The sequence below is a fragment of the Ammospiza nelsoni genome, chromosome 6, assembly GCF_027579445.1.
Source record: "Ammospiza nelsoni isolate bAmmNel1 chromosome 6, bAmmNel1.pri, whole genome shotgun sequence".
Lineage (NCBI taxonomy): Eukaryota > Metazoa > Chordata > Aves > Passeriformes > Passerellidae > Ammospiza > Ammospiza nelsoni.
Window position 1 is genome coordinate 16,851,134 of NC_080638.1, and position 121,896 is coordinate 16,973,029.

General features: G+C 42.5%; 1 protein-coding gene and 1 long non-coding RNA gene across 2 annotated transcripts; both read left to right on the plus strand.

Annotated features, from left to right (window-relative positions):
* Positions 1–15,554: 15,554 nt before the first annotated feature.
* Positions 15,555–22,628, plus strand: LOC132075215 (uncharacterized). The gene is made up of 5 exons (XR_009418735.1): positions 15,555–15,649; positions 16,293–16,331; positions 18,066–18,130; positions 18,393–18,502; positions 22,381–22,628. It is a non-coding gene; the product is annotated as an uncharacterized LOC132075215 (long non-coding RNA).
* A 5,584-nt stretch (positions 22,629–28,212) lies between these two features.
* On the plus strand, positions 28,213–102,571 carry PTPRJ (protein tyrosine phosphatase receptor type J). The gene is made up of 24 exons (XM_059474861.1): positions 28,213–28,339; positions 74,553–74,571; positions 75,604–75,750; positions 76,506–76,784; positions 77,373–77,639; positions 80,270–80,539; positions 81,132–81,398; positions 82,520–82,795; positions 84,036–84,311; positions 85,514–85,789; positions 87,490–87,786; positions 88,040–88,174; positions 90,701–90,911; positions 91,064–91,179; positions 91,739–91,826; positions 93,121–93,162; positions 94,060–94,147; positions 95,253–95,343; positions 96,146–96,216; positions 96,370–96,504; positions 96,939–97,058; positions 97,407–97,567; positions 98,003–98,138; positions 99,192–102,571. The coding sequence occupies exons 1-24, from the start codon at positions 28,277–28,279 to the stop codon at positions 99,348–99,350; spliced, it is 3,990 nt and encodes a 1,329-aa protein (XP_059330844.1). The 5' UTR covers positions 28,213–28,276; the 3' UTR covers positions 99,351–102,571.
* Positions 102,572–121,896: the final 19,325 nt, after the last annotated feature.

Sequence of the window (121,896 nt, forward strand, 5' to 3'; positions counted from 1 at the left end):
ACAGCCTGCACAAAGCAGGCATCCAGTTTGGGCTCAGAAACAGATATCCAGTTTGGGCTGAGAATTTGCTGCTTCCCCTGCTGGTCTGTTCCAATGGTTAGTCACTCTCACTCTTAAAAATGTGTTACTTATTTCCCATCTGGCATCCAGATATGGGAATGTATGTTAGAAAAGCTCTGCTGACTTTAATCTGCTACTCCTGATGAGAGGAGAAACAGGCTTGAGGTCTGTTTGCTCCCGATCCCGACTTGGAGAGCCCATCGTGCTGCAGGTCTGAGTGCTTGGTGCCAGCTATTCCAGCCAGCAAGCTGGGAAAGTTCCTTACTGGCTTATTACTTTCTTCTGCTTGTTCCACTAAGTGAGCATTTGTTCACTGAGTCAGCCCTTACATGACTGTTCTACCCATTGCTTTTCCCCCCTTTCTTCCCCAGTGGGGAATTGCTGCAAAGTGCAGTGGTGCACAGTGCCTGCCATTTCCAGGAGCAGGGCAGGAGTTCATTCTGCCCCTGCACGAGTTATTCTGACTCTTTGAAACACACATGTGCATGTGCACACAAAACCACGAGCAAGCCCACTCAGAGTCTGTCTCAGAAATTCCTGCTGAAAGCTGTCAGTTATCCCACACCAATGTGAGCTTCCTTTTGGTCTTCTAAAGGTCAAACCTACCGTATTGCAGAGGATCTGAAAGTCAGTGCCTGAAAAATCAGGCAGTTGCTAGAGAGTGATAAAATTTCCGGTTTTGGATCAATAACGCTCTATGACAGTGTCTTGGTAACAATTTCAACACTTCTGCCACAGCATGATTTTGTAACGCCGCAGCTAATCTTGTAATGATATCGCCACCTGGTGCTTGCTGCATCGTATACCAAGCTGCAGGAAAAGCAGCGTTACTATGACAATTTCGGTGACACATGCTGTGGGCTCCATGAAAAATATTTGGCTCAAAACGCTTCTTGTGAGGTGGACAGGGTGGGCACAGCTGATACCAAAATGCTGGAGCCTGGGTGAGTGGTGATTTTGGAAGGTGGTGGCTGCCACCATAGCGCCGTTTGTGAAGCCAGTGTAACCCTGCAGTTCACTGCAGGGTGTGTCTGCTGGGGACACTGAGGTGGTGGCTGTGTCCCCTGTTAGCACCGTGAAATACAACAGGTGCTGCAGGTCAGTGCTCTGGTAACACCTTTTCACCTCTTCATCTCAGTGTCCAAGAAAATTCCTCTTTTTTTTGACCACTCTTCAAATGCAGAGGAGTTCTTTTTCATTTCTATGGTTTTGTTGTTGAAGGGACATTGAATCACTTTACCAAGAGCCAGTTTAAGTGAGAAGTCTCACCTAAAGTGAGAAGTCTCACAAGGTTCCAGAGCTAGGATTTACCCTTTGCTGTATTGCACACATAATAAGAGCTGCAGCAGATAGACCAGGCAGGTGACACCTAGAGATGTGATTTTATTCTATAATTTTAGTTCATGGTTTAGGATCACCTCCTTGCAGGTTCAATCCAGAGAAGATTCCATTTCTGTGCCCAAATATACTGTGAATCCTTCATCCACACCAACTTGACTGAAAGGGTCTGTGCTGCTGTGACAAGCAATTCTGTTCCCTCTGAGTCAAGTGAGTCCTGGAATGGCCTCTTCCTCACATGCTCTCTGCACATTGTCTTGGAGGGAGTACTTTTGGACAGCACTGGGACACCATCCCATGCTGTGCTGAGCTACAGAGTTTCACAATTGCCTCACTGTGCAGAAGGGAACCGGGAACTTGGCCACAACCATTTCCTAAGCTCCTTATATTGTGCTGTGGTTTGCAAGAGCTTTTGTGTCCTAGGCCAAACAGAGGTGCCAGCTCACCCTTCCACCCTAAAATGCAGACTTCAGGCAGGAGAAATATTCCCCTGTGTGCTGTTGCATGAGGCCATGAGATGTCATGAGAAGGGTGAGCAGGGCAGTGGGGTGGGCTGGCTGTGAGCAGCAGGGAAAGGTGCAGCAGCCAGGAAGCCTGGAAGACAAAAAGTCCTGGAGTGCTGTGACTTTTTCTAGTGGGTTTTCCTCTGCCAGGGAAGAATGGGTCAAATGAAGATACAGAAGGAAAAGGGTTGAACAGAGCAGTGGGGGCTAGAGGAGAGAGATTAAGTTGGGGCATTTGACAAGCTCAGGAGTCACCTCAGACAGGATCTGCTCCTGAAAACAGTGCTTGGCTCTTCACATCCTCTATTCCCCTTTCTGTCACAGAGAATGGGGAAGAGGAGTAGCACAATCTGCCCCTACCAAGACCTTTCCAGACTCTCTGCTGCCTGGATATCATACCAGCCATGGTCTGTCCATGGATGCAGGCAGACCTTACTTCCAGATGCTGACTGCCATGTTCCTAACAATTTATCTTCTCTTCCCATTCTCCAGCATATTCCATGTAGAGGATCTGCACTCCTGGGTGTGCAAGTACACTCTTACCTCTGTAGGTGACCCCACTAAATATTAAGATAAGGTGAGGAGTCACCCTTGGACTCACCGCTGATAATTTCTTTGTGCTTTATCCTGGGGAGATGTCACTGCTCAGCACTTCTGCATTTCCTCCAGCATTCATTCTGCAGCACTCCATAGGCAACTCTGTCCCACCTGACAGGGCCTGTATTTATTCTCTTGGACATCTCTAGCCAGTTAGGGCACTAAGAATCAATGACCCTGAATTTTTGATGTATTAAGTACTTGCAGAATTGATTGACTTTGGAGCTGCTATGGTTCAGGAGTTTTACCACCAGTCTTCCAATGAACAAACCAACACATCCAGCCAAACTAGAGCTTACATTCATCAGCCAAGTGAAGGGAATTAGGCATATTGACACCAGATGAGAATGTGGCCCTGAAATATCCGTAAGACAAAGAATAGAAAGCACAGAAAGTTTTCATAGATATTCCATTTAATGTTTTGTAAACTTTCCTGCTATGTTGCTAGGGGGATTTTAATACATCAACATGTTTAAAATAGATCTCAGAGAGATGCTTGTGATGGGAGCTAATTCTCCCTCCACCCTGAACTTCCTTATTGTTCTCGGCACTATTTCATCTCCCTCTTGCCTGTAAAAGACCCTCTTGCTGACCCACTTCCTGCCCCTGCAGCAGCACTAGGAACTGCACAAGGAATCCTTGTCTTAATGCACTTGGATGCTGACATTGCATTTCCAGCTAGCCAGGCTTCATCTGGAGAGTGGAGTCCCTGCGTTTCCTGATGTGAGTCAGTTGTGAGGAAAGTGTTTAACCTTTTTGTCAAAGGTTAAACATATAAAAGGGGAATGTGAAGCTCTTGTATTCCTGTTGTTGCCACATTAAAGAGAGCAGCTTTCACGGCTGAGCAAAATCTTACTTTTCAGGGGGGATATTTCTTTCCGTATCCGATTCAAAGCTGTAGTTTATTGCACTTGTTAAGGAAAGTGTATGTTTAAAAAGGACTATATGACAAGGTCATTCATTGACTGTTTCCATTGTTTTTTCATTTTGCTAGTCCTCTCTGCCTTTCTCAAAGGATTTGAAGAGACTTGGACAGGCATTTGGATGAAGTGAGCCAATTAGAATTTTTCAAGATGGTCCATTTTTGTTAAATATAAAGATCTTCAAAGCAAAATAAAGAGCAAGCAATCTTTATCTTGAAAGCAAAAGAATTTGTCACTTCTTTTCCTTAATGACACTATATTATTTTAATCCATCTTTCTCCACTGCTTGCCTGAGCATACTGGTTTACTTGTAATTTACCAAGACTGATGACTTACCTGTGTTACCTACAATAACATACCTCTTTCCCCTGACTAAATACTTAATGGCATGCTCTTGTCATGATCCAGAATACTCTGTCAAAGAGCTCATTGCAGTTTTGCTCTGTGTGTTCATTGCTTCTGTCCTTTGTGAAGCATAGCACATACCTATATGCACATAGCATAGCACAAACCTATTTTTGTTGAGAGGTAATTCCCCAGGTGACCTGCTGGTTCTGCACCAGTTGCCCCACTGATAATTTGTTTGGTGTCTTTATGGCTGGGTCTGAAATACCCCACTGTAATGAACAGATTATGATTATCCTGTGAGTCTGAGAGAAAGCCAGGAACAGACTGAAAGTTTGCTCTTGATTTCTGCTGCTCAAGGCCTCTATTCTAGCAGATAATTAGAATGCTCTTCTCTGCTCTGAGTTCTTCTGCAGCTCTCTAGGATTGTGTCAAAAGCTCCATACTACAACTTTTCTGGCCTGGAAAGATATCGCCTTGAAAGGGAAAAGAGTATAAACAAAAGATGAAGGATAAAGAAAAATTAGACACGTCATTCTCAAGGGAGTGTTCTCAACATTCTGTTAACTTTGCTTTGGTAAGTTCAAAACTACTTCCAAAAATGTCACAAACTATTACTAGAGCAGCTTGAACCTCTGCTGATGAATTGAAGGAAATTTGTTCTAAAGAAAATACATCACACAAAGTTAACTTACAATACAGGATCAGCCAAAACCAACACCACGGAACAGGAATTCCTTCATTTTAACAATACCATAATCTCACTGCAGGCTGAGCAGTAACATTAGAAACTGCACATGTAACACCCTCCCTTACAGCTAAAAATTGGCAGTAGTGACTTAAAAAGAAAAAAAAAAAAAAACTAAAACCAACCTCAGTCTTCAGCCTGGATGCATTTGTTTCATTAAGAGGATTTATGAGTTAACCACTTACAAAATCCAATCAATGTAGTGTTAGAGTCCCGATGTTTTATTCCAGGCGTATATGTAATGTGTTATTCAAAATACTCTGCAGAACAGTTCAAAGCTGGCACTGTGAGTGCTGCATGAACTGTGGAGGAGGGCTGATTTTCCACTTCTCTGTTATGTGCCTCATCTCTGTAGTTCTGTCTCCTCCTGCAAGGCCACCTCGATCTGACTGTGCTTTTCCTAATTACATCGCTTGCATTGAAAAGACAAAAGTAACCACTGTGAATCATGCTGTCAAAAACCCAGGCACTACCTTCCATGGTTCTACATTTACATTACAATTAAGTGCCTTTTGGTTCCAAAAACTAATTCCTTGCAAAGCTGGGGCAAAGGAGCTCTGTGTGAGGACTGCCTGGGCTCCAAAATTGGTGGTAATACAACGTTAAGGCAGACGTAGCACAGAGCAGCTGCGTGGACACTGCCACAGCTCCTGGCCTGCAGTTTGTAGCTGTGACCTCCTCGGTTCCTGTATGGAAGGACTGTGAGAAACAGACCTGGTTGCAGGTCAGTAGGACAAACACAAACCTGTTGTCTCCTTGGGCACATGACAGCTCCTGCTGTTTGCCTGCCACAGAGGGAATTGCTGCAGCAACACTTGCAATTCCTGCATGTGGCTTCTCTGGACCTCCCACACCTCCCAAGCTCTGAGCCTCCAGTGGAAGTATAGAATGCTCTGGGCAGGAAAAGACCTTCAAGAGCATCTTGTTCCACCCTCCCTGCCACAGGCAGGGACACTCACACTAGACCAGGTTTCTCAGAGCTCCATCCAACCTAGCCTTGAACACTGTCAGGGATATACCAGTTCTATACCAGTAATCCAGGAATATCCCTGGGCTGGGATTTGTTCTATATGACTGAATGTGTGAGTTAGGAATGCAGTATAGCACTATATATTAATGGTTCAAGATGTTATAGAGATCTTGTATCACAGCAAAGATGCTGTGATATTAGCAGGTCTTTTGGGCAAGAAGGAGCAGGAACAGGCTGCTTATTTGAGAAGGGATATTTTCTCCCTTTCTTCCTCTGTACTCAGATCTCTGCCCAATCAGATTCTCAGATATTTGACAAAAACCCCACCAAAACCTACAAACAAGACAACTAAAAAGGTTTCCAATGGTTTTTCTGATTTGTAGAAACCTAGTTCAGGAATTTCAAAGATAGAGAGTTGCTAGAATGACAGAAAGTCGTGGGGCTTATATTAGAGAAGGGGATAAAAGGATGACAAAACCTATACTATTACTTCCTTTGGGACAAGAGGCTTCACAGGGAGAGAAGCCTGTGTGAAACAAAGGGATTATTTCTGCTGCTGGCACTCTGAACACTATGGGCAGTAGCCTCCATCTTTATTCAGCCTAAACAATAATTTAGCTTTTTCCTTTGCAGCACTGAGACATCCTCCTATATTTAGCCACAGACTACCAAAACCCTATGTGTATTTGTCAGTGGTGCAGAACTTTTTTCCTTACAGACATAGGACAGTTTCCAATCCATTTCAGCTAGAAAGATGAATTGGAATTGGATTTGAGATGGGAGAACCCGGGCTCATTTCCCAGTTCTGCCATGTACATCTTGCAGTCTTGGGCAAATCTTAGCTCTGTCTGTTCTGAGCTATTTGGGGCAGGCACTTTCTCATTTGCTAGGCATACATGAAGTGCTTAGCACAAAGGGGACTCCAACCACTCATGAGTAACCAGTAACAGATGGTTATAAGTTGTCAGTGTGACTAGGTATTCCCACTCCAATAGCTTTTGCCTTGCAATTTTCATATTTTAAGAAATCTTGCCAACAGGCCAAAACTGGAAGTATGTAAAAGAAAAATTAAATGAAGGAGTCCATTTTCAAAACGTCTCTTTTCCAGATCTAAAATACTGAAAAGGCTTTTCACTGTAGGAGCTGAGACACATTGGACAAACTGGCAAAGTCCTGCTAAAGCCACATGTCAGTGCTGTGCTTACTTAAATCCATGGTAAGCTAATCTTTTTTGACTTCCAGAAATGGCACAAAGAACTCTTTTGGGATAGATATTTCCTTAATCTCTCACTTGCATTCACCCAAATGAGCTTTTCACAATTCTGAGTTTCCCTGTTTGGCAGCACTTCTGCATTGTCACAGGCAGAGATGACATAATGAACTACACTTACGCATATTCTGGAGCTCTTCTGAGTAAAAATAGTGGCCCTCAGCTTTAATCTTTGGAACTGTGCGTCTCAGTGCAGCTATTCTGATGGCAAGGGTGAGCAGATCTGGCTAAGGCAGGAAACAGATGTATCCTCTTATTCTTAACATAAATTTTGGGGGTTCATTTTTTGGTTAGCTGCAGTCCTAATCTCACTTTCGATCGAGTGCAGAGGAAAAGAGTAATTAGTGAAGTATTAGTGTTATTATTATTTCCTGACATTAACTCTCCTGCTACTTGTCCATCCTTTTCTCAGGCCCAGCAAAATGGTGTGTGGCTTTAACAGCTGAAGAGCATTTTTTTATTGCTGGTCCCTCTCTGAGCTCTGAAATTCAGTGCCTTCCCTCTACTGAGCTATGTGGGTGGTAAGTGCCTTAGAAGAGTATAGCTTAAGGAGGAAATGGAATATGTTTTACTAGTGGAGTTTTTGTCATTGGAGAACTGTTTTCCAAATGCACTGTTTTGGTGCTTTTTAAAATCTGCAAAGCAAATACAAATGTAGTTTATAACAACTATTTAATTGTGCCGCAATGTATAATAACTAGTATCTATTAACATGACTGTTGTGATTTTAAAATGAATGAGTCATTTTATAGCATGACTCCAAATAAAGCCATCATAGAAGTGGCCAAGGCACAAAATGAGAGGAGTCAATTTACCAGACATCCCAGCCAGGAATTGTCCCTTGGTCCTCTGAAGGTGGGAACTACAATTAAGAACAGGAGGTTTGTCCTGCCCGTTCCTTTCCATGAGAATGAGTACCCCAGCATTTCTGACAGCCTCTACTTACCCTACTGCAAAGAGCATAATTGTTTGCTGTGCAGCAGGCAGCACAAGCACATCCTTCCCTCCTAACATCTGGTCTGGATAGATAGATACTCCAGGGACCATGAGGAGATGCAGAGTGAGGTTTTTTTTCCCTCTCCCTCTTTCACTCTTTTTTTCCCCCAGCTATTACATGATAGCCAATTTTTGGCAGCTGTAGTTTTCCCTGGTGAAAAGTTTTTGTTCCCTAAACAGTAATGATAGAACTTCAGACCACATTGCAAACATTTATGTAATTTTTTTACACAAACCTGCTACATGTGTACCTTTTTGGTTACTGTGGTATTGTTCTCAGTATATCATAACTCTGCAGTGTAAGGTAGTTATGAAAAGACATCCCTCCTGAAATTTCATTTTCTTAAGAACCAGGAATTTATTTCGAAGGCAACATTTTCTAAGAAAGACAAGTTTTATTTAAAGCATCTCTGTATGCAAGAGATAATAATTCAAGAGGCAATTTAGTCTATTTTCATAAAACTCTTTAGATCTTTCATCATCACATTTAATTGGCTTTTGTTGTGCTGAGCTGCTTTTGATACATTTTGATACTTTATTTAAAACCCACAGTTACAGGTTGCAATCGTTATGGTCACTGAGGCAAATTCAGTTCTGAGGTAAGTCAGTGAAATAACACAATATCAGGGTTGGCAAGGTTGGAAAAGACCTCTAAGATCATAAACCCAGCCATTAACTCATCTGTGGTTCACCACTAAACCATGTCCCCAAGTGCCACATCCAAACCTTTTTTTGAACATATTCAGGGAGGGTGACTCAACCACTTCCCTTGGCAGCCTGTTCCATTGCTTGATAACCTTTTTGGCAAATAAATTTTTCCTAATATCCAATCTAAATCTCCCCTGGAAAAAAATGAGTCTATTTCCTCTTGTCCTGCCTCGTTAGATGGGAGAAGAAACTATTTTGATTTATGTTTTTTAAACACACCAATTTGCATAGAAGCTTCCTTTAAGATCTTCAGTATTAAATCAGCCTTGTTTGTCCTATTCAATATTTCCATTGAAAACAAAGAAGATGAGCAAGATGAATGGGGATGCTGCCTAGAACAACCTGCTGGCCATTTGTAGAAAACAAAGCAACTTGTGTCATATGGGTCACAACCCCCTGCAGGCTGGGGGCAGAGTGGTTGGAAAAAGCTTCCTGGTGGGAGAGTTCTCAACAGAAACTGTTCAATTAATCTAAGCAGTTTCATTTTGATTACTAAACCAAATCCATCTGCATTGATCCAGGGGACTCATTCAAAGGACCTGCCCATTTTTGCAGCCATAGTTTTGTAGAGCAACTCTGATCTTTTGGATGTGACACCTCTAAAAGAGTCAAAATTTTGGGGTTCACAATGTGCTGGGTTTTTTTTCTATGATCTTGTAACAATCACAGCATGCTCGTTATTTTGGGGATGTGATAACATGATGCAGATTGGAAAGGCCTCATGTTACATCATCTTTGGTGACTGAAAGTAAAAATTCTTGAAATGGGTGGAGAGAGAATTGTTAAGAATTGTTACCATTCCCTGCCACCCTGAAATGATAACTGCTTGGAAAACATCCAGAATGATATTGAAGTGCCTAAAAAAGTAAATATTTATTCTGCACACAAATCTTTTCGATCTGTCAGTAGCTGAATTTGATTATTCTTCTGTTGGTTTCTATTATTTGACTGGGTATTTGCAGACAGATGGCCTCTTATAGTGTTAATAAAAACAACTTATGTAGAATGATTGGGCTGTATAGTAATTGGGGAAATACTGAGGATTAGGAAAGAGAATAGCCTGCCAAAACCTAATGTCTGTTTATACATGTTTAATTCCTTCTTATAGCAAATGAAGCTTTTCTTCTTCAGACATGTTCCCTTACTCTGGTCAAGTAAGGCTAGAGTTTGAGGTACTGAGGAACTGAGATTTGTAGGTCCAACTCATCTTCCTGTCACATTTCACTGGTCAGACAAACAACATTTATATATATATTTGAGCTTGATTTTAATAGCCAAAATCCTTGTACATTTGAACCTGTGTCAGCAAATCTCTAAAATGCTACAAACTCCAAATGATGCAAGAAAAGCTGAGATGAGGCTGAACTGTGAATGGAGTTAACCAAAAGGCAAATGATTTTCTGTTCCCTGTCGACAGGGGACCCCAGTCTCCCTTTTGCTTTGTACTGTAGCAGCCATTCTGTTTGTTGAAAATCTTTGAAATCACAAGTGTCACCCACCCTCATGTAGTAAAAACAGAAATAAAGAAAGTTTATCAAAGAATTAAAAGAGATAAAACTTCAATAGAAAATATTCAGCACAAATATTTGGTGCACTTTACCAAGATGCAATGTTTTAAATTCATTGCGGTTACATGATGTGAAAAGAAAACCTCTGCTTTTGCAATAATGCCATTAGTTCCTCTCCCTCTTCCTTCTCTTCCCTTGAAAGAAAAATATGACCAGCTTTCTCTGCTTTAGGTTTTTAGGTAACTCTGCAATGAAATGGCCAAATTCAGCCTATAAGCATGAGACATTTTTAAACATATTCATAGATGAGTGAGGAGGGAACCTAGAGAAGCCTCCTCAAACCTACTTGGCAAAGGCTTCTATTAGCTAGAACTGGGGGGAACTGGAGGTCAGATCCTTCCCTCCTGATCACAGAGATCTGCAATGTGCCTGTCAACACCTGAGCTTTGGATTTTCCACACATCCTTGAAAACCAGTGCAGAGAAAGAGGCCCTTTTAGAATAGCCAGGCACTTCCATCAGATGGGTTGCACTGTGCCACCAAGTTGCCTTTTTTCTTCATGGACAATTAAAGTGACTCATTCAGACAGACTCGTCCCCATTACAGGTCCCTCTGCTTTGTCACCTGCATCCCACCCCAGCTGCCTGCTGGTGCATGGTGCCTCTGAATACCGCAGCATGTTCATGCTTGTGCTGGAGCAGACTGGGCTTTTCCCTCTTGGCTGTTGATGCTCAAGACAGAATGCATCCTGTGATGAAAGGAAATCATGCACAATGCAGTTCAAAGTAGCAAAACTGTTTGCTGAGCTGGCAGGAAATTTAATTTAGCACATGGGACCTTATCCTGCAAAGATTAAATATTCTTATTCAGATGAGAATGAAAACCTTGTGATTGCCTTATCAACTAAAACATGTGTAGGGCTTCCAGTAACCAAGCCATAAAAGCACTGATATAGTTGTGCACTTTACAAAGGTTCTCCTAGTCCTTCCCCTTGTTCCTCTGAAAATGGTTTTGCTAAGACAGGATGACTGCCTGTACTACCGGCATAACCTCACCCAGTTTGCAGTTTACCATATTATCAGTACCAATTCAGCTCAACAGAGCCAAATGGGTGAGCTGTAGACAAGGGAATATGAGATCAGAGCAGGCTGGTATGGTCCTTCTTTCTTGCTCTTTAGTTTCTTTTCTAAAAAATTCCCCAGGCTTACATCAAATGATTCTGGTATTTAAAAGTCTGATTTAAATTTTGAAGAAAGAAACATCTGTATTTTTCTTCTTGTTGAATTTTGTTCTTTCACATAGCAAAGTGTCAATGGCAGGGTCTAACCATGTAGATGCACTACAAACCCCTGTATTTTCACACTCTGAGCTGCAGATTGGATGCTGCAGAAAACCTGCTGGCAAGACTCTGGGAAACCATTACTACATCTTTAGCATGGTGTTATTCTCTTTTCCTTTTCTTCCCAAGGGTGCTGCTGCTGGCCTAAATTGTAATTTAGAGGAGGATATCGGGCTAACAGGACGTCTGATGTCACCTCTCAGCCCAACTTCCCTCAGAACACAGCACCTGCCATGGCAGCAGAGCTGTCACCTGGTTGAGACCCAATGTGGCCAGTCCTACCAAACTTGTCAAATCCAAGTAGCCCAGCCCTGAAGTGGCACACACAGTCCCCTGGGATGGCAAGGCTGGGGGACTTTGTGCTCAAACGCAGGGACTCAGCTGGGGGACAGTTCACTCGAGCGAGGCCAACACCAGCAAGGCTCATGAGACTCAAGAGCAGCAGAGTTGAGCAGAAAGAGAGCTCCCACTCACAGAGGTCCTCTTGGGCTCCTGTGACAAGTGCTGTGGGTGTCTGTGCTCAAAATCCTCTTCCTGCCACTACTAAAGTATGGTTGTGTAGTAAGAACCTGCAGAATGCTGCTTCAGTAAGATAATACAGAATTTTCTTAGCAACCTATTAAAAGGGAATATTAGCAATATTTATAGGAGTATTAAGAATAGCCATGTAATTTCTAGTTTTCACAAGAGATCAAACCATTTTTAGGGTGCCTTAGGAAGTCAGTCTGGCATCATTTTCCTGTTGGGAAGTTAGAGTAGCTTTTGTAGGCAATGTACAGAAAGCTGAGTGCTCTGCATTAAAGTTTAGATGATCAATAGATTCCTTTGTTTAGGGAACCTGATGTTAAAAGAAGAAATTTCTTGCCTATGTACTGCCTTGGCCTATGAGTCCTTGTTGTTGCTAATAAAAGTCCTTTCAGAGCACTGAGTGATCAGATTCCTAAACATCTTTCTATAAAAGCATTAGATAGAACAAAAATAGAGAAAAGAAAGAAACTCCTAAAGTCTGCCTTTCCACAGGTAATGTATCTTTGAATATGAATTTCAAAGTGGGTAGAGAACATGCTTCTGCTTGGCATGGAAATAAATAGTGGAAATAATAAAAAACTCAGGAAATATTCTTAGCTTATCAGTTCTATGGGTGTATTAGCAACATAGATGAGAATAATTTTCATGATGAAAAGTTAACTGTGCATGTTTCTGAACTGTTATTGCAAAATAAGAGGAAGGGGGAAGTTTAATAACTACTGTTTTGGGTTGGGCTCCTTTCTGTGCTTTTACATATCTTTTAACAGCTGTGGGCAGGGGACCATGGAGCGGACATGTTTCTGTTCTCAAATGGAAAAAAATAACCTTCAGAAATTTTCATTGGACAATATTCAAAAACCAAGAGCATTTAAATTTTTCCTCAGGCAAGAAGCCATTTTACAAAAAGACAAATTGCAGGAACCACCCAAGCAGACCAAAATTTTCAATAATTTTCTTTGTTTGAGGTTTGTTTTGACATAGTGTTCATTTCTACACTCAATCTTCTGAGTGTGAATTCACCCAATTTCACAATTTGAGTGTGACCTCTTTAACACCCAACCTATTAAACAGCACTGCATGAACAACTTCTGGATAATAAGAAAAATAACTTAGCAAAATAATATTTTAAAGGAAGGTTGATACCTTGTAAATGTGGATGTATTAAAGTTGTGTTAATAAATGTTCAGGTTTGGCCTCCTATAGAAGAATATATTGCTTTTTCATAAGTTCTGGATGTATGCAAGTCCCACTGGAGATGAGAACAGATGTTACTTTGAAAGCCAAATTACTTTTCTAGAAACTTCTATATGGATTCTGAGGTACAGATTTTCTTTCTAGAATGGACAAAGCAATGCTAGCTAAGCTCCTAATACATTTAAGACTTTTAAAAGTCTTTTCTCATGGACTCAGAATTTAAATATGCAAATTCAAATTCTGCTTTGCTCATGAGTCCACACTTTTGCTGCCTCTCCATGACAGCTGATGTGCACTGGTGGGAAATGTTGAGCCAAACTCTAGTGTAGGCAATGCCAGAGAGGCTATTCCCGTGATTTTGGGAAGCACTTCAAGACAGCAGTGCAGTAAAGCATTTCTTTTGTGTGTTATACTCAAGCCCAGATGCAGCCACATTGTCTTCAATGAATTGGTTAAATGATGCAAGTTAAAGGAAGAGCTGAGAGAATTCTGCCCGATCAGAGGCTGACAGGGCAAACAGTCAGACTCTGGCCAACTAGAGCTTTTTTCCTACGCATTGGAAACCTCTGCTGCAGCTTTGATTCATTCTTTACCACTCTGTGTCACATCACCACTTCACTTCCCAGAGCCTCCCCAGAAAGCATCAGATTTCTTTAGTGACTGAATTAGCTGTTTGTTTGCCCATGGCACCATGCTGATGTTTCCAAGGTCCTCTGAGGAAGCCCTCCTTTGCATTATTTGGTGCCATATAAAGGTCTTAATTTTTATCAAGGTTACTTATGAGCACTGCATTTTTGCTAATTCTTGCTAATTTCATCTGGCTGGGGCTGACACCAACTCTCTGCCTTGCCTGACCTCTTGTGAAGAGGAAGCAAGATGACGTTTTGTTGTTTTTTTCACAACTGATCTCCAGAGGAGAAATTCCCAATTCAATCTGCAGTGCTCTGCAACACAATTCCCTCCTGACATCCTCTTTCAGCCTCTCTTTACTGTAAATTGCAAGGACTCCATTGAGCTGGAAGCCTCCCCTGGCATTGTACCTGCAGCAGACAGCAGTGATTTCACAGAGCTCCCTCCTGACCTGACTGTGGCTCTGGAGACTTTGAATGGTTGAATGGGAATGGCTGGGGAGACTTTAAATGGGCTGGAGACCTGTGGAGGATAGGTGCAGTTGGAAAAACTGCCCAAAGCAAGGAAGTCAGATGTGCAAGGGAGACAACAGCAGCATCAGTGTCAGCACTACTGAGTCATCTCCCTGTTGGAACCAAGCACAACAGTGACACTGCCCAGCCAATGCCTTCCCTGCAAAGAAGTGATTTATTTTTCACCCTCTGTAAAATGAAAGTCTTCCATTCTTTAAGCTCATGAAACCACTCTCTGTTTACTGAGTTCAGTTGCATTTAAGCAACTTGTGTGTGTGTTACATCGCAGATGAGTTCCTTGGCATTTATGCAATGGGAAAAAATTCAGATGAGTAAACTCGTGTTTTATGACTCAGCAGACATCATCTCAGTTTCTGGCTCTCACATGATCTATTTCTACAACCTTGGCCAAGCTCCTTAATCACTTACTGTGCCATCCCTAAACACCTTCCCTTATCTGTGTCTCCTACCCATCACCTCTGTATTGCAAATGTTATCCTACATATTTGTGTAGCACTCACCAGCAAAGAAACTTTGCTCCTGATAATCCCAAGGCATCACTGGGATTAACAGTAATATCTGAGTAATCAACCATGCCATTTCCTCATCTTTTAACATGTCCTCTGGATGCCTTCCAAAAATTGCCATACTAGAAACTAGAGCACTAATAAGAATGTATCTCCTGTCATGTATTTTGGCTAAAGGCTCCAGAAATAGGGAACTTTCAATGCTGAAAGACTCAGCACAGATGCTGTGCCAGCAGGGAACAAGGATGCAAAAGGAGAATTGGAGTCATGAGCTGCCTTGCAGCTACTGCAAAGAGTGAAGCTCTATTTATTCACTATAACATTCTCTGTCTCATCTTCTTCCTGACAGAATGTTATGCATAGGTGACAGAACCCAGAAAATACTCTTTGTTGCCTCCCCATATGCTTAGAGTTATCAGGAGATACTTTTCACAGGAGTCTGCCTCCTGTAAGACATTCCCAGGCACAGATCAAGGAAAGGGAAAGTGAAATTCTCCCTAAAGAGCTGCCTTTGGAGATGTTGCAACACATGAGATACCATGAAGTACCTCTACAACTATATCACCTGTAGGCAGAGTGCCACATAACCCAAAAGTAGTTCTGAAATTCAGCAAAAGCTGACAGCAGCCATAGTAGTAGGTTTAAAAAAGAAATAAATGCCAAAGACAGGACTAAATGAGAGAACCCCTCCTTCTCAATCAGTTTCAGGTGAGAACTCCTCCTTCTCAATCATTTTCAGGTGGGCCCAGTTTTGCCACTCAGAAGCAGCTGGTTAGGACTGGTCTCTTTTGGAGTGCCCAAGGGCTATATAAGCATTTGTGGGACAGTAGCTCCCTGTTTGATCTGCTCTCCCAAGCAGCATCTCTGTAGCAAGAGCCAGTGGATTCCTCAGCACTGCAATGTCTCCTGCAGTGAGAGGGAGCTCCCACGATGTACCATGGCAAGCTGCTAAGGTGAGTGGTGGGATAACTCTGCTCAGGAGATAGCCCAGGGTAAAGAGGCAAGGAGATAGCACAGGCTTTCCAGAGTCCTGCTCCAGTTGGAGAGGGTTTCTGTGCTCTGTTATGAAGTGCTGGTTGTTTACATTTTGCTTTTCCTGTCAGAAGAAATAGGTCTGGCAAACAGCCAGCAAGCTATTTTTGGAAAACTATTTTCCTGGTAATTAAAAGCACCTGGGCAGACTTTCCTTGTCCAAACAGCAGTGTCTGGCCAGGCCAAGCTTTTAGGGTCAGCATTTCAGACATGGAACAGCTTTAACAGTGGCAGGAACTCAAGAATTAATCCCCACTGAGCATTTCAATGGGAATCAATTCTGGCAAGCTTTGGTACATGTCCCTGCACTTCATGGCATCTCATGCCTTTAGATGGCTTTCACTTTGGCAAAGATTTTTTTTTTGGTTTTTCAGTACCCATGCCATAGCTGTCATATCTTCCTCATCAAAGTTCTGTCTTCCTCCTTGATTTTTTTCTCCTAATTTTCCTATATCTGTCAGGTTAGTTTTGGCATGTTTTGGCCCTTTGCACTGCACCGCATGTAATCCTGATCCATTTTCTTGTAGTCACTAAGTTTCCCAATTTTCTGTTTTTTTCCTTCAGTTGCATTTCCTTTGATTGTAGCTCCATTCCAGAGTGTTTGTAAGTCCTTCTTTTCTGTTTCCAGCATTTCAATGGGGATCAATTTTGGCAAGCTTTGGTCTATGTCCCTGCACTCCATGGCATCCTATGCCTTATGCCTTTTGATGGCTTTCACTTTGGTGGAGAATTTTGGGGGGTTTTTTTTGTTTTGTTTTGTTGCTTTTTTTTTTTTTTTTGTGTTTTTTGTTTTTCAGGATCCATGCCATATCTCTCATATCTTCCCCATCAAAGCTGTGTCTTCCTCCTTGATTTTTTTCTCCTGCTTTTCAGTATCTGTGAGGTTAGTTTTGGCATGTTTTGGCCCATTGCACTGCACCTCACTTCCTCCCAGACCCTTTTCTTGTTGACACAAAGTGTGGCAATTTTCTGGGTTTTTTGGGTTTTTTTCAGTTGCATTTCATTTGATCCTATCTCCTTTCCAGAATGTTTGTAAGTCTTGCTTTTCTGTTCTGCAAGATTCCCTTTCCCTTCCCTGGAATTGATTCAAGGTATTCCTTCTTCACCTCATGCATCCTGAATGTTGATTTTCAACCCAAGTTACAGATGACAAAGGACTGAGTGAAAGTCTGTGGCCGCTAAAGTGTCAAAAGCTCCTCAAACCCCAGACTTTCCTTTTGGCTCTGCCAGGTGTTCAAAGATCATGAGAAGAGTTTATCATGTGTTTTTTGCCTCACCCCTCCCACCTTCTGGGTTATGGTCCTTTAGGGAGCTTTTGGATCATTATTCAGGATCTGACCATATTTCATTTAAAATAAAAGCTTGGAGTCTTTCCCACTTGTGACGCAAATGCAAGAGCTTCCGCAAAGAAAAAAACCACTGCCATGAAGTTGGCAGTCACACCATTAAAGGTGGTGCTGCTGTAGTCAAAGTGAAATTAAATCAAAGAAATTGAGATTCTTTATAGCTGTCTGACAGCAAGATCAGACTTTGCACTGCATTTTGGCTGCTGCTACTTCTTTACTAGTCAATGGGTGTCTCTTAGAGGATGCATTGTGGCTATCTACTGATGTCTGGGGAGGGCAGGGGGGCTGGCAGCACCTCCTGAGAGCAAGATTTATCTGTTGGCTAACAGTGGTGTTCCAGCTTCTCATGGCAGAGCCCAGGTGAGGCAGTAAAGCTCACGTGGCCAAAGCAAGCACTGTAGCTGGTGGGATACCAAGAGGGAATGTGGCCCACATATCCACATGGATAAATGAGTTATAGAAGGAACAGGACATGGATGGCAGGCTGCTGTGTCCAGAGAAGGAGGGCTGAGGAACAAGGGGAGGCAAATTAAGGAATCTCATTGAAAGGAATAGCACCACCACTGCTAAATAAGTTCCTCACATTTTCTGTTTCTCTGCTAAAGCTCGTTTTTCTTTTGCCTGTGCCTGTCTTAACTTCTTCCTCAGCCCATGCTTTTATACAGCACCAAGCTCCAGTGACACATGAAATAGGTCAGTTCATACACAAAAGGAAAGGAGTTACTCCATCAAATCTTTAATCCTCTAAAGAAAAATGTAAATAATTTCTCTTATCTATAAGGCTTGTTTAGAAAATCAAAAGTTCTAATGAGAATGCAGACAGCAATCAATATTACTCTTTCTGTATCTTAAGACCTGGGCAAATTAAAATCTGGGGACCTCTTAAACAGGAGAACAGCAAATAAAATTTTGATAGTTAATCAGAATCTCTTGGCTACTCAGGTCAATATATTCATTGTTTTAACTTTAATTTTGAATCATCTACCTTCAGACAAAGACTTGCTGCATTGTGGATATACGTACCCCTTGTAGAATCAGAACTGGCATATAGACTAGGTAAGATTGATGCCGCAACAAATCATTTAAATTGGTTGTAGTTATCTCACCAAACCATATATTAATAGTAAAAGCAAGATCAAGTTCTGGTGAAGAAAAAATATGCTTTCTACAAGAGAAACTTAATCAGTTTTATTCCCCAGATTAATTAAGTATGCTGGATATAGGAAATGAATTAATTTTGAAAATGCTCCATTATAATTCCCTCTGATAACCACTAAGAAGCAAAAGCACATCTTGCATTATCTCCTGCTTTCCTCAGCTACAGGAATTAGAAATCACTCAAAAGGACACAGTGCTTTGAAGCTACAAGACACCCACCTGCCTGGGACCCAGGCAAGGCTGTTCACATCTCTGTACTAGATGGGCCTGGTGAGTATTCCCATGACAATGATTCTTTCCCTCTATCTGTCATTGAGTGCCACTCTCAGAGTGCATTAGCACAAAGAAGTCAGTAACTGAGAGTGAAGAGCTTAGTCCTGGCAGAAAGCCCCAGCAGTGTCTGCTCTGTAAAGATGACAGCAGAGTCTGACAGAAAGCCCATGCAATGTGCTTATGGCCTCTCCTGCAGTGCTTGCAGCCACACACTGAGTCCTACCTCTGCTTAGTGCAGTAGCAGCAGTGCTCCTTCAACAAGAAAAAACCCTAGTTTCAATGTTTCATTGCCCTTGACCTCCTGATTTCCTCTTCTGGACAGTTTGATTCCTGATCAACTGCTTTAAGTTTTTATTTCATTGCTTTGGTATCACATGGAGGTATGAGCTCCACAGAGAAATAAGGCAGTAATTTTCTGCCATGCCCTTGATAACTGCTTCCCCCCCACCCTGTTCTCCTCCTGTTTCCATTCTCCCTGGGCACTCTTATTTCTCACCAAAAAGGAGCAGTTTTGCAGTGACAGTTAATTTGAGCAAGTGTACTGCTGTAGAAGCACATGTAGTATTTACCTGAAAGGAGTTACATGCTTAATCTCTCAAGTAGCAACAGAGGTGACAGGTACAGCTCCTTAGCCAGGCACTTATGGGGACTAAAGGACTGCAAAGCCACATCACCTCTGGCAGAGGAGATAGTCCATGGAGCCACTGCCCCTCTGCAAGGCGTGCTTTGGAGTTACTCTGCTCTGCAGCAATGAGTGAAGTATGCAAAGTGACAAAAAATTCCTTGTTTTCATAGCCTCTAAAGCTGTTTTAACATCTTACATCTGTATAGATCCCCTCTGGAAAGTTCAGGATCTTTCAGAAAAGGGAAGTTTCCCCTTTTAAGAGGACAGATTATTCATCCAACCTTTAAGCTGTCAGCTGTAAAATTAATTTGGATTGTTACTGGTGACTGCCCATTGAAGCAGATATAATCTAATCCATCAGCTTTTAAAAGGATCTGTACCTTCCATGGAGATTGTTAGTTGTGGATGTGACTTGCTTGCCCTTTGGACTCTTGTTTTCCTGGAGAGCACAAGTGCTGTTCAGAACAACCTGTTAAACTGAGGAATGACAGGTGGAAGCTCTGCACACACAAACCAATAATCCTAAAAGCAGTGTGCTGGTGCATCATTCTCGTGCAAGAAGAACACAGGGAAATGGAATTATTTAATTCATTATTTGATGTATAGTTTATCATTTCACTTACTAGAGTTTAGTGAACATTTGTTTAAAAGATTTTCCCAGTAGCATCAGAAGGCTGTATAGCACTGATTGGGTTGAAGTGCTAGATGGAAATGAGTTAGTTTTAAAAATAGATATTTTTAAAAATGCTACCAAAACCCAGAATCTGGGATTTTTGAAAAGGATGTATCAAGCTAGGCACTTGGCTCTCAATGAGAGTTGAAAGGCCAGCACAAGAATTTGGCCAGCTAAGCCCCAGCATGTCTTAAAGGATGTTCAGGGCTGTGGTGCCACAGTAAATAGCAGACTGTTGCCAAAACACCATTTCCAGTCAACAGGACAAGTAAACCAATAAAGATCAGAGCACATCACCAGGCATTAGAATTGCAAGGGCAGGGATGCAAATTCAGAGCCAAGGAGTTCAACTGTGCTAGCTGGGATGTGAACTGATAATTTTTGATGTCAGCTTTTGTTTTCTTCCCAGGAAGATGTCTTCCTAACCTTCTTGCCATCTTGCTGTTTAAGCTAAGGGTTGCTGCCAAGCTGCTTGAAACCATCCCAATTCAACTACAGTGGTTTGAGCACAGTAAAGTAGGACCTGATATCCACCAAGAGAAGCCTTAAGAGATCTTTCTGATGTACAGTGATGGATGCAAACACTTCAGGGATTCGGTTTCACCTCTTCCTTTTTGCCTCTTTCCTTCCTGTCATTTTTTGCACACCTTCGTAGAAAAGAGATGTTTACATTAAAGCAGGCATTTGTGCAGAAAATACTGGTTATATGTAAAACAGGCCAGTTGCATTCCAGCCAGTAGTTTTATTGCTCAGAAAACTGCTTCTCCCACTTTTATGATATTGCCAAATGTACATTGCCATGAAAGTAGTTCATGCTTCAGTACCATCTGTTGAACAAGCACAAGATGATGTGCCTCTATTTTAGGAGCAATCTCTGCAATGGACCAAAAGTTAAGTGACCCTGAAGATGCTAATTGCTCTCCTGGGATGTCCAGAAGCAGCCAGTTCCTCATATAGTTGACATGCATCACACTTGGAAGACTTCTGCATCATTTCTCCACATTATTACTTACAGGGAGAAGGGCAGGGTTAGGGGTAGGGCTTTGCTAATAAGCAAAACATTATAAATGCTCAGCATTCAAACTGTGCTCCATCCTCCCACCACAATTTGTAATGTCAGAAGAAAGAGAAAAGGAGGCTGACCCATTTTGTCAAAGAATTTTGGTAGATTTAATTTTTAACCTTTTAACTTTTTCCTTCTTTAATGGCTAGCTGTCACATTGGGATTTCAGCAGTCATCTATGATCTGGAATGGCAATCCTCTGATAAGGAACTCTAGGTGCTGTTTAAGCATTGGTTTTATTGCAAGTGGTGTCACAACCATGGTATTTCTGACAAATTTCTTAAGGTTTCAGTGCTTAAAGATGACAGGGTGTGTTGTAGGAGATCGTGGCAGATGGGGCCTCTGGACAACATAATATATCCAGCCACTCCCTTTTCTAATGCCCTTGACAGAGGTTGCCTGTTGTGCACACACCTGCTGGCTTCCAGGAGGCAGGTGATTTCACTCTTTATCAAGGGCAGACTCAGCTGTTGTAATGCTTTGTAGCACCAAGTTTAGCTTGGTGCTATTTCATTTGGATTATATGGTGTCATTTATGGGACTTAAATAGTAATTGAAAGTGATTCTGCTGGAACTTTATATGCTGAGAAAAATTTATGCCTTCCTTTTGTGAGCTTGGAGACAAGGACAAAAAAAAACCCTGGCAGATGGAGAAGGGGAAACATTTCTGCCAGCCTCTGGTATTTGCCAGAATCCTGACAGTCACTGCTTCCTGGCTCTCCATGCTACCTCAGGGCTGTAGCTCCTGTGTGGGGCAGCTGAGCTGTGGCTGTGGCCTCTGGTGATATGGCAGGGACTGTCTGTACTGAACAGGGCTTTCCTCTTGCCTGTTCTGCAAGTCTGAGTAAAACTCTGGTGTATATTTATCGTGCTAGAGCCCTTGGCAACCCATGACATTACTCCTGGCTGAAACCAAGTGATTGCATGGGACCTTGCACTGGTGAGGTTCCTACTGGAACAGACTCCATTCATTCCTGCATAGAAGATGACCTGTTTAAAGGGCTGGTGTCTGTTTGAACTCAAATCACTTACAAAAGAATTCTGTTGTGCTAGAAGTAGCTCAAGTGGTGTAGAATTGTTCATCTGTTGAGTTGGAAGGGATCCCAAACACAGATCCCAAAAAATCCAGCTCCTGGCCCTGTGCGGGAGAACTACCAAAATCACACCATGTGCATTGTCCAAACTCTGTCAGGCTTGCTGCTGTGACCACCTCCATGGGGAGCCTGTTCCAGTGTCCAACCACCTCTGGGTAAAGAACCTATCCTGGCTCAACATCAGGCCATTCCCCTGGGTCCTGTCATAGTCACCACTGAGATCAGTGCCTGCCCCTCCTTTTCCCCTCTGGAGGAAGTTGTAACTGCAGTGAGGTCTCCCCTCAGCCTCCTCTTCCTCAGCTTGAATGGACCAAGTGACCTCAGCTGCTCCTCATAGAGCTTCACCTCCAGGCCCTTTGCCACCTTCTTAGCTTTTCTTTAGATGCTTTCTAATACCCCTCTATCTTTCTTCTATTGTAGCACCCAAAACTGCACACAAGGCTCGAGGTGATGCCACACCAGGGCAGAGCAGGACAATCACCTCCCCTGACAGGCTGCTGATGCTGAGCCTGAGGCATCCCAGGACACGGCTGGCCCTCGTGGCTGCAAGGGCAGCTGACTCAATGCTTTGGAGTGTGCTAGTCTGTGTGATTTTAATGCATATTTTCCCTTCAATTACTATGTGAAATATATCCTCCCACTCACCTGCCTTCCCACACAAAGGAAGTTGGCCACTGAGTGAATTTAAGAGATTGAAGGCATTATGCACTTCCAAAAAGTCACTTTCAGCTATGGCACTTTAAAGTCCTCTTGAAAGTTTTGTAAAAAAAAAAAAAGGAACAAAAATAATTTTTTTCCATTTCTCTTTGCTGCCCCCCAACAAAAAATCTCCCCCTCAGTCAAATTAAAGCTACCCCAGAAGTTAGGTTAGCTTCTCTCTTCTTGTAAGAAGTGACAGGCTTTCTTTGAATATCCTGTTTTACCCTCCATCTGAAAGATGTCTCTGCTAGCAGCTCAATGTACCTTTAATTTCTTGTGATGAAAAACTAAAAAGTTAATGTTCAGGAGTTAAAACACTTCCCAACAGTCCCCAGCCAGTACTCCCTGCAGCTACAGACTGTGGAGGGCTTGTACCAGCAGAAACCAGTTTAGAGCCACATCCAACATTGGAAATGTTCCTGCATGATGGTAGGACCGTCTGAGTCTGAACATGAAGTACTGTCTCAAGTGCTTCAATCCCGACCCTGACAGAGGCAGAAATGAGGTTTAAAAATTGATACCAGGTGAGGCATTTGGCCACTTACTGTTTTTTCACCAAAACTGCTGCTGAGGTTTGTGGAGCGTTCCTCTGTTGCACTTGTAGTTCTGCTTGAGAGTTGTTCCCAAAAGACTCATCTCTGGGTTTGGGGGTACATGGAAGCCTGGAGGTCTGGGGTGGTGCGAGTAAGAGCCAGAGCAATGTGTGCCAGAAAGAGCACTGTAGCTCAGGGCACTGAGCAATGATGGACAGGACAGAAGTAAATTTGGAGTTCTGTGTGGGTCACAGATGTCCCAAAATGTCTGAATCTGAGGACTTGCAAGGGAAAGCAAAGCCAGAGCAGATCTCAGACCCTAGTCTGAAATCCCACCAGAGAGCCTTCCTCCTCTGTGAATGACAATAGTAACACACCCTGTTACATGTTACTGTCTTGCTGAGGCAGCAGGCCACATGCTAATACATTTGTTTCTTATATTGCTATATCCTCATGCTTTGCACTGTTTTGGCTGTAAACAGAAGTCAAGGAGTGCTGTACTTGCCCAGTCAGTGATGAATCCACCCAACCCAGTATCCTGTCCCCAGCAGTGGTGTTAGGAGATTCTGTTCAGGAAAAGCAAATAAACCTGACTGCTCTCTGAGGACCATTCCCAGCATCCAAGCATTACAGACTCATCTCTGCCTTCTCCCTGGTTATGGACATATTGTCCATGAAGTTTTGGAGCTGCTCATACTGTTTGCCTATAAAACATGCTGTGACTACGTATTTCAAGAGCTCATTGCCTGCCATGTACAAAAGCACTTTATTACAACTGTTAAATTTGATTTAGTAAACATGTTTTTCGTTAGTCTTATTTCCAGGGAGCTTTCTCCTCTCCTAACTGAAAACTGCCAGCTTTTTAAGGGTCCCTTGATAAGACAGCTGTACCATCGCTCACATTTCTTTACCTGCCCTTCTTGGTACCTTTCCTCAGTCCATTCTGTCCCTCTTGCAATGGTGAGAGCGGTGAAAAGCCTCAGCCAGAATGCGGGTGCACCTGGGTTTTACACATTGGCAAAACCATGCTCTCTGCATTGTTCTCAACTCCCTTCCTGACCATGCTCAACAATTGGATACTTCTTGTGGCTGACACTGCATATTGAGCTGATGAATGAAACTGGGAATAACTAATGAGAATACACTATTGTGATCAAGGCTGGCTGTGATATGCAGTTAAATATGGCCATTCTGATTTTTTTTTTTCTTTTTTAAACCATATTCTATTAGCAGTCTCAGTGAAGGACAAGTATTACCAGCCAGGATAACTGCTCCAAATTGGACAGCTTTGGATCTCTACATTTTTGCAGTCTTCCAATTCTGCCCAGGGAATTAGTAGTATTCCTTATGGTGTAAACTGGAGCACCCATTAGTAATATGCACATTCTTCCTGACTTGTGTGCAGGGGCCCAACGTGACTTAAACTAAGGTCTCTCTTGAAAACTTGATCATAAGGATGAGGAATAACTTCTTTCTGACACTTCCATTTGAAGAGGTTTTATGACTCAGATGCACAAATTAACTTCCAGTGAATTAAAAAGTAGAAGCTTTAGTCCAGAAGCAACACCTACCCAGTTTCATAAGCCTGTCACATATATAGCTTTAATAAGAGCCTGTCAAATAAACAAAACTCACCTATAGAAACAATTAGGCAGTAGCAGTAGTAATTCAGGAAATTTCCAGCAGGTTAGTAACAAGCTGTGAAGAGCCTGTGGCCTGAAATGCAACCTTGATCCTCTTATTCCTAGGAAATTGTTTGTGTTGTGATGGTTATTGCTGCTGAACAATTAGCACCTGGAAGAGCTTTAAAAAATTTGGCTTTTAATTTCTCTTTTCCATTTTCAGCATGTGAGGGCTCCAGCTCTGGCAGGAATCACAGCCCTTAGAGATCCCTCTCTTCCCTGAGGTGTGCATGGGTAGCAGTGGAGCAGAGCGTGCTGTAAGGGGCAGGAGCATTGATCAAAGGAAGCAATCAGGTACATGTGTGATTCTTTCTCCATGGAGCTCTCAAAATCTAATCAGAAAAGCTTTTTTAGAACCCTCCTCTCAGAATTCTAAGCAGTCTAAATGACACAAGTATTCCTTTAGAATCTGTTCATAAGAAAAAAGTTTATTGCTACTAGTGGTTTTTTTGTTTTGTTTTTTTTTTTTTTTTTTTTCTCCCAATGAATTAAACCGAAAATGTGTTTCTGTTTTATGCTACAAAATAATTACACTTTTTAGTGCCTGGTGTTTCTTGACCCTTTTTTTTCCTTTTCTCGTGGCCACCTTCAGTACATCTGAGTCTTTTCAAATGTTTATGAATCTTCGTAGTTCACTCCTCTGTCTTATAGTCCCTGATATTTGGATGGTGGGTACTTCCCAACACTCCAGAAATGTCTCTGGAAAGGAGCCAGTTCTTTCCTTGAGGTCTGGTAAGAGTCAGTCAGAGAGACACCCTGACACTGTAACAAACCCAGGCTCTCTGCGTGCCAATTGAAGCCACTGTGCAGAAATACTACAGATGACATTAGTTATGGTTGTAATTAAAGATATGCCACAAAGGTAAGTATTTACTACAATCCTAGAAATATTCTGCTTAGAGTCTCTACAAGCAAATTTAGTGCAGTTCTCTACTATTTTGGATGCTCCAGAAATGAGACTGTGTCCCAGAACTTCATAGGCCTCCTGGTTCAGGTACTGGACATACAAGTAGTCATACAATGAACACTCAGCCACAAGTGTTAATGAGAAAGTAATTAATTACAGATTCCATGTAGCTTGTATTTGAAAAGCTGTCATACCAGATCCAGACAGACGTGGTGTGGTAAAAGGAGCTCAGCTTCCTGTAATAGTGATGTAGCTGCCCAGTTGGCTCTCTGAAGCAAAGAATTAATGTAGCCTAAGAAATATTATGACTTTTGCTTCTAAATTGGGTTCTGTTGCCTCCTCAATGAAGAAGAATGAGTGAACTTAATAGTCCAAGGATGTCTAGAGTCTGGAGATGGCAACATCAGCTTGGAGATACTTAAAATTTTAACAGGTGAGAATCCCACTTCTTGCTTTCTCAGAGCATTTTAATTTTTTTTTTCCATTTACTTTTCTCTTTCAGAGCAGGCTGCCCTTACTGCTGAGATCAGTGAAGAGATTCCCACTGAATTTCAGTGGCAACTGGATTAGTTACCAGGCTTTTGTCCTGGAAAGGTATGTAATTAAAAAAAGCCACACTGCCCACTGGGCTGGAGCCAGGGATGACCAAGTGTGCTCGCTCAAGTGCAGCTGTGGCACTTTAGGTACAGCCCAGACAATGAAACCCAGTCTGGCCATAAGCTGCACTTTGGCAACTTAGACCCACTGGGGGTTTGCCCAGGCACGGGGAGCAGCAGCAGGGAATTTATTTTATGAGTCAAAGCTGTAATTTCTAAATGGCAGGGTTTGATCTGGCAGCAGTGATGTCAGCATAACAACTCCCCACCAGCGAGTGAGACTTCTGTCAGGTGTGTGGTTTACCAGGAAGAGTCTTCAGCTGGAGAACAATTCTCAGGTGCTTTGCACTGAATGGAAAGTGTAAATAGTTTTATTAATGTTTTTTTGTATAGTGTTTATCACTTCATTTCAGTATTCCCTAACATAAAAATAAACCCCAAACAACCCTTTTCTGAAGTAATTCTCTATTTCCTAAAAATCTTACTGACATGAAGTAATGCCTATACAATGTCTACCTCCAGCTGTAGGTCTCAGCCTCCCAAACGAGGTTTGTGTGTGCCCTTACAGAATGATAGAACGATTTGGTTTTGAAGGGATGCTTAAAGGTGACCTAGTCCAGCTGCCCTGTGATGAGCAGGAACATCTCCAACTCTGTAAGGTTGCTCAGAGCCCTGCCCAATATGCCCTTTAACACCTCCAGGGATGGTTCATCTACATGCCCTCTGCAACCTCTTCCAGTGATTCACCACCCTCACTGTAAAGTTTTTCTTCCTTATATCTAGTCTGAATTGATTGTCTTTTAGTTTAGAACAACTCCTCTTATCCTATAAAAAGGGGCCATGCTAAAAAGTCTGTCCCCATCTTTCTTAAAAGCCCCCTTTCAGTGCTGAGAGGCTCTAATACTGTTTCTCAGGAGCCTTCTCTTTTCCAGAGAACAACCCCAATGTCCTTATTCTTGTGAATTTTCCCATGAACTCCCATGGAAATAGTTGCTTCCGTAATGCTATGCATATGTTTTGAGGGCTCAGAAAAGACAGGGAAATGATAAACACATGAGCTCAAAACTTCTGAGAAAATGAGGGCTGCCAGCGTTTCCGTAATTACAGATACGCTCTGTAAACTGTCCCTGCCTCCCCTTTCCCTTATCCAAGATGAATGAAATGCGGAACACTTCACTGAGCCTGGGAAGCAAGTTAAGGTTATAGAAGTGATTGCGTTTGATGATGTCATGTCCCTTTTGATGACATAGATAAAACACGTCCAAACCCGTGCCTGGAGCAGGAGGAGACTTTTTTGGGGATAAAAAATGGTGCACCAAGCAGAGCCCCTCACTGCGGCATACCCCCGGGGGGGCTGCGTGTGGCGGCGGCCGGCGGCGGGGCGGGCAGCGGAGCCCCCGGGGCCGGGTTAGCCTCGCCTTACCCCTGACCCTTCCGCCGATTGCCCGCCCCCGAGCACCGTGCCAGGGCCGGCCGGGCGCGCCCCGCGGCGCCGCTCCCTCCGCCGTGCCGACGGAGACCGGGAAACTTTGGGAGAAAGCCACTTCCTCACCCGGCCCGGCCCGGCGGGGGGAGATGTCAGATGCCGGCAGGGAGAGAGGGAGGGGGGAGGCGGGGAAGCCGCAGCCCCTCCGCCCGCTGCCAGACGGCCATTGAGGCCGCGGGCGGGAGGCGGCGGCGAGGGGAGCGGCGCGGTTCCCGGCGGGCGCTGCCCGCTCGCCCCCTCACTCCGCCCCGCGCAGGGCTTCCCCGCGGCCCCGTCCCCCCGCCTCTCGCAGGGCGGGGCGCGGGGGAGGGCCGGGACGCCGGGCGGTGCGGGGCTCAGCCCGGCCATGTCTCCGGGGGCGGCGGCGTCGGGCTGAGCGGCCGTGCGCGCAGCGGGGAGCGCTCTCCGCCACCATGAGCCGGCTGCCCCTGCCCTGCCTCCTGCTGCTGCTGCCGCCGCTGCTGCTGCCGGCCGAGGTGAGAGCGAGCTGCGGGAGGCGGGGGGCTGCCGCACCTGCCCCCGGCAAGGCTCGGCAGGGCAGGTGTGCGGCCGGGCTCGGGCTTTGTCCCGCAGCGGCTCCGCCGGTGCCGCCCGCGGAGGGGAGGGCAGGGGCGGCGGGGGCCGCGGTGTGGCCCGGCCGCGGCGTTGCTCACCTGGGGCGGGATCCCCGCGGCCTCCCCCTGCCCCCCGCCCGGCTGTGCTGGGTTTAACCCGGCGGGGCAGCCGCCTGGCTCCTTTCGGGGCATGAGGCTGCCCCGGTTGTTTTCCTGGGTAAAAGCTGCCCTGAGTACAACAGGCGCGGCTCCCGTCTCCACGGTGTTGTAGCCTGCCCTCCTCGTGTCGCTGCTGGTTGATTATCTTAATAGGGTGTATGTGGTAAGGGGGTCTTTGCGCATTGCCCGTGCCGCTGGCGCACATCACCCGCTGGGTTACGGCTTTCGGGATCGGCGCGGAGTTTCCCCGGGCAAACGCTGCCGTGGTGCGGAGCGAGCAGCCCTAGCGGTGCCGGGCAGCACATCAGCGGGAGGCCTTGGCCAGCACGCTTGGCTTTGAGGCCCCGCTCTGCTCCCACGTGTGTGCTGTTTGTCCTTCCAAGAACACCTTTCATTGATGTAAATCAGAATGGCGTGCCAGGTGACCCACTCAGCATGCTGGCAGACTCTCAGCCTTGCTTCCCTCAGCTAATGTGTTCTCAGTGTTCCCGAAGGAGTGCTTCATGGCCACTGTGAACTCTGGTGTTCTGGGGCTTGCTGAACTTTTGCTTCCAGATGTAGCCCCTTGTCCTCTCTGCCTCAGTGGTTTCTGCTACAGAAGTGTGAATGTGTGTTGATAGGAACCAAGGTGCTCAGTAATCTGTGGTGACAGATCTGCCTGAGAGCTGCAGAGCAGAATTGTACTGCTGCTTTACCTTTTTGACTACTTTTTCCTTACCTTGCATTGATGCCACCTTGTGATTGCACCATTGGCTGCAATTGACTATTGTAAACCTTTGCTTCCTCGTCTCGTCTGTTTCAGTTTGGGGTTCCTTGCAGTGTTTTGTCATTTGATCTCTATTTGTTGTTGTACCAAGCCTAGGTTTAAAAACCTCTTCTGAATAAGAGCTGAAACTGAATTGGGAATTAAAGTATACCAGCATTTTGGAAGACCTCAGAGGAGGCCTGGATTGTCCTTGGATACAGCCTTGCAGGATCTGCCTGCCATGACCTCTTTTGTTTGCAGTGTTTCTTCTCAAGCTGGGTATGAAATCTTGTGACTTAGTGATCTCTAATGTTCTCTAAAGTCAGGCTCTTAATTGGTGTCTAGTATGATTAGTAATAATACTAAAAAACGTGGACCTGCTCCTCAATTCCATGTAGTTAAATTTCTGCATTCAACACCTGGGGACCCAGCTGTGGGCCCTCAGCTAGGTCTGTTAGCCCTGATGTTATCAGAGGTCCCATCAACATGCTACAGGACATAGGTCGGATCTGCAGATTTTGGCGTGGCTCATAATTTTAGGTGGGAACCCTGCAGCTCATAGTGTCACTACTGAAAGCTTATCAGACAACATTCTCAATTTTGACTTAATTGTACTGTGAATGTGAAAGCTGAGGCGGAGAAGTCAGTTTACTGAGACTCTCAGGCTTCTTAACTTGTGCTGATCAGCACCTGGTGGAGTTCTGAACATCAGGAGCATGTGCTTGAACTGCAGACAGGTGGGAAGAAAGCTTCTTAAGGATTTTTTTCCTTAGAGGACTAGGATGTAAACCAGGTGCGTGCTGATGGTGTGATTCTGCAAATCACCATCTCATTGAAATGACTAAATTTCACTGTAGCCACTTAGGGTGGGATAACTCATATTTGAAAAGTCATTATGTTTCTATAGGCTGTAAGGATGCAGAATAAAGCCTTGCTTGGAGGCAATGCTTCAAGTACAATAATGTTGTTGCCCATTCCAGTGCTGTTCACATGGTCTTGCCCTCTAAAAATGAGGGTGTTCTCTATCAGGGCAGAGTTTTGCTCCTTGTGTAGGGCTCTTTGCATAGGCTCAGGCAGGTGTTAGAGTTGGCTGGTGTTGCTTGAGGTGTGGTGTGTGCTCAGGTGCGGGGACATGGCCTGGCGCTGCCTGGGGAGGTGTGTAGCTGCTGCAGGAAGGGGACAGCAGCTGGCAGGCATGTGGCATGAGCTGGGCTTTGTGTGTTGCCAGTAAGAGCTATTGCCCCTTCTCTGCAGTCTCCTGAGTGAGAAGGCTGGGGTGGAAGTGTCTCTTGGCTGGCTCTGGCCCTTGTGTTGCCTCTCAGATGACTGTGGGGTCGGAGAGGGGACAGCACCACACACTGGCACCATTGTGGGCCCAGCCACACGCAGGGACCGGGAAGCAGCCGAAGCTGTGGAATGGCTGTGTCATGGCAGCTCCTCAGTGGTGTGATGGGCACATGATCCTTCTGTGGTGCCTTTTACTCAAGGGTAAGCATCTTGCTTATTTTTCAGGAATTACAACATAGTGGGCAAGGTTGGAGTTGTTAAAAAACAAATCTTGCTCTCTGTTTCTTGTTGAGAGTGATCACATCAGTGATATGATAAATAAAGCAACAGACAGTGGTTTTGGGCTTGTTTTGGTGTTGAGAATTAAAGTGCCTTTTATGTGGACCTAATACCTTGTTGTTACATCTTATTCCATACACAGAACTATTGATACTGTGTGAGTTGATTATATAGGATTATGACTTAATTACTGGTCTGAATTTTCAAGTGAGGAGTTTAAACGAAGAACCATCTTATCTCAAATGTGGGCTTGCCATGTGTATATGTTGCATGCAAGATAATTTCTGCAATATATTGGTCATTATTAATCATCCTTGTTGAGTCTTCTCCTGCGTAGTACACTAAATTTAATTTTTAGTTTGTGAAATTATTCTGGGTAATCTTCAGCAGATGCAAGAAGTTAATAGTAATTTCCATTTAACTTTGTGACTGGTCTGCATACAGCTCATTTAGAGGCTTACAAAAGGATAAAGCTAGAGAAATGTGAGGCTCCCTTGCTGCTTCTGTGCATGCACTTCTGGGGTAAAGCCTTTAATGGACACTGTTAAAAACACAGGTGTGAGCATTGCTGATCTGGAGACCTGAGCAGGCCTGAGCTTAGGCAGCACAGACCAGAAGGGGAAGCTGGAACTGTGAACAGAGTTTGCTTGTGGCTGAGGAGCATAGAAATAAACTTTTCATCTGTCAGGCCAGGTTGTTTTTGTGTGATGATTGCTTTCATTTTTGTTTACAACAACAACACAGGTTAATTCCTGAGCTTCTTTATGTTCCTTACAAAGCCCCACAACACAAGCACCTTCTGCAGGGCTCAGTGGAGGCTTTGTCTTCAGCATGGCATGGATGTGCCTCCTTAGAGGCATGGGCTGGCTGCACATTGCAGCACTCTCACATGGTTTCCAATACTTTGAGTCTCCAGCCAGCAACACACAACAAAATATCTTCTTCTGCATATTTGAGATCAGAATTGAGGCTCACAGTGGAAATGTTGTCTGTGCAAACAGCCACGCTATTATTAGTACTTCCTCAATTATGGGAGCTACATGCAAGCCTTTGTTGAGAATTTTCATGGCATGTAATTTTTATGGTTGGAGTTTCTAAATATGAGCGAAATTGCTGCTGCTTTAAAATCTTTGGTTGTTCATTGTGCAGGGCATAATCTATATAATTTTAATTTATGCATTTCCTTCGTAGAGTTACACTGTATCATAGAGGGAGGATTTTGAAAGTGCTGGAGAGTGGTTTGGTGCTTGGATGTTTGTAAGTGCAAAGCCTGCCTTTGACATTTACTTTCCTGCTTGAAAGAGTCTCAGTATGAGCAAAGGTGAGAGACACTACTAAACCAGTTGGTGGCTGCACATCTGGTTGTTAGCCTGATGCTTTCGACTCCAAAATTTGAATGCAAATTGTACCTTGAACATTGTGAAAGGTTGCTGGAAGTGTAGGAGGAGCTAGCTGAGTTTTCTCCAGCAGAGAGGGCCTACTGCTATGTAGGGATGGGTGAGTGAAAGAACTTTGCCTTAAATGGAGCTATCAGTAGGAAATTAATTTTCAGCAGGAGATGACTGTGTAGGGGAAGACTTCAACTGGGAGGGGGGGAAGAAAATGAAGTGTAGGTAAGCATGTTGTCATGGTTTGGGCACATGTGCTAATATGAAGTGTTAGAAGGCAAAGAGTGTGGGGGAAAGAGTGATCAGGCATCACAGGAAGAGAAGAACAAAACAGATGCACTGCTCTGGAAGGCTGCACCAAGGCTCTTCTCCAAGTGCTTTCCAGCTGTTCCCAAATGTATCTGCACATAAACAGGCCTCCTGGGGCTATTAATCCAAAATTCCAGGAGAAAATCCAAGATTAAGTGGGAAAAGTATTTTTGTAATCCAACAAAGAATGGACATGTAAATGTGGTCCAACCAGAGTTAAATCAATAAATTCATGGCCTCACTTAGTTATCTTCTATGGCCTTCATGGGCTTTCAGTGGAAAAGGCAGGGAACTATGTCCATATCTTTCCATAAATGTTGTTGGTATTTGGCATGTCGCTGAAAGTACTTATTTTCCTATCATCATCAGGAAATGGGAAGAACCCCTTGATATTTGAAACCATGCAGTACGCCCATCACTCTTTTCCTTCTGTGCTCTTTGTGAAGATACCAAAGGCCATGTAGGAAAGCTTCTTTCTCCACATGTAGCAATGTAATAGGAGAAAAGGTAGCTGTGCTTTTAACCGTGTCTCAGAATTGAAGAAATTGCACCTATAAAGAAAAGGGAATGTCAGCTCTAAAGGAGGAAGGAGGATGTTGGTTTTTGTTGTGGTGCCAGGCCTGACCTTGGCTTTACATGGTGCTTCAAACCCAGCTGGTATGAGTGGGGAAGAGGACTGAGGCTGTGTTTGACACAAGTACTGCTCTGGGGAGCAGAAGGGACTCCTGTCAGGATCACTTTTAGGCTCTCCTGGCCACTGCCTAGAAGTCTTTTTCTCTCCAGTGCTGCCCATCTGCTTGTTTCCTGTTCTTCTTGTACCTCCCATTCGTTTGGTGCATTTCTGATTTTTCCCATTCTTCTGTACAGTTTCAGCCAAACTGAACAAGGAAAAGAAACACCTAGTGTGTCACTGGGAAGTTTCTATTGCATGCAAAGGTTTTGTTATGTTCTGCATGTGGGCTTCTGCTTTAGGGTTGAGAATGTGGGTGTCTTCTTTAAATGTTGGGTTGGGTGTTTTGTTTATTGGAAGAGCCTAATGGTTTTTTGGTTGATTGGTTTGGCTTTGTGGTGTGCAGGAGAATAAGGTCCACATACTGTAGTACTGGTTTTTGTGTTCTGTGCACCAAATGAGCCAGGGCTTGAAAATAAGAAGTAATTTGTGTGAGCTTAAGGAATAATTTGTGTGAACTTCAGCCCCATTTTCCTCCTTGAAGGTAAGACATTTTTGCTTCTGAGACCATAAAATCACCAAGTAAAGACTTGAACATCAGGTGCAGAGCTTTATTGCAAATTGCAGCCTGTCTCTTGTGGCCTGATAAGCAGATGCAGTCTCTTAGCACTTCTGAGCCCCAGAGTGCTGGAACCCTCTCTCCCATCATAGTCCAGGTGAGTGGGAGCTATCCCTTGTTAGGCTGTTATTTGTATCTACAACACAGCTGGCTCTGTGATCAGCTGCATTCTCAGAGTAATTCCTTACTTCCTTTTGCTCTTTTGGTAAGGGTTTTTTTTTGGTGGCTGCCAGCTTGCAAGCAGTTGGGCTAACCTAGCCTGCATAGGAGTGCTCCCCAAAGAGGGTTATTTGTGCAGACCAGCTTTGTGGAAAAGGTAGCCTGTCCTTGGTCATTGAGGGATGTAGATTGGCATGGCTTTAAATGCATATTTAAAAGCTTCTGCTAGTTCAGCAGGATTATTTTTTTTAATGGAGTGTGTCAAAATGAATCATTCATGGATGTCTTGGCAGGTGGGTGGTAAGACAGGGAGCTCTGCATGCCTGTAAGAGGACTCCTGGTCCAGTGCATGATGTTACACATCTGATGGTTGCTGATGGTTTGTCTCTGCAATGGTAGATGGCTCTGGAGAGTGTTTTTGCACAGGAATGCTGGTGGCTTTTGTTTCTGCATTCCCCATGGTGGTGGAGCTTAGGCAGAGCTTTCTGTCATTATTTCCTCTTGTGCACTTGGTTTCTAGTAAATTAGAGCACTTTGAATAAGCATCCTTGTTTATTTTCTTATATACACACATGAGCAGGTCACTGCTGGCAAGTCTGTTTCTACATACCTGATTTTGAGTCCTCACTTCCAAATTCTATTTTCTACCAGCTCTGTTTCTCAAAGGAGAGAGCCATGCAGAGGGTGCCATCCAAAAGACTGTGAGTTAGTGAGTGCCACATTGACTCATGAGACAGGATGGTGCTGCAAAGGCAACAGGGCAACGGAGTTTAGCTTTGGGACAGGCCAGCCTATATAAGCAGCAAAGCTTGTGACCAGCCATGGTATTACAGGCTGGGAAAGCTTCCTGCTGCCTCCCTGTAGCAGTTGTTGTGCCTGCAGGACCAACAGTCCCTGTAGATAAGTGGAAGTTGTTCTTTCTGCTGCCTTTCCTTCCCAGCGTTTCCTCATGCCCAAAGTAGCTCAGACAACTGATTCCCAGACTTTCCCCTTGAAACCTTCCACTTATTTTTCCTGAAGGTCTCATGATACAGAAGGGGAAAATGGCGAGACTTCATTTTAGTTGCCTTCATCTGTCTGCATCAGCTTAAGGACAGGTGATTTGTTAGTTTCATCTGAATTCATAGTAAGAGAGGTCCCATCTTTGCCTTTATTTGTCAAAACCTGCTCTGCTGCTTGACTTTGTGCAAGGTGGCCTCTGTGCTTTGAAGTGGAAAGAGCAGAGTGGATGCTGGTGTGGAAATGGATGAGGCTTCCACCACCAGGGACATCTGGATTGGAAAGGCAGCCAGTTTTGTGTGCTAGCAGGGATTTGGAGCCAGTGAGCTCTCTGAGGCCAAGATGTGGTTTTGGCTGACAAAGAGAAGGGCTTCCACTGTTTCCCTCTGGTATTCAGGTGAAAGAAATGCACGTTAGCAGAAAGTAAGAGTGTGAACCATCAAAAGAGATGGACTCAGCCTTGCTGGTGGTTTTAATACAATGTGGGATGTGCCACGGTTTCACTGTACTTCTTAAACAGTAAATGTGACTTTTTATGAAACACAATGTGAGGAAAAGAATGGGTGCCTGTGGCTGGCATCAGATTTACATATGAAAAATTGTATTGTGTTAATAAGGGAGTTTAGGGTTTTCTTCCTTTTGTGATCATGATCTTTGATTCTGCAGGAATTTTACATACTTATAAGTACTTATAAATCAAGGGGGAAATAAAATGAACGACAATAAATTGGTAGGATCCTTTTGGATCATCAAATTCTGTTTTCTTTATTTGCTTTTCTCTAGTGAAGGCAGAGATGGGAATTCTGATGTCTTCTTGACACTGGACGTTTTATAATTGCCCATCTATAGTCAAGTTTGGAATTGAGTCCATGACTTTCCTGCTACATGAATTATATTTTTTAAATTCTAGTATTCTTTCCGTCTGCTTTCAGGGTCAGCTGCTTCTTCTAATACTTGGCCTGAAGTTCAGTACCAATGAAAATATCCTTTTTGTGGTCAGTTCTGATGTGATTTTTTTGTTAAGTAGGCTGTGCCTGGTTAACTGAGGTCTTTGATGGTTTCACCTTCTATGGATTTATACTTTTCTATTCTATAGAGGGGAAATATGGGAATTGTAACCACAGTTTCCTTCCCACAGTCGTTGTAAGCATGTATTTTCAACAACAAAAAAAAAGAAGTTCTTTCTTAGGGGAAGTTCATTATCTTTGCATAACTTTCAGGGTAATTCACCTCTAATTCTGTGCAGCTGGGCACCAGGGAGAAATGAGCAGCCCAACTTTGAGGTCAGGATCTGGCCTTTTTATCTGGCACACTGAGCATGTCACAGACACAGGCCTGGTGTTCTAAACTCAGAGTTTCTGATAGATTTTGTACCAGACTGCTGAGGAAAGGAGACTGACATACTCTTACATCAGGTAAATGAGTGCCATTAATATTTGCAGGATAAAAGTTGTTTTTTGGTATTTTAAAAAAATTCAATATCTCTGCTGTTCAAAATCCTATTTCTGAAATGAAAGGAAAAAATAAAAAAATTCTGGGAGAGTTTCTTTTGCATTTATTTTCAAGTGAGTGATAGACTAGCCAGTTATTCTAATTAACTTTGTACTAGTTTTTAGACTTCTTACAACCAAATAAAAGAACCTCTTGCCTTATTAGTACTATTAAATTGCTCATTTAGGTGATAAATTAAATGCATTGCCACATCCATTTAAAAATAATTGGAACTACCCCTAAGCTTAGCACATGCTAAGCACTGGTAGATATTGGTATTATGAATGTGTTAAATGAAATCTAATTTTAAGACAATAATTATGGGAAAGGACAAGGCTGTAAGATCTAGAAGTGTATCTGTTGGGCCTTTGTTCTGTAATCTCCATAACAATGCAGGTAATTGTATGTATATGACAAATCTTAACAATACACTCCTTTCTCCCTATTAAAAGAGACAACTTGCCTTTCTCTGTAACTTAAGGACTTGCATTTGGACAGGTTAAAATTTCAGTGAGATCCAGAGGGAAAAAAATCCTAGCCAGGTAGTTTTTTTTTGTTTTTGTTTTTTTTTTTTTTTTTTGCTTCTGTGTTGAATCCATTTGGAGACAGGCCTTTTTTCCAGTTTAACAGTTACAGATGAAATGCTGTTACAAAGTGTTTAGATGTTTCTTCAGAAGATGTGACTTCAATGGCCAACTGCTCCAGCACCATGTTAGTGCATTTTTATCTTATTGTCTTTCTCTTCGATGATTTTTCACAATTGCTGAAGGGTAGTTTATCTAAAATATAAATGTCTTAACGTATTTATATGTGGATTTAAGGCTACATGGTGAAAGTGTAATTGCTTCTGAGCTTTTATTGTGTGTGCTCAATTCCTCTGTGACATTCTTGTTTCTGATGTGTGCTGTACACTCGTAGTAAAATAGCCACATTAAAGAAGCTAACAATCAGCTCTCTATATTCATGAATTTGAAGGCCTAAAATTCTTGGAAAAAAAAAGAGGTGCATCCTTAATTAACTTTATAACGTGCTTTAAAAAAACACCAAACACCCATACTAAAAAAGTCTTCCAACAAGCTATTATATGCTTTTGATGATTAAAAGATATAATTAGTTTATTGTGCTCTGAATTAAGCTAATGTTCTCTTTTATTCTGGTCTGCAATATTTTGGGGAGTCCCGCTGCTGAGAGTGCATGTGCTGAGCTTTAGCCAGCAGCAAATATTTGCAGGTGGGTGCAATATCTGGAGCAGCCTTAGGCGATACTCATTTCCCAGTCCTACAGGACAGATCTACGGTATGTGGTTTAACTAGTATTTATTTAACTATTGTCTTCTGACTCAGTCTTCATAATTTCACATGTATCTGTTCAACTATTTCCTGGTTCAGTGTGTGAAGCACAGCACTGCAGGAGGAGTGAGCAGAAGGTCAGAGCTGCTATTTGGTTATTGCAGAGCATGCTTTTCCCTCTTCACTCATAATGGAGCCTAGTTGTTTTTATGGTGGAATTAGTTAAGACTTCATCTAAGTGGTTCAAATAGTTCTCTTCTAAATTTCTGAAAGTTTGAGCAGCCTACAAAAAAAAATTTGTCCTTTTCACTCACTTGCACTGTTTTTGACTTGCAGGGAGGGACTGCTGTACTGTAATGAGTTTTTAACTCATTAAGTTAATGAGTGGGTGATTCACACAGGGCAGCCCCTGCTCCAGCCTAGCAGAGCCACTGCCTGCTTGCAGTGCCTCTGCTGGACAGGTCATTTCTGATGACCTTCACTGTGCCCCACAGGTTATGCTGCATGCAGAATTCTGTGCAGTGCACTTATGGTTTGTAAGCAGTGTGTGCAGTGATTCCTCCTATCCCTGAGTTTAGGGCTATTCACAACCCCTGGCACAGCTGCTAAGAAGAATAGTAAGTTGTAATGCCAGCTCTGCAAAAAACCCTGTTGCTGTAGATTGAGTCTCCTGCAGTCTTGTTTCTGCAAATTGACTACCTTGGTTGCTTCTTCTCTCTTGTAAATTATTTTTTTTAATTGGAAAAAGGCAAGGTGAAAGAGCAAACAGGTATCTCATATATGGGCATTTATTCAGTCATTGCTGTGTGTGGTATTTGTCACTGTTGTCTCCAGATTTCATCAAAATTAATTCCCTGGATGTTAATCTGAGTTTTGCAGTGAGAACTGGTCAGCTGAACATTCTGTCCTCCCCTGTAGAAATTGTGGAAAAGATAGGAGATAAGATAGTGCCAAACTTCAGTTTCCGTTCTGAACAAAGACCTCTTACTTGTGCTTTCCTGATCTCGGACATTTGCTGTTTCATGCTCCAGCATGGAACATAGCACTGATGAAATCCTGCTGCAGTTTTGAAGATAAAGCTAATGACTGAGAAGTTCTAGGACTTGCAGTAGGTTGTTGTGTCGAGATTTGTTCGAGCACTTGGGAGCTGCTCACCTGCCACCCCTCAAATCTTTTTTGCACTTTCCTCCCCTTTCTTGCAGTGGTTGTATTTTGTGACCTGGAGGTTGTTAATGCCATGGGACACTGCAGTTGTACATGGCTGCTGCTAAGGAATCTTGTGGGGTTGGGAACTCTGGCAATGACTTCAAAAAAGGAATCTTCCTCAGTCAGCAGGTGCATACAGGAAATCAGCATAGTGACCCACCTCACCTGTCTCCACCAGGATTCACTTCTGTTCACAAACTGCATCAAAAATGAGAGCTGCAAGGGGAAAAAAGCTTCTCTTATACAACTTCCTGTATTTTGTGAATACAGGGTTCCTTTTTGGTCATGAATGGGTTATAAATCAGACAAAAGTGGGGTTGTGGGGTCTTGTCTCCTTCTTCTCTAAGTGAATTGGCTAATTCTTGGTGGGTTTGTAGATAGAAAAGGCATTCCTTACATCAGGCACAGATGGGGAAAGGGTTCTTGTGTGTCTAGACACAGGGCAGCCTGTGGTAAACCACTTGAGTGCTTGGGAAAAGGGAGTAGGAGTGTGAGTGAGGCTGCACAAAACCTTGGCAGGCATGTAGTGGGACAGTGAATATCACCCTGGATACGTGTCATGGAGCAAGTCCCAGTTCTGAAGCCTCTTCTCATAGCAGGTGGGGCAGTGAGAGGCATTGGGATGCTAGGGAGCTTCTGAAGGGATGGCACATGAATGTGCAGACCCTGCTAAAGGTAACAGCCATTCTATTGAAAAGGTGCAAAAATCAGTATGCTGGTGAAATATCTGTGTTGTGAATGGCTTCCCTCAGGCTGTTCTAGCCCCAGGCAGTGTGTGTTGTACATAACTGAAACAAACCCTTTTGTTGCTTTTGCACAGCAAGTACTGCTTTTTTTTTTCTGACCAACAAACCCCACAGTTTGTTTCTGGATGTCCTGTAGGGCTGTGATTGGTCTTGTGAGCAGTCTGTGGTTTGTATGTGTTGGGTGGTGTTTGGAGGACTTTGAGATGTTCCTGTCCCTGTTTTAATGCAGCAAAGAGAGCTAAACAAGAACTGGAGTGGGTGCAGCTGAGGAGGACAAGTGTACGAGAGGCCCCTTGAGCCTGGGGTGTAGGTACTCCTCCGTCATGTCCATCTCTGTGGAAGGAGAAGCAACGTTTCTGAAGAAAAGGAAGTAGGCTGTTGGGGGAGGATGATGAGTAAACAGAGTGTACATGAGCAGCAAGACTGCTGCAGCCTACGTAAGCCAGCAGCGTGCCTCAGCTGTTGAAGCTGTGCCCAAGTATGTGCTGTTTCGTTACACAGAGCTGGACCGTATTCCCTCTGACATGGAACCAACCAGTCCACCTCCTTCTTCTTAATTAGATCCTCTTGGGATGAGACATCCCTTCCTGAAATGAGAGGGAGGCCAAATTCACACACACCCGCCACCCCCAGACCTCTGCACAATGGACAGCTGTGATAACAGGGCACTATCCCCTCTAATTTGGATTCTGGTTAAAGTGATGGAAGGCATTTCTGGACAGCTAATGTTGAACCTGCAGGCTCTCTCTACATGAGATCACCAGCTGTGTGCTGCTTGCAAAGAGGTGATGATGATCAGTGTCTGCTGATGGGTCAGCCCATGATGATCTGAGAGCTTAAGAGGAGTGAGCCTGTCTGGTTCATCTGCTTCACTACAGAGTAGCAAAATCTCCAGTTTGTGGTGACCATTATTGAGGGGAAGATGTGACTGGTGTTACTGTTTTCATGTGTGTGTATGTATATATATATATATACACACTTCAGGGTATTGCTCAAAGCTCCCTAGTTGGGAGTGGGGCTACCTTGCTTCTTTTGAAAATGTCTCACTTCAGTCTCTGTTCTGAAGTGCCCAGATGTGTGTTATTTTAAGCATGTATGTGTTTAAACACAGTCTGAATTTAGGGATCATTTCTGTGACTGCGTGATCCATCTCTGAAAGCCCAGGGAGTGTTGGAGTTAAAGCTGCCTGTTGGACTTTAATCTGCCCCTCTGCAAAGGCAGAGCCACACTCTTCTGCTGCCATGCTTGGCTGTCTTTGCTCAGTGCCTGCCCCCTCACGAGAAGGTGCTGCTGGCGGAGCTTCAGCTTGCCTGGATATATTTTGGAATGCAGGTAGAGGGTGTCCCAGTGCAGCTCCCCATACAGAGCCTTACTAAGAGGTGTGTTTGCCCCCTTGATTTTTTGATTAGCTTTCAAGCTGAGATGAGAGCATTTTTTCCCCACAATGCTTCAGTTCTGCAAAGGCTCCAATAGGCAGAAGCCAATTAAGATTTTTTATCTTGATATCCTAAGTATTTCTGAAATATGTAAGCTTTTCCTAGCTACAGCAAGGGCAATCTTAGTGAAGGGAGCACTAAAGGGGTCAGGGAAAGTCCATTTCTTGCCAGACCATAAAATAAAATGGTCTGTAGGGTATTTAGCATTGGCACAGCAATCTATTTTCCCCCTTTCTCAGTGTTTTGAAGCATTTTGGTTGCAACATTTCATAATTAACTACATATATATAGGCAGATGCTGACCTGCAAAGCACTTGGGCTAAGTTATGAAGAGGGATCTTCTGATAGGAGACCCTGGGTAATGTCACATTACACCCTGTGAATTACCATTCAGATTTCTCATTTAACTAGTTGCCCTTGATTTTCAGAGCACCAGTGCCTGTCTCCCTGTCATACAGACCAGCTGTTCCTCCTGCTCCTGTCCTGCTGCAGGTGTTCACCCCCAGCTAAGCTCTGTGTTGTGTGAGAGCACCCCCAGTTAGAGACACTGGTGGTGATGCTCTGGTGAAATCTCCAAGCACACCTGAGATGGGCAGCCTTGACAGGGCTGTGGCACAGCCCAGTGCCACAGCCTTTCCTAAACTCTCCCTTCTCTGGGCCAGGTGATCCTGGTGTAACTTAAAGTGGGTGAAAGCTCCACCCATTCTCAGTTTTCTTAGTGCAAGTATGGATGGTCTTTCTCACAGCATTCCTCATACTTGTTTCTAAATCAAGTGTATCCCATTTTCTTAAGTCTTCTCTGTATATACATAATTGCAATTTGTCATTTTGATTGAAAATCCATCCCTAATGGCCCTGTCTTTCACATGTTTCCCTATAACATATTATTTTAGAAACATAGCTATTTTCATATTTTAGCATTTTTATCAATATGAAACTTCAGAGCATGATTTCTCTATTAAAAAGTCTACTGCTAAAATTCAGCCCTGTTCTTTTACAACTTTTTATCTCCCCCTTTCCTTTTCTGCCCACACCTCAAGTAAAATTTTAGGTATGTAGGTGTAATAGGTTTTACTAATGAGGGGGAAACAGTTACAAGTAGTGATGATGGAGAGGAATAAGTGCCTCTATTAGTGTGGTGACAAAGTGTTTTTTTCAGGGCTCAGACTGTGGTTGCACCTGGTCTATGGTGCAGCTTCTACCTCAATTTTCTTTCATGCTTATATTCAATTTTTGCATAGACACATCACAGAATAGTTTGGTTTTGTTTGTATTTATTTAGCTTGCTGAGGAGGAGGAGGGTGGTGTTTTAATTGAAAGCAAAAATTCCTGTGAACCATATGCCTCACTTTTCAGTCAGCTCTAATTTAATTTCTTTTTCCTCCCTGTTTCCCCTTTGTGTGCATAAATGAGAACTTAACGTGGGAGATCCCCATCAATGTTATTGTGTCACAGTCCTGTTTTATGATCTTGTAGTTCCTTCTGAGTTGATCAGATTTTGTAATAACAACGATTGTTATTACAGACACGTTTTTTATGTGGAAAGAGCTTATGGAAGTTTAAATATTGCTACTGTAGGTCCTTTGGTCAGTATTTCAGAGTGATGATGAAAGTCAATGTGTTGAGCCCCTGGGAAAACTTCTGTTCTTAAATGTGGAGAAAAAGGCATGAGGGTCTGATGTAATAGTGAAGGCAAAGAGCTTGGACTTTCTGAATTTCAGTGCTGCTAATTCATTGCAAGGGGACCCTACTCTTGTTTTTGCTTTCTACAAAAAAGTCATTTTTTATATGAGTCAGTTTTTTGAGTAACTATAAGATAATAGGATACTCCAAGTAGTGTAGACACACAATATATATGTCTATCTCTCTCTCTCTTTCTCTCTCTCTCTCTCTCTATATATATATATGTGACTGTGTATTTCCACAGTATATATTTGTAAGTGTGGAACAGAAGAGAAAAAATGAGACTTTAGTGAGAAATAATTTATTTTGCTATCTAGTTTTGTTTGTTTATTGTCAAGTATTGTTTGAAACAGGCTGAAGGAAAAGGAACTGTGTGTTGAGATAAGCAGTAGGAGAATAAAAAAAAAAAAAGACTTGTACTTGGCTTAAATGATGTCCAGACTTACTGTGATATTTTCCAGGCACTAGTATTTTCCTTTTTTCCTAAGATTATAAACAGTTGATTTTTGTTGAGTCTACAAAATAAAGAAGAACAAGAGTATTAATATATTTAACTGTTCCTGAAATGTGCATTGGAGTGCTTTGTGTTTCAGAGAGGAACCTTGCTACATCAGGTTTCAACTTCTACAAATGATTAAGGAACTGTTAGCTTGACAAATAATCGTGTGATGAATGGCAGGGGGGAAAATGGTGAATCAAATAGTGAAGTGCTTGAATGGGTTCACCTTAGGCACTTAAAAGGAATTTCATCAGTAGAACATGCCAGCATTGTTTCAGTGGCCCTTCTGTTTCTGTTTGATTGATTCTGGGCAGGATGTCTTTTACACGGCATTTTGTGCAACCATGTCTCTGTAATTGGAGGAAAAATCAAGGGTTTCTTCCAGCCCCAGCATCCCTGGTGTTGGTGTGTGTGCCTGGTAAGACGGGTCAGGCAGCTGGTGGGGGCATTGTAGTGGTGTGTGTTTGATGTGGGTGCCTGATCTTGGCAGGCCCTTGCTGGGCTGACGTGTACCCAGTCCAGATCCTCTTCTGGTGTGAAGCTGTAGCAAATATGTCTGAGCAGGGGATGGAAAGATGGGATGAGTTCCCTGGGGTTCAGCAGGAGCACTGAAGGTTTGCCTTGCCAGAGCAGAATGTGCATGCTTGCTTTCCACCCATCCCATCTCGAGGGGAATTTGGATTTCTTTAATGGCTTGTGCTTACTTGGCTCTTTATGCCTGCAGCTCATTGTCTTGGTTTAACCAGGTGCCTTTGGACTCCTGTTCTCTACAGCTTTTGGCTACATATCTTTGTCTGTTTTGTAACCTGGATGACAGCACTGTGAACTTCCCACTGCAAGAAGTCATTTCTGGAGAAAAGAGGGAAATAAAAATCATGTGATGGATTTTGTACTTACTGTTGAGAATGTTTTCTCCTATGAAGATAGAATCAGTGGAAATTTAAGTCGTAGTCTGCTATGACATGGTAGAAAATTACTTATGTGTACTGATAGAGGACTAAGAGGTTGGTTGCAATGTCTGAATGTCTCCAGATACATAAATAATGCCATATTATCATATCATGGTCTAGGCATATGTTGCCTTCAAACAGGGAAAATACATAATACTGTTTGTTTAAAAATCTCTCTTCTCAAAAGGCATGTGCCAAAAAGCAGTGTGCTGGGGAATAAGTTCAGTTATAACCAGAAGGCTTTTTTTTTATTAGCAGAATTGTTTGTGAATGAGCAATGGAGATAGTGACCTACAGGGTTTATAAAATGTGAGAATCTGCCTGTCTAGCCAGCACTATAAATAAATAAAAAAGGCTTTTGAAAGATTTTTGTCAGTTCAATATACATTATTTTGTTTCAGTAAGCCTCCTTTGCTTCACAGGCCCCGTTCTGTATATGGTGCTATTTATAATCTGGGGTGGAGGAAGAGTCTCTGGGAGTGGGTGATTCACAGACAAAATAGGGCCATAAACAATGTTAACACTGTGGCATAATCTGATAAAATCAGAAACTTGGACAAAGAGTGCAATGCTGTTCCTCACTAGGGCTGTTGTGTGGCAGCTTTTTCTCCCTTTCCGCTGACCTTCTCGGGCTTGCCAGAAAAGCCCTCTAGTTTTGTTTTCTTGAGAGCCCAGCGCTGAGCTGCTGAAGGTTAACCTGGGAGCAGTGCCCTGTCTCAGCCTCCCGCAGGGAGGCTTCATGCCTGGCCCATGTGAGGAGTGTGTGTCACTGCTGGTTTTCTGGGACGTGGCAGGGGAGTGTCCAAGGACTTTGGTGCTCAGTGGTTGTCTCCTCTGCACCCTGGCCTGGCTGCAGAGAGCTTGTGCTCATGGCCAAAGGTGGATCAATGATTGTATCACGGGCTGGGAGTTGAGGAGATGAGTTATGGATATGTGCTCTTTCACACTGCTCCTTTTGTGGGCTCTGGCAGAGAAAATAGAGCGCTTAAGAAAATCTGGAGCTTGCCTAGGACTGTGCTGGGGGACAGCGGGCAGAGCAGACAAGAGCTGTGGGACCACACTGAGGTGGTGTTTTGAGTGTGTGCCTTTATTGTACACGTAGAAACAGCATAACTATCTCCAGGAATAAGATCTGTGCTTCCTTGTGCCAAATGGAACAGTGACAAAGTCCAGGATTTGTTACTGGAAGGAGGGCAAAGTAGGAAGATTGTGAAGAGCAAGGACATGATAATTGGTGCTTCTCTAAGGCTCTTCTCTAAGTTGGAGGTGTTATTTGAGCTGAACTCTGAGACACAATATGCATTACATGCTTGTACATTTCTTTGAGGCTGTTACAGTCTGTTGGAGGGAAGTGATTTGTCAAACTTACCCAAGTACTGCATTGCAGAGCCCATCCTAAAACTCAGGGCCCATAATTGGGCTTGTGTATCACCAAAAACTATGGTGTGTCCAACAAATCACAATTTAGGGAGTCACACAGGAGAGAAGTATGTGAAGACATGAAGAAAAAGAGTGTAGCACAGGAATTAAAGATGAAATTTTTCTGTGGTGGTGGATGGGGATCCCAAGGTACTTCCTGCTCAGAAGCCTGTAGGAATAAAATCAGAAATAAATTTCTGAGCATTCAAGCCACAACAGAGATGGAAAGCACACAGAGTTAATTTTAAAAAGAGGGAACGCTAGCCCAATGAAATAAAAATACACAGGCAAAAGTGTGCACTCATCGTAGGCAGGAAAATTCTATCTTTTGCTTTCTCCTATTATGGGAGGGGTCATTGTTTCTTTTTCTAGTAAAAGAATCCTTTTTTAAAATGTCTGTGGGAAAGGAGAATAGTCTGAATTGAGTCTTTGAGATGTTGTATTACAGAGAGTCACAGAAAATGTACTATGCAAATGACTATCTGCCTTATTAGATGCCTCAATAGAGTTCATTGTCTCAATATTGCTATTATTGGAGATGGATGGACACTACGTGATTTTACCATCAAGCTGAAAAACTTCAGTGTTACAGTCTCATTACGAGGGCAATAATAGTGCACTGACTTAAAGGAGAGAATTGAATTAAGGGGAGTGAAAGGTCCATTGCTCTGTCCATTTTAGTTTGTCTTTTGTAGACTGTGCATCGTTTTAGGGGTCACAACAGGGGGGTTTGTGCTTCATGGTCTTGGCTTTGTTCATCTTTCATTGCTAATTTTTAAAAAGCCCTTTTATGGGGAGGAATCCTCCAGCACCTGCTGTGGGTTTGCTGGGTTGCAGTTGTGGGAAGGCTGGTGTTGCTGGATGATGGTGGTGCTTTCTCAGTTTCTCAGGTGGGGGCTGACCTGTACCACCCTGGTGTCCTTATGGAGGAGGAGGTGCATCATCTGCTCCTTTGTTCCCTGATGTCAGGAGCTCATTGCAGCATTGCTCTTGTCCTTAGCTGGCTTCTTACCTGTGTGACTGCTCACTGAGCCTCCCCTGAGCTGTCTCTAGAGCCTCACACACTAGCTAAGGCAAAATAGAAAATCCCAAAAACTGCTGAAGCCAAAATCTGGCCAAGTCTGTCTGTTGTCAGTCACCCTTAAGCCTACTTTTGAGGCCTTGCCTTAACAAGAATGTTTTCTTAGGTCAGGTGCTTGAAATGACAACTAACTGGTATTTTGTGATGTGTATTTTTTTCTGGGCATCTCTTGGTGTGCTGGATCTGGCTATGTTACAGTATGGGAATTTCTAGACCAAACTTTGGCTCCAGAAGTGTGTTTGGTGTCTCTGTTGCCCTATGGCAATAGTAGGGATCCATCATTGAGTGTGGAGCCATACTCCTGTTATCATGGTATGATGTATCTCTTGAGCGATTTTGGTGGTTCTAAACTGATCATTTGCTTCATTTTTTTTCTTGGTGTGGAGGGAGAAACAACTGAGTTTGTCTCTCTTTTGTTATCTGGTTAACGTGTGGAAGTTAATGAGTAGCTAACAGCAGCATGGGGGAATTGTGTTGTAACACAGTAACCTCACTCAGTGTTTGCTTTCCTTCCTTGACTTTTCAGTTTTGGAGGGGAAGAGGAAGGCCTATTACTCATTAAACAAAAACAGTTCTTTGCAACCTGGAGCATTTTCCCCCAAATACCCAACTGCCTCCTGCTAATCCTTGAAAGTATCACCTGTCATGCAGTACTCTGTAATAGGCCTTATAATAACCAGGGATTGCAATGCATACACACTGTGTGAGCCACATTTCCTGACAAATCTTTATGCAATAAAACCTAAATTGCAGAGTAAGGCATGCTCCACTTTTACTGTGTCATTCACCTTGGGGTATGTGCTGTAGATTTCTGCATTTCAGTGTTGCTTATTAGTGTTTGGTAAACTTTACTTCCTTTTGGATATATGAATATATACTCTGTTCTTCTCCATTTCACTTTCCACTTCAGTTTTCCACACGTGTCTTGAGGGGTTAGTTTAATACAAGAGTGTATATAGGAAGAAGAAATGAAGATATTTGTGGCCGTTGTAACCCTTTATGTTTTTGTGAAAGGATTGGATTCATCTCAGAAAAATTGCATCTTCTCGGGTTAAAAATGGCCGCTTAGTGTGGTCTGCTGGGCATTCTTTTGGGGAAGGTTTAAGCAGTAAATTACCCCAAATTCCTCTAGCACCTACTCCAGCAGATTTAGTCAAGTTGGTTGTAAAGCAGCAGCTCTTCTGCTTTTGTTTTTTGATGACACTTTTCTACTGCTGTGACTCTGAATATGATGATTAATGAAAGTTTTTTGAAAAACAAAACCAATCCCAAAATGTGCACCCTTTCCTCCTGGAGCTTTTGGCAACGCTTTCACCAAGTCAGTGTTTTGTTTGCTCTGTGTTTTTGGTCATGTTGCATGTGGCAGACACAAAACAGGGAAGGAAAAGGTACTGTAGGAAAGAGTAAGATATGTCGGAAAACCCAGGAGCCTTTGTGGATTTCAGGAACTGTTCTTATCCCTAATAAATATCTTCAACTGATTAAAACCAGGGGAAAAAATCTAATTAACAGTGCAGCTTTTTAGTTAAAATTCTGGTAATGCTGAGCTCAGTGAATCGAGCTAACTTGTGTTTTGCCATTCTCCACAGAGATAATTTAAGGGAATGTTGGAAGACAGGCTGCAGTAGCACAATTTGTTTGGCATGTACAGCCACAGAAATTCTGCTTTTCTCCTGCTCCTCATCAGAAAAGCTCAGTGCACAGGTAGTGCATTGTTTTGCACTGAGCTATCTGTCTAGTCTTTCAAAGAATATGTGGGATTTTGTGTTGCTTGAATATATTCTGTGATTAGACATAATAGGTTTTATTATATGCAAAAAGCACACCTTAATAGTGGTTCTTGCAATTGTTTTGAGCATCCTGGCTTTTATGAAGTTTCTCTTCTTCTTGTGTGACTTCTTTATATTTTTTCAACTCGCTGTATTGAAATTATAAGAAAAATATTCTGATTATCTCAGTAAGGCAAGCATATTGCACATTTATGACTGGCTGTGTAGAGTTCAATTAGCATTTCATAAGATGGCACTGAAAGCTGTGAAGAGCTCCTGGGGTGTTATTTCTCCCACCCTCTTTTTCTGACTCCCTTGTACATCTCAGAAGGGCTTTAGCTGCTTACTCTGTTCTTCCTCTAGGAGTTTGTATCTTATTTTCAGCATCACCCCCTGCCTGAGGGGAAAATTCCTCCCCTTCTAAAGGAAGATGGAAGGTCTGGCTATCTGTTGAAGTGAACCCTTGTGCCTTTTGGTTGTTGATGATGGGAAGTGGAGCTGCACCCTGTGACCACTTAACTCTTCTGACATCTCACTTGCCTGTTCCCTTTCTATGCCAAAGGAAATGTTTTTTGTTTGGGTTTTTTTTTGTGTATGTGTGTGCTACTGGCTTTGTATTTCTGCATATGACTTAAATTTTCTCCTTTTGCAAGGTTGGAGCTTTTTTATTTTTAACTTTGGTCTACTGGATTTTAGTAACTTTGAGTCTCCTTGTCAAAGAAGCAGAAGTTTGGAAATAACTTCTGAAACAGGGAGGGGTAGATTACCTCACTTTGTCCTTCTTACAGTTTGTACCCTCCACATGCAGCACAAAAGGTGATTATCTGGCATGGAACCTTTTCTGGACCAAGAAGTATTTACATCAGGTGAATGCTGTAGATTTGTCTTTCAAAGCACATGTTGTAGCAAATGGAATTAATGTTTTGCACTGGGGAAAGGGATAAATCCAATTCCAACTGCCTTAAAGACTCTCCTGTATTGCTGTGGCTGGGTTGGAAGGGCAGTGGGCAGGAGCTGGTTTTGCCAGATGAGAGCAGAGTTCTCAATAGAGTGGTGCCCTGGTTTCTGTTTCTGAGTGTTACTGAAGTGCAAATATATGTAATTTGCACAAACAGGCAAAATAAAGGGTGCTGAATTTCCTCCTACTTTCAAGTTCTGCTATTTCAAGCTGCTGTATTTGTGTTCTCCACTAATACTATTGCACAGAGGAAGGAGAACATTTTATTTAAAAACAAGTATTTAATGGCAGTTAATTTGTGCAGTGTTTATAGTAATTACTTGAAGAACACATGGTACCTTTTCTGTTGTGAATAAATACTGTCCTAACCTCTGCTAAGGAGTAGTGCAGGTTGTCTAATGAATTGCATCAGGGTTCCCAACTGGTTCATTCATTTCATTGTTGGTGCTGGCTGAAAGATGATTTGTTCCTGCTGTGTCAGAATAATCCCTCTGCAAGTGCCTTGTGCATCTCAGTCGTGGCAGTGATAAAGCAGCGTGCCTGGAATAGAGAGTGCCTTTGAAAACAGCCTTTCTAAAAGGATGTTCTCATGTCCAGCCATGTACAGTGCTAAGGCAGAGGGACATGAATTTGTGTGCTTTTTCTAAAGGAGTCACTTGCCCATCTCGTGTCTTTCAACTGGTTCACATAGGCAAAAGACAGGAAAGTGAGGCAAGCAGGCAGGGAATGAGTGGATTGTAGAAAAGATGCTTTTGAGATTCCCGGTTAGAAAAGAACATGCCATCATTTTGTAGGCTGCCAGTAGAGCTTTCACCAGGAAGAATGATAAGCAAATGATTGTTTACTTGTTTTACATAATTGAAATATGCCATCTCTGTGAAATGACTGTCATTGGCGGAAGGTGAATTTTTTCCTGCCTCAAATGCCATTGAGATGGGTGAGTGTTAGATCTTTTCCTTTATGTTTGAAAGAGGGTGAGGCCTTACGAAACAGCTGAGCCAATCTCATGGCCATCTTCTTCCCTGTGTCCCTCAGTGACGTGAGCTGCTCCCTTTCACTGTGCTGGCCCGTGTCTGACCTCGTGTTGGGCTGGGTGAGATAGCTAAACTAGCAGAAAGCTATTCCCATTATTCTGGAAGAGAAGTTCTCTGCCAAATGAGCTGCTTAAACAAATTCACTGTGCAGTCAGGTGGGTGACTGTGCCTTGGTGAGGGCAGTGTGTGGAGAACAGGAATGGCCACAGCTGGGTAGGGTCAACCAGAGTCGGCAGCAGCAGTTAGAGTAACTCTATTTTAGTTTCTTAGACAGTCTCATCATCCATCTCTGTAAGCCTCAAATCAAATGCCAATTTCAGAGCTAAATACTCTGAAAACCATTTTAATAGAGTAAATCAAAGTCCAGCATGGTGGCAATAGCAATGTGCTGATGGTCGATGGGGTTGTTTCAGCATTCAGTTTCTGCTACAGCTGCAAAGACAAGAAGCTCCTCCAAGCATAAAAATCAGTTTTCCTTTTTAAAATAATTTCTGCGTTAGTTTTTTTTCAAGAAAACTGGAAATAATGTGCTGAAAACGTTGCACACCTGTGTAGCAAAAGCACATTATTTCCTATCAGCCAAAACAAACCAAACTTTACCAGCTTTTTCTAGGGACCTGTCTGCTACAAACCATGGGATATGAGAAAAAAGTATTAGTGTATGTCTGTGCCTTGCTGAACCTAAGGTTAGTGACAATGAGTGGATTGTTGTAAGTAATTTCCTAATTACATAGGAATAACCCTCTTTTAACAAAAACATGCAGTGTATTATAGACACTGTAATATTGCCTTATTCTTATAATTCTGCCACTTTTAAGACCAGTTTATCCATGCTAATTTGAGTAGTTACTGCTTGTTAACTCTATGTGAAGGCAAAGCACCTACTTTGCTGAAGATCTCCTATAACTTTTCTGACACTTCCAGAGGGTGCAGTTGGGCTTTGTTTTTTAATTTCAGCCTAGAAAATCCTGATGTTAAGGTACCCTAAAATAGTTTGAATATTTTTCTATCAACACATTACCTTTTGGAGTAGCAATGGGTGAGTATGCTAACACTAATTAAGCTGGGCAATCATTAACATTGGGTTGTGATAGATTATCCAATATCTGGCATTTCTAAATCAAGCTGGTTTTACCTTGAACTGATAATGTAGCTAAACCCCAAGGCATACATAGATATTGGGAAGAAACTTGCAGTTGGAGTCAGGCCTTGGTCCCCAAGGCATGTACAGATCTGTGACTTGCAGTGAAGTATTTTGGTGATTTGCTACAAAGAGCTGCAGCTTTGTGCAGTGTAAGGTCTGGGTTTTTGGTTTTTTGGGTTTTTATCTTCAGTTGACTTGTGTCCTGTCTGCTTAGCAAAAGTTGGGAGGACTGGGATCCTTCAGTATCTTCCTATGCACTTTCCTTTCTTGTTGCTGTTAGAAATTGCAGACTGGTTACTTAGAGTTCATGCAGAGGTCAGAACATGGGAATCTACTGGCAAATATTTTTTCTTCCTCCTCCAGTTTACATTAGGGAAATAATTTTTGTTTCTTAGTTGTTTATTTTAGCCAAAGGCTCTTATCTGTTTCCCCAAACGCATTTTGTTTCATTTGAGGCTTAATATTCATATTGTCTAAGATGGTTATTACACTTTTTAACAAGAAAGGCGATTTTTAGACTTTTTGTGTAGTCATGCTGGTAAGGAATTACTACTGGTTAGAAGATTGAGTCTAAAGCCTGTTAGTTTTTACCAGGAAAAGCTCCAAAGCAGGCTGAAGTCCTTTCTACATCTCTGGCAGTTTCAAGCTACTGTTGTCAGATGTTATGTCTGTATGTGTGTACTCCACCTTTATTTTGTGTTTATCTGTACCTACGAAACAAGGTCTCACTGAAAATAGCGATGTGAAAATAGACAGAAATACTGCAAACTTTATTCAATCTGATTTTTGTGCCTTTGACTTTTTCTTTTTGCTTCCATTTGGAACATGACACTTAATAACTCTTTGAACAAAAGTGATAGGGAAAACCCACCATGGATTTTGGATCTTGCTTTTGTGGAACATGTTTAAAGAGAGGTGTTAGGTGAGGTGAACCTGGGGCTCTTTGTGTTGCAGTTTCCTCTCTCAGGTTGCTGCAAGTGGCTCCTGAGCTGGGACTCGTGTTTGGGCTGCATTGGTTGGAGGAGTCAGGCAGATGGACTCTCCTAAGGATTCAGAAGATCCTTTGACAAAATTTGCCCTGGTAATTTATTACCTGCTTTGCCTGGCAGGGACTGGACTGGCAGCGTGGCTCAGTGATGTTTGAAATTTCCACCGTGGAACTTGTCACTTGTCAGCTTGCCTGCATCCTGCACCTGAAGAAGAGCAGCAAAGGAGCAGAGAGCAGAGATTTGCAAGGTGTCCATGGGCAGGAATTGGGACCTGGCTGTTTGATGACAGTGATTGTAGGAGTGTCCTGTGCAACCAGGAATGGGAGGAAAGCTTCCCCCTTGTCTGTAGTCTCCTACAGAGTGAGGGGTTTGCTTCATTCACACAGAGCAGGGCTCAGAATGCAAACTTGGTTCTTTCAGAGGGGATCAAAATAATAATCGCGGGTTGGAGTGGGAAGAACAAAGCTGAACAAAAGTTATTTTCTCCCATTGTCACTTGGCACCTCTTCCTGCTCTAAGTGCTCAGCCAAAGCATTAGGACTGAGCTGCTGCAGAGAAGGGCTGTGTACAGTTCTTCATAATCAGGCCTTTTTTATGGAGTTGTATGGATTACATATGGTGTCTGTTGTATGGATTACATATAGGTATGTAGGTTACCTGTTTTCAGCTTTTTGAGGTGTTGCTGACCGTATTTCATTGGAGTTTCCCCATGCAAAAAGTAATCAGAGAATAAAATAGTGTGTGCCCCATGTTTTCAGGTTTCTGAAATAAGAGAATTTTTAAAAAGCAGCAAAACCCTCCCTTCTAAGTATATGAAGATTAAATGTTCTGATATAGGCGAGTTTACACAGAAATTTAATGATGAAGATCAGTTAGTCATACAAATGTTTGGATGTTTACCCACAACCAGGGAAGCGAACAGCAAACACAGTTCCCAGCTCTGCTGCAGATCTTTCCTTATCTAACTCTTCCTCTTGTTTGCTGTTGCCTTATGGTGCTTCGGGAAGAAAGAGAGGGCTCAGCATTCCTCGGTGTATTTTGGGAATTCTTGTGCTGAAACTACTGGTGCTCTGTTCCATGTCATCTCTGTCACCCACCCTCCTTTTTTTTTTTTCTTTTTTCCCCTCTCTCCTCTGACATTGCTGGTCTGAAATTCATAATTATTTTGAAAGTGCTGAGCTCCCATCCCCACTCTGCAGCAGAGACAATGAAAAAAGCAGGAATGTGTCTAATGACCCATGAAATCAATAATCCTTGTAAGCAGTTGGTTGGGAAAACGAGTCACATGTCTTTATTTTGAATGTCTGGGGTGTTTCAGAAAGCAGGCAATAGGAGAAGGTCTGTCAAGACAGTTCTTGCTGACACCCGTGTGTGCATCAGAACCTGAGCAGCTGATCTGAGAAAATCTTTAGAATCTGCTCTCAGATCTGTTCCTCAGTGTCTGTGGGGTCACAGGAAATCCCCACAATGTGAAGTAATTAGCCTTCAGCTTTTTCATTAGTGTGAAGTTTTCTTCTTCACTGTGGAAGTCTTCCTAAAGGCTGTATGTTCAGGAAGGTGCTGCAAGCTCAGTAATAGTTTGACAACTGGTCTATTGCCTGGCTTTCTGGCTCATCTTGGAGCTTGTCAGGGGAAAAAAAAGGAAAATCTTAAAAGTGCTGCTCCTGATGTTCATTTCCATAACTTGTCAAGGTATGAAGGAATATTGATTTGTGGTTTCTGATTAGAGTGAACAAACAAGTTTTAAGCTGTTAAGTTGTAAGGTCAGAGCAATTAATATATATAGATGTATTTTTCAGAGGCTTTTTCCATATTTGCAAAGATAACAAGTTTTGCCTGTTTCTGTACCAGCAGCGATAGAAATCTTGCTTAAATAAACTGAAATAAAATACAATGAGGCCTTTAAAAACAAAGCATGGAAGGAAGGGGCAGCAATTTATTGGCTCATTGTGTTGATGACATGCTAAATACACAACTTGAGAGGGCTCAGCTCAGGGTCTAGTTCAAAAATCTTTTCATTTGTGTGTTGCGGTGAAAGGAGAAAGAATTCTTATGTCTGGAAACCGTCTTAGTACTAAGAACTATACTTTATCTGGTTAAACACTGTTGAAACTGAAAGTTTTTAAAATAGTACTGGGTGTTTTTTAACATCATGTTAACTGAAGCTACTTTGCATAAGGCTGTTCCTGGCTTCAGTAAGTGACCGTGGCCAGCAGGCCAGTTAAATATATTTCTGCTTAACACATTTGCTGCTGTGCTTATTTCCAGTAACCTCTCCTTCCTGCACTAGAACTGTAATATTTCTTCATGTAATTTCTAACAAGTTATGCTTTTGTAGGCAAGGAGATGAGAAGTGTTCCTAAAAGCAGCCCAGTGGAACTGTTAAGTGATTTCAAATTGCAGATCTGAAGTAATTAATTAAAAGCAAAGCAAAACAGAAAACCACAACCCAGTGAGAGTGAATAGAGTAACAATGGCAACTTGTCTGTGAGCTCTGCATATTTGATGTACAAGTTGCTGAGATACAATAATGTAGAAATTTTTGCACCATTTTTAGCAGCCTTAAAAACCTTTATACTCAGGGCTGTACAATAAATCCTGCATCTTTTTTATTATAGGGAAATGTTTTCCTTTCACTATGAGACATGGCTGTGTTGTGTTTCAAATAATACGTGTACTCTGAATCTTCATATGTTAAATGCAATCTGCAAAGCATTTTTAGATTTCAAAATTGAAAGTCATTTGATTTAGTCTGTTGCAAAAAGCCACTAAATTAGCAGAGCAAATAAAAAGGAAATAGCGTTGACAAGTTCCTTTTCCTTACCAAGATAATTTAAAATACTGGCTTGTAAAAAGGTCTGTGAGAAATGGGTATAAAATGCAGCAAGAGAACTTGGGGAACAAAAATCTTCATCTCTCCTCTTGGTTGTTACATGCAGCTGGTCAGGGAGTGAATGGAAAACACTTCTACAATAAGTTCTAAATTATAAGGGAAGGTAATTGTATTGAAGAATATACGGCTTTTGGGAAAGGAAAACCAGAAGCAATACTTGAGTATGACTAAACCCAGGGTCCCAGAATTTCAGGCACTTCATTCTTGGTGCAGTCTTCTATATGCAACTGCTTCCATTTGAACTTTTGCACTTTTTTTGCATGATCAAATCATGTCTAACATTTTCATAGTTCTGTGGGCCAAATACTGGCTGCCTGCTCTGCCTCATTCCTTACTGTGTGCTACAGAAACTTCACAAATTCCCTTTCATCAGTTTGCTGAAAAACTGCCTGCCTGTGTTCAGCACTGCAGTTACTGCCTCTGTTCCTTTGGTCCTCAGGCATTGTAAGGGGAATGAAATGTTTCTAGTGTGTAATACTTTCAGCTGTTTTTTTATTTTGTTATCATGCTCCTTGCTCAGAGGGATAATGTATTGCCAGGTCCCAGTGGATCAGGATTGCTTTAAGGCAGGCTGTTACTTTAAGCCAGACTTCTTATTGCAACTCTCCAAAGATCTAACCCTTAGAATTACAGTCTGTGTGATACTATGTTAAGTACTGAAAATAGGGATCATAGATGCCCTTTGCAGAAGGATTCCAGAAAATGCCAGTTTTACATGGTTTCCACTATCTCTTGCTCCTGAGAAACTCAAACTTGCTTTAAGAGCTACTTTTGTCCTTGTAGCAGAAATGCTGCAGAGAACTTTAAGGGAATTGTCAGTCATTTCTGCAGGAATACGCACAGTGAAGGGCTTTGGTACCTCATCCAGTGCTATCACAGAGGTGTTTTTTAAGGGGTGATGTTTGCAGCAGTGCAAGGCTGAAATAAGAGCACACTTCCTTATCTTGTAGCACTTGTTGAGACTTGCAGTCTGGCCCATGGGTCATCTTGTGAACATGAGTTAGGATTTACATCTCCAAATGAATGGTGACTTTTTTTAAAAAAAATCCCTTTTTATCTGCTGAATCCAGGCTTGACTTGGACTCCACTGTGTGGGAATCAAAGCCCCTGGCTGGCCCCCATCCACCCTCCTCATCGCTCTCCTCAGTTCAGAGCCGCTTCTGGCCAACTTCAAAGAATTCACTTCAAAGCTTTTTGGCAGACACCGAACAGCCAGGCTGAGGTTGGAGTTTCCAGCTTCAGCAGAGTGAGTGAAGCCTTGACTTCTCGGGGAGCCCTCTTCTCTTTTCCTGTTATTCACTCGAGCCAAACGTGAGCTGCTTTCATGGGGGGCATGGAGGCTGCCTTCACCCCTCACTGAAGTGTGCATTAAGAGAGGAAAGTGCCTGGGAAAGGTAGCTACCTCCAGCTCTGGCAGAAAAAGGAACTTCCAATTCAGCTATGGAGAGAGATTCCATGTTAGTTCTCTACCTCCCCTGAATGCAGGATTGGCTTTATAACTGAAGTGCAAGGTTTAATCCTGCCTGTAAGGGATCCACTTTTTCTGTTTTAGCGGTCCTATTGCAACTCTTCTGGTTCTTGTTAGTCCCTCAAAGATTTGGTTCCTCTTCTCAGCTTCCTGAGGTCTTACTTCTCGGCAACTTCCTATAACCATAATGAAAATGTGCTCCACAGAACCAGGGTGCACTGCCTGGAAATCTGCATTCTTTTGTATTTGGCAATGTGGGACCTTCTGGGTGTGAAATGTCCAATTGCATGAGGGAACACTGCAGCTCCTGCTGGTGCAATTGCTCTGGAAACCTCAAGCAAGGTGGAGGCTGGGGCAGCCATGTCCCTCTTGTGCTGGGGTGAGCCCCTCTGTATCTTCCTGCCTTAACATCCTGAAATTCTGTGTATTGGCTTTTGGGGGGCCACCTCTCCCCTCCAAACCCCACAGCATGTGTTCTCTTAGCCACTGTTCTCGATTAAAAGCTGTCATGGTTTCAGGAGAAGCCAAATACCAATGTGGCTGGGAGAGCTGCCCAAGGAAAATAAAACGGGGGTGGGTGGAGAGCACCTGGTACAACATTTTTGTGTGAGGTACTTGGTGTTCTTCAAAAGCAGATACAGAAATATGTCGAGTGCAACCCTTATCACCTTCTCCACATCCCATTTTGAATATTAATAGTTTTCTTTAAGACAGTGGCCCTGAGATGGTGTGTGGTTTATACTATGCACTTGCCAGGCTATTTATATATTTAAAGCCTTGCTCTTGCTGGTGGGGGTTAGAACTGTGGGAAAATGCTAAAAGTTAATTTTTCCTTCCCCTATTATGTTAAAGCAACTCTCTGGCATAAGGAGAAGCAAGAGATCCTGCAAAAAAAAGAGGTTTGCTGCTTGTCAGAACTTTAGTCCAGAATCAATAACAGAAAAGATATGTCAAATACTGATTTTTCTTTTTATTAAACCATACAAATCTCTTTTTTCATACATAAATAACAAATATATAGATATAAAATATTTTTAAGCACACGCTTCTTTCTGCACCAACTGTTTTGAGAGTGGAAATTAGGAAATAAAACTCTTGATACTGCCAGGCACTGGGTGTTCTTCCAGTTAGAGCCATGAATGCCTGGAGCTCTCCACCCCAGCCTGGCATGTGCCACTGGCTGGGAGTTGTGTGCTGGAAGACATTATCGGACAGGAACTTTTGATTCATTTGTGTGCACGTAAAAAAAAAAAAAGGCAAATTTGGCTGCCATCATATCACAGAGATCTTTCATTGTCTTGATCTTGTTTTTAGAAGTCTTGAGGCTGAGTGGTGATTGAAAAAGCTGTGCTGCAGGGTGGAGGCTTTCCTCTGCCTGACCTCCTGTGCCAAGTGGCTGCTGCTGCTCCCACTCAGGACTGGGAGGAGGGTCCTGCCAGCTTGGCCAGGTGTCAGAGCAGCAGGTGGGAAAAGCAGTTCGCAGAAGCTGCTCTATGAGGGAAATGCAAAACTCCGTTTGACCTCAGCAGCTAGCCTCTCTTTTATATTTTTTACCTTTTATTTATTTATCATCATCAGGTGGGGTGGAGCTAAATTTGCTAATGGATCATGAAGATGCAAGCTGGGGAAATGGGGCAGCACTTCCAGCTGATAGCAAATCGTGTCCAAAGCCATAGAGCTGGAAGCATCCAGTCCCTTGGGAAATCAATAAGGGGCAGCCCTGCTGGGACTTAATTGGATATAATGCCTCATGAAAGCTGTGTGGGTACTGAAAGAGCAGTTTTGTGTATGAGTGGCCACTTTCTAGGTAAGAAACTGCGCCTGCAGTACAGTATTTTTTCTTCAGTAAAGGTGCCATAGTAAAAGGAGCTATTTGGGCCTAATTCAGAAGGCTGGAATGCTGCAATTACAGCATATATGAGAACACAGATTCCCAAAATACTCCAGGCAGGAGAATCTTGCCTTGCTGTGCATACATGATGTGAGTCAGAGCATTGCATTGTGGCTTCACTGCTGCCACTTCATACTGTTGTCCTGCTTATAATTAAATGACTTTCGGGTCTAACTTCCTTCTATTTTTTCCTATCAACAAAGCTGGGATTAAGTGTTTCAGATCCCTCCTTCCCCAGACTTTTAATTTTGGTAGGTGTATTTTAGGTGTCTCCATACAGGCGTGTTGAGTAGATTTAGTCTCGCCCTGAGCAGCAGAAAGTAATGAATATCATTCTTCCCATTGTGCTCTAACTGCATTTGAATAAGAGGTATGTACAGAGTGGCCTCTGAGAGAGGAATTTGATGCTGTTCCCCAAATTACTGCTATTTAGAGAGATTATGCAGAAAGCTAAACAGAAAGGAAAAAGAATAATTTATGTCTTTAGTACTCTGCTGCTGCCCCACCCTGGTGTGCAAACAAATGCCTTTCCCCTTCGCTTCTTTTGAATGTTTATTTATTGTTTTTACAGGATTTTCTGATCCCAGAGCTGTTGGCTTCTAGGTGCTAATAAAATGTGATTTGTCCCAGACTCACCCTCACTGAAGTGAACACAGTTCTGGCTGTGGCCAGATTTTCTTTTTTAGCACAACACGAAAAGAAAACAAAAAATCTACATCTTCATTTTTGCATTTGGTGGCATAGGCATGGGGAAATAACTTTCTCTCCCCCAAAAAAATTTTCAAAGGGAAAAATTGTGGTAATTCCACTAGATAATGGGGATGGGGGTGGAGGCTGGGAAGGGGAAGTCTTACAGAACACAAACCCACAATTTAGGTAGTTTAGGGTAATTTGACTGTTTGGTGTGACCTCATGTTAGAGTGGTTTACCTTGGGCTTCTTTTTTGCCCATGTGGTTTGTGTTTAAACCCAAGAGCCCCAGGGGAAGGAGTTGATGGAAAGACAGCGGGAGAAAAGGGGCAGCCCATGTTTTTCCCAGTGGCACATCCCTTTGTGTGTTTTGTGGAAGCTTTTTTTCTTCATTAGGGCCTGACCTCGGGCCTGTCCCAGCAGGAATGTATTCCAAGCTTGGCAGCAATTGAGGGCAGCTATGGGCTGGGGCTCCTGGAGCTGCTGCCCGCTCCCATTTGCCCTTCCCAGGCAGCGAGATCACAGCGTGGATCTGCAGTGTGCCAGCTCAGTGCTGTGACCATGGGGCTCTGGGGAACCTTGGTCACCATGTTGTGCCTGCTTGGGGCCCTTTGCTGCCTGGGCTTTTGTTGCCCGTGCTTGGCATCTGAAGGTTTTTGTCAGAATGGAAACAGTTCCTCTCCATCTCCCGCCTCGGTTTCAGTCTGAGTCGCAGGGGACTGTCCTCGAGTGAACCCTTCTGTAAATTCAGCCCATATTCATGAATAGTTTAGTCTTCCCTGAAACTCTGTTTCTTAATGAATAAATGATTGAGCAAGGGGAAAAAAAAAATCTTTCCATCCAGAAGCAGCAATATTAAAATTTGCTAGGCCTGTTTCTTTATTGTTACATAGTCTTTGGGCTGTTGTGAGCAGTGTGGATCCAGCTGAACTGATAAGCAAACCTGACTCCTGCAGTCAGGGGAAAAAAGCTTTTATTTTACTTGGGTTTCTTTTAGGGTTTTTAAATAAACCTCTAAATTTAAAAAGAGAGCTTTGCAGCAAAAGCTCTGGTACTGCAGTAGAAGGAACTGGCTCATGTGGTAACATAGGCAAGGTATCTACATGGCAACATAAACTCTCTTTAATAAGAGAGGAAACTATTACTCATTTTAAACTCTTATTCCAAGCTGTTCTGTGTCTTGGGTGTCTGATTAGTGTTTGAAATAAAGGAGGAAGCTCTGGTGCTTTACTGGAAAGGGTTTTTTTTCTGCAGATCATCTCTGTTGGAAGATGGTTTTGGGTCTATTTTGGGTTGTGTAGCTATGCAGATACTGTTTCTGGGGTGACTGAGCCACCATTTACACCCAGCTTTTCTGATAGCTGCTATAAATACACTCTGTGCTCTGTTGATGGAATTGCAATAAAATTTAAACTAATGAAATTAATTAAAAATTTCAGGGGTTGCATATTATAGGGGATAAGAATTGACAGATACGTTAAGTGTTCCTGTGATACTGAAAGGGTATGTGAAAGAACAGTGTAAGAGCTTAAAATGTTACTGTGATAGTATTTGGGAATGGGAGATCTTCATATAGTGTATGTAGAAATAGGATAAGAGGGTCATTAGAAAAACTGGAAGTATCTTTCATGATGCAATTCTAGTTAAATCAGGGTAAAGAGTAGAAAGAATAATATTCTATCCCCTTCTTTGATTTTTTTCACTCCCCAGTCTCCAGTGTGGGCTGTTCAAATGTCAGGGATAAAAGATGTAATTCAGATGACACTCTTTTGGTTAACCTGCAATATGAATGCTCTGAGTTAAAAATACCATAACTGCAATTTGTTTTCTTTCATTTAAATGTGAAGGTTAAATTCCGATAAGTCATATCAAGTAACATCAGTTTTTGGGAAATTGGCTAGGAAATATCCAGTGATAGCTGTTGGATCAAAAAATTCACAGATGTTACTAGAGAATTTCCTGTTTAATTATTGTCTCTTATTGTAGTACTTGCTCCTTTCAGTGCAGGATTACCCCTGGACTGACCTCTGTCAGTAAAAAGGTAATTCTTTTGGTTTCTTCAGTGCTTGGGTTGTCTCTGCCGATGCTGCATTTCTGGCACCAGAGTAGCAGTGTTTGAATGAGTGAAAGTAGGTAACTTCATGTTCTTGGAGTCAATAATGAAACATCCGTGTTTGAAGTACAATTCAGTGCAAATTTTTTTTTTTTCCTTTGGCAGCTACAAACTCTACCTTTTTGCTTCTTGTAGAAGACTTTAATCTTGAAATGTTTCTAGAAACATATCCCTGATTTTAGACCTATCCCTGATAAGTCTTTCTAGTTGGTTGAGGAATTTTTGGTTTTGTTCACAGTGTTGTTTTGTTTTGTTTTTTAACCCATGACCTTGAGGCATGAGTGATTCTGTGTCTTCCCTCTTCCATGCAACAATGTCCTGTGTGATCAGAGCTCATCTTTTTGGCTGCCTGCATCTGAACCCCCTGGGTGACACTGCAGGAGCTCACACTTGTTGGTCACGCCTCTGTTTTCAAACAAGAAGGAAACCCCTTAGTTATCTAAACAGTTTTCTGTTTGTTTGGCTTACTTGTAAGGAATGTGCTTTGGTAAGTGTCTTTGGGAGGCAGAACAGGGACTGGGCTCTAAAACTTGGTCTGCATTTAAAATGGCCTCTGAACACAGACTTCACAATGTGCAGTTGCTGTTAGAGGCAGCACAGATGTAAAAATCACTGTATGGCAGGGGAAAGGGGCTGTAACAGTGGATTTTAAAAGGTTCTGGGTCATGCAGACTGGATATATCACTAGGAAAGAAAAGGAGAAAATGTCTTAATAGAGATGTTCAGCCCTTAGGGGTTGTCTGGACATCTGCCTTCTTGCCTTTTGGCATCTGGAGGCTCGTGTGTCCCAATACATGACAGAAAAAAGTCTGTGGGTATATTTTCATTTTCATCACTTGAGTCAGGTCGTGGATGAGGCATTTTTCTAAACTGGGGCTTTGTGTGTGCTAGTGTATTGAAGCTAATGTGTTCCTGAGCCCTTTGAAAAGTGTTTCAGCTTTGCAGGGGCAGGCTGGGTGCAGTGAACAGTGGTCTTCAGTCTGACTTGGCTTGGCGTGCCCTCGCTCTCATTTGTATGTGTCATCTTAGCTGAGTCCTCCCTCTTGATGAAACTCTTCCTGGTGGTGTCTGCAGGATTCCTCCTCACTGCTGCTCAAACACAGGGTGGAGGTGCTGCCAGGCAGGCCAGGGATTGAACCCTGTGGGGGTGTGGATCAAACTCCCCTGTCAGCTCTCACCAATAAAGCCAATTGTTCCAAAGTGCTCTTCCTTGTTAGTTTGTTTTGTGCAGTTGAAGTGTCAGGAGGAATAAAAAAGCAAGCAGTATCTCTTAGACATGGGAGAGGATGCGCTACTTTGTTCTGGTATGTAATAGTTCTTATAAATGTTTTACATTCTATATTCAAACCTGTTCTTCAGGTAGGCAGGTTTCTGGCAGCATTATATAACTCTGGGACATTTTGAATATCTCTGTTAGAGACAGGAGAGGTGCAGAGGAATCCACCTTGTGAATCACTCCCGGTTTAACCCTTGTTGGAAGGTGGGGAGGAAAGAGCCTGAGGCCATTAGAAGAGCAGTTCAGGGAAGGTGATGTGGAAGCAAAACCACATCAATTAAAAGATACCAAGATAACAAGGTTTTAGCAGCTGGAATGCAATTAACTTCCTCTTCATTCTTATCTTTCTCCCCTACCTGCACATGGGTAACAAAGGTCATTTGTGTTATCTGATACAAGGCTTTGGCGCTCACTACCCTGAGGTCACGTGTAATTTTTTTATTGTGCTAAGATGACAGATATACCAAAATCCCACCAATGTGGTGCAGAGCAATTAAGGTTTGTTTTATATTGCTGCTTTACAATTCTTGCTGTTGGCAAGCAGCAGTTTATAGATAGTTACAAATGTTATCCCCCTAATCTGAGGGAACTCTGGCTGTTAGATGAGCAAAGACAGTAAATGACAGCCTTCTGTGGCATGCACATAAAACAGGATGCAAGGCATGGAAGACTTAGTTTCATCTTTGTCTTAGAGCTGGTTTAATGTGGCTTTGGTATTTGAGTGTGAAGAGGAAGCTTTACCCCATGTGTTCGTCATGAAAATGCATCTCAGTGAACTGAAGGGTTTCCCGTGTAACCTTCCCCAAAGCTCTTGCTCCAAACACAAACACGTTTATGTGGCTTTTCTCTTCAGAGCTTGGAATTGTCAGCCTTAAACACACAGATGAAAAACTTGAGAAGCATATTTTTAGCAGATAATTCAAAGTTCTATTTGTGAACTAGGTGTGTTTTAATGTTTAATGCAATACTTGAGCATTTGCACAGCCTTACTGGTTTGTGAATTTTTCATTTTTTTTTATTTGGGTGGGGTTTTTTTGTTTGTTTGTTTGGTTTTTTTTTTTTTTTTTTTTGAGGAGGAGCCATTGGTTTGATATTTGTTTTTTTTTTTTTTTTTCTTTTTGTTTTTCAAATTTTTTTAATTTTCTGCCTTTTTTTTTTTGGTTTTTTTTTGTTTTTTTTCAAATAAATAACAGCAGCGAATGTGTTCTAGTTCACTGGCTTTGGATATGTCCTTGTTTCCTCCCTGAATATGATAGAGCTGTTATGCTTTAGCTATTGCAAAGTATAAAAAAATTAAACACCAAACACCAGGCCAGAAAGAAATGTGTCTGTCTGGAATTCGTAAGTTCTTATCCTTCAGGGCTTCCCAGGCATTTTGCAGTGGTGCAAGGAAACTGTTTCTGTAGTTTAGCTCAAGGCTAGAAACCGCTTAGAAGAGAAGTGATATTTTTTCTCTTTCCATGTCTGTGGTCTGTTGAGGGCAGAGGAGCTAAAGAGAGCACATCTACTGTTTCCAAGACACTGAACATATAATCTGGGTGAAAACAAATCAAATCTACTCTTGAGACTTTCAGTTTGAGTCAAAGAATAATGACTTGGAGGAAGTGTTAATGTATTGTTAAAGAGCAGCAAAACTGAAGAGGAAGGATGAGGTGTTGTGATTGATTATAATACCTGCTGCTCCTCTTTCACTCTGCCATTTCGTATAGACCCATTAAGAGAGATTAAAATACATTGAGGATACCTCAGGGACATCCCTCCATTTGAATTTCTAAGTGTCCCTATAACATGCTTGAAAAAATAATTAGACTAAAGGGGTTAATAGCATAGGTAGGAAAAAGAGAGGTACTGAGGAAGCCTCCTCTACCCACAGTGTCTTCTGCAGAGTCAGTGCCTGACCAGTATTAGTACTTTTTAACATCTACCTCTTTATTCTTGGCTGTAATTGAGGCAATAGTTGCTACTACAGACTTTGCCAAAGGGAGAATCTGCCAAAATGCTTGGAGGATGGTACTGCACTTGTTGCTGCCCCTTTCTGCTTTTCTGTTAGGGCAACACTGTCAGATATTATTGTGTGACACAATTATTCTTAATAGTGCACTCATACTTTTATAAAACTTCAAAGTGCATTTAATGTATTTTCTCAAGGCAGTCTGTGAAACAGGAGGTTGCATGTATAAAATATACATGGGTATGTCATCAGAAACAGAGCTTGAATAGAGATTTTTTTCTAAAAAAAATCCAGTGTGTTTAAAATTTGCAAGAACCCTCCTCAAGTGGAGGGGGAATTCCTGATTGAAAGAGTTTGCTTCATCATTAAACTCACTGGTAGTGGGTCTTCATTTAGTGGTAAAACAAGTTGGGGTAAATTTAATGAATTTTGTCTTTTGTCTTGTTTGTTTTGCACTTAATTGCAATTTTTAAAAGTTTTTTTTCAGCAATCTTTTACAAAAACTTTGGATTTATCTGCCAAGACCATGCAATAGAAACATACATGCTTTTCTATCTGGGTGGTAGTACAGGTAGAACAAAATCTGTAATTGTATGGAGATAGCAGAAGCTGTGGGAAGCCACATCAGTGGTACTGTTGCTCTAAGCAAAGGATGAGCAACATGTTGGGAAAATTGACTCTTAGCTTTGAAAGCTGTCTAGGTTTGGTTTGGTTTCTTTTCCCAAGTGGTACACAAGGCTAAGCAAACACTGCACAGCAATATAATGTGCAATGTATTTTAAATAAGCATATTTCCAGACTGGTAATAAATAACATAAACATCTTACTCTTACACTGAATGTTTGAAATGAGCTACTGGCCGTTCGATCTGTATCAGGGCTATGCCAAATACACAGATCAGCAGGAACTCCTTTGTGTGCCTTGGAAAGAGAGAGAAGCCATGGGTATTATTTTTCTGGAATAAAAAGTTTGCAGCTGTTCAGGCTGCAGTGTCGATCTGATCTCTGGTTCTGACCCTGCACCATCCAGCCTTTTTCTACCACAGCCAGTGCTCCCAGATGGCCATGAAGTTGACCTTTGAGGGACGTGTCTATTGACTGGTAAATGAGAGAGAGCCCATGCTGTTGTCGGTGAATAACTTCTCATGCAGCCTCAATGTATTCACAGAGACGAGTCTGGCAATGGGGTAATGGCAGAGCCAATTCTCATTCCTGCTTCTATTCAGCTTCTGTTCAAAGAGGAGGAAAAGAGAGACTCTACCAGAGCCCCAGATGAACTTGGTGGAGCTGTACAATGAGATCTTTTGTTCCCTCCCAGGAGTACTACTACATGTTTTGAACGCTTGCAGTCCATTTGTCTTTTGCTACAGTTTAAATTCATTAAAGGATTAAATGGGCTGAAGATAGCAGGCAAACCACAAGAGTATCTCTGCAGCCCCATAGTGCTGTGTGTGAAAACAACATATGGGAAAACATTGTTTAATCAAATTGTTTGTGTTAGTGATAATCTGATCCCTGTAGATGAGCCAGATCTGTGGCTTATTTTGGAGCTGGAAAAGGTTTCATGTCACATTTTTTGCTGTAAGGCAATTTGCATTTGTTTTGAGGAAGTCAAGCTACTTTGCTTTTAGGTCCCACCAAAAATGTAGATTCACTGTAAACCAGTGCAGGTGAGGATGTGATATGTTGTAAATAAACACTGTGAAGAGAGTCTAAGGTCCAGCTAATTTATTGCATGAAATTACTTTCCTCGTGACAGGTTTATGATGTTTGAAGATGCACTGAGCCTGGCCAAGCCAGCTCGGCCTGGTGTCATTATCTCCCACAATCAGCACAAGGCAGTGCTGACATCTGCATCCACATTTTACACTCTTAACGTGGTCATCCTTAGCCTTGTGCTTTCCAGAATGACAACTTTTATGGGAATTCAGCGTGTTTCCCTGCTGCTTGTCACTTGGGGTGACGTTAGGTGGTTTTACTGGGGCCTCTAGTGGTCTCACACTGCATGACTGCTCCAAAGCTGCTGTTCGGGAATGGGGAGCGAGGATTGCTTTCCTCCCTCCCCATGGATAGATTTACCCAGCTGCAGGGCAAGGGCAGTGCCATACAGAAAATTTATTCGGCTTCTAGTGGAGCATTTCACACGGAGTTAGAACGGAAAGTACTGAAGGAGCATAAATGGGTGGTAATAAACAGCAGCAGAGCGTGAAGGAGGAGATGAAGGTTAGCCTGAGGAGTCTGTGTTGGGCAGTGGTCACAGGCTGGTTTCTCCCAGCTGCACAACTCAGATTTTTAGATTAGCAAGTTTTCAGGACCCTGATAAGGACAGAAGGATAGACTGTATTAAGAAAAGTATAGAATTTAGGCAGGAAAGGGCAAAACATTCATGTAACAGCATCAATACTGCCCCCCAAAAAAGGATTTTCTGTGTAAACAAGACAGTTTTGAGCTCTGTGTGAGCTTGAAGGCTTTCACAGGCCATGGTTCTCCTGCCACCAGACAGGGTGTCATGGATGAAAAATTTGGTCCTTTTTGTCAGTACAAATAATCTTTCTTGATGTTGTCTTTGAGCTGTAGTGTAAGTTTTAAAATCCCTTTGCAACTAGTTTTACTTGGAAAACCTCTCAAACCAAATCCAGCTCAATGTTATTCTCCTTGTAAAGTATTTTTTAACACTTCCCTGAGGAAAGACTGTGCAGAGTCTAAAGTGTCTGGCACGGCATAGTGAAATATCATTGTGATAAGAGAAACTTGGGAGTCCTGACTGCACTCAGCTCAGCAGGTCTGAACTAGTGCTCTGTCAGGAAATGCTGCTCCTTTTTGTGACTGTGCTGCAAAGGCCAGGCAGCTCTGGCTCTGGTGAGCGTTTTCCATGGTGCCTGGGTGGCCAGCCCTGCTGACTTGGCGACACTGAGCGTTGTTGTGTCATTGCCACACGGGTATTTTTTTTTTCTTTCTCCATTTTTTCATTGTATCCTGCTTCTTCCAGGGTGTGCCTGAGTAGTGAGTCAGAGTGAAAAAATAGTGCTCTTGAGCGGTATGCAGGAATGTGGCTTGTTCACATAAAATACAGGTTGATGGTTCCTCAGTTTAAAAAATGAAATTACTGGCAGTGTTAACTGGAAGTTCCTCTTTAGAAGAGGATGTTTTTTTTTTTTGTTGGTTTTTTTTTTGTTTGTTTGTTTTTTTTGTTTTTGTTTTTTTTTCAATTCAAGCACTGCTCTCGCACTTCCATCTCCAGTTCCACCCATGTCAGTTAAGTGTTGTGGTTTAACCCCAGCTAGCAACCAAGTACCCCATCCAAAGCAGCCCACACCAGCCACTGTGGAGGAAGTTAACTCTGGTGAATCCAGCGTGGTAGGACATGGAACTTGAGTAGGATAACAGTTTGGGGTTTACTTGTTGTTTAGTAGTTGTTTCAAGTATTACTCTTTGCCATTATCAAGTAAGCAGCCTATTCTCTTTATAACCTCTGAATTACATGTACAACTTACTGGGTTATGTGAATTATTTAAGTTTGTTGAAACTTTTCAGCCTTTCTTCTGGCTGAAGTTTTGTGGTTTCCTCAGTTGGAGGAATGATTCTACTAAACTATGAGGTGGTCTGCAGCACTCAATGCCTGCAATTAATCAGGACCTGGAGGTCTGGGTGAAACAGAACTGCTACTGGGCTGCATGGAAACATTTTAAACTAAACATTTTAAAAACAAGTCGCTGGAATTAAATCTAATGGTGTTCTCTGAGGTCAGTGGTGAAAGAGCTGTCAATTGCAATGCAGTCATGTTTGGGATTTGGTGCCTGTATGTTTCTCTTTTTTTTGGATATGTTGCCCAGAAAACTCCTTGCTCCTAGGCTAGCCATCTGAAAAGCATATACAAGTTAAACTTGCAGAAAAATCAAGGAAAAATGAGGAAAAAAGAGGTTGCTCTAGTATGTGTCATCCCAAATATCTTTTTGGTGTCTCATCTTGGTTTTCTTACAAGGCTTTGTCTTCCACAGCACTTTCAGTTCATTGGAGGTGCTGCACAAAGTAGAATGTCCTCATATGTTTTAATAAAAACCAGTGGAAAAAAATTATATTTGGCCTCTCTTTGCAGAAAATCTTGCTTCGGGGAAGTCAGAATTTAGAAATGTCAGGGGCAAAATATAAATACATGCAAAGTGGAAATAGTCTTTCCTCTTTCACATAACTGCATAACAGCTGAAAATAGCCTGTGCACAGTTGTGTGTGGCTGTTCCAGGGCTCTGCACAGCTCCCAGATACAGCAGGGTGGCCTAGGAGGGCCCAGCCCCACCCAGTTCATAACAAACACCAGCTCACATTTCTTTCTTCCGAGTTCTGCATCTCCATCTGGTCCTGTGCAGGCTCATTGCCAGAGCTGCCCAAATAGGGTTAAAAGAAGACTCTAAACATCTTGTAAAAACTTAGTGGTGTTTCTGAAAGTAGAATTTTTTTACTGTAGCATAAATCCACTTACAGCAAACATTCTGTGAATTGATGTATGAGCTATGAGTACCTGCATAAAATACCAGAGGGAAAACAGGTGGAACTGACCCTTGCCACAGCGTATTTCCCATTTTTCATTGGAAGTGAGTGTATCATATTATTGAGATAATCTGGAGATAATTTGAATGAAAAAAATAACAAAAACACAGAACTGTTGTGGAATGCAGTTAAAGTCAGTTTAGCAGAGTAAATATTCACTAGAAAGGGGGAAAAAATGATAACCAACCCCAAACTCTAGCACTGAATTCAGAAAGTAATCACTCCTCAATGAAACTATGTCACATAATTAAATGTTATCTTCTCACTTAGTCTCCTGTTGATTATTTCCTCCTTCAAGTAGTAAGGACCTGATATAGGAGGGCTATGTATCCACATGTGCCACTGGAATTGGTAACTGAGCCGTTATGTTTGCACTCCTTCAGCACACAGGCTTTATTCACATTGCCTTTTTTCTCATAGGACAGTGAGCACAGGGGGAAACACCTGCTTTTCTTGGCTTGGCATATCCTTTGTGTAAATTAAAGGCTGTCTGGAAGTGTGCAAGAAATGTTTGCATGTGGCATTTGGTGCATGGTTCAGGGATGATTGTGCTGGTGCTGCATTGATATTGTACTGGATGATCTTGATGTGTCTTCCAGCCTTGATGATGCTGTGTTTTGTAATAGTGCCATGATTTGCACTTGAAGTTTTCTTCTTAAATGCAGGGAAATGCTTTGCAGTTGAAGATTTATGTAATTTTATTTAAAAATTGGAAAGTAGGACTAATATGTTACCCAGGTATATTTTGACTTATTTTCCAGTATGATATTTTTTCCACCCCAGAACCCACGCGTTATCCAGATAAGGCATGTTACTTGAACTAGGTTCATACAGGTTTAAGCACATAGTTCTGTGCCCCAGTTCAGGTGAACTCATTCTTCTTTCCCAGTGCTACAAGCTTAAAAACTTCATTGATTTGGAAATAATATGGAAATGAATGAGATGGAACAGCCCTGAGATGGGTTTCAAGAAACATTTCATCTTTCCAAAGCCCACCTTGTCTTACTGCAGGACAACAGTCTCCAGCAGAAAGGTGTCACTCCTTGCTAATTTAGACTTTGCACTTCCTGGCAAATGGAAAGATGTCCCCAGGTGGAATAGCAGGCCATGCCTTAAAAATCCTAGCAAATCGGCAAGTATTGGAAGGCTGTGTCAGTCTGTGGATGCAATACTTGGGCAATCCATTTCCATTACTGCAGGGCTTCCTGAGTTTGATTTTCACTTACTTTGTGTGACCTTGACTAAAAGCTTTCTGTGGGAATACTTCCTGAATTAAGTCCATGCTAAGTAGGAGAGGGGTCTGTAAGTGGCCAGTTTAGTGCATCTTTGCTGGTTAATGTTTGTTGGCGGAGTGGTGGCGGCTGACAGCATCAGCAAAGCCATGATGATGGTGCTGTGTGATGATGCTTGTCCCAAGTCCCAAAGTTATTCATGTGGGATAACTAACCATAGCTGGACATAGAGAGGGAAAAATGGTGTGAGATCAGGGGTACTGCCTAGCGGGGCAGTCATCTTAATTATGCTGCTGCTTTGGTGAAAGGCTGTTGAGCAGCAGTTTGGAGACCACTGTGATAGCTTGGTCATATTTTTATGGAACTCCAGACCTGGGAGGATGGGTGGATGGAGACTATAAGATCCAAAGGTACACACTTGGAAGATCAGCTTTGAGAGGGATGAGATTAACTCTCTGGCTTTTTGCATCTTGAGTCACAAGGCACACAGTGCTGAGCACACCAGAAACAGTAAGCAGCAACCTCAAGTGATGTTCTTGGAAAGGGTTTGTGGTTAAGGGGTTTTTTGGCTAAGCTATTTTGGTTTGCTCACTTTGACTCTTTAGCCATCCTTTGACCTAATATTTACATGAACCAAACCACGCTGTTTGTTTTGAAAACTGGAGCAGGTAGGTTGGCTGCTGTCCACAAGGGTTTTCCCCAGAGCAGGAGCCCCAAATTCATTAGAGGCACAGTGTGGCAGCAGAGCCAAGCTGAGCTGAAGGTCTGCACTGCTGTATTCCCTGTGGCTCTCCCAGTGCATGTGTAAAGCTGGTGTGTTTTAAATCCTGTTCCTGGAAATATCTTACTTTGAGTTATCAAATATCAGTGGGATTTGGTCTTTTCAGTCACTCACTATTTTTTAAGAAGTTTTCCTGTACCATGTCTTAATTCTTCCTGGATAAGATTACTTGTGAGACTAATACTGATTCCTCACTTAGGCAACCCAGTGTACGCCTGAGGAGGATGGAGCTGAATTCGGGTTGTATCACACACCACCAGCTCCTGGTCAGTTGTAAACTGCTCCCACAGAGAGCACAGAACAGACCTTGTGCACATTCAGATGAATTCCTCAGCTCCTCTGGAACCTACAGACTTTGATCAGGCCCTAAGCATGGCTGTGTGGCACATGAAAAAATTCCTTTGCCATAGCTGATGACAGTGATGGGTTTGTGTATACATTTCTCTCCTGTTTTTCAGTTGAAATGGTCAGCATTTGGCATTTTGCTGTCTTTTCTTGGTTAAGGATGTTCCATCCCTACCCAAAGCACCACAAAAGTTAAAAAAAATTACCCAACTGTATATATGAATAACAGAGATTTGTGTCATTGGAAAAGAAAAACAGGGATGGCAGAGCTCATGATGTATTTAATGCAAACACAAGGAGAATCAGGTGTTCAGTGCAAATATACTCTGCAATCATAAACAAATGCTTTGTGTAAATTCTAAGTAATAACATCAGGTTGGAGAGCAGTTTGGTTCATGGCTGATGTTGAAAAATACAACATGGAATGACTGAGTCAGACAGGCTGATGCTTGGGCATGGGATCATTTGTTTTGTGTGGTTTTGGATTTCAGAAGGAAGGCCTGCCTGCTGCCAGTGGGATATGATTTTTTTAAATTTGATTTTGCACATAGGGTTCTGGAAAGTCAGAAGGGTATTTTGAGGGAGTATTGCCAGGGTGTGATAAGCAAGTAGAATGTTGGGGTGCAGTTTTTAAATCATGTGACAGGAATTTTAGTGTAACTTTCCTTTTTGAGGTTGTTTGAGCATCCTTAATAAAAGGAAGCCCACAGTCCACATGTGACAGTACAACAAAATTTAAAGCAGTTTGGTCATTATCTGCCATTAGATCAGATGCCCATAAAACAGAAATCATGTTCCTTTCTTCCAAGGGAAGAAATGGAATGGTAAAAAGGAAAGGTTCAGGGTATTTGCTAGTGGCATACCTGTTTTGCAGTCATACAATAATACCTGTTGTTCCTGTTGCTCAGGAAGGATGTTGTGCCCTAAACTCATAATTTGTGAAGAAGGAGATGAGAAAGTTCATTTTCAGGCAGTTCTACAGAAGGGAAAGTAATGAAGGATGATGGGTTGTGAATGATGTCAGGCTCTTGATTCTTTGTCTGTAGGGCTGCAGAAATCACTGTAGCTTAGTCCTGTGGCATTTCTTGTTGATTTTGTTCTGCTTGTGAGTTCCCTTTCTTAATAAACATAACATCCTTTTGGCTTTGCTTGTAGATTGCCCTGCATTTCAGGGGATCTCACCTCTTACTATTCAGCAGCTGTTTCCACACAGCTTAGCTCTTCTGCTCTGGACACTGCACAGTAGTGTCTTCCTGCCTTCAGAGTGGCTGTTTCCTTCTTGAGCTCTTCTTCCTCAGACACTTCACGAAGGAATGCAGGAGTACTCTTGACCTGGGTGCAGGCAAATATTTCCTCACTTCCTGAATAGCCTTGCAGTTTGAGCTCTTAAAAGCTCAGGTTGAGGAGGAGCTTCACACTTGAAGGTAGGACATCTGCATCCCATGTCATGTCTCTTTGTGTGCCATGTTGTCCAGGCATTAGGTCTTTGATGCTTACAAGTGCTTTTTTTGCCTAGGAAAGTCACCCAAACTCTTCTTGCTGTGGCACTAAGACCATCACAGGAATAAGATTTTAATGGTATTTTCCGACTGCTTTTTGAGGGTGTGTCTGCTTGGACCCGTGACTGGTGCAATGAGCTGGAGCTCCTTGTGGCCCCAGCAACATGGCAGCTGGGGCAGTGAGTGATTTGGGATTCCAGGATTGCATTAGGGTCTTATGAGATAGCTGCTTATTTGAGTTAACTCATGGAATTGCACAAATGGCCAAGAAATTGGGTGGGGGTAGAGAAAACAAAAGTTCTAAGTGCCTTAGGTAGGACTGCTTCTTGCAGACCTCAGTCTGGGACTTTTACTTCACTCCTTTAAGCAGCATTTTGTGGTGCCACTTGGAGGGATGTTCATATGACAATTTATGGGCCAATTCTCACTCCAGCAGGAAGGAAAGTGGCTATTTGGAAGTAAAGTACAAAGTTTGAAGGCTAAAAAATCATTCTCAAAGCAAAATTCTGTTTGTCAGTGTTGCCAGCAGAGGAGTTTCAGGCTGCAGTTAAATGGCAACTGCTGATATGTTAGGGATGTGTGCACACGTGTAAACTGGATTTCAGAGCATGTATCAAGTGTTTTGAACTTTAACTACCCTATGTTTGCTTCAGAAAATGGAAAACACTCTTTTGTGAGAAGTAATAAAAAGGTTTATACAGCAAAAGAATGAAAGGAATATTCTTATTAGTAAGAAAGACCTAATTGGCATCTGCCTTTTTTTTTTTTTTTTTGTGGGACAGTGTTAAGAGTACTAACTAAAGTGTGTTTTAACTAAGATCTTATAGGTTTGGTTTATAAATTTGTATGTGCAAAATAACCAACTTAGGTTATTCAAACCTTTTTTTTTGTGACAAAATAAACTACTTCTTTTTGGAATATGGAAACTAACATTTTACCAGCATGCTTAAATTTTTTTTTCTACTAGTTTGATGCATTTTTTGGTGTTATTTTTATGTCAGTAGAAGTTTATGTATGTCTTTTGCAAATTGAAAAATCTGGAGTTTTTAAAACAGATTTCTTCCTCCCTCATGTTAATTAAACCACTCCTTATTTTATTTGAGCTTCTAGTGGTTTTAATTACTATTATTTTTTTTGTTTTCCAGGTCAGATGTACAGTTGCTTGTAAGTATCATTCAGTTGCTTGCTCTTTTTATTTTTTTAATATAACTCCCCTTGTCTTAGTTAGCTTTAAGAAAGATCAAGCAGTATCAGCAAAGTATTTTTTAAAAAAAGCTTCCTAGAAAGAATTTAGAAATAGCAGTTAAAAATATATACTCAGTTATTTTAGTAACTGTAATACCTACAATGCATTTAAGGATATGTAAAAATATGAATCTGTATCTAAATCCCTTTGCTCTTCACTTTGTGGAGAGTTCCGGTAAAATCAAGTGAAGGTATAATGTGCTTAGAAAGATGGGAAAATACACTTAAAGGCAATAAAAACCAAACAAACTCCAAAAACAAGACACACAAAGTGACGCCTTTAAAGAATATCTGAAGTGAAATTCAGTTTAGAGATGCTGTTCTGGCCAAGATAATATGTTTTTATGTGGCAGAAATTTCTGAAAGTATGTGCAAATAAATTCTACCTTAATACTGAACATCAGATTTAAATGAGTTAGCCTTTAATTTTTAGGGTCTAAGTCAAAGCTTTCTATGCTTTGGCCTATAAAATTGATGTAATGTTTCTGCCTCTAGATATAGAGCCATGTCTCTTCCCTACTGGTTGGAACACATTGTGGGAGTATGAGAGGGGAAGAGGGGAATATTCTTAGGGGGAGAGAAGAAAATTGCTCTGCCAGGTTAAACAAAATTTCTGATAATACATGAAGGAAACACACACATGGAGTGTGGCTGCAAGTTGTTTTAACTGCTTTCAAACAAAACTGTACTGAAAAGAGAGGTCATAGTAGCTTTCATCCAAACCATGTGTAGAGTCAGTGGATGGCTGAGATAATGTGACAGTCACTTGAGTCTAGTTCAAATAATCTCACTGAAGTTAAGAAGTAAAACCGTGAAATGTGCAGTGAGGTTTCTGTAGAACTGGGAAAACAGAAGTGACTGTGGGTCTGTGCATGATATCGGTAAGTGACTGTATTTCTGCAAATGGGAAGTTCAGAATTATTGTAAAGACTGAGTTTTGTGTTCTTTCAGGCACTGAGGATTGCAGCTCAAATAATGCAACTGCAGAACCAGCAACCAGTAGTAATGATGATTTATCCGTAAACTCTGCCAGTGGGAACAGAACCTCTGCAGGTGGAAGAGTGGTTGGGGCTGCATCGCTAGCTGATGAGACAAGAGGTGATCTAAGCACTGTAACGCATTTGTGGTTTGGAATGTGACTGGGATGTGAATTTTTGGGGTGTTTTGCACTTCTATATCATGATTACACTAGTTCAGCATTGCAGGGGCATGAATCCAACTGCTTTACTGCAGTAGAGAATGAGGCCAAGAAATGCGTCTGCACACCTGACTGGGAGTGCAGTTTCATGCTGTGATTGCAGCATAGCCTTGGAATAGTTTTATCTGTGTTAGACTGAGACTCCCTTCCCTCCCTTCCCTATGGCTTTTTAGGTTACAGGTTATTAGTTCAACTGACTCTGACATGGAGATTTGAAATGCATAAGTGATGGGGTGCAGCTGAAGTCCTCTGCCTGGTAGAGAACATTTTATGTCACATATGTGCAGGACAGATGTGGGAATCTTGCAGCTAGAAAGGCTCCTCTCTTTGGAATATCCAGTTAAGGAAAGAAGTGTCAGCGTGTTGTGTGTCCCAGTCTTTGTCAGCACACTGCATAAAGCTCACAGCTGAGGCAGCACAGAAATCACTGCTGCTCCTAGACAGCTTTACTGCTAGAGGTGAAGTGAAGCTTGAGGAGTTGCAGTAGACAGCAGAGCTTGCAAGTGTGCCTTGCAGTAGAGAAAGGTGGCTTGATTGTTTTCTCAGGCAGATTTCTGTTTTACAGACACTGGATATGGCAGGGAGGAGAGCACTATATGTGTTTGTTTGTCAGCAAATATTCTTGTAAGTTTAAATTTTTTTTCTCTTTTTGTAGGATCCAGCCTGATTTATAACCTCACAGCAGAATCCATTGATGTGAATTCTGTCACCTTAAAATGGGTGGTGAATAAAAGTGATGATGGCCAATACACATACAGGATAGAGGGTTTAAATTGTAGCGATAATACACCTCTGGAGAATGTGACATCCGGTGAACCCAGAGCAAAAATTACTGGGTTAATCCCTGGGACACTGTACAACTTCACAGTATTTGCTGTACTAGCAGCTAAAAGTGATACAGAAGGAGAGGGAAGTCCCATAGACCTGTATACAAGTAAGTCACAGGTTTTTGCATTCTTATTGCTGATGGTCTGTGCTTTGCTGTGCAAGACAGGACTCTGCTCACCTGCCTGAGGCTGTAACTTAATAGCAGCCTTACCTGGGCCAGATGCTAGGAATGTATAGAAGAAACACAGCCTTCATTTATTTATTTACTTATTAAACACCAAATTCCCTCTAACCTCCCCCCATAAACCAAAAAATCCTCCACAACAACTACTAAACCAAAAGCCAACCAGTAAACCAAACTGAAATTGCCTACATTGTCAACCATACCCTTCCCTTTCCTGTCCGCCTCTCTGGATTCCCTGGGAGCTCTGCTTCAGTGATGACCAAAGCTTCTCCTTTGGAGTGTCAAAGGGAGGTAGATGCCACTGAGCATGGCTTGTCTTCAGTTCTCTCTTAGCTGCCCAGTGGTGCAACAGCCTCCAGGAATGCCTGGTGATGTTCTTGGGGTGCTCTTGCACTCTGGACCATGAGTGGTGTGAGGGAAGTGAAGCCCTGGTGTGGCTGTGTTCCTTGTTTCCATGTCTGTGAGCAGGTGTTCTTGCAGGCTAATGAGTTGTTGCTTTGCCTTCCACAGGGCCCAGCCGGGTTCTCGATCTTGAGGCAGAATCCATTGGTGTGACTTCTGTCACCTTAAAATGGGTGGTGAATGACAGCGCTGCTGACACCTACACGTACAGGATAGAGGTTGTCAATGGTACATTTGTGAAGAATGTGACATTCAATGAACCCAAAGCAAAAATTACTTGGTTAATCCCTGGGACCCTCTACAACTTCACGGTATTTGCTGTAGCAGCTGATAATAAGACAGAAGGAGAAGGAAGTCCCATAGACCTGTATACAAGTAAGTCACAAGTTTTTTGCCTCCCTATTGCTAGTGGTCTGTGCTTTACTGTGCAAGACAGGGCTCTGCCCACTTGCCTGATGTTGTAATTTAATAGGAGCCTTATCTGCTAAAAATGAGTGCTTCATGCATAGGAGAAGCATAGCCTTGATTCACAGCATCTGCTGTAGCAGCTGATAATGAGACAGAAGGAGAAGGAAGGTCCACAGACCTGTATACAAGTAAGGAAATGGTGGACAGCTCAGAGCTCTTCCTAACTGCTTGAGGGCTAAAGTGTAAAGTTGTTGTGTGTATAGATCTGATGTCTTGTTACTGTAGCTTAGTCTGGAATGTCTAGTAAGCAGTGTGCTTCTTTAGGTGTGGAAGAAATACATCCTTGGTTTTAAAAAGAAAATCCAGGCAAACTTAATCCACACTGCTTCCTCTCCATGTTTGTCCTCATATCTCTTCATGTGGGAGATAATTTCTTGTCACAAATAGTGAGCCAGCTAGGAAGGATGCCCTCCTAGAGTTGGTGTGTTTTAATAGAGTTAGACTCATGGGACATGGTAGGTGGCTGGCTTGGCTACCGAGATCATTAAATGACTAAGTTTCAAATTTACAGTGTAATGAATAATAAGAAACAGTAGCGTTGCTCTCCTGGAGTCCAGGAAAGTTTAAGCTGTTTAGGGTACTACTTAGCGGCCTACCCTGGGAATCTGCTTTTGAGGGCTTAGGAATCCACATGTGCTGTTCAGTTTTTGAAAACCACCTTTTAGAAGCACAGGAACAGGCAGTTTCACTATGCCAAAAGTTAAGTAATAGGGGCAGAAAACCAGCTTTGGTAAACAAGGAACTCCTGGTGGAACTCCAGAGGACGAAGAAATTGTATGAGCTTTGAAAGTGAGGTCAGGCCTCTCAGGGGGATTACAGAGCTGTGGTTTGTCTATGCATGAAGAAGACACCAGGGCCAGAGCTCAGTCACAGTTGAAACTGGCCAGTGCTTTTTCAGATAACAAGAAAGGGTTTTTGAAGTTCATTAATAGCAAGGGGGAGGTCTAAAGAAACCATTGGACTGATCCTTGTTGAAGATGGTCACCTGGATAATAGGGATGAAGGAGATGCAGAGGCATTCCATGTGTTTTGTAGCTCAGTTTTTGGTGATACTGATAGACCTTGGTGTGCCCAATCCCCAGAGCTGGAGGCCATGAGAGCTGGGACAGTGGCTTTCCCCTTGTGGACACTGGAACTGTGATGGACCACCTGTATCAGATGAAAGTTCACAAGTCCATGGGGCCTGTTGGGATTCATCCCTGAGTGCAGAAAGATCTCACTGGTGTTACACAGGACCCCTCTCCATCAGCTACCAAAGGCCTTGGGAGCTGGGGAGGTCTCTGCCAGCCACTGCTATTCCTGTTTACCAGGAGGGTGGGAGGAAAGACCCAGGAACCTGCAGGTCTGCTGGACCAACCTCAGTTCCTGGAAAAATTATGGAGGATATTGTACTGAGTACTGTTAAAAGGTATTTTAAGAATAATGCAGTCATCAGGTGGCATCAACATGGGTCACAAAGGGAAAGCCCCATTTAATCAATTTCATCTTTTGACCTTATCTGTGTGGTAAAGTCACCCACCTGGAGGGGAAGGGAAGGTGGTGAATGTAGTTTTTCTGCATTTTACTGAGATTTTTTGTTTCTGTCCCTCACAGCATCCTTCTGGACAAGTTGTCCAGCTGTGGGATGAGGGGGTTCATGGTGCGCTGGGTGTGGAGCTGGCTGCAGGGCAGAGCTCCCGGGGTTCCAGAGAGTGGGACTGTGTCTGGCTGCTGAGCAGCCACCAGTGCTGTCCTCAGGGCTCAGTCCTAGGGCTGCTCAACGTATTTATCAAGGTATGGATGCAGGAGTTGAATGCATACTGGGTACGGTTCTAGGCCCTGCAATTGAAGAAGGATGTGAAGGTCCTTGAATACCTGTAGAGGAGGGCAAGAAAGCTGGTGCAAGGGCTGAAGTGCCTGTCCTGTAAGAGCAGCTGAGGGCTTTGAGCTTATCTGGTTTGGACAAAAGGAGGCACAGGGGTGACTTCATTGTTCTCCTCAGCTTCCTGAGGAGGGGAAATGCAAGGGGACAGACTGATCTCTATTCTCTGGTGTCCAGGGAGATGATGAGTGGGAATAGTTCAAAGTGGCTTTAGGGAAGGTTTAGGCTTGACATTAGGAAAGCATTGCTGTACTGACAGAGGGTTCAAACACTGCAATAGGCTTCCTAGAGAGGTGGTCAGTGCCCCAAGCCCTTCTGTGTTTGAGGCCTTTGGACAATACGTTCAGTAATACCCCTTAACTTTTGGTGAGGCATGGGGTGGTCAGGTAGATGGATGAGGGTAGTTATAGGTCTCTCCTAAGTATATATTCCATTCCACTCTATCACTTTCCTGCCCACCTCTGGATTCCCAAGGGAAGCCTTAGGAGTTCAATCACTGAAATGGCCTGTGCTTATGTTTTGGGGTGTCAAAGGGAGATTAATGCCTCTCAGAATGATTTGTCTTCAGTTCTCTTTTAGCTGCCCAGTGAAGCCCTGGTGTGGCTTTGTTCCTTGTGTCCATGTCTGTAAGCAGCTCTTCTTGCAGACTGACAGGTTGTTGTCTTGCCTTTCGCAGGGCCCAGCAAAGTTCATGATCTCAAGGCAGAATCCATTGATGTGACTTCTGTCACCTTAAAATGGGTGGTGAATGACAACGCTACTGACAACTACTTGTACAGGATAGAGGTTGTCAATGATACAGCTCTGGAGAATGTGACATCCAGTGAACCCAGAGCAAAAATTACTGGGTTAATCCCTGGGACACTGTACAACTTCACGGTATTTGCTGTAGTAGCAGCTAAAAATGATACAGAAGGAGAGGGAAGTCCCATAGACCTGTATACAAGTAAGTCACAGGTTTTTGCATTCTTATTGCTGATGGTCTGTGCTTTGCTGTGCAAGACAGGACTCTGCTCACCTGCCTGAGGCTGTAACTTAATAGCAGCCTTACCTGGGCCAGATGCTAGGAATGTATAGAAGAAACACAGCCTTCATTTATTTATTTATTTACTTATTAAACACCAAATTCCCTCTAACCTCCCCCCATAAACCAAAAAATCCTCCACAACAACTACTAAACCAAAAGCCAACCAATAAACCAAACTGAAATTGCCTTCATTGTCAACCATACCCTTCCCTTTCCTGTCCACCTCTCTGGATTCCCTGGTAGCTCTGCTTCAGTGATGACCAAAGCTTCTCCTTTGGAGTGTCAAAGGGAGGTAGATGCCACTGAGCATGGCTTGTCTTCAGTTCTCTCTTAGCTGCCCAGTGGTGCAACAGCCTCCAGGAATGCCTGGTGATGTTCTTGGGATGCTCCTGCACTCTGGACCATGAGTGGTGTGAGGGAAGTGAAGCCCTGGTGTGGCTGTGTTCCTTGCATCCATGTCTCTGAGAAGTTCTTCTTGCAGGCTAACGAGTTGTTGCTTTGCATTTCACAGGGCCCAGCCGGGTTCTCGATCTTGAGGCAGAATCCATTGGTGTGACTTCTGTCACCTTAAAATGGGTGGTGAATGACAGCGCTGCTGACACCTACACGTACAGGATAGAGGTTGTCAATGGTACATTTGTGAAGAATGTGACATTCAATGAACCCAAAGCAAAAATTACTTGGTTAATCCCTGGGACCCACTACAACTTCACAGTATTTGCTGTAGCAGCTGATAATAAGACAGAAGGAGAAGGAAGTCCCATAGACCTGTATACAAGTAAGGAAATGGTGCCTCCAATTGCAAATAACTGTGCTGTTTGTGCCAAATTGCTCTGCTTTCTTACTTTGGGTTTCCAGCTTTCTCCTGTTTCTTGTTGTGACGTTGCTTTTCTGCTCCAGTTGTGTGTGCACAGCAATGCAGCGATCTTTGCAAAAGGACTGAAATTGTCTCTGAAATTGTGTTTGCATGTGCCACCTGTAATTCGGTTATTTCATCAGCATGTCTGCTCAAGACTGTGTAGAGATCCAGCTGCTACCACAGCTTGACTTTTCCTAGACACTTGAGGGCTGAACAGACCCCTCACAACGCCTCTGGGAGTGGGTTACCACAGCTCGTACCAAAAGATGTGGTGTGCAGGGATGTGGTGCCACAGTGACTGAGGCTTTTTTTCCTTAAAATTGTTTTGAACTCTTTGCAGAGTCTGGGGCCTGAGGTTCCTGTGGGCTCTGACTGACTCACTTCCTAGGCTTGCCGTATCAAGTGTGGTGCCAATCTAGCTGGTTTTTTGCTAGGGCACCTTTTTCCTAGACTAGATAGACGGGATAGGAATAGATACTACTTTTATCTGTAGCTCAGAAATGCAAAGAGAACAGGCAATTTCCCTACACTACAATTTAGAGGAGTGTGTCCTGGAGCTGCTGCTGAGTCTATAAACTTGTCTAAGCTGCCTGAAGTGAGTTTTATCTGTCTAGAATTGGTGCTGAGTCAGGCTTGCAGACACAGCCCCCTAAGATATGTCAGCTGTTGGACCTGTTCAAGCAGCCCATTTCTTTTTCCTGGTATTGAGGAGAGTTTAGGTTGAAGATCTCAAATTGAGACTCACAGGTACAATTTTGAGTTAAACAGATCAAGATGAGCTTGGACGGTTTCCTTCCTGATTTCCATCTGTTTCTCTGTCTGGAAAACCACTGTGGAAACAAGTGATTGTTGGATATGAAATGAAATAGAATATTCCCCAAAGCTCCTATGACCTTTCCAGAAATGCCTCAGTGTGAATGTGGAAATGGGGAAGTGAAGCTTGGCACCAAGTGATGCTCATTCTGTATGGAATAGGGAAATGTGGCTGTGGCTCTTCTTTATTTCTTTTTTCTGATGGGTTGTTGCTTTGCCTTCCACAGGGCCCAGCCCAGTTCTTGATCTCGAGGCAGAATCCATTGGTGTGACTTCTGTCACCTTAAAATGGGTGGTGAATGACAGCGCTGCTGACAACTACACATACAGGATAGAGGTTGTCAATGGTACAAATGATACACCTCTGGAGAATGTGACATCCAGTGAAACCAGAGCAGAAATTTCTGAGTTAATCCCTGGGACACACTACAACTTTACAGTATTTGCTGTAGCAGCTGATAATAAGACAGAAGGAGAGGGAAGTCCCATAGACCTGTATACAAGTAAGTCACATTTGCCTGCATTGCTGTTGCTGGTGGTCTGTGCTTTGCTGTGCAGCATGAGGCTCTGCCCACCCCCCTCCAAGGGTTGTAATTTAAGACTGTTGCAGGCAGAGGTGATGATTCCATCCTGGAGCTGGAGATGGCCAATCTCCAAGTTAGAGATGGATGTTAGTGTAAAAGCAGAATTGCCCTGGTAGAAAGCTATTGGTAAAGCTTGCTTTCAGCAAAGAGAAGATACTTTTCCCTGGGCACTGGTCACTTGCAAATTTGTGAAAGGGGCATTTGCATTTGTTACCTAGAGTATGGGGGCCTGAGATTCTCATTTTAAGGGGTTCCCACAAAGAGCATTTTATGCCGGGTGAGCTTGTGTGATTTGGGGGCCTATAGCTGCCATTGTGGTGCAGCCAGGAGAGAGATTCAGGCAGTGCTAGATCAGGAGAACTCCTTCGGCCATCCAGCTCCTTGCCATGATGAGTATTAAAAGTCTTGACATGTGGTGTTGGATGGACCATTTTGGAGGTGGCTTCCAAGGCAGTAGCCCAGCCTGATCTTTCTACGCAGTGCATTTGAAGGAAAATCGATGAACGTTCTTGTCATTTGTCTTTTCCTAAAATGTGCCTGCATGTATGATCCTAGGTGACCAGTCAATGCCCAAAGGTATCCCCTGTGCTGTCTGTCTGTAATGGCTAATTGCCCTCTTTTAAAGATGCAGAAAGAATAGGAGACAGATGCAGAAAAAATAGGTGGCTGGAGACAGTGTCTCCAGAGGGTCTGGAGATGGTTTCTCTTCTATGGGAGTGAAGTGCAGGGCATGAGGATTGGATCAGAGTGTCTGGTTCATCACTGCTAATCCTGCTCTAGTGATATTTCATCTTCCTTGTATTTTGCTGAACAGAGTTGCACCACTGGCATCTTTCCCCTCCACTGTTCTCTCCTTAATGACTACCTTTTTGCCAGGTGAAGCCCTGTGAGTGGTAGCACTGGGCAGGCCTGTGCTCCTCTTGCCTTTGCCTGTGAAAGGAAAATGAGTCATGCTTGAGATGGCTCATCCTCAATTTCCTGCTACCCAGCTATTAATGCCAAAGCCTCCAGGAATGCCTGGTGATGATGGGATGCTCCTGCACTCTGCACCATGAGTGGTGTGAGGGAAGTGAAGCCCTGGTGTGGCTGTGTTCCTTGTTTCCATGCCTGTGAGCAGCTGTTCTTGCAGGCTAATGAGTTGTTGCTTTGCCTTCCACAGGGCCCAGCCGGGTTCTCGATCTTGAGGCAGAATCCATTGGTGTGACTTCTGTCACCTTAAAATGGGTGGTGAATGACAGCGCTGCTGACACCTACACGTACAGGATAGAGGTTGTCAATGGTACAAATTATACACCTCTGGAGAATGTGACATCCAGTGAAACCAGAGCAGAAATTACTGAGTTAATCCCTGGGACACCGTACAGCTTCACGGTATTTGCTGTAGCAGCTGATAATAAGACAGAAGGAGAAGGAGTGTCCAGAAAACTGTATACAAGTAAGTCACAGTTTCCTGCATCACTCTTGCCGTCTGTGTTTTTCTGTGCAGCACTGGGCTCTGCCCACCTGTACATGGCCTGAAATTTAAATGTTGCTGGCAGAATTGCTGTGCTTTGCCTGCCTGCAGTCATAGATGTTTGTGTGAAAGATACATAGCCTTCTTTGAAAAAGCAAGGTAAAACAAACACCTCTAAACCAATGATTGTTAAATTTGGTTACCAAGAACTGTGTCACAGTGGACTCTTCCCAAGACATTCTCTCTGGCCTGGGATTTTTGTGGGTGCAATTGTTGCCTTCATTTCTTGGAGGATCGGGGGCTCCGAACATTCTTTTAAGGGCTCCCATATAGAGATACTGTGATCTGGGGCCCTGTGGCTGGAGCAGAATGAACTGTAGATAACACTGGCTTAGGAGTACATTCCTGGCACGACCTAGGCAAGCTGCTCCTTTGCCACCTTTCATCACCTCTGTTCCTTTCCTGTGATGTTTGAAGTTCCTTACATTTTGCTGTACACTGTCGCAGCTGGCCATTTGTCTCGGTGCAGGGAAGGCTTGAGACCTTCAATATGAGTGTTCAGCAAGCTTCGTTTATTGAAGAGCGCATCAAACTTTTATACACAACAAGTAATAAGCTCATGCATATTCTGTAAGTTAACAGTCTATTGGCTATATACAGATATCAGCTTCTTCCTTCCAAAGGAGTTACATTTGCTTTTTCTCAAGTCTCTAGTCTCTTAGCTACAGCACTTTGTTAAGGTAACACTGCTATGCTCAAGGACAGTGGCCTTGCAGGTGCAGAACTTAGATTAGCTGGGCTCTTGTCACGTAACTATTTCTCTACAGTACACAGATGGACCACCATCTCCTTTCTCCAGACCACTCCCCCCCTTGTATCTCTCCTGACCAACATCTCTGAATTTCTGAGCAAAATCCTGGAGCTGTGGCATTGTAATGATGTGTTCTGCTATAGAATGTTAAAGGGAGATGACTGCCACTCAAGGTTACATTACATCAATTCTGTCTTAGCTGCCCAGTGGTGCAACAGCCTCCAGGAATGCCTGGTGATGATGGGATGCTCCTGCACTCTGCACCATGAGTGGTGTGAGGGAAGTGAAGCCCTGGTGTGGCTGTGTTCCTTGTTTCCATGTCTGTGAGCAGCTGTTCTTGCAGGCTAACGAGTTGTTGTTTTGCATTTCACAGGGCCCAGCCGGGTTCTCGATCTCGAGGCAGAATCCATTGGTGTGACTTCTGTCACCTTAAAATGGGTGGTGAATGACAGTGCTGCTGACACCTACACGTACAGGATAGAGGTTGTCAATGGTACAAATTATACACATGGGCACAACGTGACATCCAATGAACCCAGAGCAGAAATTACTGGGTTAATCCCTGGGACACTGTACAACTTCACGGTATTTGCTGTAGCAGCTGATCATGAGACAGAAGGAGGAGGAGCGTCCATAGACCGGTATACATGTAAGTCATGGTTTCTCACATCCCTGTTCCTAGTAGCCTGTGCTTTGCTGTGGAGCACAGGGCTCTGCCCACCTGCCCAGGGTTTGAAATACAGTATTATATTAGGCAGAAGTGCTGCACACGGGCTACCTGGAGTCAGCAATGGTAATGTGTGGGAGGGGGACCTTTGCAGTTGGTTTTGTTGCCCTCTGTTTCCCTGGGGTGAAGCCCTCAGGTTCTCATTTGGAAGGCCTCCCACAGAGTCTGCATCGTGCCTGGGGAACTTCCCCCTTTGGAAGGCCTGTGAATGCAGCTGATCTTGGGCAGCACAGGATGGTGTGGCTGTCAGCCCTGCTGCTTTGCTCAGCCCATCAGCAGACAGAAGGCTAAGTTACTTCTGCATTCCTCATATTAGGCATTGTGACTTTTCCTCCTTGTTGTGATGATGTGCTGCCTTCTCCTTTACTTTGTTTTATCCCATGTTGACTGAGGCAAAATTAATCTGGCTCAGATCTCCTGAGTGGATTTTCCAAAGGGGTTCTCGATGAACTTGGAGAGTTGGTGCTCTAAAAGTGCTGCTTGGCTTAGTTTCTGGAATCTTCTCATGACTTTCACAGAGCCCAGCATTTTTCTCCTTAGCAGGGTAGAGTATGCTGGCCTCTGGCATTTCCTATGGAGCACTGATGATACTTCATCTAACTATTTCTACAGGATAGAGATCAAAAGTCATGACTCCTCTAGAAACCAGGCATCCATTGTCACCAAGTGTCAGAGGTGTTTCAGGGGTTGTCTGTAATCTCCTATAATTTCACTGTTTTTGTAGGAGTAGCTGACAGTGTTACTGAAGAAAAATAAATATTTATAAATTGCAGTAGAAGTAAGCCCTAGTCACTCACATCTAGTTTTACTACATCTGTTTCTTCTGGTACACAATTGTGCTTCTCCTTAGTTTCTTAAAATAATACCCCTTCTAACAACAAAATAATTTAATAGATGAGTCTATAACCCCTGTATTTGACAGTACCAAATACTTCATTACTGAGAGAGGAAATAAATTAGGTGTGTATTGTAATTGTAGATTTATAAGTGTTTTGGTCCTGAAGGCCAAGTTTTACAAGATGTTTAGTTAGGGGAACCTTTCTTCTCAGTCTTCCTGCTACTTTACTTTTTAAGTATCTTTCTCTATCTGGTCAGAAGGTTGCAGTTTTTATACTGCATGTTAGAAGACTCCCACCCAAAATGACTTGTTATAGTTGCTGCTTTTAAGGATGGCTACTGCTGTGCTCTTAATGGACAGAGATAAAATTAATTTTGTTATGTGTTCACCACTAAGAGTTTTACGTAATTATAGAGGGATTTAGTGGCAGTCTACATAATACTCTAAAATGTTCTTAGAGTAATATGTTAAAGGGTTGAACAGTATTTTGAAAATGTTGCTGATCTTGCTAGATAATCAGTCTAAATTTCCCCAGTAACCCTGTCTGTAGAGGAGGTAAAGAGCACAGAATAGGTCTGTGTATTGTGTTAAACAGTTGTCTTCCTCATAGGTGACAAGTCCTTGTGTAGGCAGTAGGTGCCATGTAGGCATCTTTTTAAAAGGGGAAGGAATACTGAAGTTTTACAAGCATTTATACACATAACATACAAATACACAGCTTTTTCTAAGGGCAAGGCTTGATTTCACACTCCTTCTTTTTTGTTATTCGTTTTTCTTTTGGCAGTTCCTGTCTCAGTGGGTTCACTTCAGTGTGAGCCAGTGGCCAAGCAGCCTTGCCTAATGCTGAAGTGGAAATGTCCTTCTGGTAACAACTCTGGCTTCAGTATCAAAATATATAATATAAGTACTTCTGAGGTAGTGAGAGCAGACTCGGCTCCACGCTGCACGGGAGAAGGTGTTGAGCAAAACCTCACAATAAAATATTTAAATTTTTTCAGCACCTATAATGTTAATATTAGGACTCTTCAAAATGGCTCTGAAAGCTCTGCAGTGGACAACTTGTGTCACACCAGCATTACTGGTAAGCATTAAGGTCCAAGTGTGAAAGATACTCGTAGGACAAAAATATTAACTTCATGATTGCAGAATACCAGACTTGGTATGCACTACATTATCAGCCTGCAAAATATGAATAGAACACTATATTAATTCATAGTGATTTATTGTGACGCACAATAAATATGCATTTATGTGAACAGTTGGTATCATAGCCTTTTCTTTTTTGGAAAATTTTTATCAGTGCTTAATGTACTAAAAAATGTTTTTGTTGGCAGACCCACCTCCTCCAACCGAAGTTCCTTCAGTCAAGGCCGTCAGTCACAGCTCTTTGTCTGTTGAATTCTCTGATTTTGATTCACTGAATGGTCCATTGGAAGCCTATGCAATAATGATCACAACAGAAGATCAAAGTAAGGTGTTTGTGATATTTTCATGTAGCTGAAACAGTTTACTAAGCAGCATTATGTTTTACACTCTAAGTAGGTGTTAAACAGATAAAGAAAAGGCAGGCTCAGAATTTTCAATCACATTTCAGAAATCATGAGGCAGATACCTTGCTTTAAGTCAGGTCACTCGTTGTTTTCAGAAGGTGCCTGTTTCCACTCAGCCTTTTCCTGCCTGACTTATCTTTGTACATAAATCTCTTATGTATTGCCCTTGTGCTATTGCCACCTTGATTTGCCAGTGATTCCTTTCCCCAAGATTGTGTAGTGTCCTTTCTTTCCCCAGAGAATAATTTTCAGACCAGCTAATTGAAGCAGCTTTGGAATATGAAATTTTCTTCCCCGTTTCTTCTTCAGCTGAAAGATGCCTGCAGTAAGGTCTTAAAAGGAAAAGAGCTTTTTTTCCTGATTTTACCCAAAATACTTTAACTAAGAGAGATGGGATGTGGGTGGAAGGCTTAAATATCATTGACAGCATTAATGGAAGTTAAATTCTCTGGAAAACTAGAGAACTGAGAAATATCTCTGATAGGTGAATGTCTGGTGATAAAACACTAAATTAAGGAACTTAGTTTTGCAGCATAGGTTCCACTTGAACAACTGTTCATTTTTGCCCATGCACTGGAGAAATGAGGCACCTCATGGAGACAGTTTCTGCTAAGTGGGAGTTCACATTCATGCTTATCCTTTGTTACAACACTGGAAATTCATGTTGCACAATTTTGATTATAGATCTTCCTTCAGTGGTTTTCCATGCAATACATATCCAAGAAATGCATGTTTGTGTGGGTGTGTGTGTATATATGTGTGTGTGTTACATCACATCATTGCAGAAAATTCCTATTTTTCACATGCCTACCCAGCTGCCCCAGAATTGCTGATTTGAATGCCAGTCTCTTGTCTGCAACTCCGCTTGTAACTTCAGCCAGTCCTGGTTAGTCATAAGGAGATCTGGTGTATTCTTCTGTGTGGTTTGGATTGGAAGATATTCAAGGAGGACTTTCTAGGATGAGACTGAGAGAAATAAGGGAGGAACGTTGCCCACATCTGTAGTTTACAGTGAGTGCTTTGGTGGGAGCAGAAGACAGCCTCACAGCCAAGCATCTCTTCAGCCTTTTTGTTGAAATAGCACAAATATTCTTGAGATGTGTTTCTCTGTTCTAAACCAGTCATGGTTGCCTTTAGGATAGACAGAGAGGAATTTATTCTGTTGTGTAAGAAATCCACAATGCTTTATTTTGTTTTCTAAGGCTGTTTGAAATGTCATAGGGTGGTATTCAAGGCACCTACGAGGAGCTGCAGGTAGAACCAGGGATGTACCTTTTGTTGGAATGCAAACTAGGGACAAGACAAGACATAACATACCTCAGGTAGCATTAAACACCCATTTATAGGCAGCTGAATTATTTGCAACCTCATCTGCTTTTAGTGAGACCAAGTTAGTGCTCCAGAAGAGTTGTGTTGCACCATGTTCCTACAGAGTTACAATTGAGGAGAGCTTTGCTGCGGGTGGTAGATCGCCCCTTGTCTGCACAGCTTTAGAAAGCTTGTCAGAGCTTTTCCACCTTTCAGAACCTCCTGCAAGGCTTCTCCTTTTTAAAGGTGAATTCAGTGTTATACCCACTTTTAGAAGGACCTTTTAGCTTTGTAAAGACAGTCAGTAGAGAGCAAACTTCTGTCAAATGAGTGAGATTCTTTGTCCAGCCTCAGCACTGGGAAGATTTGTCAGTTCGTTTGCTCTTGAGTTGTTGGGATAAGTTGAGTTTATTATTACCTCTTAGGTTACATGTGCCTCAACTGAATAATTGCCTCAAGATTCTAGGGTTTGACTGCTATAAGAACAGACACTGTAAAGTGATGCTGTTCTGCAAATGGTGTCCTGTTGGTCACTGCTCACTGTGGCAGCCTGTTCTTAATCTTCTGAAGGAGAAATTGTTCTGATCATTGTTTTGTCCAGTGCTTGTCTATATCAAGGGAAGGCAGAAATAACCTCTTTTGTCTCCTACAGTTCAGGTGTGAGACTTCTTGTAGGATAGAACAAGGTCAGGACAAGTTTAGTGCCACCCTGAATAAGGCCTGATGCTTTTTGGGTAGCACAAATACTGATGAATTTTTTTCTACACCATTTGCATTTTACTCTCTACATACAGGAATGGATAGAACACACATGGATAAAGCTGACTTGCCTGGTGAAATCTGTCCATGAGGATGCCTGGTTCCAGCATTCATGCACCTTTATTCATAAGCTCCTATACATGCTAGAAGTAAAACCAATAGCAAAATAAAACAAATAATGCTGGGGAGAGGTGGTGCAGTAGATTGCACTGCAGTAGAAGAGGTTTCTGAGATTATCTGTTGCTCTCAGCCTTTCATTTCAAGCAGTACTTGTGGAGGAATGACAATTGTAGTTGATGTGACAATCTCAGCCACTGTTGCAATTGATACAAAACCAGGGGATGAATTATATATCCATGTTCTTGTTGTTTCCTGAAGGTTCTGAGTCTTTGAAGTCTAAGTTGAACAACACATACAAAGATTTCAAGAAGAAGACAACAACTGCCTATGTTACATATGTCATAAAAGCAGAGCAGGCAGATTCACATTCTTCCCATTCTCAGAGTGATAAAAACATCATCAATGTAGGCAAGGGAAACACAATGTATGGCTATGAAAATGGACCATTGATCCCTCTTCGTTCATACAGGTATTTATTTCAAACCATCCTTTTGATAAGTTTTCTGCTATTGAAACCTAGAAGATCATCTAATGGAAAGATTACAGATCTTGCTTTAAAGGCTGTTAAAACCCTGTAATGTACCTGGTTTTGTTTTTTTCTTATTCCTTCCTTTTCAACAGGGCATGTGTTGCAGGTTTCACTAATATAACCTTTTCGGATGATGTGATTGAGGGGGAAGACAGTTATGTATCATTTTCACCCTGCTCTGAACCAGTCTTACTGCCCCAGGATCCAGGTATGTTGACATCAATTGTAGGACTGGCAGCTTGGCACACACACAGCATGTGGAGATTCCTTCATTATGGCAGGTTTCATAATATCAAAACACCTGTTGGTTTCTCTATATGAACTGTTTCTTTCTAGCTTTGCAGCGGCACTGCTCTGTAAACTCATACCTTGCTAGTTCTGCAGGTGATCCCTTTTTTCCATGTAGGATTCCACCACAGGAGTAGCCAACAGCCATGGCATGCTAAAAGAGATTGGATGACGCAGTGAAACTTTGGTGTAGCAACAAGTGGCAAATAGCAACTTTCACAGTTCTGTTAAACTAGAAGCAGGTGTATTGAAATGCAGATATTGGTCCTTTGATCCCAATTTTATATTAATTTAACATTCTCTGGTTATTATTCTTAAGGAGATTTTAATACTGGTACTGCCAAAGGACAGTAAAGACAAGATATTTTAGTAGAGTGAAGCATGCTCGATTACTCACTTGCAAGGTTCTGCTGTAGCATGTTGTTTCAGTTAGGTGTTACTAAAGAGGACAATGAGTAATACCTTTTCTCTTTTATCAGGTATTATTGCTGGAGTGGTTATTGGATGCCTTTTGGCTATCTTGGCTGTAGTTGCTGTAGGGGGATTCATATTCTGGAGAAGGAGAAGGTAATGTGTGTTTGTTGCTGTGTTGGTTGTGTTGAAGAGCACCAGTGTTTGACTTCAGTATTTTTCTCCTAAAAAGGACTCTGTCTGTCATGATACATGGCTGTCAAGATGTTTTAAAATGTGTTGTATTAAACTGTTGTTTGTTTGTTACAGATTAGAGTTGAAGTATCAAACCACTTGTTACATAACATTGTTTAAGCCCATAGTTACAAACTATGAGTTAAGAAGAACTAAACAAAATAAATTTTAATTCATAGAACAGAATTGTGCAGTCATAGGATGGCTTGGGTTGGAAGGGACCTTCAAGATCATCTAGTTCCAACCCCCTTCCATGGGCAGGGACACCTCCCACTATCCCAGGTTGCTCAGAGCTTTTTTCCAGTCTGGCCTTGAACACTGCCAGAGATGGGGCATCCACAGCTTCTCTGGGCAACCTGTGCCAGTGTCTCACCATTCATGAATGGTGATGAAGTCATTCAATCACAAGTGAGCAAATATCTCAAATTATTGTGCTGAAAGTAATTTGGTATAATTGTACCTTAGATGGTTTGATTTTAAATTAACCATCAGTCATTCTTTTTAATTGCTTGATAGCCTGTCACATGAAACTTCTGTTGTGGAATTTCCACCAGCTGATGAGTTTGACCTGGTCTCTGTTTCCAACCTTGTTCAAATAATCTGGGATGTAAGAGTGCACAAAGGCTTTTTCCTGCTTCTGACCATCCTTTATGTGGAGTTAGCCATAGGGCCCTTAGTGCAGTTTTCTTAGTTGCTTTAAGTAACTGTTGTTACTTTTACAGTTGTGTCCAATAGCTGTGTACAACCTTGGGAAGAGCTTCCTTTAAAGCTTAGCAACATTTCTTTTCATTCAGCTACCACTGAATGACTGACACATCGCTGTTGAGCACTTCCTGTAGGGATTCTGGGATCAGCAGCAGTTCTCCTGAGATATCAGTTGGTGGTGCAGATCCCTCATTTGTACATTTTGCACCAAAATACATGCTTTGTGTCCAGTCTCTAGTTCCAACAGAAAGTAGTAGTCCCATTGGACAGCATCACTAAAAGAAGGGTGAAGTTTTTGTTTGTTTGGTTTTTTGTTGGGTTTTTTGTTGCTTTTTTTAAAATTCCAGGTGTAAAAGTTTGCCTCAGGAGTTTAGGTTTTGGGGTTTTTTTCACTGAATAAGATGCTTTAAAAGAAATTGTTCTCAACAGGCACAAGGAAACAGATAAGAAATTTCGTATAAATTCCATTGAATTCTACTGTAAACCTGTGTTGTTTTCTTTCACCTTATAGGAAAGATAAAAGAAATACTGAAGTGTCTTTTTCTCCAATTAAGTAAGTCCATATCTTTTCTCCTGGTATTTTCTGAGCTTAAGTGATATTTGCAAAAGTTACTCAGATACTTGTTTTCTGTGCAGTTTTATAGAGAATTTTGAAGTATTAATTCCTGGTGGAACTGAAAGATGCCAGCATGCAGACTAAAAATAATTATGTGGATTAAGACTTCTAAAGCCACCGCAGGGATTTGAGTGTTCACTTCATGAATCACTATTAGACACACAAATGCTCCACATGGTTTTGAAAAACAGGGTTTGAATGAAACAGATTTCATGCACATTGAAGGAGCAATCAAAATTGTTGATAAAATGCAAAAAAGCAAAATATGGTCTGTGATCTGAATTTTTTTTAATTTGTGCTGAGCCATTCATCCAGATAAAGTTGTGATTGTCAAAGCTGGCCATGGAGGGAGTAACCACAATATATTGGAAGTCACAGGCACTGCAACTGAATCATGTTATTGGCACCAATTTGTGCTGGTGGAAAGCCATGGCCAGAACATGCCATGGGATCCCACCTCTGTAGACTTGATGGTTGGCATAAAATACACCAGGGGATGGGGTCAATCCAGTGGGAGTAAGCAGCTTGTGTGATGTTCCTCTCCTGAAAGATGCACTGTTCTCTCCTTGATTTAACAGAGCAGTTAAAAGCTTGATACCCTGTCCCCTGTAAATGCACTGTTTTGTGGCTGCAACTAACAGTCGTGCTTTCAGTCTTAGATTCACATAATGAAAAATACAACTGCATGTGTCTAATCAGCTTTTTTTTCTTCCCCTCACCCTCTCCTGAAGAATCAAGAAGTAAGTAAAGCATACTTTCTAACACATTAACTGAATTAATTCATGGCTTATTTACCTAACACCAGTTGCTTACATGTGGCTTTTCTCATTTTAGATCAAAAATGATTAAAGTGGAGAACTTTGAGTCATACTTTAAGAAGCAGCAAGCTGACTCCAACTGTGGTTTTGCTGAAGAGTATGAGGTATGTGCCCTCACTGTGGAGAGAGCTTCATGACAAATATTTTTGGAAAGACAAATCATCTTTCCTGTGGAGCATGCACAAGGCTTACAGAAGGAGAAAAGAAGGGTCCTTTTTTTATAGAGATGATTAAGCTGAGTGTGTAGCCTTCTCTTCCCTTATGCAGCTCTGAATTTAGTTGAAGTGCATGATAAATACTTCCTGTCCTGAATTATTTTCTCTGACCATGGGCTTGTGGCATGGCCTGCTTGTCAGAGCTCTACCAGAGAAATTTTTGCCCTAGTCATATGCAGACTTAGCCTGGGGGACACTGTATAATTTCTCTGCACTTCAGTTTTCTCATCTTGGGTTGTTGTGGGTTTTTTTTAATACATATCAAGGCAGGTCTGTTGCTAATCTCACTGACTTCTTCAGTGCGTGGGTGTGATTTGCAAACCACACCTGTGAATAGCTCAGTCAGAGAAACAGCAATTATGATTTGCTTACTGACCATAAGAGTTTTTCTATGAAATGTGCTAAAGCTCACTTGCTGTAAGGAACAAAGGACAGGAAGGAAGTGTTAGGGAGGATTCTGTGTTGTTGTGTCTGCTGTTAAAGAATCTCATTCTGCTTCTCATCTCCTCAAAGCTATTAATTGACTTTCTTCTTCAAATTCTGTCTCCTTGTACTTCACAGGCTGGTGCTCCACCTTGCCTTCCTCTCAGATTTTGCTTCCTTCAGTTGGTTCATGATGTTGGTTCATGATTTGCTCCTCTCTCCCTGTAATGTCTGCAGAGCTTATGCAGTAGTTCCCTGCCTTGGGGCCAGAAGGAGCTGCCATTGATATCAGTGTCTGCTTCCACAAAATTGTTTCCAGGCTTTTAACGTCCATCTGTGGGTTTTAAACATGCTGCTATTCCTCCATTCTGTATTAATCCCTTCTCTAAAAGATTTGCCACTGTTACCCTCCCACTCTGTAACAAGATGATTTTTATTGACATTTATCCCAGTTTAACATGCCTACTTTTACAGCACAGGACAAAGGGTTTGGACTACTTTTCTGTTTGTCTCATTTCTGTATGATTGCTAAACCAGGATCAGGTGCTCATGAATCCTCCTTTTATTGTAGGAACTCAAGTCTGCTGGTGTTCATCAGCCCAAATTTGCTGCTGAACTTCCTGAGAACAGGGGGAAAAATAGATACAACAACGTCCTACCATGTGAGTCATTCTCTTTGGGTTTGCATCTTCTACTGGTTCAGTTTTTAAGTGAAACCCATTGGGTTTGGCTAATCCAGCTTTAATAGTACTCAGTTTCAAATATCATTTTCCAAATGAATGATTTTGAGTTGCTGCTTTCCCAAAGTCATTGTATAAACACACCTGAAAGAGCCTTCCCTCAAGGATATTTCTTCGGAAAGCTTCTTTAAAGAACCTTCCCTTAAGTAAATAGCTTTAATTTTCCATTTGTGAGAAATGTGCAGTCCAGGTTGAAAACACAAGAGGATAACAGTTGACCACACACAAATAAATTTGCAAGCTATGAGATATATTAAGACCCTGCTGGCCAGCTTTGCAGATCAAGTAAGAGTTTAAGCCCTGTCAAGCTTCCTGTGGGCATCCCAATTTCGCAGAGTCAGAAGTAATTGAAAACTGAACAGTGACAGGTACTTAAGGATGCTTTGGAGGAAAAACATTGGCTGCCATGGCAACAGGAGCCAAATCACTTCTTTTTATCCAGTAATTAAAACTGTAGTAAATCTTGTGTTGGAATAAAAATACATCAATTAGCAATACCAAACCATATTTAAAACCAAAATAATCTGTGTTTCTTGAGTGATTATCCTTGCCACTCCTTTTCCTGAAGCCTACTGCTATTTATGATTCCTAAGGTTATATTCTTATTCTTAAAATGCTTATTGAGCACCTTTTATTTAGAAACCATGTATTAGATAAACAATATTGTTCTGAAAGGTTCCAGTTCAAAAATTCATAGTTGTCTTTTCCTTTTTTCTTTCTGCAGATGATATTTCTCGTGTTAAACTTTCAAATCAAAGCTCTGGAACTGACTATATTAATGCAAACTATATGCCTGTAAGTTACTTCATTAGCTGAAATGAAATATAATATGTATTTTTCTGATGTAGGCATAAGGGCTCATAACAATGTTTAAAATAAGCCTTTATTTTTCACTGATGTTGTGTGTGTGTTTATATATACACATTTATTTTGTTTTTTTCCTCTTAGGGCTATAATTCAAAGAAGGCATTTATTGCTGCACAGGGTCCATTACCCAATACTATAGAAGACTTCTGGCAAATGATTTGGGAAAAGAGTATCTATTCAATTGTTATGTTGACAAAATGTGTGGAACAAGCCCGGGTATGTTGTTATCAATACTGAATTGTCGCTTGAAGGCAGCTGCATCTCTTCTAATTTTGTTGTTACCTTAGCCATTTGGAGACTGGCCATTGTCTTATAACAACCACCCTCTTGGTGGAAGACTGTTTTCTAGATTTAAAAAAGCACAATTATTTTGGTTGTTGTTTTTGGTTTTTTTTTTAGCTTTTTGCTATTTTTATATCTGCTGACTGCCAGAGTAGATTGTCTCAGCAGGGTTGTGGAATCACTGTTGTTAAGGATGGGTTCTTCTCTTCTCTCTAAAGAATGATTTTGGTAGATGGTCTCTTGCCCTGGAATTTGTGCAGGTCACCCTTGAGAAGAGTGACATGCTTTCTAGCCCTGCTTCAAGTGGTGGGTTATTTAAAAGTGAGTTGTTTCATTGTTGTGTGCAATGTGTCTAATTCTCTTCTTAGACAAAATGTGAGCAGTACTGGCCAGACAAACAACCTAAGAGCTATGGTGACGTTATTGTGACAATGGTCTCAGAAGTTGTCCTTCCAGAATGGACAATAAGGGACTTCACTGTAGAAAAGGTGAGGACTGCCTTGATTGTTGGTTGTTAGTGTGTAAATAAACCTTGTGCTCATGTAGATACCTCTAATATCTTTTGGACCAAACAATTATCCCCATCAGTAAATACAAGGCAGTGTATATGAGCTTGGAGTATAGTACAAGGAAATTATTTCAAAGAATTCTCTACCACAGCAGAAGGAAGAGGGAAACTGGAATATCATTGGTGAAATCACTGCAGTTGTAGCAGGCATCTTTGATGAAGCTGAGCTTGGCCCAGTACATGTGTCAGGAAGCCCAACTGTTGCCACTCTGAAGCCAATTTTCATTGTCTTTTTTGTTAAATTTTTTAATGTCTACTCTTCCTGCAGTCCAACACCCCCGAGAGCCACACGGTGCGCCAGTTCCATTTCACCTCCTGGCCAGATCATGGCGTGCCAGAGACAACAGACCTTCTCATCAACTTCAGGCACCTTGTCCATGAGTACAACAGCCAGAATCCAGTGGACTCTCCCACTCTGGTGCACTGCAGGTAGGAAGAAGGTGTTTCTGTTAGGCACACTTTTGTCTTGTGGTTTTTTTACAGTCAATTCCACTTCAGGGGGATTAAAACCAAAGTAAGTCTCTCTGAGTAAGGACATGGGCTATTTACCTTGCCAAACTAAAACCTTTGCCTGGTGCTTCAGAAACTAACAGTGCTGTGTAGGTCGCAGAGGAAGCGATAGAAAATGTCATTAGAACAGAGCATCTCTCCTAGCCTGGAAAACTGAGCTGGAAAAGATGTCCTTTCAAGAGCTTGTATGTAAATCCTGTGCATGAGAGCCACCCCTCTGTGCTGCAGAGACTTTTATTACCCATGCCACTGAAACAGCAGGAGGCATCATCCTGGCTTGCCTGGCTTTTTGTCATGCCAGCAGTGAGCAGGTGGTTGGGAGGAAGCACAAACAGCCTGTCTGTGTCGTTGCAGCGCTGGCGTCGGGAGGACGGGGACGTTCATCGCCATTGACCGCCTGATCCAGCAGATGGAGATGGAGAACACCGTGGATGTGTACGGAGTGGTGTACGACCTCCGCATGCACCGGCCCCTCATGGTGCAGACTGAGGTGAGGCTCTCTCCCATCCAGCAGCACCTTTCTCAGATGTGCATAATCATCCAGACATAGTTCTGAGTTACAGGACAATAAGATACTAAGGAGTTAAAACTGCTCTTCACTTAACTTCCCTCCTTCCTGCCCCATCTCTTCTCCACAAAACGAGTTGCAGCCAGGGACCATAGTACATCCAAGCAGTGTCTTTACAGAGTACTTTGTAGGACTGGCATTCGCAGCTGGAAGGAATCAAATCCTGAAGCAGAATTTTTGCAAACTACTTTTACCCATAGGGGGTTTATCCTTTAGTTGTGAGCCAGAAATATCTGGAGTCAAGTGGTCTTCAGTGTGCATCTTTGCTTTTGTGTTCTGCAGGAATACAAGTATTCCTACAGACATTACCACTTTGATCCAGGAAGGTGTATGGACTAACTCAAGGTGATTTGGAAAAGGCTGTAAGATCTCCATCATTAAAGTCTTTTAGGATAGCATTAGGCAAGACAGATCCTAGCTCTAGATAGCAAAACCTGATCCTAGTTTTGTTTATTGGGGAGAGTTGACCAAATTACATCATGAGGTCCTTTCCAGCTCTATTTTCTATAAACTATATGTCACAGCATATGTTGCAGTCAAGATGGCCACAATACACAGTGTCACCATGCAGTTTCAGAAAGCTTCAGCCCATACAGAGCAATGTGTCATTCAGAAGGCTGCAAGGATCTGCCCTTCTTGTTCTTTAGCCCAACCTTTTATAACTCTCATGTTCATGCATTGCACCTGTGTGCCCTCTGTTCCCTTTGGTGGTTGGTCAGTGCACCTGGACACTCCATGGCTCATCACCTTCAACACTGGTCACCTGCTTTTCACAGGTGTAGCCCATTGGGGATGAGGCTCCACTGCAGCCCCATTCCCAATTACCACAAACTGTGTGTGCCTACACTACCTACACGTTCTAAAACAAGCGCTGTGATAACACTCAGTGCAGTGCCCAAACCTATGTTCAGAAGCAGAATTATTTCCAAAATCAGGTATTTTTTAGAAATGTATTTCTCTCTCTCTTTCTTCCAGGACCAGTACATCTTCCTAAACCAGTGTGTCATGGATATCATTAAATCCCAGAGGGAGAGGAAAACAGACCTTATCTACCAAAATGTGACAGCAATGGCAATCTATGAAAACTTCCCACCAGGACCAGCTTTTGGGAAAGCCAATGGCTACCATGCATAGTCCAGAAGGAACCCAGTGCCTCCATCCAGGACATGTTGCCTGCCCATTGGAGAGGGAGGTGTCCGACTCATGTTTTCTGGGATTGTGTGCAGTGTCTCATGTCTGGCTTCTCCAGTTCTGTCTGCATTCAAAGGTGTGATCTACAGGAGGAAAAACACAATGCTGGCAGGAGCTGTGGACTCATGTTAAAAAAACCCAAACAACAAAACCGAAGCAAAACTTTTAAAGTTAACAGAGGAATCTTGTTTTTTCTTGGGAATTTAACAGTACTGATAGGTGAAATAGCATTTGCCGTATGAACAGTGAACTAGAGTTTAAATATTAAAATAATAACACAAGCTTTTTATTACAATTTTATATGATTTCATTTATAGACACCATGCTGGTGGGTTGTTTTAATATATTTAATTATAAGTTTCAGGAACGTATTTTATCTACTGTATCTGGTTACTTAGTTAATAGATATGTGCCTCTGTGATCTATTTTTTTTTTCCTGTGTTCCTTTTTATTTAAAAAAGGAGTACAAATGGCTCCTTCAAATGGACATTCATACTTGGAAATTGTGCCTTTTCTAGTTGCTACTCTAGAAAAAAAAACAGCAGAGATTCTATTTTTATACTGAAACTCTTAATGAGAACACAGATTTTTAAATAAGGCTTATGTCAAACTTAACTGTAGTTGCACTGTTGGCAGGACTCTCCAGAAGTTTGGAGGTGAGCTTTGTTTTTGCATTTCACCACAAATATCCCCTGCCTTAAAGTTTTGGTGCCTCTGCCAGAGGAAAAGGAGTGTGGTCTGTCACTCTGAGCTTTAACTGTAGATAAAACCAGAGCAAGTGAATCTGTGAATGTGTGTGCGGGGGGTGCGTGGGCGTGTGGATGAAGGACAGAATAGCTCCTCCCTGTTCCTGCCTGATATTCCTGTTTTTATACAATTTATAATGATTTATTTAAAGGTGCAATATATGATTTACTGAATAATGCTCACTCTAATAGAGTTTTTCTCAGGTTGGTGTCTTTTTATCATTGTTGCTGTTTTTCCTCAAATATATAAATCTGTGAAAATGCTGATACTAGGGTTCCAAGTGTTCAAGCACTCCCAAACAGATCGACTGGCTTTACTGTTTCTACCAAAAGACATTGCACAAAATTCTGCTGTAAAGACAAATTTCTTGGTTGTTTTAGCCATTCAAAACTGAGACACATCTTACCTGCCTGCATCTCACTGATCCAGTGTAATTATTTTGTAATTATTTGCAATATACTGCTGCTTTTGTTTTGACTGGTCCTTTTAGAAACTGAAGGAACAAGCAGAAATCCCCCATTTGCTGATTTCACAAGTCCGGGATCAGATTGGATTTATTTTGCTGGTACATAACTGTTAGACTTAGGAAGGCATTACCAATGAAGGACTTAGATAGCATGGGGTGGGGAGAAGGTGTGTTTTTTGGTCTTTGGATCGTTGCACTGGTTGCATTGTAGATGAATATGAAGTTTATGAATAATGCTATAGAATAGCTGTAAAGCAGGGAAAAAATCTTATGAAGGTTTAATAACCAGAGTCCCTGGAATTCTGCTGCTTTTTTGTTGTCGTTGTTTTGGTGGTTTTTCTTTGTTTTAGTAGAGTTGTCAGAAAAAGCTACAGATGCTAGAAGTATGTGTGGCTTTACAGTGGAACCTAGCAACCTCACAGGATCCAATGTCAGCTGAAGGAGAGCATAGGAATTCCTGATGCACAACTGTAACTTTACAAATATCCTGAGGAATTTTTAACAACCTGGTGTGAAACTGTGGTGTGCTGTGTGAGCAAAACTGGAGGACAAACCACAGTGCACTTTTGGTTGTTAGGTTTTGGGGTTTGGTTTTGTTGTCTGTTTTGTTGGTTTTGTTGGGGGTTTTTTTGTTGGTTTTTTTTGGGTTTTTTGGTTTTTTGGGTTTTTTTTTTGTTGTTGTTTGGTTTGGTTTTTTTTTTTTTTTTTTTTTTTTTTTTTTTTTTTTGTAGCTGCCACTTGTGGGTTGTTGAATATAGTTTTGTTCCTCTTTCTCTGGAAACACTTTAAAAAACCCTCATCTTGAGGTTGCTGATCCTGCCCGGCTCCATCCAAACTGGCAGCCCACAAAGTGGATCTCTCATTTGCATTCTTCCTAAGCTGCTGTCAGATGACAAAGATAAACCACTTGCACCAAACAGAACCATTCCAAAAGAACTGGGAGGGAGGAAAGTCTGCCCTTTACAGTCATGTTATTTTCTTTAACTCTCTTATTCTTTTAATTACTGCACATCTGTGCAGGGCACAGAGCCAGTATTTGTTATTCCAGGTCTCCCAAGAACTTGCTGCCTTAGGGTGGCAAGTGCTCTTTCGCTTCAGAAGGCCCTTGTTTTGTGTAGCTTAGAGGAGAGGGAGATGAGTCTTCCATGCTAGATCATGTTGTTTCTATTCTGTTGCGGCAGAACATCAGGAAATGAGCTAGGACAGTATGTGTTTGTGCCTAACCACTGCCCAGATCCTCTTACAGAAAACAGATGGATCTGACCCATTGTTTTGGTGTTGGAAGCAGGCGTCAAATTCTCACGTGTGCCATCATCTAAAGAGTATCCATTTTTAAAGAACTGTTTGCAGGTGTTTTCCAAAACTGACACATTGTGAGAAGAGACTGAAAGTTGAAGTAATTGACCTCTTGATTTTTGTGTATGGGTGGAAAAAGTTGGTAAGGCTTAAACTGTTGCAAACATAAAGTTGGGTGTAGTATCAGTGTGAATAAGTAGGACATTCCTTATAGGATGTCTCTGCAGGAAAAGGACTAGAGGTAATGCTGCACTACCTTGTGGATGTGTCTTGCTCAAGACAACTTGAATTCCTGCAAATGTTTTCTCCCTGCCCTCTGATGTTCTCTGTGTTATAATTGCTGAGATCTATCTCTTTGGTCGGTGTTTTCTTTCCATTGTTGCTTATTTAAAGCTGTCCACTGAAAGCTCCGCTGTGTGACAATTGCATCTCTTGCATTTCTGTTTAACTCTTTCTTCCCATTTGGGGCCTGCTTAAGAAGGGAAAAGTTGATGTGTTTCAAATAAGTGACTGTTGAATATCTTGAAATGATGTACAAATTTTATTGTTTTCATATTTGTTGTACAGGAAATTTCAGTACATGTCTGTAATATTTTTAATGGTTTGATTTGTTCTTAAAAATATAAAAATAACAATTAAAAAGCATCATCCTAGAGCACTTTTGGTCTTATTTTTCCTTTGTTGGGATTCTGTTTTGAATCAAAATAATTTGCTAAAATACGCATTTCATTTAGAAGGGCTTTATAAATGGAAGGTGGGCTCCCATCCTCTGGGGTGGCACTTGAGTCAGTTGTGTACTGCAGTCACTGGAGCTTCCTGGGACAGTGATAATCTGTCATTCAGACTTCCCTGGAAGGCCCTGGGTCTGATGTTGATGTGTCCTGGCAGTTGGTATCTTCTCTAAAGGAAGAGCTTGATACCAGGTAAGGAAACAGGACCATCATCCAAGGTCCATCAAAGATTCACATTTGCTGAAATAGCCTTGGGGAGGAGCAGTGTTTCAAAGACTTGATTGCTTCCAGAGAAACAAGAGTGAGGACTGTTTCGTCTGTTGAAGGTATTGCATTGTCTGGAGGTGGTGATAGAAGGGGATGCAGAAATATCTTGTGGGGCTATAGCTGGCTGCTGGATTAAAGATCACCTGCCTGTAGATGCATAGAAAATTATCTCAGCTAAGTGCCTTTCTCCCAAAATTCTTAGTTGCTGTTCCTGGCTGTCATCTGAATCACTCCTAAGGAGGATCACATGCCTGGAGGGTGATACTGGCACTCAGCAGCTCTCCAGATCATCACAGGGTGCTTACCCTAAACTAAAATTTTGTGATCCTCTATTGTGGCCACATTTCTCTTCACAGAGAAAAGCAAGACACAACTTCCCAAGGATATTTTCAAGGCAATCACAGCGAGGAACCTCAGAGAAAGAAAAAACAATTCTTTTCTCAATTGCTGTGCCTCTTGTTGTGCACAAGTGGAATGCATTATGGAAGATTGCTTACCTGAGGGGAATTGGTAATTGGATTCTGGTGTGTGTGTTTTGATTGACCAATTGAATCCACATGTGTGTGTCAGGACTGTTGGCTGAGTCACAAGATTCGGTTCAGTCAGTAGAGTGATTGTGCAGATTCAGTTTAGATGTAGTGTAATATAGTATAGAATAATATAGTATAATAAAATAATTAATTAGCCTTCTAAGATCAATGGAGTCAAATGCATCATTCCTCCCCTTTGTCAGGATTGCCTTGCTTTTACAATACTTTGTGGCAACTGCTGTGATTTCTGAGACGACTGCATGGTGAGATGGGCAGAGCCAAGTGTGATTGTCTTGTCATTATTCAGGGGGATCATGTGCCAGCCATGTCATCCTGGTCTTACCTTTATGCTATTAGAACTTCAGGAAAGCCAGCTATTCTGGCTACCATTTGGAGCCTTAGTCTGTTTGTGTGGCTAGAGCTGAACCTGAATATCTGAAAATCACATTTTGTACCTGGTCTTGTCATGTATTAGTTTTACTGCCTTGGAGATTAAAGAGATAGCGGTCAGAGAGGAGAGGATGTGATGTTTCTGTCCTGTTCTTGGCTTGATAAATGGGATGTATTGATGCTGCTCTTGCATGCCCTTCCTGCCTGGGTGTTATCAGGCAGCAGATATGAGATGAATATGTGGCTGCTTTTGTGGAAGCAGGTCAGAAATGGGGGCTTGGGAAGGAAAACCACCTGAAATCTTTGCACAGTGTGCTATTCTGAAGCAAAAAGAAAAAGCCAATATCTTAACAGCTCCTGGGTCTTCTGGGTAAAAACTAATTTAAAAATGCAGATGCAATCACTATGGTCAAGGGCTGGAATGAGGGGCAAGCAAAGATTAACAGCTTACTTGCTTCTGAGGTGGGCAGGTACAGTGTTCTCTGCTTCCTGTACTCATCATAAAAGTTATTGTACTTCCTTTCTTCTTTTGCTGTGGCACTGCTTCAGGGAGTCCCTTTCAGCTCCTCATGTAACACCTAGTGGTGTTGAAAAAACTCTGCCTGCAAACTGTTCCATTCTCAGCACTTTGCTGAACTGTTTTTGATGTTGGCACCAAACAGTGCTGCTCTCCAATCTTGTGTTTCATTCCATGTTTGTTACCCTTGGACTTTGCCTGTGCCAGCCTCCTGCCTGTGAGGGAGGAGGAGGCAAATGAAGCAGAAAACCTGAGTTGGAAGCACCAGGAGGAGCTGCTTCCTGCCAGCATTTTTGGCTGAAGGGAAGGAGCTGTTAGTACATCTCATGGAGGGGAGAAGCTGGGAGCCCTTCTCAAGCTATTTCTTAAATCTGAAGAAAAATGTTATGAATCCAGGCCTGTTCTTCTTAGTTCCTGTTAACAGAATCCCATTGATTCATTCAAGTTGCTTTCCCTGGGTTTATTATATTTTAAATTAATATACATAATTTTCTGACAGCCAGAAACAAAGCTAGCAAATTATCCCCTTTTGCTGAGAAAAGTGTCTAGTTTGATCCCTAGTGAGTTACTAGAATTCACATTTTATCTCCAACTTTCCAAGTAATCAGGGAAAAGCCAGATTGTTTGGAGAAATGTTCCAAGTGAAGTGCTAATGTCTCATGGACATTCCTGGTATATTCATAATGCTGACAGGATTTCTAGGGACACATAAGAGCTGTGTGCTCAGTGTGTGAGGGACAGAGTGCTCTTCACACACAGTGCCAGGCTGTTGCCCTTGTTTCATCTCAGGGCAGAATGGACAGGAAAGCAAGGGTCCTCTCTAAGGGATTTCTAGACTTGTTTTAATTTTTTGTCCAGCAGATTTTTGATGTGGTGCTTCCAGAGTCGGGAATATGCTGTCAGAAGGAAAACAGGCTTTTTGATAATGGTCTAGTGTCAGCTCTGATTGAGGTATGTATCAACCTAAAAGGTGATTGTTGTCACTCCAGTAAGGAAATATATCCTGTTCATTTCTGATTTAAGCCTCCAGATGGCACATGACACCACTGATCTCTCCAAGGAAAGCTTTCCCTGCCAGGCTGCTCCTTTTTCACTTCCTTCCCAGATTCTGATTACCTCCCTTCACTCCTTGTGCTGTTTCCCCTTCCTTGCCCTGGCACAGGTCACTCATTAAGCCCAGGCCACTGTGCCCATGTATGTTCCACAGGGGTATGAATGAGTGTTGTACACCTGATTAGTGACCTTTTTTCAGAAACTCCTAAGCTCAGCAATAGCGTAATAATGTCAAATAATCCTTTGCTACATCAGGAAGTTCTCTTGCACTTCACCTAGGTATTTTCTGATAGTGTGTGTATTCCAAGGTGTAAGGGCTCTGGTTGGTACCAGCCAGGAGCTGGTTACTCAGCATTACCAGCTGTGTGCTCATTTCCCAGCTTATCAGTCTGCTCCACAGCTGTTCCCAGTAATAACAGATTGATGGGATTGCTGAACACAGTGCAGATACATCAATAAAGACAGCAACAATGACGTGCTTGCTCGTACTACTCAATACAAATAACAGTTAAAAGGCTGTTTCATTTAATGGATCTGTTTGTGTGTGTGTGTGTAACACTGAACGTGACTTTTTCCTGCCTTATTTTTACACAGGTCCTTGGGGAGATTTTAAATATAGCTTTTAAAGCACCTGGCAACATCTGCTGAGTTAGTTTGGCTTCCTCTGTCTCCCGTTTGAAATATGGTGAGATTTCAATACAAAGCTCTAGTGATAGATCCATTTTTTACAAACAAGGCAATAATGGAGATAGGTGTGTGAGAGAGCTCTAAATCCTCTGGAAGATATATCTGCAACTGCCTAGCTGCTTACAAATCCTTTAGCCTTTGAGCTTGGAATAAATCAAACCTAGAAATAACATTTCACATCAGAACTTCCCATGCTTGTGTATCAGCACCAGTCCTGTGGAAGACCTGCTCTGAGTAGGATTTGGCTGAGGTGAACAGCTCTCAGGTGCTGCCTCCTGGCCTGAGTGATGCTCCCAGTGCTGATGGTGACAGGCCTGCTTGTCATATGCTGAATGAAAGCTGAGCTCTAGAGGCCACTCACCAAAATACAGAGAAAAATATGTGACCAATGTGCATCAGTCAAACCTTTCAACTCATTGTAATTTAATTATAAGCCAGGTCTAAAGATGCTGAATTGGTTTTCCCCTGCATGAAGATCTAAAGTGTGACTGAGATGCCAGAAAATACATTTCAGAATGTTTGATGCAGTAGATATTTTCTTGTGTCCAATCACTGGCATCACATTAGTACCAGTCATGTTATTTCTGTTAAGGCACTTGATGTTGCCACTTGGTGTTTTGAAAATGAGCTTTTTTTTTTCATTTTAGAAAGTGTTACCTTTTAAAAATGCTACTAAAAAAATTTTTAACAGTTCCACCTGAAAAAATCTTTCTTTAGAATTTCTTTGTTTTATTTATTCACCATTATTTTTAAAAGAAATTGAAGGTAAAGATGAACATGGCTGTTTCAATCAGGATTGAGGAAAATATTCCTTGTTTGTTTCTTAAAATGTGTTTTTTAGTGAAAGGGGCTGAAATACTGAGAAATCCAAAGAAAGCCTTAGTTCCTGTCACATGTGAATCATGACCTTCTCTCTCTTCGCCTATTCTTGCAAGTCAGACTAGAGAGGGAATGTTGGCATAGACAGAGCAGGCACTTTGCACAGGGCCTTGGCAAACCAAGCTTACTTTTTCTTCTTTTTTTTCCTTTTTTTTTTTTTTTTTTTTTTTTTTGTTTTTTTCCTTTTTTTTCTTTTTTCTTTCTTTTTTTTTCAGCAATATTAGGCACACAGAAAAGGATGGAAAAGAGAATAGGGAATCTGAATGTATATGGATGTCAATCAGTAATATCCTTTTAAACTTTCTGCAGATGTCATCATAACTGAAGGCAAATTCACCTAACCCCAACATCTCTCCTATATGTAGATTTTAATATTCTATTTGTTGGCCTATTTCAAGCTGTATTTTTTACTCCGTATTCTCTTATCTGATTTGTAGATTTGAGTTAGGACCTTACTCTAAAGAGCTGTAGAAAGTATATGATCTTTTCTGAGAAGCATTGCACTGAGCCATATATTTAGGTTATCCACTTTCCATTGCACAGACAGAAATTAGATATCTTTTTACTTCTTATTTTTAATTTTTTTCCCCTCTGGTTACATTATTCTTTTGCAATGAGATTTTATAAGTGAGCCTGATGAAGGCACAATGTTATTACCTTAAAGCTCTCTCCAAGTCACTGGCTTTAAATGATATTAGAAGTACGTGAATGTATTATTCTATGAGCTACAGTCAATTGGTTCCAGATCAAACATTGTTGTAGTTGCAATTTACTACATGAAGTGATCAATATGCTATAAATGCTTTCAGAAGGTAGAGCCAGAATCTCTGGGAAAACACAACCAGCAGCATCACAGTCTGCAGAGACTGCTCTCTGCACCCGGAAAAAGCCACAACACTGCAGTTTTTCTTGGGATTGAGCTTTCACTCAGCAGACATTTCAACTTGCAAGGACTTTGCTGTTTAGTTTATTTTGGAAAAGGCAGCATGGCTCTGGAGGGCTCAGGTGGCTGCTTCCTCTGGGCTGAGGACACAGCTGCCAAGGAGGGAAGGACCATTTCCTGATTAGAGTTTGCAATCAATGATATGGCCAGAGGCGGGAGATAAACACAACCAGCAGCTGAGGCATGAGACAGCAGTGTGGTGACCATGGTCACTTTAATAAGCAGCATTTGCAATTGTCTACCATTTTTCAGACTTCTTAGATACAAAATTTTTAGGAGACATTTGAAAGCAGTTTTGCAAATGGCTAAGAAGTAGTTCCCTTCAACTAAATGGGTGGAGTAGGAATAAAATCAGAGGGCTTTGTAGGCTATTCAATGTTGGTATCATTAACAAAGACAAACAATCATCTTTGAAATACCCCAAAAAGAATTTGCAAAATGAACTGATATCTTTGCTAGCAGCTGGGTTGTGGGGATGAATTGCTTTCCCAAACCTGGGGGAAGCAGAAAACACTCTTGCTGTGCTGAGAGGATGTGGTGGGAAAAACCTGTGTTTTTCATTGCAGGTGTAAACTGCAAATATTTGCAGAAGTGAAGCTGTGGTGCTTCTTCTTGTTTCACACAACAGAAAAGGGAAAAGTGAATAATTTCTGTGAAGATAAATACTTCCATTGCAAAAAATCTAACATATCAATAACTTGTGACTGTACCAGAAACTGAAAGGCAAGTAGTGTGAAGCCTCTATAGGAAAGGCATCATGTTCCAAACTGACAGTGGCCTTTTAACTTTGCTGGTGTGTAAGGAAAATTCTTACATGCTAATAGTCAAATTATGATTTCCCATGATTGAAAGGCAGGAGCTACTAAGCATAACAAAGTGAGTTTCCCCTGCTCACTAGGACATCTGCCAGCACTGTGATCAAATTATAGCTTTCCTTGGCCCACAGTCAGGAGCAAACTGCTTATCCTTGATCAAAAGCACAGTCTGCTTGGGTGGAGATGCTTCAATTATTGGTGACAAAAGCTCTTTGAAGTGACAGTCTCAGGATGCCTCAGTGTTCGCATATGGGGGAATCAATTGACTAATTACAGCAAGAAATAGCCTCAACAATGAAACTGAAAGAGAAGGTGGGGTCTGAGGTTCAGGCAGCAGGTGTGAGGGTGGCCAGACAAGCGGGGCCTGCCAGGGCTAAGGGCTGTGGGTGGGGGACGAGACATTTGGGGTTGATCAGTTGCCATGGGATGTGTCTGGCTTTATGATGTGGTTCTTGCTATGCAAAAGCAGCAGAGGGGCCAGCCCAAGAAGTTGCAGTGGACAGAGCAGTGTTTCACAGTTGTGCCTTGTAAAGGCTTTATCTCCATCATGGGCCAGTCTCCAGCAGCAGCCCCGGGCCCTCTGTACTAAGCAGAGCCACAGCAGAGGAAACCAAAATTCCATAGTGCTCTGAGGGATGGAAAAACCCAAAATAACTCCTACAGTTAAATGAAATGCCATCTTTTTGCCTAACTAAATGCACAGCACAGCCAATGGAAAGGACAGTGGTAGTTAGGGTCTTGCTACACTTGGGGAAATCCCCCCATCCTGTGAGGTTTATCTGTGAGGAAGGATTTGTGACTAGGATGAGAATGCCTGCTCTCTCCAATCCTCCCTGCTTCCCTGGTAAATCAAAATCAGGCAGGCATCCTGAATTGTGGCCACAGGCCTCCTGTCTGCTAGTGGGTGTGGGGAGGACTCATTTCAAAGGGTGGAAGTTATGGCACCCAGATGGATTCCCCTTTGGCAGCAGATGAAAGCTGTGTGGTTTCAGAACAAAGAGCTTGATTTTTGCATGTAGGAAATTAAGAGATCAGCTGAGCAATGTTGTACAAGCTGGAGGGGAAGCCTTAAAAGTTAAAAAAAGCACATTATACTTGGTGCATTAGGCAGTGGTGTTGACTGAGGCATTCTATGCTAAATGAAGTAGTAATACAGCACAGGTGAGAGCACTGGCCCAGGACAGCAGTGATGACAGCAGATTATACCTCTTCTACACTGTGGGATATCACTGCTACTAAAAATAGGAGAAAAGTGCTCTGTTTTTTAAAAAACATCTATTTGTGGCTGTTTAGAAATGGGGGCTGAAATAAAATGCAAGCAATGGTATCTGGCACTTAAGGTACAGAAACCAGTAATAATTCTGTACTTTTTCTCAGTTTGGCTGGATTTGAATGCTAGGAGCTGGCTTGGAAGGCCTGGCTGGCATCAGGTGTTATCTTATGCTTCATGGGTCCCATGCAAGATCCTGCTGAGAACACACCTGAGTCAAACCAAGATTCCCATGGCACTGGCAGCTGAAAACATCTTTTAGATCCTGGCTCTCAGAAAAAGCTTCTGTGCTGTAAGTAATTCCTCCTTCCATGGGTTTATAAATGTTCCTCATGCTGCCTCACCTCTTGTCCACCCCAGGCTGCTGCCAGGGCTGTTCCTCACACTGTCCCTCGCTGCTGGTGAGGGTTGTGCTCACACTGGAGAACCTTTTCCCAGAGAAAGCTCCAGTTTCAGGGAGAGGCAGCACACAGTGGTGTGGCAGGGGAGGCACAGGGCAGCCCCTGGCCCCTCTCCTCACAGTGGCTGCTCCTCTGCTGCCCCATCTGGGCACCACAGCAGGCATGGATCTGCTCCTGGCGACCCCGATGCCATCAGGCCTTGTCCGATGTGGCCACTTCCACGCTACCCCACTCCCACCATTGCTGGCAACAGGACTGGCATGGCCCCTGTGCAAGCTGGAACCCAGCAGATAGGTTTGCCTTCTTCAGACAGAAACGGAGTGAAAATGGTGCTGGGAGAAACAATGAGTCCCGTCCCAGGCAAGAGGGCCCTCAGGGCCCTGAGGCGGCTCCTCAGGGTTCCCGCCACTGTGGGGGACAAGGAGAATTTGTTTCCAACCTCACTTTGGGGCTTTTGGTACGCGCCTGGGTGGCCACCCCACATTTTTAGGGGTTACACTGGTCTGTCCCCAGCCTACAGCACCTGCCTGAGGGGCAGGAAGGTTGTTAGGAGCCCCAGGGGAGATGCCATTTCTGCGCACCAGCAGCCAGCGCTCCCCAGCTCTGAGGCAGGTCAGTGGACACATACATGGATGTGGGGAGCTCTGGCAGGAGCCAGAAATGTCCACAGCTGGGCCAGGCTGCAGGCTCACACCTTGGAGAGCTGGTGGTGATGGAGGGTTGATGAATTGTGCCCATTGGTCCTTGTGAATGTGGAAGGGGAAGAAGGTGAAGGTGGAGGGATTCATGAATAATTAAACTCTGAGACAGAGGAACATACATAATGCATGATAAATTAGTCCAAATGCAGCAGGGTAAAGTTCATTTCAACAAGCAGAAAATGGGATGTGACAAGGTATTGATGCCAGAACTGTTGTTCGCTAAAATTTTTCATTTATTTATATGCATTTCCTCCCCCTCACAGTTAGGGGTCAGCCTAGAGGGAGACAGAAATCAGTAACGGAGATGGAAAACAAGTTTGGCTCCTGTTGGGTCCCAGTCCAGCACACTCCCTCCGTGGGAGATCTCCCTCCCTGCTTAGTGCTCTTCTTCCCTTTCTGGTAATCTGATGCAATATTTCCTGCATGGTCACTTGGGCTTCTGTTTGATTGCAGCTAAGGCGGGTAGGGTAATGCTCTTAATTCCATGGAAACTGAGAGGCCCTTGTTGACTCACTCTAGCCTTTTCTGATCCCAGATTTCCTAAATGTTTTCTTTCTTCTAAACTGTATTTGCTCTTACAACATAAATTATTTATAAGATGTTACATTTGTTACAGATGGTAATGAGGCTGCCAAGCAGAGGGCATCAACTCTACTGCAGTGTCAAACTGATTTAAGGAGGGGTGTGTGTGTGTAAATGAAAACCCAGTCCCTTCCTTTTATTGAACAAACCCAGCAGATCTGTTCAAATTCACTTTTCCCATAAATAACACTAAAGGCCAGAAGCTGCATTATTAGACTTGCAGAGTTGCTTCATCTGAATCAGAGGTCTGAGCAACATGACTTCTTTTTTCTTTCCTCAGCTGTGAGTCCCATAAGGTCTCCTTTCCTGTGTTAATGAATAAGTTAGGTATCTGGCATGAGAGATCACAGGAACCATACACTGAAGCTGTTTTTTACACATACCTGCCGCACAAACCCCCCAGCTTTGACAGAGCTGGTCTCATCCCTTTTGCTCATCACAGGCTGCTCATGGAGTAGGACTGTGTGAAGCAACCTAGAGCTGAGCACTGCAACACCAAATCTTTGATCTTGTCTCTCCTTCCACATTCTGTTCACTCAGAAGCAGCCTTCCCCCTCAAAGCAGGATACTGTGCCTGCTGACCTGCCTGCTCCAAGTGAGGGTATCTCACTTCTCACAGGGGTAGACAATTCACAGGGAAATAATTTCCTCTTACTCTCTTGCAGGCTGCTTTAGTGTACTCTAGGATCAATGCCTGTTTTCTGGTGCATATTGCACTTGGATTTCTCCATGTTTCTGGAGTCCTGACAAGCGGGGACTGCTTAGACTTGAGGTGGGTGCAAAAACAATCTGAGTTGTTCTGATTATTTTACTGGTTTTCATATATATATGGCCTTTCATCACTCCTTGCTAGAAAAGGTGAAACTACAGAAAGTCACAGCATCCTGCTGTCCTTTGTGATCAAAATGTGAAGGATTGAGTGCAAAACAGTTTTCTCCCAAAAATCAATATATTCTCTTTTAACACTGAGGACATCTATATATTTAAAAAAATAAATAACTATTAAGGAACTGTGCAAATACTGAGCCCATAAAACACAGAAAAGCAGAATACTGCTGTTAAAAGGTTAAGACTGCCCAACCCCCTTACTGGGGACATGTGCATGCCAGCTGCACATCCAGGTGCTGGAAGAGATGGGGAAGAGGGAAGCAGCTTTTGATCTTGTGTTATAGAGAAGCCCAAAGCAGATTTAACAGCCTTAGCTCTTACTACAAATATACACTTTGGTTCCTTGAAGTGTCATAGGCTTCCTGCATGCTGCTGGGCTGTCCTAGTGTAAGAAAGTGCTGTAGCTTTCCCAGAAAGAACACCCTAGTTCACAAAGGAGAAATGTGAAATGCTAAAGAGAATAAAAATGGGCTATGGCTAGGGAAAGCACAAGCATGCTATGGAAACTCCTCACTGAACAGGTTCAGCAGATAAGCAGAGTTCTGCTTTTTTTTTTTTTACTTTTTTCCTTTTTGTGTGTGTGTAGGGTTTTTCCCCTTCAGCTGTTGCAATGACTCACTGATTTGCATGGCCACTCTTGTTATGGATTCTGAAAAGCTTTGAGTACACAATTAGGTTGATGAAATGCCCTGTCAACCATCTCTAATTCAGCTAGATTTCTTTTCTTTCTCTTCTTTCTCCCTCCTAGTGCCTTAATCTAGATGTGCCTTACCACTTTAAAACTAAAGTGGGACACAGGGATGTCAGAGAGAGAAAAGGAAAATTTCTGAACTCCCTGCCCTGTTCCAAATTAATTAGAGCCCAAATCACCTCAAATATGTGCAGAAAGCAGCTTAGAAAATGTTCTCCATTACTGAATTTAAGTCCTGGAACTAAAGTTTATGATGAGTGATAACCAAACCCTGCAGCAGCACTTCTCTGTGCAGTTTGACCTCACTCCAAACACAGAGGAGAAGAAAATGTATGTGTTCACCAGGTTTTTAGCACAATGTGCACAATTTCCAGCCTAAATCAACCCAATGCTTGCCAGTGGGATGGGACACCAGCACAGCTGCCTGGCTGAATGTTTTTTTTTCAGCTGTGTGAAAATGAAGAAGTTCCTGGAGGCAGACTGGTCTGGGAACCTGCTTGGCATCCCCCTCTTTTGTGCGTCACTGGTGTGGGTCCTGGCCTGCTGCTGGCTTTGAGCTCTCCTGCTCCCAGAGGTAAGGAGGCTCCTCACCTGCTGTCAAGTGTCCCATGGTTACCTTAAGCCAGCTGCTCTGAGGAAGTGTATGTCCAGCTTGGCTGCCTCTCTGCAGCCAAGGCACTGTTTTCTGACTGCTTGACAAGCCTCTTTCCAAGACCCAAGGCCCTGTTTGAGGGAGCCCTCAGCATGTACTTGCCTTCAGGTTGGTGTGTGCTCCCTGCCCAGTGCTGCCCTTGAATGGACAATATGGCGGCACACCATGGCTCCAAATGGAGCCCTGTGTTTTACAGAGATAGCAGAAGAGCCCCAGCTGGAAGAAAAGCCTGTGTGAATTGACGTGGGTCAATTCCAATTTACATCAAAGGAAAATCCAGAACATGAATGCTTGCACATGCAACTTTTCTGTAGAAGAATTCTTGGCAAAACAAGGGCATGCTGTACTCTTACAAGAATTGGGTAACCCTGGCCTGCAGATTACAGAGTTACTTTGAAGACAATGTTCTGTCCTCAGAACAAGATAGACTATATACTGTCCTTGAATGGATACAACAAAGAGGAATAAGCACTGTGCAAGGACAAAGCCAGATGCCAAACATGGTATGAGAACTGCTAATTTAGCACACCTCAGCTAAAACCCCTGATAGCACGACAGCCAACCAGCAAGTAACATGGACATGTCATTACAGCGTCTAAACCAATGAGCATTAGGCAGCAGTGGTGTGAGACAAGTGTACAGAAGCATAAATATGACAAGATTGCTTAATAAAGTAGCAATGTAGTAGCAAAGTGTAGCCACATGGATGTGATTGTGGTTACCCAGCCAACTCTCCCTGGGACCCTCTTCACTTTTCAAGATCAGAGTGCAAAGTCCAGGCTGCTGAATTTCAGGCTGTGCTTCTGTGCTGCTTGATTTTATCATAGTGTGGATTCTGAGGAGCCTCTTTTCCAGCTCCTCTAGTGTAATAAAGAGTCCAGAGCTCTGGGGGATGCATCTTTGGCTTGTCCTTCAAATAGCTGTAGTACCAGCATGAAAGGAGAGGTTTCACATAAATATTTAGAAAGAGAGCAGAGGTCTCTTATAAATATGTAAAACTACATCCATATAAACCAGGAGTTTAAAGGCAATGGCACATGAAAATGAAAACCAGTTATTGTTAATGACAGTCTTCTGACCCTATGTCTAATATCTAATTTATTCTAATTTCCAATCTTCATATTCTAATCTTTTTTTTCCTTATCATTTGCTTTTTCATTAAGAATCCCTTCCCATTTCAAGGTGCAATGTAGCTTTTTGCAAAGCCTTAGCCTTCCAATGGGCTGTCTGCACTACAGACAATTTTGTCCTCCAATACACTTAGGTGAGGGTATGTAACATTACTGGTGAAGTCTGGATGGTATTTGCTTTTCATTTGTGTTGGGAAACTGAAAAAACTGTTGCTGAGAATGGGATTTCACAGGGCTGCTGTCAGATTGGGTGGCAACTCAGCTTTGCAGATAAACCACCTTGGTGCAAGATTTCTGAGGAAACAAATCCAAATAGTTTTAACGTCAGAGAGGTTAGGGGAGGTAACTGCCAGCAAGGCAGTAAAATACTGTGCAGAGACCACCTGTGCTTTTTCTCTACTAAGATTTTGAGGCAAAAATGTGTTATCTGCTGTCAAACTCTGTGTGTTCAGACTGATAATACAGAGGCCTGATCTTATTCAGATTGTTAATTTACAAGTAAATACCTCCAAAGGTCTTTCTTGACTTGCTTTCATGCATAACTGTCACAAATGCCTTGTCACCTTTAGGATTTACTGTTGGTTAGATAACACATAGTAAGACTGATTTTTTTTTTTTTTACTGGCTTTTTTGGTTTTTCCAAGGAAAGGCAAGCCCTAAGGATCCTGGGATGTCAGGCAGCTGCTGTGTGAAGTATTGTTGTACACTGGGATATTTTCCTGCTGCTGTAGGACTGGCAGGGTGAAATCAAGGGCTCCTAAGAATGGCAATGAAGTCCAGGACAAACACATGGGGCTGAGGACAGGATGGCTTCCCGCAGCCACTGCAGCAGGTCCAGCTCTGGGAGATAAAGTAGGGGTAAGGTTTTCAGAGTCTCCACATTGCCCCCCATGAACTGTCTGTCTTCAACTGAAGCAACATTGTGTGAGCAGTAATTCCCAGTGCCCACAAAAAGCTGGGTCTGCTGTGGTACCCCTCTAGCAGCACGAATCCATGACTCCAAATGTCACTCTATTGCTTCCCGGCTCATGAGGCTCCTGCCTGACTGATTCCTTTACCCTTGTCAGCGTTCAGAATAGCTGTGCACCTATTTTAGCCAGGCAAGACAAGTGCAAGTTGTTTTCCATGCAGGATAACTGTGTGCAGCAGCACAGGCAGGGGAAAGCTGGAGTTTTGGCAAGCAGACCCTCAGTGTGGGGCAAAATGCTCGCCTGCACTCTGATGCTGATTTTCTCCTTTATTGGCTGCTCCTGAGGCTGCAGCCGGAGGAACGGTCTCCTGTGGAACGGCAGCTTTAGACAATTTTATTGGCTGATGAATCTGATCTTGCCTGGCCACCTTCCAGAAACACTGACTTGCCCGAGATGAGAGTGAGAGGAAGGTTGCTCTGCCTGGGGCTCTGAAACGATTGTTGGGAGACCAGCGTAACACCCATGCCTTGCTGCACGGTGAGTATAGAAAGCCAGGTCCATATAGCCACGTCTATATGCGTAGGGTGCTTCATGATCTGCTTGCTGACACAATTAAATGTGAGGCTGCTGTGGACTGTGTCTCGTTTGCTGCTTAATTATGTGGAAATGTACTTGGTAAATGGCTTGCTGTCACAAAATGCTCGATTAACTGTTGCAATGATCTGAGTTAAAACACTGTGTTTGTGTCCTACTCTGGTTATTTCCTGTGCTGCAACACATTGATTTAAGCTTTTAGCCACGAGAGAGCAAAATGCAGCTGCAAGATGTTGATATTAAAATGTTTTCTTTGGTTTTGTAATTTTGCTAGTGGAAACTCAAAATACCAGAGCTGCTTGCTAATATTTGCTCAAGTCTTCTAAAAATTGCTGATTAATCTTGCCCTTTCTTTTTTAAGGGTAACTTCTGTTAAGTTTGATGCTGTGGATCGTTTTGCAAGTTGTGCTCTGCCACAGAGCAAAAATAGGGCAGAGCAAAGGAAGGGAATGTTTTTAATGTAACCCCCAAAGTGTGTGGTGCTCAAAGTGGCAGGATACTGCATTGCACCTACATCAGTTGCAAACAGCTCTACAGATAAACATTTCTGAAGAGCCCCCAGAAATATTGCTACCTAAGGAACTGATGGTTGATCAGCAGCACTGGAACAGAATGAAGGAATGCAGCTTTTTAGACTGCAGTAGTCCTATATTATACAAGGATTGCAGTTAATCCTGAGAGTGCATCATGCCTGCTGCTTCAAAAATGATACTAAATAACCTGAGTTTCACTCTAACAGCCTGCAGTGCCCCTGATACTTGGAGCAGAGTTTGAAGATGTCTATTTTTGATAGCTTTGGGAAGCAACATTTTATCACTGTACTTGTTCAAAATACCTCTCTTTAATAATTCGTAGGGGGTTTTTAGGAGAGGTGGTGCAGGAAGTGGGGTGTCAGTGTTTTCTGCAAACAGATCCCTCCTGAACATAGTGCAGGAACAATGTAGCTTCCTCAGAGCTGAGTCAAAATATTAAATTAAAGCTGGCTAAAGCTATACACAGTCCCCAAAGACTTCCCCAGCTAGAACTTCCCGTACTCATGGGCTGTGAATAGCACAACTGTTGATGGCAATGATGCTTTTCTTCATTCTTCTTCCTGAGGGCCAAGGAGAAAACTGAGCAGCTTCATGATTTGCCTTGGCTGGAATAGCTTTGCAGTACCATACTGGGATGCAATGGGTTCCTTAGGGAATCAGAAATGGATGGCCTGGGGCTGGCTATAGCCTCTTGGAATCACCTGCACCACAGCTGCCTTTCCAAGCTGTGTGGAAGTTATGCTTTGAGTACTCTGGGAAGAGGACAGAGTGGGAGGGCCAAGTTTGTATGTGCAGGAGAGACATGAACATTGATTTGCAGCTGTAATTGTAAGGAGGAGTCTCCCCATTATGTCCAAGTGGGGTAGAGGGGAGGCCTCATTTGGTGGAATTCCATCTCTGTTTCAGCTCAGTAGTAAATAACTTCTGAACTGGCTCCCATGACAAGTGGAATGGCAGCCATGAAGTCTGGCCCTGTTACCACCTGTGGTTATGAGAGTGAATTAGGACCTTGTATTAATGAGAAATGATGAAGCAAATATGGTTTAGTATGACTTTTGTGCAATTGTGCCTGGTAGCATTGACAAACTTTGGTTCTAAATGTCTTGTAAACATTTATTTGGCCCTGCAAATAGTCTAAACTATGTTTTTGCTTGTTCCTCTGTTTCTGCACCATTCCTGTTCCTGTTCTTGCTGACTGAGGCTTCCAAGGTAGCCACAGGAAGCTGACATTCATACTCACTGGATTCCAAACATCCCTGCCAGAAATCACAGGCTCTGTCATTATATGGAAGATGAGGCTGTTTTATACCTAGTTTTATAGATATGTTTGTGATTTCCTGGGATTTTCTTGTGGAATCTGAATTAGAGCTTATCTCAGGTTAAGATTTAAGTTTAACAAATGTGAAAAACATAGTATTGACATACCAAATCAGTGCCTGTTTGTCCTCCTGGAGAAGTTTTTTGTATTAATGTCAAACACATATCTGTGAAGTTGCAGTCTGTGGCTGTTATAGTTGTAATACTGAAAAGGCAAAAAAAAAGGGGAGGAAAAATGAGTGAAGATGTGAATTTTGCTGGTTTAAGATTTAATTGAGACACATGGAATGTAACCCCTGGTAGAAATGGAGCTTTGCCACTAAGTAGGATGCAATTTATTTGGAGGGGAATGAGTGATTCTCTTAATTATTAAAGGGCTTTTTGAAACCCTGCTACTGATGTGCTGCTGGTGTGTTCCAGGATAATAGTAATCCTGAAAGAGCTGAATAAAGGCTCCTTAGGTATTTTTGAGCCTTTGCCATCACTCTACATGCACAACAGGCAAAATGTTGGCGATTTCTGTCAGTCAAGCCAAAAGTAGATGTGGCCTTACTTTGGGCACCATGGAATGGATACCCAAGGAATGCTCCTTGTGCCTGAGCTGTGTTGGTGGCCTCTGAGCAGTCCCAGGGAAGCAAGGGTGGCTCAGGGCCCTGTGGCAGGGCAGGGGATGAGGATCAGTCACATGGGATGAGTTGCCCTTTCCTGGCTTGGCCCTCAGCTTGTAGCAGTGGGAAGGCCATGAATGAAGCCACCCTCAAAACAGAACAGCAGATATTTTCCTGTTCTGCTTTCAGTCTGGTGTGGTGCTTTGCACCCCAATTGCCTCCCTCAGCCTTGTAAATGTTGCAAGTTTCTCAGTTTTGTTGAAGTGGATAAAAGATAGGGGCAGTTCTAGACATTTTATTTTGAGGGGAGAAAATGGAGAAAAGTAGAAAAAGGAGGTGACTAAAAATATAAAGCTTGTGATCTATGTTAATGATTGTACTTGGCAATTCTGCAGAAATGAAACCAAGAGAAAACTATAATTCTTTGACTTAAGAAAGCATTTGTCTGGGAATGTTTTGTTTTTAGCTTAAGACCTGAGTTAAGGGAGTGGAAATACATTGATTTGTATTTTGACAGTTTAAAATGGCTTCTATGCAATGCTCTTACAGCATGTTCATTTAGAATGTGGCCTTGCAAATTGCAATAGTATTTTAAAACACTTGAAATGCAGAATGACATGTAAACTGTCTGCAGCGATTTTATTTTTATCTTTGTTGGGTTGGTTGGTTAGCTTGGATGTGAATTTGTATTTCTGTATATGTATATAAACATAATCCCATTAACATGTATGTAAGTAGGAAGCTGGTAGGCAATATGCTTACATATATACCAGCATGTTATTGAGTCATAACATGAAATATTTACTCTCAGTATCCATGTGCTGTGGATTCATGCTAGAAGTAATAAGGCAAGAAACTGTTTATGCTCTATGATACAGATAGCCAGATCAACAGTGGGAGTGAAAACTGGAATTGTTCTTCCGTTTCAATTACAGCCTGACAAATGGTGCATTCATTTTTCATTGTTAATAAATGGCCCATATGGCATCCTTTGATCACATGCTCTGCAGCTTCTGCAACAGTAAGGCATTTATTCTCAAGGAATACAGAACCTAACAATTGATCTCAGCTTTCTGAGCAAAATATTGTCTTGAGTAAGGGAATGGACAGTACCAGGAGAAGGAACCCTAGGTAGCTCAGAGTTTTCCAGTCTGAAGGCTTGGAGCATGCTGCACCCAGCAGCAGAGCCAGCAACCTCCTCATGCTCCAAATCACACTGGAAATAGCCAGGAAAGCTCTTTCTCCACTAGCAAATTCCATTCTTTCACAGACTATGTGAGGATGGCTTTTCCATGGTGCACAATCCAGATTCCAGGGTGCCTGGCATGCAGAGATAGAGAAAAACTAACCAGAGAAGAAATTTAGAAAGCAACGCAAAGCAAAGTTAGAATTTCTTTGTTTGTGAGAAATCTGTATGACCAAAAAACCCACCAGCCTGATGCACACATCCCTTGTAATAAAGACAACCTATTTCCTTTTAATCACATTATTTATCATACCTTTTAGAAGCTTCTAAATCCATAGCCAGGACACCAGCTGGAGACATTCAGGAATATCTCCATGGAAATACCATCTTGGAAAGCAAAGCTTGCTGAAGTTTGCTCATTATTTTCTGCAGAGCACTGCAGTCTGGGAGAAAACAGGAGCTAGGCAACACCATGTTTTCTACACCCACAGCTGTAACAGATGGATGGGTGACAGGACCTCTCCAGAGCAGCTCATGTCCTCCCTTCATGGTGTAGCTGTTGCAGCCACTTTGATCTTAGTGGGCAGACAGTGGCTGGGACCTTTCTGGGTGTTCCAATCACAAAATGATAATGATTATACCCAGCTCGTGCCTTTAATGTAAACTGAAGTATTTACAAAGCATGTGTGGATGTACACTTCTACCTCCCCAGACACAAGAGGTTTCCTCCCTCACAGTGTTCATGTGAACCTCCCAGGGATAAGGAGATGCAGGATGGAAGCAGGGGAAGGGAAAGCCTGCTGGACTCCTTGGAAAACTTTCATCAGTAAGACAGCAACCTGTGGCCACTTGTAACTGCGACACTGTCAGCACCCCCAGAGTAGTTTCAGCTTCTCCTGTGGCAGCAGCAAATGGCAAAACTGCACAGACTCACCCATGACCCCATATAAGAGTATAAGGGGACACAAAGATTTGTCTCCCCTTAATCTTTTGCAAGAGATGGACACAATATGAAAGCTTAAACCCTAAAGCAGATGGTGCATTTCTGTACCATCATGTCATGTGTTTGATGAAACGTGGCTGGTTGAGTGTGTCCAGATGGGCATTGCTCCTTTGGTCAAGAAACCATTAAAACGTGGCAATTTGTGGGAATCTAGGCTAAAATAGGCTCTCACAATGGAGAGCTAGTACAAGGCACAAAGTTGAACAAATTGGTCCCCACATAGGTAACCAAAGGGGGTGGGGGCAGGATGGGATGACTTTAAAGTTATATAATAATTTAATTTGCTGTTTTAGTGCTAATGTAGAAAATGTTCCCCCAGCATACCTGGCTTCTCTTTTCATCTGGCTTCTTAGGAAGAATTTTTTGAGGAAAACGCTCTGTGTGGTGTTACAGGCATGTAATTTTCAGGCTAGACTACAGAAGGATTATATACTTCTTATTTTGGTTTCCCTTGAGAGAGTTCTGCAATGTTTCATAAATCCAGATGACTGTATAGGTTTTAGTGAATATGTAATTTGCCACTGGAATATATGCTGGTCAATGCTTCTGTTCTTAGAGGAGATGGTCACTAACAAAAATGATGTCTGACAGGCTGTTCCTTACTGTGGAATGATCTGTCTGTCACCTCCTCAGGTTCTTGTAAATTGCTGTGGCTCAAGATTAGGGTAAAATATTTAAAAGTTGTCAAAAGCAGCTTTAAA

What these genes read in the sequence shown, in the direction of transcription:
- PTPRJ (XM_059474861.1), top strand. Translation starts at nt 28,277, where the DNA reads ATGAGCCGGCTGCCCCTGCCCTGCCTCCTGCTGCTGCTGCCGCCGCTG. An exon ending in GTCCAGAAAACTGTATACAA is followed by an intron (nt 84,312 to 85,513) that starts GTAAGTCACAGT and finishes TGCATTTCACAG; the next exon opens with GGCCCAGCCGGGTTCTCGAT. An exon ending in GTCCATAGACCGGTATACAT is followed by an intron (nt 85,790 to 87,489) that starts GTAAGTCATGGT and finishes TTCTTTTGGCAG; the next exon opens with TTCCTGTCTCAGTGGGTTCA.